A 144179-nucleotide genomic window follows, 5' to 3' on the forward strand; every position below is an offset into this window, starting at 1 on the left:
CCAATTTTTAACTAGGAAACTCATATTAACGATATTTCAGATAGCACGTTAAGTAGAGCTATTTGTCTATGACAAGTACCATCACAGCGAGCATTCAGATCTGCGCTGGTGCTGCCGCTGAGCCAGAGAGAGCAGTTGTCATGTTTAGGTTATTTGAAACAGCTTCACAAACAGTCTTTTCAGCCACACACATCGTTACACCAGTAGGTGGCAACAAGTGACTGTCAAAAAATGTATTTGTCATTGAATCATTCATTCAAGAGATTTGTTCAAAAACACTGAATCATCCAGTAATGAAACAAGTGAATTCTTTATGAGTCACTGAATCATTCATTCAAATCGATTTTTTTTAATAATAATTAAAATTAAACATTTTTAAATAGACTGCAACAATTTGTTGTCAGAACCGCTAGTAAATTACATGCTGTTTTGTTTAGCTGTCTGTTGTGTTCAGAACCATGGGAGAATCACAATCTCTATTTGAAACAACAATAAAAAAATAAATAAATAAAAATTGTGATTTATCCAGAATCTTACAGCTCTTAAATGCTGAAAAGAATTTAACATAAAATGCCAGTAAATAAAGCACTGACCATACAGGTTTTCTGAGAAATCACCAGAGCCTATGTCTATATAAATCCAGCATGCTTGAAAAGCAAGAGTCTATCCAAAAGATATGGTTAACTGTTGTTGTTCTCTATCTTTCAAATGAAATAACACTCATACTGAGTTTAGGGGCCATTTGGAAAAGCATCAAGGCTAACATTATGCACCATAATGACAAATAATCTACACTCTGGTCAAAATTGAAGTAAATTGGTAGCTAATTGAAGCTGAGTAGATGACTGGAACCCATCCAATTAGATCTCATTACTTCAGCATTCTCTTCATTTTCTCCTCGTTGGTGTGCAAATTGGAAGCTAATGATTAAGTTTTCATATGGCAGGTATGTTTAAAAAAATAAACTCAATATGGTTTACAGGACTAACATATGCAATCAAAAGTTTGACCACTCGAGACTACAGTTTCTTCCCAAAGCGATAGACATGCTGATGCAGTAGATGTGTTGTTATGAATTATCAATCATTATTTTTTATATATACCCTGAAGAGAACATTCTGGACAAGCTACTTCCAAAATGTCCAGCATGACAATTTCCATGAGACACATGTCATCATAAAGCCATGTCATTTTCCTGAGGCTGGTTAGACTGTCATAGACACACTCTGTCAAAGAAGACTAATAGTGGTTGACAGACTCAATGAAAATAGATTTGTTTTTCTGGCCTTCTTAACCTAACCTAAGAGATGTCAGTCATTCTTACTGACTAGAAATGGTAATGAATTAAGAAAACTCCAGTGTAACCTTTGTACACAGTAACCAAAATCTCATGAGCTTTAGCACTATGGCTGATTCGTGTTTTGATTTTGAATCACTAAAAGAACCGACTCATGAGAGTCATTCGTTCAGGAATCACACTACACTGGTAGTGATCAATCCTTTAAATGTTTTTGATTCACTAAACATAATCGGCTAATAGTAAGATTATTTCTCAAGAGCCGTTCGATGATCGTTAACAGAACCAGACGTCATGAAAATCATTCGGTTCCGTACTTCCGTTTAAAAAAAGCTAGTCATGAATCGACTCATAAGAGTCATTTATTCGGAAATTACACTAAACTGGTAGTGTATAATGTTGTATGTTTTCGTTTCACTAAACATAGTTTTTGACATAAGATTTTTCTCACGAGCCGTTTGAGAAGCGTTAATAGAACGGAATGTCATGAAAATCACTCGGTTGCTGTTTGTCATCAACTAGTCATGAATATCAAAAAGATTCTCGATGACCAATCCTAGTGCTGATCAATGTGAAACTCTATAAAGGAGCAATCGCAAAGAAAAGAAAAAGCATTACAACCAACAGCACAATTGCGAGTGACATTGCTGATAAACAACATTTCAATAAACAATTCTAATGTTGACCACTGTGACACTACCTCAACGAACACTCTTAAGGAAAATAAAAATAGCACGATAACAAGAGCATAACTGACAATTTGACATGGCTTGTAAACATCAACTGGTTAAAAAGTTTATACTAGTATACTAAAGTTTATTGTAGAGTAACTTACATTAAAGATGAAATATTATTCGTTGCTTTGTCCAGTTTTGCTCCACAGATCAATTTCAATCGCTCTCGCGGTACTTTACGCCGATCAGTCTGCGATGCTTCTCGAACAAGCCTGATGATTGAACGATTCAGTTTAAAATCCTGAATGAATCAGTGATTTTGAAGGAGTTGGTTGGGTAAATTATTAAATGACTCACTTGAAACACTCAGGGTGTGTCTCAATCAGCTCCCTTGCTCCCGAGCTCGTGAATTAGTATATCGTGTACACGAATTCAGGCACTGGTAAGGACAGTACAGGACGCTGGTTCACTACACATTGGGACACTTATGGCTCTATTTCCGGCGACGTGACAACGTCCTCATTGTACAACATCACTACTGGTATTTATGAACAAAAGCAGAGCCGATATCTTTCTGACATTACTTGTAATGTTATTTAAAGTAGTACATTATGATTAATTCTTTGCTTGTTACACGTGCAACATTTCAACCGTAAATAAATTATAAATGTTAGCTAAATTATGTTCATTACCTGTCTAGCAATGTATGTTTATGCTGAAATATAATGAAATAATAGTTTGTATTTTTAAAATCATGTATCACGCATCGTTATGTGAAGTGAGTCGGCTCACGTGATTTAAGTTTCGCGCTTCAGAACTTCCGTTAAGGGAGCATAGTGAGCATCGATGCTCCCTGGTTTTCACGGTGCATTGTGGGACTTTTTAGGGAATGAACGTTTCAGTGCCCTGGAAGGATTCATGATTGAGACAGCCCTTTAAAATGGCTGACTCCCTGATCAGTGCCCTGCCTACTGAATTAGGGAGCTGATTGAGACACACCCTCATTGTTTTGTTCCAGAATGGATCAGTGCGTTTGAATGAATCGTTTAAGTGATGATTCAATGATTCAATTCAGCTCTTCTCGCCATCTAGTGGATATTTCGCCGAAAATTCCCCACCTCCCTGCTGAAAAATCCAGCTAAAACCAGCCTAAGCTGGTCAGGCTGGTTTTAGCTGATCTCCCAGCCTGGTCATAGCTGGTTTTAGAGGGGTTTTGGTTAGCTAGGAGACTGGGAGACCAGCTGAACACCAGCTAACCCAGGCTGGGAGACCAGCTAAAACCTGCTACTTCCAGCTAAGACCAGCCAAGCAGCTTAGGCTGGTTTTAGCTGGATTTTTCAGCAGGGCTGCTGTAGTAGCTGTAGGCCTACATAAAAATGAACGCCACTTCTGCATAATACAATGCGAGCTTGAAAACAAATTAAGGTTGTGTGAATGTGTGGTTCCCTGAAACAGATAAGTCTTAGGTACAGTGCGAAAGACTTTACACTCACACTCGCAGTTTCGGTAACACTCACAGTAGCTCTGTCCGTGCGTGTGGCAAAATGATGAGAAGCCTCAAACCGGGTTATTTACAGGTAAACATGGCAGTGATATATGAGTTCCATCTCACACACTTACGACTCTATTCCACATTATGATAGATCACCTCCTCCAGATTCACATTGTCCTGTCAGCTATGACAATAAAAAACGAGGCACACCAAAATAAAACAAACAAACCACAAAAATCCACATATTCCAGTCAGCTATAACTGTAACAAATGTGGTGTGCTAGGAACACAGTCTTGATCCACAGTGAAAATTTAAAAATACTGCCGACAATATGTTCCTCCTGTCTTTACCTCACTTTGTCTTTTTCCTGCACAGTGTGGAAACTCAGATGAGGAGCCCTTTGTAATAAAGACAGTTCTGAGACAACAGCTGTTATCAGGATTGTTGATTTGTGGCTATAATAGTGAGTGTTGCTATCCACAGCCATGTTCACTATGACAATATGTGTGGACATTTTTCTTACAGATAATCACAACAGTTTACCTCAGACAAAAACAAACTGTCCTGCACAGTCCTGCACAGAACGACACTGCACCAAGGTAATATACACTGTTTTCTATGGACAAAAATATGTTCGTTTTGCCAACCGTAACACCCGTAAGACCTTCGTTCATCTTCGGAACACAAATTAAGATATTTTTGATGAAATCCGATGGCTCAGTGAGGCCTCCATTGCCAGCAATGTCACTGAACCTCTCAAGATCCAGAAAGCTACTAAAAACATATTTAAAACAGTTCATGTGACTACAGTGGTTCTACTTTACTTTTCAACAATATCTAGTGATGGCCCATTTCAAAACACTACTTCGAAGCTTTACGAATCTTTTGTTTTGAATCAGTAGTTTGGATCGCATAAACGAAGCCTCATTTACTGAAATCACGTGACTTTGGCGTGATGTTCCCTGTTAGCTGGGATAATATTGTTTGAAATACCTTACAATCTCATACTATATTAATTTGACAATCAAACAATACCATGGTATTTTTCAAAGTACCATAGTTTTACTGTCAACACAGTACTTTTTCTAAGGGGCATTTTTCTTGTCAGGCCCACCAGTAGCTCAGCAGTGTCAAATAAGTCAATAAATATATAATTATTCTTGTGATTTTTTTTTTTTTTTTTTTTGTAATTGCTAGGTTCAAAAGCTTTTAAATGACTAAAAAGCGAATTTGATTTTTTTTTGTCCACTCTGCCATCTTCCCTTCAAATGTGTTTGATCTCTACAAGTAAGCTGGTCTGACTAATTACGCAGTCAGGTCTAATTCACAGTTGAGGTAGGTGTGTGGCGGCCCCTTTCAGTCATTGTCCTCATGTGAATGTGAACTGACAGCTGAAGGAAGGTTGAAATGAAACACGCCTCAGTGCGGCTGACGGTGCTGGAGATGAGAGGTGAGGAGCTCAGAGAAACATGCAGAGCGCCATTCAATATTCCAGCAGGGCTTGTCCTAATGTTTTCTTCTGCAAAACTTGAGGAGAGCAGACATTAGTCAGCATAATCTCCAGGAGAGGGCCCAATTCTCTCCCTGTAACTGACAGCCTGATGTCACATGATCACTGTAGTGATGTGCTGTACACCAAAACATGACTCTGGTGACGTTTCAACGATGGCAGCTTTATAAACGAAACATCACTTGAGCATGTGGTGTCTGGTGTCTGAAAGGTGTGTTTTTGTGTGGACATCTGCAACATATGGTTTAAATCACAAGTAAGATTGATTGACTTTCACTGACGCAAGAGATTCAATTGAAGGACATACAAGCCATCTAAAGAAAACATCTGTCACGACTCGCACGTCTTCTAACAACTTCAACAACAGTGGAAAATGGATAACTTGAAGTTTATCGAGGATGCTATTATTAGTTTTCTCTAAAATGTCCACACATTTGGAAAATTCCTCACATTAGGTGTAAATCTGAGAAAAAAAAGGTATTCATGGTATTGTGAAAGTTACAGTTTCACTAAGAAACAAAGACTAGCTCATCTCACAGCAATACTTATTTATTTATTTCTATATAGGTCGTTGATTTTTTAAGTGTTTTAGAAATAAGTCTCTTTATGTTCACCAAGACTGCATTTATTTGATCAAAAAATACATTAAAAACAGTAATACTGTGAAATATTGTTTCAATTTAAAATAAAGCTGAATTTTCAGCATCATTACTCCAGTTTTTAAACAATATAAAGTCCTAAAAATATATATTTTTAAATAAAAATCTTATGTAACTTTATCAATTCCTTTCCAAATCATTTTTGATCTCCCAATTTAACATGTCCATGCTGAATAAAAGTATTAATTTCTTTAAAAAAAAATAAAAATAAAATTCAGTTGGTGCATGCCTTAGATTTTTAAGTAGTCAACTAGGGTGTATAAGTCATTTCAAAATCAAATTACATTAAACTGACTTCTCGAATAACTTAGGGAATAATATAGACCTATACATACATATATACACCAATCAGGCATAACATTATGACCACCTTCCTAATATTGTGTTGGTCCCCATTTTGCTGCTAAAACAGCCCTGACCCATCAAGGCATGGACTCCACTAGACCCCTGAAGGTGTGCTGTGGTATCTGGTACCAAGATGTTAGCAGCAGATCCTTTAAGTGCTGGAAGTTGCGAGGTGGGGCCTCCATCGATTGGACTTGTTTGTTCAGCACATCCCACAGATGCTCGATTGGATTGAGATCTGGAGCCAAGTCAGCACCTCAAAATCGTTTTTGTGCTCCTCAAACCATTCCTGAACCATTTTTGCTTTGTGGCAGGGCGCATTATTGAAAGAGGCCATAGTCACCAGGGAATACCATTTCCATGAATGGGTTTACATGGTCTGCAACAATGCTTAGGTAGGTGGTACATGTCAAAGTAACATCCACATGGATGGCAGGACCCAAGGTTTCCCAGCAGAACATTGCCCAAAGCTGCCATTTTGATAGATACTGACCACTGCAGACCAGGAACACCCCACAAGAGCTGCAGTTTTGGAGATGCTCTGACCCAGTCATCTAGCCATCACAATTTGGCCCTTGTCAAACTCGCTCAAATCCTTACGCTTGCCCATTTTTCCTGCTTATCAACTTTGAGGACAAAATGTTCACTTGCTGCCTAATCTATCCCATCCACTAACAGGTGCCGTGATGAAGAGATGATTAGTGTTATTCACTTCACCTGTCAGTGGTCATAATGTTATGCCTGATCAGTGTACATATTAACATATGCCAAAAAAGACACCTTAGGTAGTTTTTGCACATCTTATTTTAAGCCTCAGACATTCATAACTCATTTTCAATCCCAGAAACCCCCTGGAGCACTTGACAGCCACGGAAGCATCTGGTGACGACACACCAGAAATTTCCCAGTAGCCAACAAAGACAGCGGCTGTGCTTTAGGGTCTATCGCCATGCCAACCATGTCTTTCCAGGATTATCTCAGCATCTGGGTTGGTTTACTCACATGGAGGCAATCCTCTCTATTAATCCACACAAGCTGAGCTAACCAAAGGTTAAAGAGCTAACCGCAGATTCACAGATGATTTTCCCTAACAGATCTGCAGTATGCTGATTTATTATAACCCAATTTTGAAAATGGCCCAGCGGTTAACGCACATTAGTCCCGACACAATGAGCTGTGGTGCTTGGCTTTCAACATGCCTTGATCCGGTCCCCTATCATTTCCTGTCTTCTCTTTTCTTTTTCTATTTCAGATTTTATTTTGCTAAAATATTTTTTTTAATAATCTTACCTGTGAAGCACTTTGAGCTGCATTTTATGTCTGAAAGGTGCCATGCAAATAAAATGTATTGTTATTTATTTTTTGAATGAAATCAGAGCAGTGTTATTTTAATATTATTTATATACTGTTATATAGTATTTATTAATATTTTGAACTTTTATTTTTAAATTTAAATTTTAGTTTTATTAGTAGTAGTTTTTCTTAATATTTCTGTTTAGCTTTAATTTATTTTTTATTTCATTTTTAATTTTAGTAATTTTAGTACTCCAACTTATTTGGTTACAGTTAACTGCAAAAGAAACATTTTTCTTTTTTTTTTTTTCACTTATTTTCATTGCCTATATTTTATTTTAATAGTTTTCATTTTAGTTAACAATAACAACACAGAATCAAAGTGAATTAGATTTTAAGTATGTGCTTCACATTATTTGTTAAAGTCTTTAAAGTCCCCCTGAAATCAAAATCAGGGCTCGACAATAAGGACTGCCCGATGGCCCGGGGCCAGTGTCAACGACGCTCGGGACAGTAGGCAGAACTGTCACTTGCCCAATCGGGCCAGTGCTGTAGGGTGTGCGATATATATCATCTATGATATTGTAATTGTTGATTTAACGATCTGAAATTATAGAGTATGTCCCTTACTTTACAAAAACACACCCATTGAGTGCAAGCATGCACTACGTGACGTAGTCTAGTAGGTTAGACTAGTGCGCGTGCATATTTAGAGTGCACGATTTCACTGCGTGATTTAGTCTATTAAAATGCATTTATAATGCATCAGAATTCAAGATAAGGGGCAAAAAATGGCCCTGTATATCTTTCATATTTATATAATTTAACATAGTTAACCAATATTAAACAAAGAGTGCCGTTTTTCTACAAATATCAGCACGATTACAAATGTGATATTGATTTTATACAGCGTACAGTTTAATGAACAAGAACTTAATATCAAGTGACTTACATTTTAGACACCAAAATGCCTGTTTCGCTCTATTTCGCCTTCGAAAATAGTTCCAAAGTCCACACAGCATTGTTTTGTGTCTCTGAGCAACATTTCCTGAATGAATTAGCCGTTTGAATGAATCGTTTAATCTCAATGACTCGCTCATTAACAGGTACTTGCTGCCACCTACTGGCGGGTTTAATTTCACGTTGTGAAGTGTCTTTCACAAGTGTCTTTTCATTTTTAAAATGATTTCAAATAACAGTATTTAACGTTTTATATTTTCAACATTTCAAAACATTATTTATGCATCTGTAACTGCTCTTGACTGATTACCTTTAATAAAGTTTAATCTATAGTTGTATAATTATACATTAGATTACAATTTCTGTACCTGAAAATCTCCTGTTTAAACCTACATGAAAAACTTAAAAAGCACTGTTTATTTCATTTATATGTTTGTTCTGTTGTATTTATTTTTTCTATTACTCATAATTTGATTATTTGTTACTATTTTATTACTTACTGTTTATTTTTCTAATAATATTTAAAATTTAAGTGAGTTAATCTAGTAGCTTTTGGTGTCATAATCCTATTTATTAAGGTTACATGTATCAAAAACAACAAAAACAATAATTAGGCTTTTTTATAGGCCCATTTTCTTTTCTTTTACTTTATAAATTTTTTTGTTGTAGGGCAAGTGAAAATTTTGGCAGGGCAAGTAAAAATTTGAAGCACTGGCCCGACTGGGCCAGTAGAAAAAATCCTTAGCGTTGAGTCCTGAAAATTGAAGTGTTTTTAGTATGAATATGTTATCTATAAGCTAGTGTGCTCGAAAACAATGACAAAATTCGCATTTAGAAGATATAAGCATTAATCTGCCAATATGGATCAATGATTTTGATGACATCACTCTGCACTTCAGCTTCTCATCAGATTTTCTGTCCAATCAAATGCTCTCTAGAATCTAAAGCGTCACGCCCCTTACATTATAAATAGACACTGAAGCTGCGGCTGAAATTGATCACTTGTTCAAACATTTACTATTTTCTACATGGTGAATAGGGGATAGGGAACAATTCAGACAGGGTAAATATGCTTTCCAATGAGGCGAATAAAGTTTGGTTTCACGTTAGTGTCACATGAACCACCACAGTGTACACAGTCTGCTACGGTCAAGAAACACAATAGCACAGAGCGGATCATATGCGCAAGTCAGCATGCATTGGACCCATTTGAATTCTGCACAGTATGCTAAATTTTAAAGCAATATGGAAGAGATTAGGAGGAGAAACGGTTAGAGATTAGGAGGAAACCGCGTTTTTTACAGAGCTTAACGGCTTTGAACGAGCTGTGATAAACTAAACGCTATTGGTTATTTTAAAAAAAAGGGAGGAGCTGTTCGATATGTCTCGTCCTGTCTTCCTGTTTCAGTGGAAATTACTTCATTACATTGAATAATGCACTTCAGTGGGCCTTTAAGCCGATTCAAATAGATAATGGATGAATCTGATTTGTCAGTCTTATAGTGTGTTTCATTACAAAGCTCATAAGAGTCCCTGCTACTGTAGACGGTTACCTGTCTGTGGTTTTCTCTGATGATCGGTTCTGTGAGGATGCACACTAATAGAGACATATCCATTGCCTGAAACAGATATTATTGCTAATCAAGAAAGTCGACATTGAGCAATCAACCATAGAATGCCCCTCTACATTTTAACTATATATTTTTTATTGAGCTACGTTTTCGAATTTGGATCACTTTCATAGGCTATACTGAGTGAATAAAAGATATAAATCCCTTTTATTTCAATACAAATTGTCCTAATTGTAATTCCTCCCTCAAAATCCTTTCCACAGACTCTGTAGCCCTACACAGGGGCCGTAGTGAGGGGGTCCACCTCAGTTGAAATCGTGTTGGGGGGTGGGTTGGTGCTGTTTGCCCCCCTCGGGGCTGAGGACAGCTCAATAGAAGGATGTGTTGTCTATTTATTGTCTCTGTATTATTCTGTGGCTCCTAGTGATTCTCTTTCATTACATCCAATTCAGACTGCAAGCACAACTCAGCTAAAACATAATTTCTTTCGCTGTGGCATTGTAGATTGAGTAGCAGCATGGCTGAGCAATGCAGGAACCACAGTCAGAGTATTTTAGTGCAGCATTTCATCCTAATGTAGACATGCATGAAATAATTAGATGATACTTCCTTTAAAGGTACACTATGTAACTTTTGGCCCTCTAGCAGTTAAAAACAAACTGAATTCATTTAGCGGAAGAACATTGTTTTTGGTTGTGCTTCGGCTCTACGTGACTGTGCGGATGAATATTGTTATCCTACTGCTCATAAAACATTCACTATAGGCTTAAGGGATATAACCAGTTTAGGTGGAAATGATCTCAAGCTGACTAGCTGAAGACGTTACTGTAGCTTTACCCATTAACGGACACAGTACTTCCTTGAAAATAAAGTCCAGCACAGCTCTACCACAACCATAATGAAATAACCCTTCACAACAGAAAATGTTTTACAATGAACTCTGTTAGAGAGCAACATATGGCAATTTATCTGTTTAATAAAATACCTTACTCACCTGTTGAGTAATAAAAACACCATCTCTGCGTCACTTTTACAACATTTTAAATCCCTCAGATCTCCAAAAAGTAGGGCGAAAAGATGTCCCATTTTTCCCGGGACAGTCCCGTATTTCAGGTCTGTTTTAGTGTCCCGACTTATGAAGAAAAAATCATGTTTGTCCCGTATTTTATCTTTCCTAAAATTTCGTTATGACTGATAGAATGAGTAGTAGTAGTGTTCTGTGACGCGAGAACAGCCTAGTCAAATTCGTCCAATTACCATCCAATCACAATTCGTTATCGATTAACTTGCCATTAGTGAAGGCGGGATAGGTGGAATCATGCTGAATGACACAAACCAGAAGCGCTCTCTTTCTCTCTCTCTCTTTCCTTGCACGTGATCCAGTTCTCTCAGACAGCGCGTGATCAGTTCTCATTGCACCTGAATGGTCATAGTTGGCAAAATGTTCATCGTGTGGAGTATCTCATGTAAATACAGTCGGATAAACTATTTATTTTTCTAATAATATTTAAAATTTAAGTGAGTTAATCTAGTAGCTTTTGGTGTCATAATCCTATTTATTAAGGTTACATGTATCAAAAACAACAAAAACAATAATTAGGCTTTTTTATAGGCCCATTTTCTTTTCTTTTACTTTATAAATTTTTTTGTTGTAGGGCAAGTGAAAATTTTGGCAGGGCAAGTAAAAATTTGAAGCACTGGCCCGACTGGGCCAGTAGAAAAAATCCTTAGCGTTGAGTCCTGAAAATTGAAGTGTTTTTAGTATGAATATGTTATCTATAAGCTAGTGTGCTCGAAAACAATGACAAAATTCGCATTTAGAAGATATAAGCATTAATCTGCCAATATGGATCAATGATTTTGATGACATCACTCTGCACTTCAGCTTCTCATCAGATTTTCTGTCCAATCAAATGCTCTCTAGAATCTAAAGCGTCACGCCCCTTACATTATAAATAGACACTGAAGCTGCGGCTGAAATTGATCACTTGTTCAAACATTTACTATTTTCTACATGGTGAATAGGGGATAGGGAACAATTCAGACAGGGTAAATATGCTTTCCAATGAGGCGAATAAAGTTTGGTTTCACGTTAGTGTCACATGAACCACCACAGTGTACACAGTCTGCTACGGTCAAGAAACACAATAGCACAGAGCGGATCATATGCGCAAGTCAGCATGCATTGGACCCATTTGAATTCTGCACAGTATGCTAAATTTTAAAGCAATATGGAAGAGATTAGGAGGAGAAACGGTTAGAGATTAGGAGGAAACCGCGTTTTTTACAGAGCTTAACGGCTTTGAACGAGCTGTGATAAACTAAACGCTATTGGTTATTTTAAAAAAAAGGGAGGAGCTGTTCGATATGTCTCGTCCTGTCTTCCTGTTTCAGTGGAAATTACTTCATTACATTGAATAATGCACTTCAGTGGGCCTTTAAGCCGATTCAAATAGATAATGGATGAATCTGATTTGTCAGTCTTATAGTGTGTTTCATTACAAAGCTCATAAGAGTCCCTGCTACTGTAGACGGTTACCTGTCTGTGGTTTTCTCTGATGATCGGTTCTGTGAGGATGCACACTAATAGAGACATATCCATTGCCTGAAACAGATATTATTGCTAATCAAGAAAGTCGACATTGAGCAATCAACCATAGAATGCCCCTCTACATTTTAACTATATATTTTTTATTGAGCTACGTTTTCGAATTTGGATCACTTTCATAGGCTATACTGAGTGAATAAAAGATATAAATCCCTTTTATTTCAATACAAATTGTCCTAATTGTAATTCCTCCCTCAAAATCCTTTCCACAGACTCTGTAGCCCTACACAGGGGCCGTAGTGAGGGGGTCCACCTCAGTTGAAATCGTGTTGGGGGGTGGGTTGGTGCTGTTTGCCCCCCTCGGGGCTGAGGACAGCTCAATAGAAGGATGTGTTGTCTATTTATTGTCTCTGTATTATTCTGTGGCTCCTAGTGATTCTCTTTCATTACATCCAATTCAGACTGCAAGCACAACTCAGCTAAAACATAATTTCTTTCGCTGTGGCATTGTAGATTGAGTAGCAGCATGGCTGAGCAATGCAGGAACCACAGTCAGAGTATTTTAGTGCAGCATTTCATCCTAATGTAGACATGCATGAAATAATTAGATGATACTTCCTTTAAAGGTACACTATGTAACTTTTGGCCCTCTAGCAGTTAAAAACAAACTGAATTCATTTAGCGGAAGAACATTGTTTTTGGTTGTGCTTCGGCTCTACGTGACTGTGCGGATGAATATTGTTATCCTACTGCTCATAAAACATTCACTATAGGCTTAAGGGATATAACCAGTTTAGGTGGAAATGATCTCAAGCTGACTAGCTGAAGACGTTACTGTAGCTTTACCCATTAACGGACACAGTACTTCCTTGAAAATAAAGTCCAGCACAGCTCTACCACAACCATAATGAAATAACCCTTCACAACAGAAAATGTTTTACAATGAACTCTGTTAGAGAGCAACATATGGCAATTTATCTGTTTAATAAAATACCTTACTCACCTGTTGAGTAATAAAAACACCATCTCTGCGTCACTTTTACAACATTTTAAATCCCTCAGATCTCCAAAAAGTAGGGCGAAAAGATGTCCCATTTTTCCCGGGACAGTCCCGTATTTCAGGTCTGTTTTAGTGTCCCGACTTATGAAGAAAAAATCATGTTTGTCCCGTATTTTATCTTTCCTAAAATTTCGTTATGACTGATAGAATGAGTAGTAGTAGTGTTCTGTGACGCGAGAACAGCCTAGTCAAATTCGTCCAATTACCATCCAATCACAATTCGTTATCGATTAACTTGCCATTAGTGAAGGCGGGATAGGTGGAATCATGCTGAATGACACAAACCAGAAGCGCTCTCTTCTCTCTCTCTCTTTCCTTGCACGTGATCCAGTTCTCTCAGACAGCGCGTGATCAGTTCTCATTGCACCTGAATGGTCATAGTTGGCAAAATGTTCATCGTGTGGAGTATCTCATGTAAATACAGTCGGTTATGGCTTAAGTTGACATAAACAGGTGGATGAAAACCGGATATGTGTCAGTATATTACATCCATGAATTCGGTCTTAAAGGGACAGTAGCCAAATTAAATATTTGTTTGTCATTAATGTTAATCAAACAACAAAATATGTTACATAAATGTATACATGGTAAATAAACCTACTGTATCTGAAAAACCCATTTATTTAATGTGTATCTCTATTGTACTTGTCGTATTGTTTGTAAATAACAATAATTATCATGAAATATTCAAATATTACAAAATAAAATGGTCATATTGCCCACCCCTTGCTCACCCGTCCCATATTCCATCATGAGAAATATGGTCACCCAAACATGGTCAAGCCAATGTTGATTCTGGTTTTACTATGAGCTCTGTCACGTTCTCTTTTTGCCAGCAGACTCTCCTCTGTTCTGCTTTTTTTCCCCCCATTCCAGAGGTTAGAAATTTAGCTTGCTGCATGTCAACCTTTCTTGCTCAATGTGACAACAAACCTATGCCACTCCCACATCATACATGCGTCAAAGTAGCAGGAGCAACTTTTCTCTATTTACGGATATGACGTGACACGCACGGACGAGTGACGTATGCAATTTCCAGCTAAAACCATTCCAACACTTATAATAGGCTTACCATAGTGAATCAGGGTAACACAAACACACATTTTGGAAGATAGACTGATGACGTATTGACTCATTATTTAAATTTTGTTCTTTTTGAACAACAACAAAAACATAGTGTAGCTACCTTTAAGATGTTGTGCTTGAGTCCATCCCATATGAGCAACTGGAAGGAATAAACAGAAGCTGACTTTCAAAGTCATTGAAAATTAGTTTAAAGTGAACAAGAACTGACAGCCTATGACATACACAAAAGTTCACAAACTTCACATGACTCATATTGACTCGCTTTATTCATCAGAGAGCGATGAAATCCAAAGAAAGCTACTGTTAATGCCCTTTTGCTCTTTTTGATGGTTCTGCGGTGTCTTTGACATCACTATGTATCAGTTTCACTCAAATCACATCACTGTCTTGTGGCCATGATCAATAATGTTCATCTGTGGTTGGCCACTTCAGAAAAAAAAAAGAAGAAAAAAAAAAGAGAGAGAATATAAAACATCTGAAAGCACTGCGGTATCCCGCCTGCAGTGTTTACTAGCCTGATGACTCCAACCAACTCTGACATTTCTGTTTGTTTATGAAAATATATGTGTGTTTATGTGAGGGGAAGTTAATGGTGCCCCTGCAGTGTCCAGTAATAAGCATAAAGGTAGAGTAAATATAATTGTGAAAATGTGGTAATAAGTGTAAGTATCTCTGCGTGTGTGTGAAAGTGTTTATATTTTCATATGAACGCCCCCCTACATCATCAGTCATGGTCATGAAATTCCCGTGGTCTCAATTTCTCATGCACATCTGCATAACTGTGCTGGCCACATGGTAGCTCTGTTTTTAATTGTTTATTTTTATTTATTGTTGATAAGGCCCAGTAATGTGTCATTAGTCAGAGTGAGTGAATTTATAACACTTTAAAAAACTTTGGCCCAATACTGCCCCCAACTGGAGACATTACACACAACGACTGTCCTCAACCACAGACTAAACTTCTCACACTTGAGCATCAGCAGTGATGAGATGAACTGGAATAGGAAAAAGAGAGTCTGTTAAAGCTCTGAGATCCACTACTAGCTATTTAGAAAAATCTAGATCACTACGTGATGCTAAATGACAGTGAAACCGTGTCAAACAGCAGCAGTGCCCCATGTGGTGATTTATTCCACTGCAAACATTTACATAAAAATGTCTGATTTCAAATATGTAACAGTTTTGAGGCTAATCTATCTCATTTTATCAAGCCTCACACAAACTTACAAGCCTGATGTATTAAACATATAGAACCCCCCCAGAGCTGTGCAGTTCTCCCAGCATTCCTCTCAGGATGAAAATAAACCTTGTGTTTACAGTATCTAAAATACTTCCAAAAGTGTTTGTCTTTCCCTTTTATCACAGTGATGTGTATGTTCATAAACAACAGAAGTGCATACACACATTCTGTGTAAATTACAGAAGATGAGGACTTGGCACTTCAACAAAGCAGTGTGTTACAGCATACAGACTGTGTTAATTGAGCCCATCACTGCTCTCAGACCAACCTCCATTACATTTCTTTCCTTTTAGACACATTTAAAACACAGTCCTCACTGAAGTCTTCCTGTCTGTGCACCTTTTGTAAATGTACCCTATTAACTCTGAGTCCTAACCTGGCTTCCAGCAGTGAGTAATTTGTCAGCCCTAACTAAGTGTGATACTGCTTCATGACATGACAATCTCAGACAATCAGAAGACATTTTTGTTTTAACATTTTATATATATTCTAAATCTTATTTTAAGTATATTAATACTCGATATATGATGCTGTCATTTGATAGTTTATGTAATGTTTTAAAAGACGTCTCTAAAGCTCACAGAAGCTGCATTTATTTGATCAAAAAATACATTAAAAACAGTAATACTGTGAAATATTATTACAATATATATATATATATATATATATATATATATAAAACAAAACTGTATTCTATTTTTAACAGATTTTAGAATAAAGTAATTTATTCCTGTTATGGCAAAGCTGATACTGAACCGTGATACTTTTCTTTCATTCTTTGATGAATAGAAAGTTCAAAAGAACAGCATTTATTTAAAAACATTTTTGGTAACCATTTAAAAGCCTTTACTGTCACTTTTAATCAATTTAAACAAACAGATAGATAGATAGATAGATAGATAGATAGATAGATAGATAGACTGAGTGTGTGTGATTACCTGCGTCTGTCCTTCTTTAGGTCAAGTCATATATTCGTGAAAAAATCAGTTTGCCGTCAGTTGTCAGAAGATGAAAGCGATATCTTTGTCATAGTATCCTTTCGACCTTTAAGGTGATTTCCCAATATGCACATAAAACGTAAACTTGATGACAAATGAGGTGTAAAAATAATTTAGCACTTATTTATACAATATTTAATCATAATTCAATAAAAATATTAAAAGGTTTAAACGTCTAGTTCACCATAAAAATACAATTCTGTCATCATTTACTCACCCTCATGTCGTTCCAAACCCGTAAGACTTTCGTTCATCTTCGAAACACAAATGAAGATATTTTAATGAAATCTGAGAGATTTCTGTTTCTCATTTACAGCTACACAACTACCACTGACACTTTAAAAACTTCATAGAGATCGTAAAATTAATCCATATGAATCAAGCGGTTTAGTCCAAATTTTCTAAAGAGACACAACTGCTTTATATGATGAAAAGATTTAGGATTTAGGATTTTATTTACATATAAACATTCATCAATGCACACACCAGATATATTAAACAGAAGCTTAAGCATGCTTGTTTGACGTGTGAGAACCATTGAGGTTCATTCACGTATTGAGATGAGGTTGTGAGAGGTTTTGTTCTCATGCGTCAATCAAGTGCGGTTCACTGATCAATGTTTATACGTGAATAAAAGCCTAAATTCAATCTGTTCATCAGATAAAGCGATCGAGTTTCTTCAGATAAATTGGTTTAAACTGCTCAATTCATGTGGATTAGTTTTACAAACGCTTTATGAACTTTTTTTGATGAGACAAATTGGTAGTTGCGTAGCTGACTATGGAGAGACAAAAATCTCTCAAATTTCACTTAAAATATCTTCATTTGTGTTTCAAAGATGGAAGGGGTTTAGAACAACACGAGGGTGAGTAATTGATAACCTTTTTTTTTTTTCATTTTTGAGCCATACATTTTCATATTAATACAAGAAGGATCTACAACTTTGGTACTTGTCAATATACGCTGGTCTGTCGCGACTTTTAACTCAAATGCTTTGGTAATATACTACATGATCTGTTAAGTTGGTCTTTATAGCATAAAAAAAACCCAGCTTTCTCCATCGGTTTGTTTTATGTGAGGTGATGGACCAATATGAACTGGAGGAGAGAGCTGGTAATGACACTCCCGCTGAGTGCCTGGACATGGTCCACCCCGCCCCCAACTCCTACCTCACTTTTGCCTCTCTCCTGGTGTTGATTTACTTATTATGGGCTCTTTCTCCTTCATTCCACTGTCATTGAACCCTGATTAGATCAAGCTCGGATCGCTTTGGACAGTTAGCATCGATGAGTCCATCTATCACACAACGTCCATTAGCTGTGGATCGCTACCGCCATCTATTGCCTGCGGTTCTAACGCCCGTGGCCCTCATCTCCTTGACCTCTTCCCTCTCGCTTTCTCGTTTTCTATCTCTCTCAGTCGTTGGCAGTGTATCTTCCTAACCCCCACCCTCCACCCCCCACCCTCCACAATCTGTGGCAAGCGAAGTCAAAACCGCAGCTCCAGGGGAGTAAAGCCTCTTCTTCTCTCTCTACCCTTCTTTTTTCTGCTGTCTTTCATGGGCGACGACTGAGTGGCAGCCAATCATGGGCTCACTCCTGCTGCCACAATCTCCCTGACACTCAAAAAGAGAAAGAGAGAGGGAGAAACGCATATGAAAGGAAAAATAATACACAGACAGACAAAAAAAAGGAGGTAAAACGACAAGTAGAAATCAAAAAGCACAAAAAAATGTAAGACAAAAGGACTAGAATAAGAAAAGAGAGAACAATCAGACAGCTCTCTCTCTCTTTCACACACAGTAAGCTTCAGGACAATGTTCCATCTTACGGCGAAAACTAAGAGGGAAGGTGACAAGCGTGGAGCTTATGCTAAGGCGATATAGAAGTGTGCCTGAAAACACAGCAGAAAACAATGGAGTATAGACAACGAAGGTAAAACTCTCTCTCTCTCAGTGTGCCACTCTCTAGTCCGTCCCTCCCTCCCTCTCCAGCTCTGTTGCTCTTGTGCTCTCTCGGTCCCCCACTCTTGCTCAGACGGATGAGGAGAGTCCGGAAAGAGAGCAGTCATGTACGTAATTTTCTCTCTCGCTCGTTGAATCTAAAGGTTATCATTAAGACAGATGTGCCCTGCAGAGTGGTTGCCGTGGAGATCATTTTACACTGGAGGAACTATTTGATTAAAGAGTGGCTAAGACGGATTTAAAGCAACTGAGAAAGACGTGGCAAACGCAAAAAGAGAGTGTGAGTAGATGGTTGATTAGTTTCTTTTGCAGGTGGTTTCAGATAATGTGTCTAGGATCTAAAGAGATAGTTTAGTCTCTTTTGTGAATGTCTCAATGCCATATTTATAGTCAAGGACTTACTGTACGGGATTTATTGAAGCTTATTGAGTTTATATTGAGAGGAAATTCCTGGCTAGAAACTGTTAAAACTGTGCTGTGCTGTTGAAATTCATATAGACACTGCGTTGGTTCTACTTTCAAAAGATGTTTAGCAGTCTCGCTTGCCAATACGGAAGCAAACTTATGATAAATGATAATTTTTTTATTTTTTATTTTTTATTTTTAAATAAAACCGTATTTCTACATCCAGGTAAGATTGTTATAGGTGCATTAAAAAATAAAAATGACAGCAAAAGATGTGTCTAAAAAACTTCATACGGGCTGGCAGCACTGCTCTGCAGTAAATTTTATTTGACAATTGCTCTGTTATGAATCCTGCAATTACACAAATGCGTTTGCTTGATTCTGATAAGCAGATTATTGCCTTGACCTGTGTGTCATCTGGCAGCTATTTTACAGGCAGCCTCAGTTTGAAGATAAACGATGTGCGTTAATGTGAATGTGTGTGTGTGTGTGAGAGAGAGAGAGAGAGATGTGCTGGAATATTTCATAAATATGTATTGCATTGGACACAGCAAGAGTCTACCCCACTGCTCATGCCTAATCACTCACTCACTCACTGTTTCTTTCACATACACACTTACACACACACACACTTACACACACACACGCACACACTAGGATAAATACAGCCGATCAACTGGATCTCGGTATTGGAGGTCATTAGTGAGCGGTCATTGTTGTCCAACACAAATTAACCTCTAAAGTGCTTGCTGCATTTCTGCTTTCTAAATTAGCCACACTAATAGCATCTCTTTCGATGCAAAACGATTCACTTGGAAACACACACAAAAGGCTGTGAATAGAAGATCTGTCACTGACAGCATACACATTTAGGAGACAAATGTCTAAAGAGAAATTTACAGGCTTATATAACTAACAGATTCTTCTTTTGGAAAGATAAACTTTAAAATAAGATCTCTTTAATTTCTCAGTATTTTCTACATGAGATTAAATTGAACGCAAATGGAGACCTTATGCTTCTCTGATTTTTTTTTTTTCCTCTCTGAGAAAAACATCTTAATAGTCTCCTATGGAAGAGATCTCAACAATGTTTTAAACTTTGCTCAGATTTGCGAGATTTCAAACTCAGAAATTTTGATAAGAACTCACATTTCTTGTGAAATTCTAAGCTATTCACAATAATTGTAAAGCTTCACTCTATGTTGAACTTTAAAGGGTTTTGTCAGGTGCTTCATATATAAAATATTTTAGGGGGTCACATTATGGGATCATTTTATGGATTTAGTTTTAATTAATTGTGTTTTAATTAATTTTATGAATTAAGCATTTCGTAAACACATTATCACTAGGTAAAAAAATGGTCACACTTTAGATTAGGGTCCAATTCTCACTATCAACTAACTATTAACTATGACTTTTGTCTTAATAAACTCATAATTACTGCTTATTAATAGTTAGTAAGTTTCGGTATTGGGATGTAGAATATGGTCATGCAGAATAAGGCATTAATATCTGCTTTAGAAGTATTAATAAACGGCCAATATCCTAGTAATATGCATGCTAATGCAACTAGTTAATAGTGAGAATTGGACCCTAAACTAAAGTGTTACCAAAATTTAAATTACCTGTTAAACTTTAAAGTATTATGCAATCATTTAAGATGTTTCTCCTTATATAGAACCTTTTTTGAATAACGTTCTTTAAAATTGAATCAAGAACCCTATGGTTCTAGAACCCCACTAAACCTTTTTTTTTTTTTTTTTCGTAGAATGTATACTTTGACTTGATGTAAAAGGTGATACGTAAAGTATTTTCACTTCTGCAATTAAAATCTGTCCTGCAATTAACATAGAATTGATATTATGGTAAAAAAGAAGGTAAACAGCCAATCAGAATTCACTTCCTGGATTATGCTTTCAGTAGAAAACCATTAGCATTTATTTTTACCCTTTTATACTGAAGACACATGATATCCAGAGGGAAACTGAGCGAGACACAGATACAGAACTTTCAGTGTTATCTGAGAGAGAGTTAGCTCCACCAAGTGGCTTAAAATTCAGTGCTAAGCAGCAATGAAGATCATGGTTGATTTTGAATCTTTTAAGCCGTCATGACTTTACTTTCACAAACAAACATTTAAAACCACAAAATCCTGCTGCCACAAGCCACAGCCCTGAATTTAAAGTGATGGAAGGGCTCTGCCATATTAAATGTTAAAACAAAACAAACTCAGCGTCCATCTTTATCTGACCATGGCAGAGAGTTTGATGCCCTGCAAGTAATCTGGACAGACCAGGAGGCTGCTTCGATTGTGAGATATCAGACAGGCCTCGGGCAATATTTCAATCTTTTAGACCGCATACGGTCTATATATTATTAAGCGATTTGTTCGTCCTGTTTCCAGAAGTGAAGTTCTCCCATCAAACTTATGAGCTGCATGAAGTCTCCATCCTTTAACGCCTGAGATGTCAAAATCTCAAGGTCAAGAAAAAGAGAAGCACTGAAAAACTTCCCCCAGCAATAATAAGCACGACAAATGCACAGACACAGGCTGCCGTATCCCACATATGGCTCCAGACATCCATCAGAACACAGTCAGGTGTGGACAGAAATAACCCAGTTTCCCTAAATGATCCGTGTCTGATATGGTCTTAGGGGGAATATTCTTGGGATAGAAAAAGGGGGGTGTTTGGAGGCAGATAGCATGAGTGAACGAAGCTGTGCTGAACTCTGGCAGATGTATTCCCTAAAGACAACACTGCCCCAGACTGCTTTTATAAACCTCGGGAGAAAAACAGCAGTATACCTTGCAGACAGGACTACGGCAATTACAGTACATAGACTATGGCGGGTCTGCGTTTGCGGTGGCGGTCTGATCCTGCAGACTTGAGCGGTATATCACTGTCAATCAGGTCTGCAAATTACAAAACGTGAACTTTGACGTCCATTTACAAAATGCCGCTCTGGATGTGCACAAAATGTTTTGTGTGTCACGCAGATCAACGGGGTCAGCCGTGTGGAGTTTTCAGAAAGACAACGCGCCGTCCTCTCTGCCAATTAATTCATAATTATATAGCATTACCTCATTATGCCTCGACTAGCACATCCACATACGCCTAAATTCACATATACACACTAATTAGTCGCTCTTAATAGGACAAGTGAGAAGATTCTTCCTCCTCGCCTGACTCCCTCGCGCATCCTTCGTTCCTCCCCTTATATAGCATCAAGGATCCTCCCTTACTGCTGCTCATGAACAAGTTTTCAATGCACCAATCAAAGTGACAGTCTTAAACATCTGGCAAGAGATTTTTTTCTTTGTTGTATGGTAACAGGCAAAATAATAATAAAAAAGATTCACTGGCCTAATGCTTAATAGGCATGCTGTATCAAAGATTAATATCCAGAATGCTATTAAACCTCAAGGACAGCCTTGAATGATAATTAGAAAATGCAATCATGAGAATCACCACGCATAAATTGGTGCACACAATTGCGGGCATTTTTTTCCAGAACGTTCTTGACATTGCAGAGGAAGGGCTAAACTAAGAGTGCACGATAACATGATTTTCTTTTTTTTTTTTTTTTTTTTTTTTTTTTTTATAACATCTCTGGGTCTCTGGCACCCTATGAGTCCTGCAGTCATCATAGAAACACACAATTTACTGTCTGGGCCTTTTCACAAGCTACACGCTCTCACCACTGTAGTGTTACATCTCCCCAGCAGAGCTGGATATATATACAGCACCTCTCACTCCATTATTATGTTGTGTAAACTTGCAAAAATCTTGTACAGCGTGTGATTTGATAACTCAACTCGCCATGCCTAATGAAAACAAAAGCACCCTGAGGAGGTAAACGTCAATTATTAAACAACGCTTGTGAACACTGGGAACCACAAGTTGTTCGTGCAGGATAAGAATTTTTAATGGCTTAAATCTCATTTCTCAGATTTTTTAGTAATCTCATGTTGTAATCTCAACAACATCTTAAACTGTGCTTAGTTTTGCCAGCATATCAAAGCCTGCAATAAAAAGTCCCATCCAATTCTTCCAAAACCAAAATATCTGAGCTATGCTATCCTCATTTAAAAGCTTTACATTTTCAGAGAAACATAATTGTGTACTCTCTTGGGAACTCCATTAAATCTGATGTATGAAAGCAATCTCTGAACATCAATTCATCAGTTCAACAATTTGAACCACAAATGATTAGAAAAGATCTCAAAAATGTCTCAAACTGTGCTCACGTTTGACAATATACCAACATCTGCAAATTAAAAAAAAAAAAAAAAAAAAAAAACACAATCACATCACATTCTTCCAAGAACAAATGGTTCTGCTATGCTATCTAAATTTTATTGTAGGCTATAGCTCTTACTGTATGTCAATAATTAAACAACAAGCCCCAAGAAGCCGTAGTTTACAGTGAATTTATAACAAGTAATGGGCGTCGTTACCTAAAACCCCCTTAGCTGTTATAAATTCACTGTAAACCACGGCTTCACGGGGCTTATTGCTTTTATAAAATGGTTACCACACAATACAAATATTAAAGCCAAACACTATGTATCAATGCAACTTTCATTTAGTAAAATCATTAAAAGTCTTCCTTTCGCAGGAAAAAAAATAGTCCCTGACCATGAACAGCAACAGAAGTTAGATTTATTACGCCATTAGATGGCGGCAAAGATTGTCTTTAAGAGTGAGTTACTCAGTCGCAAAGACTTTTATATTGAAACTTATTGTGAACACGGAACAAGACGCAAATGACAAATGCTTTGACTAGAGCTGTCAGTGTCAGCAGGGCACGGGAAAACCTATTAAATGTTAAAAGGGCAAAATCGCAGCGGACATTCAAACGGATTTTGTATTATGAACATAGAACCTGAAGAAAAATGCTAAATCTGAATGCAGGTAATACACTCAGTCACTCGATATCTCTCTCACAATACTCTTCTACATAATGCAGTAAGCTTCAATGAACAAAATAGAGAACTAGAGAATAGAGAAATGGAGAACAAACATATGTTTACGTTGCTAAGAGTGGTTTCTAGCAACATATAGCGGAAATTTTACAACGGCTTTGAACGCGGCTCAACCAATCAGAATCAAGGGCCGGAACTATCCGTTTCATAATGTCTGTTTTGGCTATTAATTTATTCTAGGGAATTTTAGGAGAATCATCCGAGACAAGAAAATATGATACTTGAGTGAGAACTATTAAAGGAGAAGAATGTCAATTCTCAAACAGCATTCATTAAATGGAGCCACGATTCATTTAAGCAAACTTCAGGAAACTTTAAAAATACACACAAATACATAAAAAATAAATTAAAAAAAAAAAAAAAATAATAATAATAATAATAATAGTCTCCTATTTCTCACATTTTTCTTTTGTAAAAAAAAAAAGTTAAGATACCAAATTCTGCAATAGACTAAATTATCTGTGCTGCTTTCCACATTCATTTTATAGCTCTATACTCTTGCTGTATGTGAACAAATGTCTATTTTGTGGCTATTTATTTCTTTTAAGGGATTTTAGGAGAATCATCTAAGAGAGAAAAAAAAAAGATACTTGATTGAGACATGAGTGAGAACTATATTAAATCTCCCGAGCTATAAAAGAGCAACCTCTGACTGGAAGAATGGCAATTCTTAAACAGCGTTCATGGATTGGATATATATATATATATATATATATATATATAATGACTCCTGGTTCTCAGAAATCTGCAATAGACTAAACTGTCTGTGCTGCTATCCACATTCATTTTATAGCTATATTCTCTTATTGAATGTGAACAGTTTTTGGCTATTTTTATTTCTCCAATTTTAGAAGAACCATCTGAGATGAATTTGATAGTTAAATGACACATCACTGAGAACTGAATTAAATCCATCAGTGCTATGAGGAGGGGAGTGTCAATAAGCAGACTTCATCAGGCTTTGAAAGAGCGTGCAATAAACATGCATGAATCAGAGAACTCATTTTTATTACTCTTTTGTCCGGGCTCGCCCTTGAGCTAAGACCACGGATGGAAAACGTGTCATAGAAACCGTTAAATCAATCAAGTCGGTTGTGGACCATGACACTGACAGATGGATATTTATCTGTCCGTCAAGGTCATGCCAGAGACTTGAGCAGGTTTTTCTATGCCAGCTGCTGATTACATGCTTCTCTACGACCCTTACTCCAAAATCAAATGTGGGCGGCACTTTCCCTACATAGACACAGACCGTTTCAGTTCGTGCCAATGTGTGATTCATACCGGATGTGAAAGGCTCAGCTTGGTTTCGTGAAAATAAAAATCATGTTTAATTCATAAAGACCTCTGCAGACCTTCTTAATGTCAAAGTTCTGCCCTACTAGCTAACCCTGAGCTGCATTGAAACATATGTCTGAATGGAAGATTGGGCCACAAAAGGCCTCCTCTGCTGAGGCTGACAAAATTCATTACTCGCATTAGTGAAGCCAGTGATTCCACAAATTACAGTAGTCTGCACACTTTCAAACGCTGCCTAGTGAATAATTCCCAACTTCATCCATATCTCATTAAGTAAATTATTTGATTCGTATTCACAAGACAATGTTCATTTACATGCATAACTTCAGTCACATCAAATAGAACTAGAGCCCTAATTTGCTCTTAGACAAAGAAAGGAATCGCTTTGTTCGCTGAGATGGCCCCGTTGACACCGTGTGTGTTTTATTTCTTTCTTTTTCTTCCCCCGTTTGCCTAGCCTCCCCTTCTTTTCTTTGATTCAGATCGTTAAACAAAACGCCACAACATTATGAATCTACTCCTCATTTGCTTGTAAGACCCCTAGAGACTTTTGCCGTAATGAATGCCTGTCAGGCTAACCTGGCTCCTTGGCCTTTTCCTGCAGACTCCTGGAAAATGGGCTTTCGTCAAATGAGGGAAGAAAGATTTATTAGGATTAACTTCCAAAAGCCAATAAATTATGCATACATCCTCCAAATTACCTATCAGAACTAGTCCTAGAGGAGAGACCGCTTCAGTGAGCCGCTGCCTTTGTTTCTTTTACACTAGTTTGTTATATAGAATTGGAAGTCCTCAACATTTTGCAGCACTTCGAGTTTGCTATCGACTTTGTCTATTGCCGTGTTTTGGCGGTAACCGCAAATCTATGCAGAGTGAGGTAAGTAAATGTTTAGAGACGTTCGGGCTCAAGAAGTTCATCAATTAGAGACCACCCAGTGACTGCTGTGTGCTAAAATCACTTAATCTTTTGAGATCAATCAATATTAATGATTCGTTTTCTAGTTAGCCAACATGATTTTTAGTCAGCTAGCATAAACTTACAGAGTGTTGTTGTAATATGTGGCACTCGACCCAGAGGTAATTTAGCAAATGAAATGCTTTCTTAAAGATCTTTTTTTCTCTCCATCACAGGCCCCAAGAAGACAGAACTGAAGAGAATTAAGGATAAGATGCCCCATTTCGTCGGTCCTACTATTCAGCAGTATCTTCAACACAGAGCTCTGTTTCTTAATTGATTCCTTATCAAGGACTCTCCAGGAGTGATCGGATACAATGATAATCAATCAACTTACTTTCCTCCTGTTGTCCTGCTTGCTGGGCTGGAGCAGTGCACTGATCCGGCCGGTGCCTGGAATTAGCACGTTGGATCGGGATGGACGGACTCTACACCGCACTAAACGGGGATGGATGTGGAATAGTTTCTTTCTCTTAGAGGAGTGGACAGGAACTGGAAAGCAGTATGTCGGAAAGGTAAGAGCTGTTACTCTTAGGGTTGAAAAGCTGCAATCATTGGATAGAGATATTATATATAAGCAGAGGTTTTTTTTTTTTTTACCCCTTATGAGAAAGTACCATGGTATTACAATGGTCATACCATGATGATAATACCATGGTATTCTTTCAAATACCATTTAAATAAAATATAATCAAACAGTACCACCAAAATTGCATGCTTTTACCATCTGTATCATGGTACTTTTTCAAAAAGCCCTTTTAGGCTGTTAGCACAATGAAAACTTACAAAGTGACTGTGTTTCAAGTAGGGGTTGAACAACTTCAGATTTTCAGTCGACATTTATGTGATTAAAGTTGAGTCGACTAGTCGATGATGATGTAATTAATGAACAAATAAGGGGCTGTTCACACAGAATGTGCTTTTCCATTCCAATGCCCTACTTTTCCATTGTTTTTCTATGTAAACACATGCTAGACAGACATGTGTAACTGTAGCGCTCGTGTCTTGCGTCTTTTGCAGTGTCTCACGCATGACACGGTATTGTAAAAACACGCCGCTCAAGTTCAAAGCAGTTCAGCTGCTCTTGAGACTGCCCATGTCTTGCCTTTTTGAAAGCAAAAATCTGTGTGAACGAGCCCTAAGTCTGAAGACTCGAAAGCAGGTTGCCTTGTGCACAGCTGTGGCATATGATGCTGCCCACAAATAATTCTCATACATAACAGCTTATTTTTATCAGTTCTTTTGTCTTTAGGTCATTATGTTTCTCACAGATTTCTGCTCGTTCTAGATCTGATACAGATAAAGTAGCACAGTAAAGATTACATTTATATGAATGCATTAGTGGGAGAGTGATTGCATGTGAATTAATTCTACCTGGCAGCTTCTCTCTACAAATAGTGAAGCCCTCTACGCTGTAAACCTGAATAAGTTGGGCTAACTCAAAAAATTTGAGGTAATCAGTTACATCAAATTTTTTGAGTTATGATGTTCCCAATTTTAAGTAAGCAGAACTATCAAGTTTTGAGTTTGTAGTACTCATACATGTTAATTGCTCCTAACTTGAAGAACTGAGTTAGCTAACTCATACATTTTGATAGCAATTAACATAAAATATTTAATTAACTTTTTTATTTTGAGTTCTTGCAAATCAAATGTAGTAGCTCATTGAATTGTCCTGGGTTCAATTCTTAGGGAATTCATGAACTGATAAAATATATACATTTAATGCATTAGATTAAAGCATTTGCCAAATGCAAAAATGGGAATCGAATCTGTGACTGTGGAGTTGCTAGCATCATGGGAATGACAGTATAAAATATGAGCAGTTTAAGTCAGTCTGACCATTAACACACAACACAAATAAGCACAAAGGGTCAGTTACGAGCATGAATCACGAACATCAAATGAACTCATACCTAGCGGATGATGCTTTCAGCATGATAGCTAATGATGTATTAGAACAAAATCAATGAGAATCCAGGCTATTAGAATGAATCGATGTGTGGGATACAAAGTGCCATAATAACCCTCTTTATATTAATGACCACATCCTGACGTTCCAAAACAGAAATGATTGTGTGGGTTTAACTCAAAGGCTTACATTATAACCACGACCTGATAATAACAGCTGATGTCCGGGCTTTCAACATGCACGAATGATGCATTTTAGCTAAGATCAACTCGGGACACGAATCAGTGGAGAGTCAAACCTCGACGTGCCAGTTGTTGAAAGGTGGGCCTACCAGTGCAACACGATTCGGTTCAAATCAAATGCAACTCGTGTGGCGTCAGATCAGAGTGGAATGCTTGTCAAGCCACCGGCGTCAGAAAGCAGAGACAGCAGCAGTTACAACCCCAGTGCATGAGAGGAGGGGGTTGGTGCAGCCCGTCGACGGCCAATTTTATGTCAAAGACTTCGGCTTTCATCATCGCATTCATCGGCTATGAGTAAACGTGATGTTTTGGGTGGAGAGAGGAGTGGTAACACAGACAGATCAACATCTCTTCCTCTTATGGCGCAGGGTTGTTTTTGTGGAGAATACTGCAAGAAAAGAAACATGTGAGCGCACGGAAACAGAAAGGCAAGCAAGCAAGAGTGGGTGAGGAGAAAACAATAAATCAATCAAAAACGAGAATGAGATTCCGCCCTCATAGCGTTGCATTTTACGTGACAAGGCAACAAAACAGCGCTGACTGCGAAGAGTCCATCGGATGAGGAAGTGTCAGACTCAGCAGTGTCCTGGCCTCCTTCCCAGAGCTTTGATGCTTCTCTCTTTTCTCTAGCTCTCTCTCCTTCTATCTCTCCTTCTTTTCCCGGCTGCTGCGTTTCTCTGGCATGACAGCAATCACATGCTTTTGGCCCGCTTCTCATCTACCGTCCACTCTCGTTCCCAATTAAAGTGCCAGAAAGACACAGGGCTCCCATAAATACTGTAGGAGGGCGAGGGAGAACGAAACACCCACATGCTGGTTCGGGGAGACCACTGCGGAGCGACTTGATCATCCATTCCATCCATTTCCCCCCATTTCTTACTAGTGTGTGTGTGGGTGACGTCTTGTGTAGCCCAATAGATTGGTACTTAGAGCCCCGGCAAGAAGCCATCAAAGCCATTGATGGTTTTCATCATAAAGATAATTCAGCAACCTTTACGGAGCCTTGTGGGATACCATATTTATGTCTATCGAACCAAGGCCTCCACTGGCCCCCTGACACAGGCAAGTCCTAAAAGAGGATTTATTTGCCAGTGTGGAGCCAGAAATAATCCATAAAATGGGAAGAATATTTCCAATAAAACAACAGTCCTCTCATCGCTTGCTTCAGCAGAGGTCTGTTTCTACTTTGTAGTCTACAGCCATTTGATGTGTTTTCACAAGAAGCATCTATATTGTACAACTAAACAATACAAACAGTTTCAAGTAGTTCAACAGTCAAGTAGTTTTTTAAAGTAGTTTTTTAAAGTAGTTAGCTACACAACAAGCTACAAACAACAACTATAGTTAACTACATTAAAGGGGTGGTTGATTTATGATTTCACTTTTTTAACTTTAGTTAGTGCTGTTTGAGCATAAACAACATCTGCAAAGTTACGACGCTCAAAGTTCAATGCAAAGGGAGATATTTTCTTTTAAAGAATTCTCTGCTTAAGGACTACAACATATGGCTGGTAGGGACTACAACAAGCTTCTTCCTGGGTTAGTGACATCACTAATCCTAACATTTACTTAACCCCTGCCCCCAAGAACACGCAACAAAGGGGATAAGGCCATGTTGGGCTGCTTTAGAGAAGAGGAAGAGTTGTTGTAGTAGAGTGTTGTTGCCATGCCGTCATTTTACATCGCACTGCTTCACAAACGAGGGTCAATGCTGGTTTTACACAAAAGATTAACATGACGGCACATGCTAGTCGATGAGTTGAATCAACTCCACAGCAACTATATAAATGTATTCACTAACCATTCAGAAACGTCCAGTTGCATTCTAAAAGTTGTAACTTCTTCCTGAGTCTCTCCATCAGTGTCCGACTCCGGTTTAAACAATGTAAGGCTGAACACCGTTACTGACAATCGTCATTTTGCTGCGTGAGATTCTCCAGCTTTGTTGTTGTTGAGCAAATGAAGCACGAGCTGTTAAAGCTCCGCCCTCTTTTGGAAAGCGTCCAGGAGCAGCAGCTCATTTGCATTTAAAGGGACACACACAAAAAAGGCGCGTTTTTGCACACACCCAAATAGGGGCAAATTTGACAAGCTATAATAAATGATCTGTGGGGTATTTTGAGCTGAAACTTCACAGACACATTCTGGGGACACCAGAGACTTAAATTACATCTTGTAAAAGGGGCATAATAGGTCCCCTTTGAAAGAATATATGTTTTGACAGTTGTATACAGTAAGCTGTGGTGTTTTCAAGTTTAATTCGTGGTATTTCATTTGAGCAGTATATATATGGCATAAATGGATGATAAAAATATAAATTTACAATAAATACCAATAATAAAACCAGAAAACTCAATTTATACAAACAGTAATAATGAGCCATATATATTACTTATATATAACGTCACTGAATAATGAATAATTCGACACTACCAACACTGCAACTAGGATGAATATAAAAGTGAGAGATTCTATATTAGCACTAATGCTCTACAGAGCAAGTAAACTATAATTTATAATTCAGTTAGTTCATGATATGAGAAAACAGCAACTGCTTAGAATTAATATGAAGCTGCATCAGGCAGAAATGCAAAATAAACAGGATTAAAGAGGCAGTTTTCTAAATGTAATTTCATGATGACTCAACCTTAAATTTACTGAGAAATATTTCACATTTTAACAGCACATACCAATATGTGTATAAAAGAGAAAACTCACAAACCAGAAACATCAGACTGGCCATCCACTGGTCATTATTATGACCGCCCAGGCGTTGTGGCCCTGTTGTGCAGAAAGAAGCTCAGAAGTGCTGAAGCCTGCCATGCATTTTGCCGCTTTTGTGTCATGAGTTTGATGTGGGGGCAGCGGCTCACATGGCGTGCCATCAGCGCTATTGATGTGAACAAAATCCTATTAACCTTCTCCAAACCCCATAATGCATTGTGCAAATAAACCCGTTCCCGTTTTCCCGGTGAGCTCTCTTCTTCTGTCTACCTAACCCTTTTGATCCTCTTCACGTAAATACTTCAATAAAACAAAGAAGAAAAAAAAATAGAATGCCATGATTTTGATCATTTTTGCAGCCATTAATAACAGAAAAGCAGAGAGTGATGGCTCATATTTGAATGTTTAAATATTTAGCACAGGTTCATTAGGACTTGTCAGGATTATAAACTCATCTGAGCGTGGAAAACCACATCATGAAGCGATAGAGGGGAAACTCAACTGCGTGTTAATCTGACAGTTGTAGCACTATTGCAAGTGTCAAATAATTATGTGATATATTATGGCAATTCTAAATATTAAATGTTAAGTGAGATAACATCATTTTCCAAATATTCCAAAATAATAACTAAAATACTCCCCCTCCCCCATCGTCATCTTCTCAGGCCATTTCCAGTTTGATTTTGACGTGATTAAGCGGTGATTTTGAAGTTGTTTACTCAGTTTTTAATTAGTATTCCTATTAACACCATAATGTTGTTCATTCAAACCATAAAAAGATTTAAATCGATTCACAAACCAATATCGCATTAACCAATCATAACAAATCCTATCCAATCATAGTGCGATGGAGGCATTGCCTCTTATCACAGGACTTTCCCCTATTCATTTTCAATTACCACCCACCAAACCCACTGCATGCTTTAGGGGGTCTGTTAAAACTCAATGGGCTCAGGCAAGGGAGGCAAGAGAGACGCAGACTAAAAAAAAAAAAAAAAAAAAAAAAAATGACATACATTTTAACCACAAATGCTCATCTTGCACTAGCTCTATGATGCGCCATGCATTACGTAATCATGTTGGAAAGGTCATGCGGGACGTAAATGAAAGTACCGAGCAAGTGTTTACAAAGCGAACGTGCAAAGACTAAGTCAAAGGGCCTTTACAAAAAAAGGTAAAACAAAGATGTCGGACGATTTTGAAGTTGGAGGAGAAAATGAGATGGAGTTTTTCGCCCTACCGTGGTACTTCCGTGTATGTTGCATTTTGTAATATTTAGCATACTCTCTGGGTAAATAAGTAAATACTTTGCAACGTTAAAAAAGTATGTTTCCATATACAGTAGTATGAATGTAATCTGGACTCACTACATTTGTCATATTGTCATTGTCATGTGACCTACCAGCATCAGTTTTGTTGCTTCATTGCCATTCATAAATCCCCTTCTGTGGCCTCATGGGATAGTAAAGAGTCCATTGAATGGGCACTTCAGGATCTCACTGGAAGTATTAGGTCATCCGGGAACTTTTTGCCTTCTATTTCTTGGATACTGTGAATTTGAACACACTACTCTTTTCACATAAGTTTTTCACCAACTATATAGTATATAGTATGTTTTTAATATATCTTTTACATGTATTGTTTTCATACTTGTTTTTTTATTATTATTATTTTTAGATTTTAACTCGTGACCTGTCACCCCTTAAATAAAATATTATGACAGTATCAATATCTAACATCATAGTTTTTATAATAATAATAATTATTTGTACATTGTTTGTTGTATGCAAACAATGTACAAATGACTAAAATCTGCCAAGAAACAAACTTAACGTGTTGGATAAAAACTGATAAAGGTCTTGCAGATTTTTTCTTTTTCTTTTTTCCCACCACTTTCTGTCACGGCAAAGTCAGGCCTCACAGGAACCTCCAGCTATCTAAGTAGTTGCAGTGCGTGTCCTTATCCACTCAAATGAACCAGCAGAGTCCACAGCCAGCAGAGGAGATTAGAAGAGAGAGAGAGAGCTTTGCTGAGTTTGGGTTGATGCGCTTTTCAACTCCTCAGAGAGTCTGCATGCGATGAAATCTGTTGCAAACCTCCGTGAGTGACAGAAAAAAAAATGTAAAAACTACAAAGCAAACCGCATGGCCTTATGATTGTGAAACTACAAAAGGGGTGACCAGGGAGGGACGAGACAGCGAGAGGGAGATTGCACCGTAGTGTTTGTGTCGAGTTAGTCAACTTGAATGTGACTCGGTCCTACTCTGAGTGAGCTCAAGATATACACAAAGAAAGAAATGGGGGGGGGGGATACATAATTATTCTGTATCCGTTCTGGGCTCTGGCTCTCATTTTCACAATCTCCTCTCTGCAGTACTAAGCAAGTGTTCACCACCGACCTGACAAGAATTGTCAATGATTTCTCCCGTGCTCGGCTGACAATCCCTCTGTGTGAGTGCAGGGGATTTAATTCCTAAAGCTGCTCCGAGTCAAAGGCTAATTTTGTGCTACGCGAATTAGCAAAGGCAAATGAAAGCAAGGCCGGGATAAATCCACGCTGCCTTTACTTCATATTCAACTGTCAGCTCATTATAATCAAGAACCTCCTTCAAAAAAAATGGAAAAAGCACACATTCGCTTGGAATACTGGCACGCTCCATGTGTTTCTCCATGTTGCCTCTTTGGGGACACGGTCGAATTTTTGACTGGCAGAGATTATTTAGGCAACCTCACGCCGGAGACATATTCCTGCCAATAAACAAAGGGTATCTGTTCAGGATTGCCGGTGCCACAGAGAGTGCAGTGTTGTGCCAAAAAGTGCTCCCAGAGCAAATGAGCAAGTGATCAGTATTCAGTGCCATGCGGCACTCTCCCTGTAGTGCATCTGAAATGAACAGAGGGATTGTGGTTAGGATTGAATCAGGATCTATGAGGCCGAATCAAATCGCTCATATTTTTTCATGAGTCACTGCGAAAGGCCGCCACATGGCCAACAGACGCCTTATTCTGAAATGTCTTTTAATTCGTCCCCAGAGGCCCAGAGGTGCTTTGCCTTTTCCTTTTTTTTTTTTAAGCTTTTTTTTTTTTTTTTTTTTTTTTTTGGAGCTGGCAGTAATTAGGACACCCCTAGTCTTCCAGTGAGCAGCCAAATGGAAAACATTGGCTACACTGTGGAAACGAAACATCTGGTGTATTGTGATATAGACCTGTTGGAAAATAAATAAATAAATGGGGTTTACAATCAATTAGGCAAGTTACTAAGGTGCCAGCAGCTATAGCATTCGTACATGTGCCGTGTGTTCACGAAATGCAACGATTTTTGTCCAAAGCAGCGTAAACAACCAACAGAGCAAATATAAACTTGTACTTTAAGGCTAAATGGAATGTTTGTGTGAAGCACCATGTTAATTTAACTTCTAAAGATTATTTTTTCAGGACAAATATCTAAAAATTCTTAAATCAAGATACATTTACGTACTTGAGAAGCAAAATTACATGAGATATTGAGTTTTGTTTTCTGTTTTTGGTTAAAGCAAGACAAAATATCTGCCAGTGGGGTAAAAAAATGATCTTTTTTTTGTCCTTAAATTAAGTTTATTTTTCTTACCCAATTGATGGATATTTTTTTTCTTGTTTTAAGCATAAACTTAATTTTGCTCCTTTTTTTCCCAGAAAAAAAACAACAACATTTTGCTTCTCAATTAAATGTATTTTGACAAGAGTGTTTGGGGCCTAAAACTAACTTTTTACCACACCTGCCAATGACCAGTGACTTAAGAAAATTTACGGCCATAATTTTTTATTTTTGTTTTACTGGCCTTGAAACATTTTTTTGCAAAAACAGGCAGTTAAGACACCAACATTTTAGATAGGCTTATCAGTGAAAATTCACAATTATTGATACCACAGCTAAAACTATACTGTAAAAAATTATTTTCATGATTTGTTATCACACCATTTTTTCCTTTTGTCAGATCAACTTAGATAATTAATGTGGTTCAGATAACATAATATTTTGAGTTTCTGTCGAATAAACCAATCACCTTAATTGCATTAACTCAAATTTTTAATTTCAATGAACTCAAAATTTTAAGGCAACCAGGTACAGTAACTTTTTTAAGTTAAACCAACAATTCTTTTTTACAGTGTACTAGCCTAACTAATAGAAATTTAAAACATTATTAAAGACAAGTAAACAGCTAGTAGTAAAATAAAAACAAATAATCAAATTACAAGCAAAAGCACAAATAAATACAATATAAGAAAGATACAAATGGAATAAACAGTGCTTTTCAGGTTTTTCAGGTAGGTCAGAAGTAGGTCTGTCAGGTACAGAAATGTAAGCAAATGCAGAATAACACTGCATAGTCTTCACTGTATAAAATAAACATCCTTATTAATGTTACTAAGTTATTCACTCAAGAGCAGTGAGTGATTTTTTTCTTTGTCATTTGTTGTTTGATTAACATTAAGAACACAGCAGCAGGAATATTAGGCTGCTGTCACTTTAGGAGCGAATGCACGGATCTAATATACTCATACTGTACACGTGTTTACTTTCTCAACTGTTTACGTTCACTTAAGACATAACTGATTGATCATTTTTGACAAAATTTTGTGTGAATCTGTCCTCTCAAGTGCAAGAAGACGTGAAAGAGAGCTCAATTCAGTATTTTCTGGGCATGCACACACAAAATTTTGCACACGGGTAACAAAATAAACCCCTTCTTGCGTATTCTTGTGGTTGTATATAAATTGTCAAGGCTTAAACATTTGTGACAAGGCAATGCTGGCCTGTCAGCTGTCCTGAGCATTCACGTTTTTCACATTCATGCATCGTTAGAATTCATAAAAATGTTACCAGCCAACTGACGAGTGACACCATTTTATATACTCGCCAACGCCGATTTTTACTCGTAGTTAGCGCTTGCCGAGTGTTAATTTTAGGCCCTGTTTGTACTGGAAAACAAGACAGCAATACTAAAAAAAATTTTTTTCACAGTGTACTTTCCTGTTTGTTGATCTAAACCCTCTGCCCTCACGGGTCCATTTAGCATTTTTCAGGTCTGCCTGAATTTGTTTGCACTGTGCAAGAAGAAACACAACTTTTCCGAGTTTTCAAATGCTTTATATTTAGAATGAAGCACTGTGAGTTAATGACTTAAAAAGCGCTGAGACTTGTAAATTACTGCTTCTAAACACTGTCAATGTTTATTCAGGCTTTTCATTCTCTGCAAAACATTTTTAACGAATATTTCCTGCTCTCTGACTGCTGAAATAACATGCAACGGTTAAATACTCACCCGCAGCACTTTATAGAACAAGACAGGTTGTTATGAGACGCATTACGCTTTTGCTAAAGCGGGGCCAAAAACATCTTTCACACATCGCCTTCATTCCTGCAGGGAATTTCAGGCTCGGCCACAGTCCACCTCAAATTAATGACCTAATGAAGCCTGTTGTTGTCGTTCAAGCGTGTGTTTACCTCAGAGATTAATGCAATGTTTTATGTATACCCTTTAAGCGCGCGTAGACGCTCGCCTGACAAATACCAATTAGCCCTGAGAAGCTGGGGTTTGTATTGGCTTTATGCGGTTGTCTGCTTTCATTGCATGTCTTTGTCTCAGATGTCTTTTTATGGATTTCAAACTCACGTCTGTGTGGGCCATGGCAGCGCTGGAGGATTTCTTCACAATAAAGGACATAGAGAGACTAATTATGGTGCTGTCAAGGGATTTTATACATAGCGGAGATGAAAATGGAATCTACATCTTCATATCGGCTTCCTCTGGTTACAACTAACATGAAAGTCCTTTTTCAGAAAATACTCTTTGGTGGTTTACCGCTCTTTGTTCTGAAATGAAAGAAACAGAATTAAACAATGCATCACAAATACAATGTATGATAAGTGTCAGAGGTGTAGCACAGGACTTAAAGGCCTTCAGACGTTCATTTAAAAAAATCAAGGTTGCACAAGGGTAGATTTCAGACTGTAGCCGATGTGATCTGTCATGCTTTTCTGTCTGGTTTAAATGTTAACTCTGCCCTAAACCGTGGCAAATGTTTGAGCATTGAGAGGATGCACTCATATTAATTTCTGAAACCTTGTAGTTCACTAATAACATTTACGAACAATGATTAGAAGTTCAATATCTCCTTCAATACTAGTGAGTTCTTGGAAAATGTTACGTAATTCATCACTTTACACCTAAAATATAATGATTTTGAATCTTACGGTGAATAATTTTGATCATTTGTAGACCATCATAGCTTCTACATTAAAGGTACACTATGTAAGCTTTGGCCCTCTAGTGGTTAAAAAACAAAACTGCATGCATTTTGCGGAAGAACATTGTTTTGGTTGTGCTTCGGTGCTGCGTGACTGTGTGAATGAATATGGTTATCCTACTGCTCATAAAACATTCACTGCTGGACTTAGAGATATTACGAGTTTAGATGGAAAGGATCTCAAGATGACTAGCTGAAGACGTTACGGTAGCTATACCCATTAATAGACATGGTACTTACTTGAAAATAAACTCCAGCACAATGCTACAACAACCATAATGAAATGACTCTTCACAATAGATAATGCTTTACAATGAACTCTATTAGAGAGCTACATATGACAGTTTATCTGTTCAATAAAATACCTTACTCACCAGTAATTTTTTTAAATGGGTGATTCCCTGGAGGTTGGAGATTTACCATGCTCTATGTCAACCTTTCTCACTTGTTTTGACAACTAACCCATGCCGCTCCAACACCATAAATGTGTCAAAGTAGCCGGAGCAACTTTTCTCTATTTACGGATGTGACAAGACACGCACGGGCGAGTGACATATGTACGCAAATTTCCTGTGAAAACCATCCAGCCAGTTCTAAAATATAAACACGTACCATAGTGAATCAGGGTAAGACAAAAACACGTTTTGGAAGAAGGATTGATGATGTGTTGACTCATTATTTAAATGTAGTTAATTTTCAATAACAACAAAAAGAAGTTACATAATGTACCTTTAAAAAAAAAAAGAAAGAAAAACATTCTTTATATTTGACATTTCCATCAGAAAAAAAGAAATAAATGCATCTTGAGATGTCATTTCTTCCCAAAAATTGGTTCAACCACCATCACACTTGGGTCTAGAGTCGCTGGCTGTAAATATGTTGAAAATAATTAGATCTTATCTCAAGTTATTTATATCTGCTTTGGCTTTCCTGCATGCTGTGTCCCTCACTCGCTCTGTCACTCAGGAGAATGTGGACCCGTGAGATAGAGCGCACAAACATTTCATTAACCACATGCTAATGACTCGCATGCTAATGTTTGCATAGATTACTGGCTTGGAGCTGAAAGCAGAGACGTTCCCCCCCTTTGCTCGCTGTGGCTGACAAATTCTGGATTTATTTATTTGGACTTTTCTGTCATTCTTGTCGGTGACTGTAAACATTGAGATTTGTCATTATGTCGCAGAAGGTTGATTAAAAACACCGACTTCATAGACATCAAGTCCGGGACACTTGAGAAAAAGCATGCAATGTTATATTCTTAAACATTTAATATTGCATTGTAGTCATTGGTATGCACAGTAATAATATAATCTATGACAAAATCATAAACATTAAATGCAATATGTTCACAAAGACCCAATGGAATCAGTCAATCAATCAATCAATCAATCAATCTATCTATCTATCTATCTATCTATCTATCTATCTATCTATCTATCTATCTATCTATCTATCTATCTATCTATCTATCTATCTATCTATCGTCTCTCTGTCTGTCTGTATTTATTGACATATTTCTTTTCTAGAAATGGATTTACAGTCTACTCAACTAAAGTGCATTCCTAGTGTGTACTATTTTTTCTTTCTTTCTTTATAAAAAAAGAGGTAAAAATGCCTTTTATGCCCATATACTAAGAAAGAAAAAAAGAAATGCAGACGTCATATATCCACTGACCCACAAAACCCCTGGAGCGACAGAGTCTGCAGTGTCTGGTTGTCACAAATGAATGACGGCACACAATGCACATTGAGTTTACTAGATGGGGAAATTAGACAGCATACGGTACTACATCTGCACTCATCTAACATCAAGGCAGCATTTTATTTTTGATGTCATGCTTAAAAATAAAGGTTCATCCATTAAACTCTTCCATTGCACAAAAAGGTTGTAGTGTAAAAAGGTTATTCATACTGCCTCCCAAAAGAAAGGATCTTGGGGAAACCAAACATTGTTCTTCTATGGCATTGTTGCAAAACCCCCACCTTTGGTTCTTCTTGGCACTTTTATTTTTAAGAGTGCAGGCTAATGAATAAGCTCCCAAATAAAAAAGTTTGGCAAATGTTCAATTAGGCTCTTGAACTTAGCTATTGTTAATTGTTTGAATGATTTTGAACATTGCATTGTTAATCATAATTTAATGTTAAATAGTCAATATTACAGTTTTGACATCATGGAGATCAAATACTAAACAAACGTGGTTTCCAAATCAATACATATTGTAGATTGTATTGCTTTAGTATACACTGTTGTTGCCTGAAAAAGCAAAAATTTTGGGTTGGTAATATTTGTTAATATTTTTGAAAGAAATTTCTTACATTCTCACCAAAAATACAGTAAATAAATGTATTTCTTCAGTCTTCAGTCACATGATCCTTCAGAAAACACTAATATGCTTATTTGGTGCTCAAGAAAAATGTCTTTTTTGAATGCTTTTTTTTTTTTTTTCAGGAAACTTTGATGAATAGAAAGTTCAAAAGAGCAGCATTTATTTGAAATAGAAACCTTTTGTAACAATGTAAAAGTCTTTACTGTCACTTCTGATCAATTTAATGCATCTTTGCTTGATCAAATATGGTTTGATATTCAAATCTCAAAGGCCAGAACTCAAGCAAAGAATATGAATTATGAGGCGTACTATGGTGAAGGTTTGCCTCATGAATATTAATCATTTGCATGACTGGACAGTCTAGAAAGGTTACCAAGCAACGTCAGCATAGTCGAATTAATATTCATGAGATTAGCCATCGCCATGTCATAACAACCACTGACTGGACTGCAAATTTAATGTCCATTACAGCATTTCAGTCGATTCTGTATTTAAAAAAAAAAGAAGGATATTTTATATTTAGTCCTTTCTAGCTTTTCACACAAACCCTCATTAATATGAACTGCATATTATCGTGCATTTAGAATTCAGAGTAAAACGGGAACATGTCTTACATTGACCACATTGACATTACTTTCTCTCAACTTTCTAACGCTGGAGCCAGATTTTCTAACCGCTACGTAAAAAAAAGGAAAAAAACATAATCCAATTATATACATTGTGCATCTGCTAATATAGTACATTTGTCAGGTGTCAAATACAGGCTCTTCAAGATTTATTACATTTCAACTGAATACCAAAAAAAAAAAACCTCTTAAACCATCTTTTAATAGCACTACAGCAGTGTGTGAAAAATATGTTGTATCTACCATCTGGGTCTACACATGTTGACGCTGTCACATGTTGTCCAAACAGTTGCTTTATACACATTTCAAAGCTGTATCTCCATTATATTTAGTTTTTCTTCTTCATGCACTGAGGATTGAAGTGTCATCAACAATTATTGTAATTTAAACTTTGTGGTTATGCTGTAAATATGGATAACTGATACGCTCCATAATGCCTGACGTCAACCTATCAGATGACTTTTATGAGGGAGCGGTGTATGTTTCTCTTCTCTCAGTGTGTCAGCGGTGACAGCATAATCCCAGGAGAACCCCAACGATCAATAGAGTGTGAACCAACTCTGAGACTGGAGTTCACAAAACTAATCAAACTTGTGTTACGTGTGTCACCTCTAGACAGCCAATTCTGACATAACTGTAAGCAAAACCTTTCTGCAAACAGCACAGATACACTTGCATAAGATGAACAGATGTCTGGAATAAAATCCAGGGGCATTTCTAATCCAGCAATCAATATATCATCTAAAATGACAGTTTTATCTATGAGGTAAAAATGTGGACTTTTATAGTTTTGTTTGTTTTGACCATTCTAGATGTTGTACTGTGTAAACTATGGTATGTCATACTCTATCATATGACTATAAATTACACTACCATTCAAAAGCTCTACATGTAAGATGTAAAAATAAAATAAAAATGACAGTGAAGACATTTATAATTTTATAAAAGGTTCCTACTCAAATAAATGCTGTTCATTCAAACTTTCTGTTCATCAGGGAAGCCACACTTCATTAAACAGCACAACCATTTTCTGTACCAAATCAGCATATTAGAATGATTTCTGAAGGATCATGTGACACTGAAGACTGAAGTAATGATGCTGAAAATTCAGCTTTGCCATCACAGGAATAAATTACATTTCATATTAAAATCGAAAAAGTTAGTTTAAATTGTAATAATATTTCACAATATTACTGTTTTTATTGTATTTTGATCAAATAAATGCAGCCCTGGGGAACATTCTCTCTTCTTTCAAAAGCATTAAAAAATCTCAATCTAAAGGGTACATTTACCAGGCTGAAAACTGGAAAATAAGGATGAAAATATGAGAACTAAAAATTATGAAATAAATGACCCTCTCTGTTTCGTGTTTGTGTTATAATGAAATAAAAAACTAAATAAATAAATATAAAAAATACTCAGTAGGTATACACATAAAAATGTGTATAATTGACTCATCAGCATGCTGATGGGAACTGAAAAGAACCAATCAGAAAGCCACTGGGGAGGTCAGAAAACTACAAACACAACACTGTAATGAAAAAGCTTTTAGTTGAGAAAAATGGTGACATATTCCACACAGAACACACATATGTTTTCAATATGAGGGGGCTTAATTCCTACACTGAAAAAAAAAAAAAAAAAAATTCATGATTTGATTTTTTTTTTTTTTGGTAACACTTTAGTATAGGGAACACAGATAAGCTATTAACTACGACTTTTCCTCAATAAACTCCTTATTAATAGTTAGTGAGGTTGTTGTTAAGTATTTTGTAGGATTAAGAATGTAGAATAAGGTCACGTAGAAAAGGCATTAAAGGGACAGTTCACCCAAAAATGAAAATTCTGACTACCATAGTATTTATTTTTCCTACTATGGTAGTCAATGGGGGGTGAGATCTGCTTGGTTACAAACATTCTTCCAAATATCTTCCTTTGTGTACAGCAGAACAAAGAAATTTATACAGGTTTGGAACTACTTGAGGATGAGTAAATGATGACAGAATTTTCATTTTTGGGTGAACTATCCCTTTAATATGTGCTTAATACTGTAAGTACTAATAAATAGCCAATATTCTAGTAATATGCATGCTAATAAGCAACTAGTTAAAAGACCCTAAAATAAAGTGCTACCCTTTTTTTCTTTTGTCAAATACACATAGATAATGAATGTGGTTCAGATAACATCATATTTTGAGTTTCTATGTATTAAACCAATCTCCTTCATTGTATTAACTCAAATTTTTAATTTCAATGAACTCAAAATTTTAAGGCAACCATGTAACTTACTTTTTTAAGTTAAATGAACAATAAATATATATATATATATATTTATATATATATTAAAGTGTAATAAAATCTAAGAGGTCATCATTTACTCATTAAAAAAAAAAAAAAAAATGTTTTCCATACATTAAAAAAAGGGGCACAGATGCAAAATAAATAAATAAATCAAAAAAAGTAGTCCATTTGACTCACTATATTCCTAAACCTCTGAAGTCATATGATTTGACAGTTGCCTAAGGAACAAAATGAAATTTAGGTATTTACTCACTGAAAATCTTAACATCTTCAATTCGTGAACGAATCCTATTGAGTCAGATCTCCTCGTTGAATCAGTTCACTTAAAAGCTCACTGGAAGAGAAAAATAGTGAAATTCAGCAAAATGCAGTTTGTTATTCACACAAAGTTATCACATGACTCCAGAAGACTTGGAACATAGTGCACAAGTCAAAATGACTACTGTTATGATGCTTTTTTGGTACTTATAGCCTAGGTAACTGAATGAAAGAAGACCAATACGATCTTCCTCTTGAGGTCCAAAAATATAACAGCATAAGGGTTCTTACGGTGTAAGAGAGGTGCATTTTGTTGCATTTTATTTTGTGACTTCACCAGGCTTAATTTAATTAACTTAACATTTTTAACAACTGGTATGGGAGGATTTAGCATGAAATAACTAATTTATGCCTTCTTGCAACTGCTGTTTGCAGTAAACATGAAGCAAAATCACATTGACAAAGATTTTCCCCCCACAATTGCCTATGCCAGGACATAAAACTACTAAAGAAAAGATAGCCATTTCTCTGAGCAGCTTGCTAGTGTGCTGTTAATGCAATTGCGTTTGTAATGGATACCTAATTCAGTTTCAGGACGGAGAGGAACACTTGTTTCACAATGACGCAACCTCCAAATTGAGGTTTTAATTGTTGCGTGTCAAATTATCTACATCCTGATAACAGTGGTTAGAAAAGCCTCTAAAATCGTTTCCAATTATAGTGTACATTTAGCCGTAAGTGGACAGATTATGAAATTGTAGGGTGCCATGCTTAGAATGCCGCTCTTAGAATGGAAGATGTTTTTTGGTTCTTCTTTATTTACAGCTTAGAAAAACAAGGACTGTTTTTGCAGCTTCTTTTTGGGTGTTGATTGATCATTTAATAAATATGAAACATTTCAAGGCACCTATGCTGATTGGATATTTTGTCCAAGACTGTATGGCTGGCCTCTTCTGGTAAAATCCTAATCAGGAAAAGAGGAACTGCAATCAAATGGAGAGGGCTGTCGGGCTTCCTCTTGTTGCTAAGAGACAGGTGTAAAATGAAAGTTCTGCTCTGAAGGAGCGTTTTGTGTAATTGTGACTGTTCTGAACAAAAACAGGTCATATCTTTCCTCCACAGTTTGAAGGTACAGGAGTCTATTGACAGTTTCCTGAGATATCTGTCATATGCCGTCAACCACGCCAACACAGAGCTTTCTATGCAGTAAGTTCTGCGCTCCTGCAGATAATGACTAGATCGCCATTCAGCGCACTGTGTTTGCTGCTGAAAAGGAAAAGGAGAATTCTGAAACTATTACTGACACTGATGTGAATGAAATATTTAAGTTGAAATTTCCGAGCTTTACCCACAAAGAAAATTAAACCGAGCAGGGCCTTTGAGCAAATTCACATTCATATTCACATATTCATGACTCATTTAAAAACATTGCTCAAGAAACACATTCTGACTTCGGCCAGAAAGGGCTTAAACTGCATTTAGCAAATGGTTTAATTTCTGTTTCCATTTGCACAGGGTTTAGGGCCACTGCCTGAACATTTTGCCTTGACAGACTTAGTATATTTGCAAACAATTTGCCAGTCGCACGCTAAGAAAACAGTTAATTCGGGAACTGTTAATTCCAACAAAACTCTCTTTGCTCTTTTAAGCTTCACTCAGATATGGACACAGAAGATGGGAGTGTGAAGTATGTCCTAACCGGAGACGGGGCTGGAACTATTTTCGAGATTGATGAGAACTCGGGTGATATCCATGCCACCAGGAGGCTTGACAGGGAAGAGAAAGCGTTGTACACCCTGAGCGCCAAAGCCGTCAACAAAACCTCTGGACAGGATCTGGAGAGGGCTTCGGAATTCATCATCAAAATCCATGACATCAATGACAACGAGCCAAAGTTTGCCAAGGACACCTACGTGGCCAGTGTATCAGAGATGTCGAATGTTGGTGAGTGCTTAAGTTTTAACTCACACTTTGGTATGGGGAACACATATTCACTTTTAAAGGGATAGTTCACCCAAAAAATGAAAATTCTGTCATCATTTACTCACCCTCAAGTAGTTCCAAACCTGTATGAGTTTCTTTGTTCTGCTGAACACAAAGGAAGATATTTGGAAGAATAAACAGATCTCGCCCCCCATTGACTACCACAGTATTTATTTTTCCTACTATGGTAGTAAATGGGGGGTGATATCTGTTTGGTTACTGACATTCTTCCAAATATCTTTGTGTTCAGAATTTTCATTTTTGGGTGAACTATCCCTTTGACTATGACTTTTGCCTCAATAAACTTTTAATTTAATGCTTATTAATAGTTAGTAAGGTAGTTGTTAAGTTTAGGTATGGGGTAGGATTTGGGGATGTAGAATATGGTCGTGCAGAATAAGACATTAATATGTGCTTTATAAGTACTAATAAACAGCCAATATGTAAAAAGCTTGTTAAAAGTGAGAATTGTTCCCCATACTAAAGTGTTAACTGATTTTTAACTCACATAGTGTTAATATTATTTTTGGATTTTTCTAAAGACACTGAAATGTACAGCATTAACATACTGATAGCATCTAAAATGTAATTTTTTACTATAGTAACATATTTACAGTCCCTCAGGTTGGGACTGGAATTGAAGTTCGGTAACACTTTATTTTAGGGTCTTTTAACTAGTTGCTTATTAGCGTGCATATTGCTAGAATATTGTCTATTTATTAGTATGTATTAAGCACATATTAATGCCTTATTCTGCATGACCTTATTCTACATTCTTAATCCTACCCAATACCTAAACTTAACAACTACCTTACTAACTATTAATAAGCAGTAAATTAGGAGTTTATTGAGGGAAAAGTGGTAGTTAATAGTGAATATGTGTTCCTTATTCTAAAGTTCTATACTTGCAATTCATTTATCAGAGAAATGTTATTCAAAACTGTATCCAAATGGCAAACGAAAATCAGAAGCTGTTCATACATTGATGCTGATACTTATCCATGTCTATACAAATGTAAATCACACTTTACATACAAAAACTCAAATGACAACTATTATAAAAGCAGTGCTTTTATGCAGATTTTTACATTCAGGTGCAAGTTATTTTCACTACATCATTAAAGGCAATCGCACACTCACTCACACAAGAATCTTGTTTACGCCAGAGTGCCTCCATATAAACGTCCAATGCAAAATGAAGTAGCCGTGGACGCTTTAAAAAAAACAACAGGCTTAAAAACAAAAGATTTCAGAAGGATGATTCGAAATGATTATGTGTTGAGCAGAAAAACTGGATGCGTGCTTACAGAGCAGTCAAATCTGTCTCCAAGATGACGAGAAAAGTGAAATTGGCCAATAAAGAGACTTTCGTTTTTTTTATGCTAAACAGAACACACTTTCTTTCAGCCACTTAATCAACGCTGATTAAAACTATGACAAACATTCAACTTCACGTGATTTGAGGGAGGATAAAGATCTTACAATATCCCGTCTGAATTCATTCAATTATCAGTGATTTTAAACCCATTAAGAGCGGCAGAGAGAATCAAAGTAAATGAACGGGATGCAGCAAGCTGAAATCAATTACTCTTCACGAAGCAACAAATTAACCCGCAGGTTTATCTCAAATGAATCAAAACTCATTTGCAGTTCTGACAAAAACAAGGCAGCCGTTTTTGATTAAAGATTTTGTGCTATGATAAGATAATCATTGTGGATCTTAATCATTGTGACCCGGCAAATGAATCAAAGATTAATCACTAGGAAATGAGGAAATTATGCTTGAAGTGGTCCTGGTGTACCTATTTGTGTTTGCCAATTCATAAAGCACTGTTTGAGAATGCTTGACTCAGTGTCTGTGTCAAAGTTTACCAAACAGGAATTAAATCTTTTTGCGTTTTTACTTTTGCCCTTTTTGACACATTATTAATAATTAGAGGAGAGTGGGGTAAAGTGTGTCAGTGGGTGAGATGTATTGCCCTCTGGAACACAATCTTCATCATTTCACCATCTATTTAGGGTGCTTTCACACTGGCCGTTTAGTTTAAAATGGGGCACGGTTCGCATGAAAAATTGGCAATGTGAAAACTGTCATGCAGACTCAGATGCGCACTGGGGTAAAGAACCCGAGACTAAGGCATTGTCCAAAATCGCCCCCCCATACCTTTAAATAGAGCACGATTTGAGGAGGCAGCCATTTATGGGTGTCTGAAACCATAGTGGACATTATCAACATTATCCGACCTTTGGATGAGACGTTAAACCGAGGTCCTGACTCTCTGTGGTCATTAAAAATCCCAGGATGTCTTTCAAACAGAGTAGGGGTGTAACCCCAGCATCCTGGCCAAATTTGCCCATTGGCCTCTGTCCATCATGGCCTCCTAATCATCCCCATATACTGATTGGTTTCATCACTCTATCTCCTCTCCACCAATAAGCTGGTGTGTGGTGGGCGTTCTGGCGCAATATGGCTGCCGTCGCATCATCCAGGTGGATGCTGCACATTAGTGGTGGTTGAGGAGATTCCCCCTTCCATATGTAAAGCACTTTGAGTACCCAGAAAAGCGCTATATAAATGTAAGGGATTATTATTATTATTATTAAGTGCACTCATTCAATCCCACAATGCACAGCAATTATGAGTGTACAACCAATGTATGCTCAACGGCTAGAGAATACCCATAATGCACTGAGAGTCGCACACTGAACGAATTCTGACCAGAAGATGGCGCCCACAGGTGAATCATCCATCGATTTTCCAAACTGCTGGTCCAATGTGGCTACAGTGTAATATCTTACTTAATATCTTGATAATTAAATTGTTTAATTAAGGTTTATACATAGTTTCCATGACGGAGTTCAAGATAAATCTCTTTATCTTACTACTAGAGCTTATATTTCACAATTCTGACATAACTCACAATTGCGACTTTATATTTCGCAATTCTGACTTTATAACACGCAATTGTGAGTTATAAAGTCAGAATTCTAAGTTAAAAAGTCAGAATTGTGAGATATGAAGTTTATATCTCACAATTCTGAGAAAAAAGTCAGTCTTTTTTTCCTTAGAACTGGACTTTATAACTCGCCACTGCGAGTTTCTATCTCACTATTCTGAGAAAAGTCAGAATTGTGAGTTCATATCTCGTAATTGCGAGGAAAAAAGTCAAAATTGTGAGAAAAAAGTCAGAATTGTGTTTATAACATGCAAATTTTAGTTTAGAACTTGCAATTCTGACTTTATTTCTCTCAATTGTGAGTTTATACAGTATCTCGCAATTCTGACATTATAACTTGCAATTGAGAGTTTAAATCTCACAATGAGTCAGAATTGCGAGATGTAAACTCGCAATTGTGAGAGAAAAAAAAAGTCTGAATTGTGAGATAAAAATTACCAATTACCTTTTTATTTAGTGGTGGAAACAAGCTTCCATAGAAGTAGGTGTGTAGTCTGATGAAATGGAGGAAAAAAAAGTTAGCAACATACTGTCACAAATCAGAAATATTTCATTATATTATAGAAGATGCTTCAGCAGTGCCCAATAGTTTTTGAAGCATGAAATGGACTAATATTTTCCTCTGTCTGCTGCCTTTCATGTTACAGCTCAGGATGGTCACCAGTGAAGGGTTTGGGACTGTATTCATTCTTGTGGTGCCATCGGCCAATCAATACTATTGTCACGTCCTTGTCGTGACATTTTCAATGCGACATGAAATGAAATGTGTTATTAAAGCATATAGGTATTCAAATTTCTGTTAAGTTCTGAACGTCTCACCGGAGAGTAGATCTTAACGCAGCCGTGTTTGTTGAAAGATGGATCCCTGAGGCGTGAAACACTACCAGTCATCCTTTCAGACAAATGCAAGACCACTCCAGGGACTCTCAGTTGGATTCTTACATTACAGTGCCTGATCTCCTTTATGTGTCTGCCGTCGAGAGTCTCAAAGCACCTGTGTTTTACAAGCTGAGAACATGGAATGTTGTTTTATTCAGATTCTTAACATGATACATGGCAGATTTGTAGTCACTACTATTTATTTCCCTCACAAATTTAAAAGCATGTCACGTTACAGCAGTTCAACTGTGGGCAGAGTTATTTATTAAACACAAATCTGGTAAAAGCAGCCTCGTAAATGGACCACAGTCTTTTTCCCCGAGGCTTTTGCACTTGAAACCCAAGCTCAACCTTTCTTTTTCCGTTTCTCTTTCCGGCAGGCTCGTTCTCCCTTTCATATCTGTATTTCTCCGTGGGGTTCAAAGTTACATCATCCCCGGCACTCCGTAACGTAAATGGGACACCGTGCTCGTTTGACACTTCACTTGAGCTCTTCCTTTCTCCCGTCTGTGTACGAATTCAAGAACGCCTCTGCTTGCCAAACCGTGAGGTCACGGTGGCACTCGCGTTTAAGCCGAACAAACCGGCCATGTGTTGCGAACGTGCCTGCCGTTAATCAGATCTGGCCATCCATGAAGTCTGAGACTCTGTTTCCCTCCGTGTTATCGGAATGGGATCGGAGGGCGACAGATGTTTCTGCATTCATTAGTATTCTCCGAGCCGTTCAGAGAGCGAATGCCGCTCGGCGGAGGTCTTGTTGATGCCAAGGACGCCGCTGATCCATGGCAGAAACAACATGTGCATTCGGTCCACCTTCAGAGGTGAGACTGAGAAGCCGCGAAGTCACCTCTAAAGTCTATTCAGAAGAAAGAACTGTAAGATGTCAGTAGTACACAAATGAGGAAGGCGAAACCTCAGAGGAAACTACTCACAGGGAGCCGTGACTGAAATGGAAAGCACGTCTGTTGGCAACTAGGAATGAGGAGTGATTTTGCCCTTCATGTAGCAGGACAAAAGTTGTTGTTGCTAGTTATATCTGAGACCAGGTGTACTACACTAGTGAAAACATTACAAGACTTTCAAGCAGCACAAAGGTCTCAGCAAAATAGCTACAAATAAAGGTATTTTAAAGATTTTGAAGTGTCAAAAGGTCATTCAGTTTAACCGTCCAAAGGCCAATACAGCCATTTCATTTGTGATTAAAATATCTTAAAATGTAATAAATGTATGTATTTTTTTAGTCTGGCATGATTTTATAACATCATATATCAACATAGTTCAAAATAGTATTAAAATTATGTGTAGAAGTCGTTGCTTTGTTATGAGAAATAATGTCCGGAAAAATGAATTTCATTGATGTCATTCGGAGTAACCAATATAAAGGGACCATTTAGGATCAAGTCATGTGGTCAATATCATGTGACAGGATGTGCCATCATTCAGACACCTGCAAAGGACCACATGGTCATGAAGCAAAGTAACTAACTCTCTTTTAAATATTTGAAAGAATCATGTTTTCACTTGCTCATACGCATGTCCCGAAACATCAGGTCATTCGGTACAACCACTATAAAACATGGAAAATGTTGTAATATTTAAAAAACTTGTACTAAATATAAAATGTTTAATTGTCCATTTTGCTAACTAGCTAGATATCAGCCTGTTAGCACTGTTTGAAATATCGTCATACGGTATAACCAAAAGTGCCATTCAGGTAAAACCGAAATTGTGGTTAAACCGAATGACTTTTTTGGTGACAAATTTTGTCCATCTTGTAAAAAATGACAAAAGCAGTGTTAATTGATTATAAAAACCACATAATCTCATTGTTAACACATAATAAAACTTCAAAATTAATTATATCTCCATTATGTTTTTTTTACACTTATAAAAACCTTATTTTGTTTCTATAACAAAATAAGGTTTAAACCTTAATGACCCATTATACATACACACACACACACACACACATATATATATATATATATATATATATATATATTACATATATACACACAGCAATATTGATCCATATATTATAAAAAATAAATACTGTACATGAAAAATGCCACTTTGAATTGATTCACAGAAATAAATCAAACTAATGCCATTTTTTGCTACTCAAGCTACTAATACATCTCTGTTTTAATACTTTCATACTGGCGAGTAGTAAAAGATTGCAAAATTACTTGTGATATCTTGTGAATTGCCAACAAAATCATTGTGAATATTTAATATACTGCTCAGCCCTAATAACACACTATAGCCAAATTTAAGCAGCGAAATGGGTTTGAAATGAGATTTTTACCATTACAGCATGGTCAAATTTTGAAGAGCTTTTCATATCAGAGACTATTTTTTCCCCCTCCTACAGCTGTCCAAGCTGTATCAAGCTGAAAACGAACCCCCTAAAATCATGTTACTTCTAGATTAATTGGTCTAATTATAATGTTTCTTTCAGCAGATTATTAGTCTGACGTTTCCCAGCAACATACAGCAGATTCCATCAGAGCGGAAAATGAATGGGATGACCCAGAGAGAGCGGGCGAAAGAAAAACTACAATTAAAGATATGTCCATCTCACCGTGCAGCTGGAGTAATTATGAGACTAGGATTTAGATAAGAAATACACTGAGATAAAGAAGATGAAAGAACGAGTGATCATGCATTCGCCTTGATCACTGCTCATGCTGGGAGGGTGGGGGTCTCTTCATATAGGATAATAGCGAGTTTTACAACTTGGAATTTGACATTCATGCTGCACCTTTAGGATGCACTGCTTTGATCATGGTTGAGGTTTTAATACTGGATGTGGGGATCATGTTTTACACCCATGTTAGGGCTCTTTGGAGCTGAAATACCTCTCTCTATAATTCTCTTTCACCCTCTCTCTCAAGGTGCATTTGTAACGACAGTTACAGCCACAGATGCAGATGATGAAGCATATGGAAACAGCGCCAAGCTGGTTTACAGCATACTGCAGGGCCAGCCATATTTCTCAATTGAACCTGAAACGGGTAAGTTGAGCAAAGATGAGAGAACAAGCATCGTTTGAAATGATTAAAAGATAGGATACAATACTATACGGTGATACAGTATTTGCTAACATAGTTTCTTACATGTTGTCGGTGAATCGCATAAAGCCCTGTGAAGAAAATGTCGAAGTCATATTTCACTCTAAAAGCAAAAGAAATTATATTTTTGCATAAAGAAAACTAACACAACATTTAGGACCTTTTTTTCATTTTATGTTTGAGAAAATTAACCACATTTTACACCCAAAATTATCATTACTGTAATCTGTGTGGACATTTTACTATTCTCACTAATTTCAATGATAATTCTAATTACTATGTACAGTATTTTGCTGTATTAAAGAAAAAAATTCCATTATACATTTTAGTATACAATTAATGTATATTAGTTTTCTATCTGCTTTACTGAATTTGTTACAATTTAAGTGTGTTCCTTAAAAAAAAAACACATACAATATGTTCTCAAGTACTAATAGCCTTATCACAACATAATTTTCAGATTGACATCCTACTCAATTAAAACTCGCTCTTTAAAATACCCCAAGGCAGGGAATTCATTTCCTTGGTTATGTTTTTTTTTTTTTTTTTCCCGCACGTCCAACCTTCTTTTTCAGCATGACATTAACATATAAATAATGAAGACAGAGAAGCTCATTAGATAGCACCTAAAACCTGTGTCCATCCATTCTGTCAGGCACCATAAGGACGGCACTTCCGAACATGATTCGAGAGAACCGGGAGCACTATCAGGTGGTGATTCAGGCTAAGGACATGGCTGGACAGATGGGTGGTCTCTCCGGGACTGCTACCGTCAACATCACCCTTCTGGATGTCAACAACAGTCCCCCTCGATTCCCACACAGTAAGACAACACAAAATCACCTCTCGCATGCATATGTTGAGCTAAATCAATCAATCAATCAATCAATAAATCAATCTATCTATCTATCCATCTATCCATCCATCCATCCATCCATGGCCTAAAACTTTTTTTTTGAACATTTTTTTGAACAACTTTTGTGTTGGCAATCCAACATTCAAACTCTGCCTTGACAAACTTTGCTTTTTTTAGTTTAAGTTTAAACTTATTTTAGTTAAGTTTAGTTTCTACTATTTGATCTACAGGAATACATTTCCCTGGCTCTAAATCTTTAAATTAAAGAGTTTCATGTACTAAGTAACACGAAATGCAAAGCTTTCTGCTCAACCCACAAGAGATCAACTGCAAATAAAGTTCTTAAAGGTACAGTAGCAAAAACAGCCCATATTTGGGTCACGTAAAACGAAATAATGACTCATTTTGATGCAAATTACCTTGAATTTATTATTATATGGAATTTGATGAAAGAAAAATCCTACTGAAATGTCTAGAACAAAAGGCCTAGAACAAGCCCAGCAGGTGTATATCAAATGAACAAGGGTTTGATTGCCAGTCAACTATTAATAATTGATGCAGGCTAGATTATCAGAGTGTTTATGAGCAGAATTGTGCTTGGACTTGCAAATAGACTTTAACCGAATCAGCATATGAAATTAACTGTTCAGATGGCATGCTTCGCATTCCTCCGCAAGTGATATTTCATAAGAACCGTGCGTTGTGGTTCAGTTGAATTATCATGGAAATGCTCGGGGCCCATTTCTCCTACTGACCAGGATGAGTCACAGTGTGAACCCAGAACAAAATCTCCACAGAAAGAAGCTTGGATGGGGGGAGAGAGAAAGAAGGATAGTAACTAGAAGACAGAGAGATGGAGAGAGAGAGAAAGAGAGCGCAGCGGGAGCTTCATTTGGGGTGATAATCCCTCTCTCTTTGCCACAGTCTCAAATCCAATACAAGAGCCACATCAGAAACAGTTTCCACAAACTGGGTTTAAAAAGAACCTTCTCCAATGGCTCATCGGAGCTGAAATTCTATTAAAGAATAACCACTGAGAGGCAGCTCTGCTTTTCCCCCGAGAGAAGGATAAACAAATAGACAAATGCACCTCGCTCAAGAACAAAGAGTTCGTACAAACACCTGACTGTTTACTCAATTGATTTATTTTGCTCTCCTTTTCCAGGTACCTATCATATCTCCACTCCAGAGTCGGCCGAAATCGGATCATCGGTGGGCCGGATCAAAGCGTACGACGCAGATGTGGGGGAGAACGCCGAGATGTGGTACTCCATCCTGGACGGCGACGGGCAAGACGTGTTCAATATCATCACAGACGGCACCAGCCAGGAAGGAGTGGTAACAGTAAAGAAGGTAAACAGGCCCTATAGCTAAAGTTTTAAACATGACACTGTAAGTCGCCAGTTGGAAATAAAATCCGCGCCATGCGACGGTCTTTCCCTCATTCTCATTTTCTCATTCTTTCATACGCATGCACGCGCCCATACGAAGCGAAGTGCTTAGAAAGTAATCCCCTAAATCGAAGCCTTCGTGTCCTATCAACTTTACAAAGGTGCTTAATTCTATTCACAGCCCAAAAAGTCCCTTTTTTCCCTTTTGTGTGGTGCAGGGATCTATTTGCCTGCTGAAATCTGCCTATAGCTTATTTCCACTCTCTGTCAGGTCAGGCTTTGACGAGGCTCAGGCAATTATGCAAATCTTATTGCTTAAACTAGAATGAAAGATAGCTACGGAAGAAGGTCTGAATGGGCGAAAGGTAAAAGATCGCACCTTGAGTCTTTAATCGGTTCATAATTAAAAGGCTGCATTAAAGCACGATGCCCTGCCTTTTTAAAAAAAGACATTCAATGCGAAAGAAAAGGAATAGCGATAAGCACTCTTCAATGAATGTAACCAAAAAACGAGCTTTAGATTTAGAAAAGTTTAGGACGACATTGCTAGAGCATGTCGTTAATCTGTGACCGAATAGACCTGAGCTGAAACAGATCAGAAAAGTAAGCCTTCCTTTATCCAGACAGGTCAGGAAGACTGGCCTAACATCTTATCTTTCTTCTCGAAACCTTTCTCCCGTTCAGCAACTAGATTACGAGAGCAAGAGGTTATACTCACTACGGGTGCAGGTGACCAACACGCATATAGATCGACGCTTTGAGCACCTGGGGCCTTTCAGCGACACGGCGATGGTCCGTATCACAGTCACGGATGTGGATGAACCTCCGGTCTTCAGTCGGGCTCTGTACATTTTCGAGGTGGATGAAGACACCCCCGCCGGCAGCTCGCTTGGCACGGTGTCAGCTCGGGACCCTGATATAATCAATCACTTGGTCAAGTGAGTAACTATTGGATGGTTTTACAAACATCGCAAACTTTTACAAAAAGTAAATATGTATAAATGTTAAAGGGGTCACAACCATTTTCACCTTCTCATTGGCCCTTAGATTTGAATGCTACTACCCTTTTCACATTTCCGAAGTGGAAAAGTGGAAAGTTCTCAGAAGTGGAAGTCGTCATAGTTGGGTAAACGTATACCCATATACTTAATGTTGAATGGAAACTACAACAAATATAATTTTTGTGTTATCATTTGCTCCAAGAGCTCAAGAAAAAAAGAAAGAAAAAAAAATCCATGATAGCGTTTCTATAGCCCGGAACACATCAAGCCGTCAGGCAGTTTTTGTTCGTCGGCCGACTGTGTTCCACACCGTTGGCTAAAGTTGGTCCTCGTCTGCTTTTTTTTCGGCCGAATTCGACATGTTGAGCTCATCGGTCTGTCAGGCCATCTGACCATTCTGATTGGCTTTTCAGCTACTGCCACCTGCAGGTGTGGAAAGGCATTTCTTCTTACTGCAGGCGCAGAACAAACGTGCTACTTGGCCGTCGGGTGTCGAGCGTCGGTTTGGTGTGTGAGGGCAACTTTGGACCCAGACGCTGCCGACTTGAGCCAACCCCACAGTCTGCTTTTGTCGCCACTAGTTCGCCGGCGTCAGCTTGGTGTGTTCCGGGCTTAAGACTTTCCAAAAGAGGAAAGAAATATTGAGAGATTGATTATGGTGGTTAGAAGGGAGAAAGATCAAATTTGCAGTCACTCCCTCAGCTGTTGTATTAGAAACACTCACAGCAGCGTTAACTAGTTTTCTGTAATTGAATGCCAAGGTCATATAATACAAATGCACATACATTAAAAAAAAAAAAAAAAAAATACTTGGTTAGATTACAATGTTAATAACTGTGGAAATGCATCATCGCAGTCAGTGAAAAGGGTCCATTACCTCATTTTTCAGCCAATAGGCATCATTAACGTTCGAACGGAGACCATCATGCTGCCCCATTCTGTGTGATGTCTAGTGATGAACCCAAAGGAACATTCTTGGCTGAAACCAAAAATAGTGTTCACATCTTATTTCATAACATTTATGCAACATATCTGGTCTTATTTATAAAATAATAATAGTTACATAATATTTAATATAATTATCATGTAAATAATATAAGACTAACTACACAAAACCCAAATATTAAATATTATTTGTATTTTACATATTATTAATAATAATTTCTTATAAGTTTCACTTTCAGACAGTTGTTTAGAATAACTCATTTTAAAAATTTAAAAGTATTATTTGAAATATTATTAGTAATTAATATTACTTTATACATTTTGAGTCTGAAATTTGCCTTTTTTTTAGTACACTCTCTTACCTTAAAGTATTAAAGGCACAATATGTAATTTCCGCCACTAGAGGTCGCTCATTCAAAACAAAGGTGTAGTTTGATGACGCCGTGAATGATGACGAGTGTGGATTCATGGGAGTTGTCATCTTCACCTCCACCGATGGAAGGGAATTCGGGCAGAAATCATGTTCATAGATGAGCTAATGTATTCAAGTTGTATTAACGTTAGCCGTGAGAGCAGAACAAGTTCGCTTGAGCAAATACTAGAGACCTGCACGACACACACCGGTCTCGAGTGTAGCTTTTATTATGCTTATGCTGCAGTCAGCCGCTCTTTTTGTTGTGTATTTGTGTGGTAACACAGTGCTGTTTTACATGGTTAAAACAATCATACTAAATACATTTCAGCATGTTGAAAGTTATGTTATAACATAAGAGACTTGTTGCACTTTGCAGTATTCAAGATCGATATTAGAATATGATTTTAGGCTTGTTCGAGATGCATCGGCGCTGCGCAGACCGATGCATCTCAAACAAGCCTATTAATAAAAACTGGATGACTTGTGTTGCTAATTTTGCTAAATAACATGCTATTAACTTTAAAAAGTATTGTATGATGGAGAAAGCTCTCTCTGATTATGCTATGTTAGCCACTTGACAAAATAGTGAACATGGTACTTGTGGTAATTCAAGAAAACAAACAATAAGACTACCCATGTTGAGCTATATAACAATGATTAGTTTTCTGTCGATGAATGTATCCAAACAGTTGCTCACCTGTCTAATAAAACATATAATATTATTTAAGTGTCTTTGGTGATTCCATGATTTCTATGAAAGAAAAACTGGTAATCAAGGGTAACGTGGATATGACGTCATTCTCAATTTAAACATTGTTGGAAACGTATGGGATAATGTAAGTATACAAGTCAACAAAATATATAACATTGTTCTAGTGGTTTTTGGATATTTTAATCTAAAAATCTTACATATCGTGCCTTTAAGAAAAACTTGATGATGCACTTGCTTTCTGTCACCCTCATTATATTAGTTTCATTACCATCCAAAGGCTTATTTAGCTAATAAGGAGGCTTCTGTCAACAGATAATCTTAGCCGTTGTAACAGGCAATTTAATGGTCCAGTAGATATTTGAACAGAGGGAATCTGTAATTAAATGCTTTTGAATATGAAGCTAACAAACAAGAGGTTCCTTTCACCTTAGACAAAAATAAAAGGTGCAACATTCAATCAAAACCTAACATCCAACATCTGGGAGGAAACAGCAAAATGCCACCTTGAAAAGTGTCTCCCAAAACATCAGAACATAAAGTTCATTATGGCGTATAAAAATCAAGCAGAAGCATCTTCACCTTCCACATTTTGGTTGTTGATCAGATGTTTTGTGCTCGGTTAAATCCAATCCATCAACATGTTCCCAAGCGTGCGCGTGTGTATGTGTGTAAATGTGAGGGAAAAGCAAATTATTCATGGGGCCTCAGTTGGTGATTTCCCTCCGGAAGTTTGGCAAGATGAATACAGGCGCTGTTTTATCTCCCCCCCTCCCTTCCTTTCTGAATTCAGACTTTTATAAGTCACAAAGTTGATGTGAAAGAGTGTGTCTTGTCTTTCGTCTCCTGTCCATATGCGCGCTACGAGCGATTGTCTGAAAAGCCTGTCCTTCTGGCATACTCATGCACGTCACACTCAGTTGCATATTTAAATGTCAGCAGAATATGTAAGCTGACATTGATAAATGGGTTTAATAGGAAAGATTTCCTTTTCTTATTTCATGAAAACAAAAGGCAGGGGATCAACAGAGTGATTAGCATTCAGGCTCTTTCAAATGAGCCACTTCAAAATTCAAAACACGCAATATGCGGTTAAGGATAATTGATAGTTGCTAGTTGCTTCGGTTAGGAAGGTGTTCGTCACAGCTGGCTATTCAACGCAGAACGCATAATTGATTACTTAAAAATTAGCAGTTACTGGCATTAAGGTACTGCCATTTTGCTGGGATAAACGGCATAGCTGGTCTTCAGGTTTTGAATGCTAGTGTGCTGGTGTTGCAACAAGACATCTTAACTGGCAAGCAATGAAATGAATCAGATAAAGCAATCAAATGTAAAATAACACTGCTATATACATTAAATATAGACTAATCCTTATTACAACTACAAAAGTTATTTATTCAAGAGCAGTGAGTAATTTTATCTTTATCATTTGTTGTTTGATTAACATTCATTTATTAGGCTGCTGTCACTTTAAGAGCTGCACGGATCCAATATACTGTTACACATGCATTTTCTTTCTCAAATGTTTACATTCACTTAAGACATAACCTTCTGTGTTTACAAGGATATTCGCCAAAAAGGCATTTCGCCATTTTTGTGTGTAGGTTATTTGAGCGTTTAGGTGCGAATCCGAAGCCCACAGGATACTTTGCTTATTCACGTTCCTCCCCGTCTCTTTCGCAGCTTAATGCGCTTTTAATAACACTGTTTAATAACAAGCACATCCCGCATTTTTGCAACAATACACTGCATTTAACATCACTCACTTATTTGGCAGATTTGAATGTTAAGTTTGGGCTTTTAGGAAGGAATGAAAGCGCACCACTGTGAAGGAAAGGATGCTGGACGTAAACAAGATAATGACTTTTGACGTTTTCAAAATCAATTACGTTAATCATACAGCCCTATTTGAAGTTACATAAATAGTTCAATAAAAATCATCTTTGTGTAGGCAAGAGGTTTTAAATTGACTGTGGTATAGCTAAATACACATCCATCTGGAAGGTGGAACTTCTGGTGAGTCATTGTGGCATAACCTACACCATTAAAACACTCCAAGCAAAAAGTAATTGAAAAGCACAAGGCAGGGGATGATTACAAGATTTTCAATGTCCCCTAGTGTACAGTTAAAATCAATAATTAAGAAATGGAAAGAGAGTGGCACAGCTGTAAATCTACCTAGAGGAGGATGTCCTCAAACAATGAGAGTGTCCTGAGATTGGAAAGACAATGGACAACTGTTCTTCTCCAGTCACAGCTTTATAGGAGAGTGGCAAAGAGAAAGCTACTGCTAAAAAGCTGTCATATGACATCTCAGCTGTACAGAAGGCATGTGGGAGACTTTGAAGCCAGCTGGAAGAAGGTTCTATGATCTGATGAGACTAAAATTGAGCTTTCTGGCCATTAAAATAAACGCCACGTCTGGCGTAAGCTAAACACTGAGCATCAGCAGAAACTCATCATCCCCACTGTGAATCATGGTGGTGGCAGAATCATGCTGAGGGGCATATCGCTTCTCTGCGGCAGGTCCTGGAAGGCTTCTGAGGGTAAAATGAATGCAGCAAAATACACAGAAGTCCTGGAGGAAAACCTGATGGGGTCGGCAAAACACCTGCAGGAGAAGATCTGTTTTCCAGCAAGACAATGACCCGAAGCATAAAGTCAAAGTGACGCAAGAATAGCTAAAAAAACCCCAACAATGTTTGGTGTCCTAGGGCCTCATTTATAAAATGTTGCAGAGAAATCGTCCTAAATTTGATCTTATGATAATTTCTCAGATGTGCGTACGTGTGATTCATAGAATGAACGTACCCACAGAAAACAAGCGCCTACACCTCTCTTTCAGATGTGAAATCTATAAATCACAAATGATCTTGAACTTGCTGGTTTCAGTTCTGCGTGTTGTAAACGACACCTAATTAATGTCATTTACATATAAAAGATCACCAGTCATCGTCCAAATCCTTAGCGAGCTGCAAGAATAGCTTAGATTTCCAAAAACCTGCTGTAATCTGACAATGAAAAGTGCGTACGTCTGCTCAGACCCTGACATGGCTCTAAGCACTTTTCCATGTCAAAGACCGTTTTTATAAATATGAGCGTTGGCGTGGATTTAAGTGTACGCACTCTTTATAAATGAGGCCCCTGGAGTGGCCCTAGCATTTATGGGTGGACTTTCACTTATGATCTCCATGCAACCTGACTGAGATTGAGCAGTTTTGAAAATAAGTCAGAATGAGGAAAAACTACAGTGGTCTAATGTGCAAAGTTGAAGGTTGTTTACTAAATTACTGACTTGAAAACGTGAATACTTGCGGAAATTGGGGTTGTGCATCATTCAGAATTGAATTAAAGCATTTTAAATTCCAAATCAATTTCTGAATTTGAATTATTATTTTTTTTTATTTTATGCAATTACTTGTTGCAGTTCAATAAACTTCAATACACAAGTTCATCCTCCTGTGGGTGTAGCCGATTCAATTGAAATACATGAACTAAAAAAAAAAAAACATGATTTTGTGCTTGATAACCTTTTAAAAATGTTTCCACGTTGGAATGAAAGGATATTTTTTTCTGTTGATCACTGTCAAAAAGGCAAATTAGATCCTATGTGGATCAATGCTGTAAAACAACAAAACATAAAACTTCCAAGATGGCGAATACGTGTTTTATAGATGCTGTAAACCAATCTGGACCAGCATGGGAATTCAATATCTGGTCTTTTCAGCAGAGTAGTTTGTAGCCGTGGTCTTAAAAAGCAGAGGTACAATGTATAGTTTGTTGTGCTCGGCATGTAACTAACATCAATACGTTTGACTAGCGCAAATTTGTTCCCTAATAGAGATGTCAAATCAAATACGTCCAACCGTTTGAAGGAAAATTAAACCAGTCTTGGCTGATTTATTTTGGCGGCCAGCACAGGCACTGTTCTGGGCCTTTTTCACTTCCTGGGGCCATGTTTACAGCACTTTAAAACACTGAGGATGTTCCATCCCTGTGCCTGGGCATAATCAGAGCTCCATTGTCTTGCATTCATTACCGCCATTCTCCTTTCAGATACACCATTGATCGCCACACAGACCTGGAGAGGCTGTTTAACATTGATTCCAACAATGGAACCATCAGCACACTGCAGGCCCTGGACAGAGAAACTTCCAAATGGCACAACATCTCTGTTCTGGCGACAGAACTCAGTAAGTTCGCGTTGTAAGCCTTTGCTGGAACACTGCTGATGTATGAAATGGGATAATGCCGCCAGGTTTACTTCAAACAATGTGGAGAGATCTTGCCTTTTAATTTCAAACTGTGAACTAGTTATGGCCTGAAATTCACTTTAAGTGAATTTTTGTTTGTTCAAACTTGTTAAAAATAATGTGCTATAACGTTATCTCAGGTGGACTAAAACCTCTAGAGCCTCAAGACATTTTCAGAAATGGCTAAAACCACAGCACTGCAATAAATGACTGATGACAAAAATCAAACTGTCAACTTGAGTTGTGGTTTAATTCATGTTTTCTGCATTCTTTGTAGAAGAATATATGCCTGGGGTAAAAGGCTGAAAGACAAATACAGAGAAACGAAATTAGACCTCTTGAATGCAAACTGAATATCTTCCACAATTGCTGAAACGCATTAATCATTGCCGTCTAGGTACTGCCCTGCAAACCAGAGTGCCGGTGTTTATCAAAGTGCGAGACGTGAATGACAATGCGCCTGAATTCGCCATGTACTACGAGACCTTTGTCTGTGAGAATGTCAGGGCCGGTCAGGTATGCCGCTTATTCATGTTTATTCATTGTTTCTCGCAAATATTTTACTGAACGCTTCTGCTTGCTTTGTTTGTTCTACTGTTCTATAGAACTTTAGCGCGACATTAATGACTGTAATTCTACAGTTCTATTTTAAGTTGAATGAAGTGAATAATCTTAGCTTATTATGTTTCCAGCTCATCCAGACCATAAGTGCTGTGGACACCGATGAACCTCTTGTCGGGCACAAGTTTGTTTTCAGTCTAAGCACCATCAATCCAAACTTCACCATCTTCGATAATGAAGGTAATTCACTGGAAGCCTGTTTCTACATCAGAGTAACAAAATCTCACATTGACCTGTTTTAATTAAGTTTAAAATAAGAAAAACAATGTAAAGCTTGCAATTTCCAATATAACTTCAAAGGGATAGTTTACGCAAAAATGACAATTTTGTCATCATTTACTTACCCTCAAGTTGTTCCAAACCTGTATGAGTTTTTTTTTTCTTTTGCTGAACACAAAAGAAGATATTTTGAAGAATGTTGGTAAGCAAACAGTTGACTTCCATGGTAGGAACAAAAATACTATGGAAGTCAATGGTTACTGCCAACTGTCTGGTTACCAGCATACTTTAATAGAAATAAAGTCACCATTATGAGAAATAAATTTGAACTTGAAAGAAATTAAGTCACATATGTGATATAAAAGGCAGAATTAAGAGGAAAAATAGTTACCTTTTTATTTACCAGTGGCAAATGGGGTTGATTTTTTTTGGACAATTTTGGAAAATTATGTCATTTATTACTCACCCTCATGTCGTTCTACACCCGTAAGACCTTCGTTCATCTTCGGAACACAAATTAAGATATTTTTGATGACATCTGATGGCTCAGTGAGACCTCCATTGCCAGCAATGCCACCGAATTCTCAACACTGCTTCGAAGCTTTACGAATCATTTGATACGAATCAGTTGTTTGGAGCGCCTAAGTCACACGATTTCAGCAGTTTGGCAGTTTGATACGTGATCCGAATCACTGATTCGAAACAAAAGATTCATAAAGATTTGAAGCAGTGTTTTGAAACTGGCCATCACTAGATATTGTTGAAAAGTCATTATTTTGTTTTTTTGGCACACAAAAAGTATTCTCGTCGCTTTATAATATTAAGGTAGAACCCCTGTACTCACATGAACTGTTTTAAATATGTTTTGAGTACCTTTCTGGATCTTGAGAAGTTCTGTGGCATTGCTGGCACCCTCACTGAACCATCGGATTTCATCAAAAATATCTTAATTTGTGTTCCGAAGATGAACAAAGGTCTTACGGGTGTAGAACGACATGAGGGTGAGTAATAAATGACATTATTTTCATTTTTGGGTGATCTAAACCTTAATTAAAAACAGTCATTATTTTTGCAATTCCATTTGGTGCCACTAGAGGCACACTTTACCTTAATATTACTTACAACTCTTTATTGTTAATGTTTTTTGCTTGATAACAGTCTTAGAATAAGGTATAGAACCCTAAAGATGCACATCCATCATCCTGGTTCATTTGGTAGCAGACCTGCATTGCTGTCCCTTATGCAAACTGTAAACGGTTATTGTGTTTTAGTGTATTTCATATATTATTAATCATGATGCCAATGATGCAACAATTAAATTGCTAGCTAAAAACATAACTCAATATTTAAGCTTTGCAAACAACACCATCCATCACACAGTATCTCAATAACAGTCTTAATCTTGACATTGTTTTGTAGACAACACAGCGCGGATACTGACCCGCCGGGGCGGTTTCAACAGAAGAGAGATGAGCTCATACCTGCTGCCTGTCGTCATCTCAGACAATGATTACCCCATCCAGAGCAGCACCAGCACGCTGACGGTCCGTGTCTGCGCGTGTGACAGCCGTGGGAATGTGCAGACGTGCAGCACTGAAGCCCTGCTGCTCTCAGCCGGACTCAGCACTGGAGCCCTGGTGGCCATCTTACTCTGCATTTTAATACTACTGAGTAAGTGTTGATCCTGTAAATATACATAATTGGGACATGTTTAGCTATTTAAAAACATTTATACACCCCTGCATGGTGCCTCGCTGAACATGGTGCCTCTAGGCAGATGCCCAATTGCCCATATGGTTAATCCGGCCCTGTTTTAAGCCACCCTGAACACTACAGCCCTGTTTACTTGCATCATTTTTGTTTACTCTAATGTGTGATATGAAACCTCTAATCATATACAGTGCACTTTCTCAAAAGCATTTCATATAGACTATATCAATATCTATTTATCGGCAAAATACGGTATGCACTGATGCAACCACATTACAGAACAAACCCACCAAAAAGTACCAATACTGTGGCTCTGCAGCGCAATCAACAAAGCTCAAACAGAGATGAAAGAAATGTTTTGGAGCTGTTTCTTTTGTTTTACCTCTTTGGGTCATAAATGGGATGTTTCTGTGACTATATCTCCTATATCTCTGGGTTTCAGACTCAGAATAGGGTGTGTTTACTCGGAAAGTACTTTAATCAGTTCTGATGAGGAGGAGACTGTACTTTGGCACAGTGTTGTGATTGGCTGTGGACTTTAGAAGTGGCCACACATTATGTTCTACACGATCTGCAAACCTCTCTCAGAACTGGCTGGTTTATCACAGTCTTTGTTTACAAGTCTGAGTCCTAGTTTCTAAAGGGTATTTTAAAATCCGAAGAATTTTAATTTAATTTGACATAACAGTCAGAAGTTATTTTAACACTTCACAATAAGGCTCAATATGTGAAAGAAATAGTTCACTTCCAAATAATAATTTTCTGAAAATTTACTCAGCCCCATGTCATCCAAGATATTTATGTCTTTCTTTCTTCAGACGAAAAGAAATTATGGTTTTTGAGGTTAATATTTCAGGATTTTTCTCCATATAATGGACTTCAGCAGTTACCAACTGGTTGAAGGTCCAAATTGCAGTTTCATTGCAGCTTCAAAGGACTCTACATGATCCCAGCCGAGGAATAAGGGTCTTATCTAGCAAAACGATCTGACATTTTCTAAAAAAAATAAAAATGTATATACCTTTAGCCACAAATGCTCATCTTGCACTAGCTCTGAGATGCGCCACGCATTACATAATCACGTTGGAAAGGTCAGGCGTGACGTAGGCAGAAGTACCGCGGTACTTCATCCAACATATTTTTTTTTTTTTTTTTGTAAAGGCCTTTTGACTTAGGGTGTACTCACACTAGACGCTCTGAACCGAGCGTTTGACCCCCAAAGCCCAGTTCGTTTGACAAGTGTGATTGCTCCGTTCCGTGCCCGGGTGCGGTTCGTTTAGCCGGCCCTGGCCCGCTTGGAAGAGGTGGGCCAGAGCACGGTTCGCATTGCAGTGTGAGTGCTAACTGTGCCAGAGCACGGAGCAGTTACTATTTTTGTGTGCACTACTGTCATCATTATGACGGCGAACATCTTTATTACTACTTTGATAGTACACTTATCAATTCATGTAATTAATTCGAGTGTATTTGGGTTTATAACGGGTCTGATTCTCACCTTATTGTTGAACAGGAATTGTAGTTTGCAAGTAAAGCTGCAAATTCCTCCATTAACGTCAGCTGACTTCGTAATAATCCTCTGATACATGCTATTGAAAATCGCTGCGCGGCATAAATTATAAATAGCCTATATATTAGGCAGTATCTTAGAAGAAAGTGCATTTCTTCCTGTTTTCTTCCATTCAAAAAGTTCCATTGTATATGACGTAAGCGTGCTCCGGCCTGGAATGTTAAGTGCAGTGTGAGTGCGGGCCAGCGGGGGAGTGAGGAAGGGGGGGCAATCGGGCTCGGTTCAAGGCAACCGTGCCTAGTGTGAGTACACCCTTAGTCTTTGCACATTCGCTTTGTAAACACTTGCTCGGTACTTCCACCTACGTCACGCGTGACCTTTCCAACGTGATTACGTAATGCGTGAAAAAAAAGACCCTTATTCCTTGTCTGGGATCACGTAGAGCCCTTTGAAGCTGCACTGAAACTGCAATTTGGACCTTCAACCCGTTGGTAACTGTTGAAATCCACTATATGGAGAAAAATCCTGGAATGTTTTCCTTAAAAACCTTAACTTTTTTTCGACTAAAGAAAGAAAGACATGAACATCTTTGATGACATGGGGGTGAGTAAATTATCAGGAAATTTTAAATGAGAAGTGAACTAATCCTTTAAGGTCAAAAGTGGTACGATGGATGGATGGATGGATGGATGGATGGGGTACAGACAAATCGATAATGTAAACAGACAGACAATTGATAGCTTGAAAGATAGACAGATAATGTGGATAGATAGATAGATAGATAGATAGATAGATAGATAGATAGATAGATAGATTTGATAATATTTCTAGATCAACACTGTCTGTTTAATGCAATAAACTTTCTTATATTTAGTCACGATCTCAAAACAACACTAAAGATAAAACATATCTGTCCTGAGGACATGGGCCAAAAATAAACACTTGTAACATCTCAGCGATGCGTCTGGCGAGCAGAACATAATGTATCCTGACCTCTTGCCCTGCTATTCTGATGATGCAGCACAGTGTGGGCCATGCAGCATCCTTCTTGAGATGTTTATTTTGTTATTTATTCATTTTTATTTTGAATTTTCTCCAAATATTTCCTCCAGACAATAAAAAAAGTAGGGCACCCCATTAAGACATTACTGTAGGTGCTCTCTCTCTCTCTTTCTCTTTGCTTTTCTCAGAAAGTGCAGCAGTGTGGAAAAATAGCTTTCATTATTAAATGTATGCAATTGACAAAAAGGCCCTTTCTGTTCTTCTGAGGCTTAAGTAGGTCGCATGCTCCTTCTTGACGTCCTAAAACACCACTTGTGCAAGGTAATGCGGTATGAAAGCGCAGCCGGTTCTGAACAGCATGCGTCTGTGTTGTTTCTGCAGAGAAAAGGAAAAAATATGTTGTGCTTAAGTTAAAACATCCATCAATAAGTAATTGTTGAAACTGCTGGCGAGTGCATCTCTCAAGTCTCCAATCTATCCTGAGGCAATCCATCATCGTTCAGCATTTTCTACTATCTGGGAAAGGGATAAATGGAATATTTTAAGGGGCTTCAGGTAGACTTAGCTATCAGTTATTCATGCTGGCCAAAATGGTTTATACAAATTAAAGACATACCATCTATTTTGCAATAAAATAGCAATACTGTAGGTAAACATATGCCTCGACAGTTCAGGGCTGTTTTGGGAGTAAAAGGGGGACCAACACAATATTAGGAAGGTGGTCATAATGTTATGCCTGATCGGTGTAAGTACAATGTACTTACTTTTTTGATCCAAGTACATAGTTAAAGACACTTAAAGGGTTAATTCACCCAAAAATTAATTACTCACCCTCATGTCATCCCAAACCCGTTGTCTTCGGAACACAAATTAAGATATTTTTGATGAAATCCAAGGGTATCTGATCCACACATAGGCAGCAATGACATTGCACCTTTTGAGGTCCAGAAAGGTACTAAAGACATCGTTAAAACAGTCGACGTGACTACAGTGGTTCAACCTTAATGTTATGAAGTGACGAGAATACTTTTTGTGCACAAAAACAAAACAAAAATAACAACTTTATTCAACAAATTTGTCTCTCCCCTGTCAAACTGCTATGCTATTGTCATTGCAGAGCTTCAGTGTTTACGTCCGAATGGCAGCTCAGTATTGGCCGGCTCTGGTTACGTGAGCAGCACAACGCATACGTGTGATGCTGATGCAGGAGCCGGACAATACTGAGCCCACGTTCAGACATAAACACTGAAGCTCTGCAATGAAAATAGCGACTGGCCGGTGCATGTATATATTTCATGTTGACTTTAAAGGTACAGTAAGAAAAACTGCCTGTTGAATTCAAAAGAATCAAAAAAATATGGTGCAAGAAACCTTGACTAACATTATAAGTGAAAATTAAGAACATGACCCCTTTAAATTCCCCCTAATATGTCTATATGTATACGTTTCTACCCATTACACAACACAGACAATTGCGCGCCGTGTGTTCAACCACTTCTGCCATCTCATATTCTGCTGTTCCCCTGCGCAGGCACCGTCTAGTCCACCACTGATCCTCTCTGGGCAAACTTAATATGGATACTTTCCCCTTTATCCTTCTCCATTTTCAGTATCTTCCCCTAAACCCGTTTGCTGGCGCTGAGTGGACAGGTTACTGAGGACAGATCCTTTCCAGAACAAACTATTGCATCTTTCTGCTATTCTCTTTCTCTCTTTTTTTCTCAGGCTCTTGCTCTCTGTTTGCCCCTCATTTTACATTCTTTCTGTTAGACCCTTTTCTAAAGAGCTGGCTAATGCAAACCCCAGAATATACACTGTAAGAGGAAGTAGCTGGTTTACGCGGCCGGAGCGAGAAATATCCGCATCCAGCCCACACTCTTTCACCACCATTTCCCTTCCAGATCACAGAATGAGCCCTGCACACACCACAGGCCCCCAGGCTGGGCAGAACACAGCATGTTGCCCCCCACCGTTCCTTCTTCATAATTAACACCTGAGTGGGAGGCAGGGGCGAGCTCTCCGATTACCTGCTGGGAGGAGAGAGCAGCCAGTGAACAGGAAAAACAAGCTGCAAACTACAGCACCTGTTCCCTTTTTAAGACCATAATTCCCTCTTCTCATCTTTATAGCTCAACATATGAACATCATGTGAAGATTTCAGCAAACAGTTGTAGCACGTTTGCATGTGGAATTTCAGAACAAAAACCTGTGCCTTAAACAGTGTTGCCTGATTTTTGCACAATTTATAAAAAAATACATCTCATATCGTTATTTTTTTTTCCTTGGAAAAAAAAAAGGAAAATACTAAATCAAATATTCTATGTAAATGAATTGTTTCGACAAAAATAAAATAAATAAACAAATAAATATCAGTATCCCAGTCAAAGAAATATCAAACTGCAATTTATATTGCTATGAATTATAATTAGGCCTATAATTTATAATGATATCAGACATCTAATTTAAAATGAATGGATTGAATTTGTTTAACTTAATTATGCTTGATTATGTTTCACCTAATTTGTGAAATATAATTGATTGGATTATTAAATAACTCCATGAATTATGAATTATTAAATAAAAAAAACAAAAAAACAACAACAATAGGCATCTTATCTTAGGGGCCTTTTCATTTCTAAATTTCCAATAAATAAATAAAATAATTAAAAAAATTATTATTGTTGTTGTTACGGTGCTCAGCATAAATGAGTACACCCCCTTTGATAAGTTTCATTTTAAACAATATCTCAATGAACACAAAAACAATTTCCAAAATGTTGACAAGACTAAGTTTAATATAACATCTGTTTAACTTATAACATGAAAATAAGGTTAATATAACTTAGAGAACAAAATTTTACAAATTAGGGTGATGCAAAAATGAGTACACCCCACTGAAAGTCTCTGGAGCAGAGCTAAATTTTAGACTACAAATGTCTAATTTAACAAGAATTCAACCACAGGTGAGTCTAATTATTCATTTCACAGGTGTCCAGCAGACAGTTGACTATAAAAGGGGGTTAAAACCCCTTCCCATTTCATGCTGTCAGCAATGGCACCACATGGAAGAGAAATGTCACAAGACCTGAGAAAGAAAATAATTTCTTTACGCCAGAAAAGTGAAGACTACAAGAAGATCAGCAAAGCTTTACTTAGTCAGAATACTGTAGCAAAAGTGATACAAAAATGTAAAAAAGATGGAACTGCAACCATCTCACAGAGACGTCCAGGTCGTCCACGGAAGTTAACACCTTGACAGGAGCGTCTTATGATGAGAAGGGTTGAAGAAAAACGGCATGCAAGTTCACTGCAGTTATCTAAAGAAGTAGAAAGCCAAACTGGGGTGACTATTTCCCGTGACACAATACGGCGTACACTGCAAAGGATTGTGTGCCGTCCACGAAAGAAGCCTCTCCTAAAGCCCAGGCACAAAAAAGCCCACCTAGAGTTTGCCAGGGCCCATGCTGACAAAGATGAAGACTACTGGGACTCTATACTCTGGAGTGATGAGACCAAGATAAATGTTTTTGGAACTGATGGCTTCAAAACTGTGTGGCGTCACAAAGGTGAGGAATACAAAGAAAAATGCATGGTGCCTACAGTGAAACATGGTGGTGTCAGTGTCCTTATGTGGGGCTGCATGAGTGCTGCTGGTGTCGGGAGCTGCATTTCATTGATGGCATCATGAATTCACAGATGTACTGCTCTATACTGAAAGAGAAGATGCTACCATCACTCCGTGCCCTTGGTCGTCGTGCACTTTTCCAACATGACAATGATCCTAAACAAATTTCTGAAGAAGAACAAGGTGAAAGTGATTCAGTGGCCAAGTACGTCTCCTGATCTGAACCCAATCGAACACCTATGGGGAATTCTGAAGAGACAAGTTGAGCATCACTCTCCATCCAGCATCCAGTCTCTAAAAGAGGTCATTCTTGAAGAATGGAAAAAGACAGATGTTGCAAAATGTCACCAACTTGTTCATTCCATGCCTAGAAGACTTGGTGCTGTCAAATCATGGAGGCCATACAAAGTACTAGATGTAGTAGTTTTTGTTGTGGGGTGTACTCATTTTTGCATCACCCTAATTTGAGTAAAACTGAAAAAAAAATTTCTCTATATATTATTAACCTTACTTTCATGTTATAAGTTAAACAGATGTTATATAAAACTTAGTATTGTCAACATTTTGGAAACTGTTTTTGTGTTCATTGATATTGTTTAAAATGTTACTTTTCAAAGGGGGTGTACTCATTTACACTGAGCACTGTATTTAACATTATTAATAAATATTAATAATAATAGTAATTATTATTATTATTATTATTTTATCATTATCATCTCTCCATGCATTGACTCAATAAATAAATAAAAAATGTCTTACTGCGAGTGCTTTACATATGTGCCCTTTGGAACCTTCCAAATGATGAATTATTAAATAAAAATATAATAGAAATATAAAAAAAATCTAAATACCAACAACAATAGGCATATTATCCCTATTTTCATTTTCAATAAATAAATAAATAAAACCATTAAGTAAAATGACACGTATTATTGTTATTATTATTTATCATTATTTTTGATTCTCTATGCACTTTTTCAAAAAAAATAAAAATTAAATAAAAATGTCTTACTGCGGTGCTTTACATATGTGCCTTTTGGAACCTTCCGAATTATGAATTATTAAATAAAAATATAACATAAATATAAAAATTTTAAAATAAAATTTTAAAATTTTTATTTTTAAATAAAAATACCAACAAGAATAGGCATCTTATCCCAGGGGTCTTTTCATTTTTAAAAAATAAATAAATAAAATATTATTATTAATTATTATTATTTCTCCATGTACTTCCTCAAAAAAATAAAAATTATATAAAAAAGTTTTACTGCAGTGCTTTAAATATGTGCCCTTTGGAACCTTCCAAATGATGAATTATTAAATAAAAATATAATATAAATATACAAATTTTAAAATAAAAATACCAACAACAATAGGCATCTTATCCTGGGGGTATTTTCGTTTTCAATAAATCCAATTATTATTATTATTGTTTAATATTATTATTAAATAATAATGATAATAATAATTATTATTATTAATTATTATTTATTGTTATTTCTCCATGCACTACCTCAAAAAAAAAAAAAAATAGATAAAAATAAAAATTAAATAAAAATGTCTTTCTGCGGTGCTTTACATATTTGCCCTTTGGAACCTTCCGAATTTGTAATGCATGAGAGAAGAATGCAAGGTCTCTTTTATTTCTTACACAATTTTAAAACTGCAAGGTGATTGCTCCAGGCAGTACTAAGTCTTTATCTGCATTACAGTGGGTCTCTCTCTTCTGTATTCATGAGCACCTTAAGCGCATGGCACCTTTTGAAACACACTCCTCTGTATCTTGAGCTAAGCTCTGTGTGTAGTGCTGTGCGCTGCTCACTGGGTTCTTATCTGGGTGCTCTGCTTTAGCCATCCAAGAACAGCCTGTGATTCTCCGGCAGTCCTTTCTTCTCGCTGCAGTGATTGAGATTATGCACGCTTTCTCTATCTGTTTCTCTGAGCAGCCACAAACTAGCTCGTCTGCTTTTTTTAGCTGACTCAGTGCTTCTGTTTTCAGTGACTGTGACAATTTCATTGTCCTAGGCATCGATTGTCTGGGCTCTCGCTGATTGAATTAACTAGTAAACTTAATCATAAGGTCTCACTCTTTGGTGTGTATCTTGCATGTTGCCACAGAAATTGTACTCTGTATCTGTTTACAATGGAACAGCAAAAGAAACTGTTTTTTGTTTGTTTATTTGTTTGTTTGTTTTTAGTTGTGAGCATGCAGTGCCAAATGAATTATGGGGAAACTACTTTCAAACTGTTGCTAGTTAGTTATTTCAAGTAGCTCAGCTACAAGCAACTAAAAGTATCTTCTTTTTAAATTTAAATCCATTACATAATATAACAATATATGATGCAAATAATTACATATCATATTTACATACATACAATTATATAATTTATCATTTGTTCAGAGCTATATTGTTCGGATACATCTAGTTTAGGAACAAAGGCATTTAAATCAATATTTTCCTGTAAAAAAGCAGATAAATTCTGTATATAGATATTTTAAAGAACCGTTAATGCCAAAAACAGTTCTATATAAGGAGAAATGTCTGAAATGACTGCATAATTCTTTCATGTTTAATGGGTTGTTTAGATTTTTTCTAGCTGCTTAATTTTGCCTATATGAGCGCCTGACAAAACATAGAAGAGTGTAAAGAAATGATCTGTAATTTAAAAATATAGAATTGAAAATAGCATTTGAATTTGTTTTCTTATAATACATAGTATTTAAATTGAAATGAAATAAAAACAATAAATGTGCTAAAAGTGGCATGTTAAAGGGTTAATTCACACTAAAATAAAAAAATTCTGTCATTTATTACTCGCCCTCATGTCGTTCCACACCCGCAAGACCTTCGTTCATCTTCAGAACACAAATTAATATATTTTTAATGAAATCTGAGAGGTTTATGACTCATCCTTAGACAACAATATAATCAACACTTCCAAGGGCCAGAAAGGTACTAAAGACATGACTGCAGTGGTTCAACCTTCATTTTATGAAGTGATGAGAATACTTTTTGTGCACAAAAAAACAAAACAAAAATAACGACTTTATTCAACAATCTCTTCTGTTCCCTGTCATTATCCTTACGCAGTTGACACAGTCAGCAGAGTGAAGGCTTCCGTATTTATGTCCAAATACCAGCTCAGTATTTGTTGACGTGAGCAGCACGACGCATGTGTGTGATGCTGACGCAGGAGCCGGCTAATAACGAGTCGACGTTCTGACGTAGAACCTGGAAGCGCTGGACATTAACAAATGAGAGAATGACACAGAAGATATTGTTGAATAAAGTCATTATTTTTGTTTTGTTTTTGAACCACTACAGTAACGTCGACAGTTTTAACGACATCTTTAGTACCTTTCTGGACCTTGAAAGTGTTGGTTTCATGTCATGTACCTCTCGCATTTCATCAAAAATATCTTAATTTGTGTTCTGAAGGTCTTACGGGTGTGGAATGACACAAGAGTGAGTAATTAATGACAGAATTTTCATTTTTGGGTGAACTAACCCTTTAAGACAAATGATCCTGCCAAACCTGTAGGAAGCACTGCTTTGCCTCTGTAGTTAGTGTCAGGTGTCTCGGTGACATTCAGAAAGCATGACTATCACACAGCTTTGTTCAGCTTGATTTGCACCATGCTGATGATATGATTTTGTTCGTCTGCCTCTGTCTCCATAGTGATTGTGGTATTGTTTGCGGCCCTGCGGCGACAAAAGAAAAAGGAGCCCCTGATCATCTCAAAGGAAGACGTCAGGGACAACGTGGTCAGCTACAACGACGAGGGCGGCGGAGAAGAAGACACGCAGGCCTTTGACATCGGAACTCTGCGGAACCCCGAGGTCATTGATACCAACAAGCTCCGCCGGGACATAATGCCCGAAATGCTGTTCCCCTTCCGCCGCACCTCTCCCATCAAAGACAACACGGATGTGAGAGACTTTATCAACGGACGGCTGCACGAAAACGACTCGGATCCCACAGCGCCCCCTTATGACTCCTTGGCTACCTACGCCTACGAAGGCAACGGCTCTTTGGCGGAGTCTCTGAGTTCTCTGGAATCAGCCGCCACCGAAGGCGACCAGGAGTTTGAGTATCTGAGTCACTGGGGTCCACAGTTCAAAAAACTGGCGGATATGTATATAGGGCAGGAGTCCCAGAGAGAGACTTAAAGCGGATATGCAACACAGCACACTTAAATATATCTCAGAGCACTAAATTAACACATACATACTGAATCTCCCTCTGTTCTCTGCTGTGTAACGCATATAGACGAATCAACGAAGACTTGAACATTGCGCTCAACTACTGGGAACTCTCTCTTCTCTTTAACTTCTTTGTCTACTTTAACTTTGTCTTCTTCTACTTCTGGTCTTTCTCAGCCTCTCTCTCTCTCTCTTTCTTTCTTTCCTCCCCAAAAGAATCAGTAAAGATGCCTTTTAAGATTAGGGATTTGTTGTAATCAATGGTGTGGACAATGTGTTTTATAACCAAGGTGAGTGATAGTAGCTTTCTACACTATCGATGTTTATGGCTAAAAAAACACAAAAATAATAATAAAAAAAGCTTAGCTTTTATTGCAGACCAAGTCTAAAATAGGTGCAGTATGTGTATAATGTTTTACAAAGTATGATCATTATGTAAACTACTTGATATCTCTGTTTATGAGGCAGTTTTCCTGTGGAAGGTTTATATGGGTTCTGTCATACTGTGGATTCATTTCAGAACATAGAGTTAGAGCTGTACAATGAATTGTGTACTTGTAGAATATCGGTCATTCTGTTCATGTTGTTCGAATGCTGTCGCATTGTTTTATACAGTATTTATATTTTTATACTTATTTTGATAATAAAGTTTTTAAAATCTTTTCTCTTTATGGTTCGTTCTTAATTTAAAGCTGCATTGGATTAAACATTTTGTAATATAATTTTCAAACAAATGTTTGCGCGCACACACACACACGTTTGTTATTATATTAGTGAGGCCATTGCAAAGACTTACATTGATTTTATATCAGGTTAATGATATTTTCTCTGACCTAAACCAACCCCTACCCCTAAAAATAACCCTCACAGAAACGTGCAAAACACCAGATTTGTTTTGGCCGATTTATAATCCTATTCAACTAGTGAGGAAAGGTAAACTTAATACATTTTTACACACAAAAGCACACACACACACACACATAATACACATATGGGTCAGTGACGAATAAGGTTTTGAAGTGTAAAAAAACATAATGGAGATAATTAATTTTGACGTTTTATTAAGTGTTAACAATGAGATTGTTGTTTTTATAATCAGTTAACACTGTTTTTGTCATTTTTTACAAGATGGACAAAATTTGTCACCAAAAATGTAATTCGGTTTAACCAAAATTTCAGTTTTACAGAATGACATTTTTGATTATCTGGGATGACAATATTTTCAAACAATGCTAACAGGCTGATATCTAGCTAGCTAGACAATCAAAAGACGATCAAACATTTTATATTTAGTACAAGTTTAAAATATTACAACATTTTCCAAGTTTTATAGCGGTTGCACCAAATGACCTGATGTTTCGGGATATGCGTATGAGCAAGTGAAAACATGAATTTTTCAAATAGTTAAGAGAGAGTTAGTTACTTTGCTTCACAACCATGTGGTCCTTTGCAGGTGTCTGAATGATGTCACATCCTGTCACATGATACTGACCGCATGACTTGATCCAAAATGGTCCCTTTACATTGGTTACTCCGAATGACATCAATGAAATTCATTTTTCCGGACATTCTTTCTCATAACAAAGCAATGACTTGTACACATAATTTTAATACCATTGTGCACTATGTTGATATATGATGTTATAAAATCATGCCAGAATAAAAAAATATATACATTTATTACATTTTAAGATATTTTAATCACAAATGAAATGGCTGTATTGGCCTTTGGACGGTTAAACCCAATGACCTTTTGACACTTCAAAACCTTTAAAATACCTTTATATGTAGCAAAATATAATTAAAGCCTATCTATCTATCTATCTATCTATCTATCTATCTATCTATCCATCCATCCATCCATCCATCCATCCATCCAAATTACAAATTCCCAACTATGGGTGATAAGTTTGTGTTCAACAACAACTTACATAAAAATAACTGTACCTGAATACTAATGCAATCATGTTGGCTACATACAAAAAAGTTCCTTCTCTTGAATCAGCTGTCCTTGAACCTCAGTTCAAAACAGTTCATCTCTTCTGCTCCCCTCAATAAAAAATGAAGGAAAACTGAAGTCATTAACTAATTAACCAATAGAGGGGCTGTCATTCCAACTCAGCTAATGATAGTTTAAAGTTATAAAGGCATATTTTAAAGTGTACTGCAGTGTCAATATGGCCTGCTGCATTTAATTAAGGGTTTGATGGATTACGACACACTAATTATCAAAAATGTAGCTGCAGTCTGTGGCTTTATAGTCTAAATGAAGTGTTCCTTCAAACCAAAGCTTTTCCATTCAGGACATGAGCATGTTATGTAGATTGTTTTTTAAAAAAAAAAATGAAATAAAAAAATTCTGATGTTGTTATTCTGATATTAGTTTGTCCACAGGCAGAACCGCAGCATGTCTGTTCTCATTCGAGTGTAAAGGCCTTTGGTTGCAGTCATGGCCAAGCTGAGGTAGAGTATAATTGGCATTTTATTTCATTAACTCTAGACCGCTATTACACGGGTAAGGTTAACGGAGAAATAAGCATCTATTAGGACTGACGCTGCCCTCTTTTCCATCCTGACCTTGAATAGCTCAATAATAATAATCGTTCTTTTGACAATGTAACTATTACAGTCTTTTCTTAATGCCACAGCATTTCTCATTTTCCGCCTTCCCTCGGAGGAATTGTAAAATTTGTGACCTTCCTTTCCAATGATAGGCAGCAGCTCCCAGTGTATATAGAAATTGGTGCTGAAAAGGAAAAAAAAAAAATTAAAACACTCTGCACACAGTCACTGTCTATTAAATGAAAAAAAAGTTGCAAAGCACTCATCTTTTTCTATACGCTGCTACTAGGTCCATAGTATTTGTGTAGGTAACTTCACAACAAAACAAATCTGAAGAAAAAAAGAAAAAAAAAACAACTCATTAAAAGACAAAAGACTGCTATTCCACAGTTGCACGTGACAAAGTAATTGCGAAGACTAGGAGAACATTAAACTGCTGAGAGAGGCAGAAGCAGGAATGAAGACATTTTGCTTGTGCCTGCACAAGTTACCGAGTCATACGTTTGGTGGAACCTTTTATCTTTCCATTCTAAAACATTGTTCAGAGTATTCACCTCCCCCAATCCCCTCATGTGAGTCTCAACCCTCACTTCAAATACAAGGGAAATTGCTTAAAAGGCAGAAAAGTTTATTAGGAAATGCATTACTTCAAGTTTGAAGCTCTTTAGACAAAAGAGATGTTCTATAAAAGACTATGATGTTATTTAAATGAAGAACAATGTCTGGAGGCCGGTGTGCTGTTCTGCAGTCAGATTAGAGGCCGCTGAAGCATTGCAGTGTATGAAGGTTGATCTTGGATCAGCTACAAATAATCATGTTCATGAGGGTATTAAAATCAAAGGGTTAATCTAGATTAGTACATGTGAGGGTGGTGATTGCAATGGTTAAGTCTAACACTGCCAAACAAAGCTTTGTGTGTTCAGCCTCAAGTAGGGGTGACCCAGAAACATCACAGTCCTGCCATGCCACTGCGCCCTTGAGCAAGGCACTTAACCCTACAACACTCCACAGAGACAGTCCCTCAAATTAGTGCTCTGTAAGTCACTATGGATGAAATTTGTCTGCTAAACGGCAAGCAACCTCAATATTCCCAAAATGCACAACCAATTGTGTGTCTTTTCATTGGATATTTAATTAAAAGTACGCAATGTTGAATATCATGCTCAGATTTATAGTAAATAAACAGCATGCCGTTAGCAGTTGTTTTTCTCCAAAGTGAATTATAGTACACTAATTACAGAGACAGACCCCTGAAGCGACCGGAGGTTAGATGCCTTGATCAAGGGCACAATGGTAATTGCTCATGGACCATTCCTTGATAGGTTCATATCAGCAATTTCCTTTTACCCACAACACAAAACCATTCCCTATAGCACTGGTCCAAAAGGTCGTTATATATAAAGCAACCTTTTGAACTCAGGTGTGTTTACTTCAAAACTGAATAAAATAACTAAACCATAAAATAAAGTAATACTAATTTAAATAATAATAACAAATACGTTCATATAATTATTTTATTGTTGGTTATTATGTATTTTCATTTTTATTATTTAATTATAAATATAAATAAATACAAATTATAAATAAAATACAAAAAATAACATGTATTATTATTATTTTGTATTAGTTAATTTTTATTATTTAAAGGGTTAGTTCACCCAAAAATTATGTAATTTATTACTGACTCTCAAAAGATTCGAAGCAGTGTTTTGAAATCGGCCATCACTAGATATCGTTGAAAAGTCGTTATTTTGTTTTTTTGGCACACGAAAAGTATCCTCGTCGCTTAATAATATTAAGATTGAACCACTGTACTCACATGAACTGTTTTAAATATGTTTTGAGTACCTTTCTGGATCTTGAGAAGTTCGGTGGCATTGCTGTCAATGGAGGCCTCGCTGAGCCATCGGATTTCATCAAAAATATCTTAATTTGTGATCCGAAGATGAACGAAGATCTTACGGGTGTAGAAAGACATGAGGGTGAGTAATAAATGACATTATTTTCATTTTTGGGTGAACTAACCGTTTAAGACAACACTCTACAGGTGAATAGGGTCCATATTTGACACAATTATTTTGCTTTACAAGCTTTGTGAAATGTTATGCAAATGAGACATTGTTTAATTAAATATGCGCCAATTTGCATACCTTTCCAGAACAAAAGTCTGAACATTGGATAAAGGCAGGTTCAAAATTCTTGTATCATTTTGTTGACATATTAGAGTTAAAGGTTTTTACAGATGAGATTTGAGATTTCTCTGTTTATCACTCTTTTTCATCACTCTTTGGATCAGGAAATATTGTCAACAGCCAAACAGATATACCATATACACTGCCCGGCCAAAAAAAAAAAAAAAAAAAAAAAAAAAAATCGCTGTTTGGATTTTAATAGACAAATACTTTAGACTCTATGGATAGATCATTATTACAGTGATTTTCACATATGAATTGGCACCTCTGAGTCCTGACCTTAATTTTATTGAAAGTCTTTGGGATGTGCTGGAGGAGACTTTACAGAGTGCTCACCTCTTGTGTTGTCAATACAAGATCTTGACAAAAAGTTTATGCACCTCTTGATGGAAATAAATGTTATGTCATGTTATGTTATAAATGTTATTTCCATCAAGAGGTGCATCAATTTTTGATCAAGATCTTGTATTGACAATGCAAGAGGGGAGCACTCTATAAAGTCTCCTCCAGCACATCCCAAAGACTTTCAAGACTTTCTCTGAACCGTTCTTCATTTTAACCCTGATGAATATTGTCATTGTCATCCTGGAATATGGCCATGGTTGTTTAAAAAATGAAAAGCTACACACCATCTGCTAGGGTTAAAAGAATCGTTGCTAAACATAAAACATGCTAGAAACATAATAATCACATTAGAAACATAATAATCACTATTATAACGATTCATTCATAAATATATAGACATATATATCACCACGTTTTTAGGAATAAAATGTTATATAAATCAGGTAAATGTTATATGAACAAACCCCTGTGTAAAAACTTTCAGAATATAGATAGGAATAAAACTGTAAAGTTTGATGTATGTAAGTGCTGCTGAAGTGGAGATTTCTGGCTCAGTACATGAGAAAAAAAGTCATTTTGAGAAAACGGCCTTTAAAGATATTATTAAAGATATAATTACAATAAAGATATATATATATATATATATATATATATATATATAGTAACTGATATCTACAGAGGCAAATAGATAAAGTGCAATAAAATAAACACTTAAAAGTGTATTTTAGAGATATTTTCAGTTGGTTTTTACAAACAGTGAATATAAAAAGTCTACACACCCATTTTTTTTGTTTGTTTGTTTAAAACAAAGATGATTCAGGTCAAGTTAAGATGTGCCAAGCTGATAGACTCCTGTCCAAACAGACTGAATGCTGTAATAAAACCAAAGCAGTAAGGTTATGCACACTTATGCAGTGAGGTCATTTGAAGCTCTGGTTTTTCTCTCTTTTCTCAGAAATGTGTCACTTTGGTTGGTTGTAATTTTTACATGAATCACGCAAAAGATCTGACATGATTTATCCTTGTTTATTTTTTTACATCACAAAAACCAGCTGTTTTAACAGGGGTGTGTAGAGTTTTTATATCCAATGCAGAACACATGCAAATATAGTAACATACTTTTGGTCCTTTGGTCACTGTTGTATTCTTATTTTAAATCATGGACCCTTCAAAATATCCATGGACGGAGGTGCGGTTCTGCTGAGATTTCTATTGTGCAGGTGTGTAGAGGCATATTTTTTACAACTGCGAAACACTGGCCATCTCACATATATAGATTTCACTGTGAGGCAGAAGAGGGGATAATCATTTTCCTCCAACACTCACTCCACAACTCAATCTGAGCCGACAATGTAAATCTACCCTCACTCTACTTACAGTAATGCATGAAAAGTGTGGATATCACTAAATGAGATCCACTTTTCATTTGATCAATAGCTCCTGACCGGCCATTTGTGAAGATATTTTCTCTGCAATGCTACCATGCCGACTTCCATTTTAGCTCAGAAGGGTTCTTGTTTCTGCAGTCTCTAAAAAAACATAATCTCCCAGCAGTCATGGCTGAACGTTGAGAGTTACAGGCGAATGCAAAATATAGCCATTCCACAGAAGGAGCCACTTATCTATTGTATAGAATACCATCTCTCTCCCACATATTCTCCCACATACAGCATGTAGATCAATCAGAGAAACGCCTGAAGGATAAACATAATGAAATATACTGTCTAATTGTAATAGATAAATTACAAAAAAAAAAAGGTCTTTAAATCTTACTTTGTGTTTATTTTTTTTTCGTAAGTACACATATGCACTTATCATAAATAAATATCATGTTTTTTGCGGTTTATATAAAGATCATTACAATTACAACATACATTCATTACAATTTCTGTTGACCAAAACGATGGATGGATGGATGGATGGATGGATGGTGTACGGACAGACGATTGACAGACAGACTGATAGATTGAAAGATAGACAGACAATGTAAATGGATGGATGGATGGATGGATGGTGTACAGACAGACAACTGACAGACAGACCGACAGATTGAAAGATAGACAGACAATGTAAACAGATGGATGGATGGATGGATGGATGGAGTACAGACAGACGATTGACAGACAGACTGATAGATTGAAAGATAGACAGACAATGTATACAGACAGATGGATGGATGGAGGGATGGATGGATAGGTACAGACAGATCGATAATGTAAACAGACAGACGATAGATTGAAAGATTGAAAGACAGATAATGTAGACAGACATATGGATGGATGATGATGGATGGATGGATGGATGGATAGTGTACAGACAGACAACTGACAGACTGATAGATTGAAAGATAGACAGACAATGTATACAGACAGATGGATGGATGGATGGGGTAGAGACAAATCGATAATGTAAACAGACAGACAATTGATAGATTGAAAGATAGATAGATAGATAGATAGATAGATAACATTTAAATATAAATTTACCTTAAGTAAGCAATAAAGCAATATCAGCAATAATAATACCTTATTGCTTTTATAAATGGTTACCACACAATACAAATATTAAAGCCAAAAATATGTATTAATGCAACTTTAATGAAGTAAACTTTAACTAAAAGCCTTCCTTCCGCCCGAAAAAATAGTCCCTGACCGTGAACAGCAACAGAAGTTACATTATTACGCCATTAGATGGCGGCAAAGACTGTCTTTATGAGTGTATCAGTCAGTAGCGAAGACTTTTACATTGAAAAGAATGAATTGTTGTGAACACGGAACAAGACGCAACTGACAAATGCTTTGACTAGTGACTGTCAGTCACGGGAAAACCCCTTAACTGTTAAAAGGACAAGATAATACATCGGACATTTAAACAGATTTTTTTATTATGAACATAGGACTGACCTGAAGGAAAATGCCAAATCTGAATGCAGGCAATAAACTCGTTCACTCGATCTTTTTCTCACAGTACTCTTCTACAAAATACAGTAAGCTTCAATGAACAATATCAATTGAGAACAAACAGTTTACGTTGCTAAGAGTGGTTTCTAAGGGTGTTGTATAGTGATACACAGAACCGTTGGGTGAAGCGGTCATAGCCGTGTTTTATCATAATCAAGAACAGGAACTAACCATTTTATAAATAAGAATAAATATTCACTGGAGTAAAAAGTGAGCAACATTTCCTGGTCTCCCCTATCTCCAGTATCCCTCTTTGAGATCTCTAACTCATTAAAGCAATCACTGAGCCTTATCTAACTATTAACCCTGTTGTACATCACTGAATTGGATGTATCAGTGTGGTTCTTAACCAGTGAAAAGAGAAGGCTTAAAAAAAAAAAAAAACGTTCACACTAATGGAGGCCATTTAATCAAATCGAATGATGCCATTGTAATCTGACAATGTAATATTAATTCAAATATCAATGCAGATGCAATTCGCCAGCCAAATATTTCTCCATTTTAATGCTGAGAAAAGTAGACCATTTTTAATGAGGAAGTAATTGGATACTGCGGCAGCCATATATCCGAATTAAAAAACACAGCATGCGTGACCCTCGCACGACATTTGAATATGACCAATGAGTCACAGAAGGACTGTCGCACCTGGAGGGTTTGTTGGTGTGCCTCGCTGTGCTGTTGAACTGTATTTTGCACTGGTAAAAGGGCACATGGCGACCTGATACAACTATATCTGTAAATTAAACCTGAGGTCAAGGTGAACCGAGACCAGACGAGCTGTCACTGCAGATTACCCCTGCCTGATGATCTAAGAGGGGTCCGAAGCTACCGGGCAGCCTGCTGCCAGAAATGTGTCGTTAAAATCTGAAATGACCAAGCCAGATCCTCTCCTCCTCCTCATGCCCTTATCTTTCAAAGAGGTGCGGGCAGTTTCCGCAGCACTTCGAGGTAATGTGCTTATAATGGATGTAAGAATGTTACTCTCCGCTCACGTAGACCGTGTCTATTTCTCATGAAGCCCTAATCATCAAACAGTCTACTGCCTGAATAAGACCGGAGACCATTTTAACATAATGACAACAGGGAAAGTTCTGCCATAGTAAATTTTCGATCTAATTGAGATCATTTGTCTTCGATAACGTTTCAAATGAGCCTTAATGATACTGAGCAGCAGACAGTGTCACATTAAAAGCCTCTAAAACACATGTGGAGCCGTCATTAATTTTTCAATCAAAAGAGAAAAATGCTAGGCACAACGCTGCCATTAGGTTGCTGCAGCACGAAAATGTCTGTCAAAGTCACGACTTCTTGATTTCTCTGCATATTCACCACCAACGGGGTGAGGCTTGACACGAGGCTTGACTTCTTGTTGTGGTGGAAACAGTTTAATCACAGCATTTAGACTGAGTAGGGGAACGGGCGTCATACGGAGAGCTATTTGGAGAGACCAATGACCCATGGACTGCATTGAACTGTGGGAAACGCCTCCAGTCCGGAGGGACACCGCATGGTTGCGGCAGCACCGTGGCATGAAAGATGCTCACACACATCAATCATTCCGATGATAGAGAGCGATCAGAGAGATGACGCTAACGCGCTCGTATATTGTTGTTTTTCTCGTGTGGCATCGTAAACTAGTCGCACATCATAAAGAATAACACATGAAAGTCGTTTCATTTATGTCTTGCTGGCGGTCTGAGAGTTAACTGCTGGCGGAGCGTCAAGCGTCTTCAATAAGCTGTCAATTACAGCACGGATCCCAAACTCTGTAAGCTGATGGGAGGATTAGATTTGATGTAGGTTTCTTATTACCGGAGGCCACTTTAGAGTTCTACTATAACTTGTTAAGTCAGCAAGGACAGAAATATGTGAACACCTTCCCTCCGCTGTTACCTGATTCAGTAGTGTCAGCCTTCTTATCAAAGTCACGTCAATGAACGAGTGTGAAACAGCAGGTGTGTGACGGTGACCCACCAGGCTAAAAAGAGATCGATTGTCATGTATCTCTTTGATATTGCGTGCGTCTTAAAACAGTCGCATCAGCGTTTAACATTCGCAGCTGGTACTTCTTCTCAAGGCTTCGGGCTCTAAGACTCAACTCTGCTATCTTGTTCTTTTCTTTTGGACTTTGCCGCGTTGAATGCAATTATTCTGCTGAATGTGACTATTTTACTATAGTTAAAGAGACCCAACTTCTTACAAAACTTTCAGTTCAATCAATTCTACTGCAATTTTGTCATTTTTTACTCAGCCTCATGACGCTCTTAACCTGTACGACAGCCAATATTATGCTCTAAAAATGCTGGGTTAAAAACAACCCAGTAGAATTATTTTTGGGTTAAATGTTTGCCTAACCTGCTGGGTAGTTTTATTTAACTCAACTATTGTTTAAAAATTACTATATTACTGTATTGCTTGCTTAAAATGAACCCAAAGTATTTTGGAAATACCTATTTTGGGTTCATTTTAAGCCAGCCATATAGTAATTTTTAAACAATAGTTGGTTTAAATAAAACTTCCCAGCATGTTGGGCAAACATTTAACCCATCCGCTGGGTTAAAACAACCCAATTGCTGGGTTTGTCTATTTTCAACCCAACTTTTTTAACCCAGAATTTATATATTTTATAAAAAGTCACTCCTTTCCATGCAATTACAATTGAACTGGAGCTGTCAAGAATCAAAAAGGACATGAAAAGCATCATAAACGTATATAAAATCAGTCCAAATGCATAATATTCACTGAAAATCGAGATATGCATTCATTTCAATCAGTTGATTACAGAAGTAGCAATGTCCAATTTGTGAACGAATCATTCTCCTGAATCAAATCTTTTCAATGAATGGAATGATTTACTTACAAATCAGACAAGTTTTGCAATGGCATGAGACTTTTATTTTTGAGTGAACTATTCCTTTATTGCACATATAATGAAAGCCATTTATAATTAATATGTTGTATTCAGTTTTCTTGCATAAAAAAGAACATATTACTGGAAACAAAGGTAAAATTTAAATAATAATAATAATTTGAAAGGAACCTTACCAGGAGGCAACAATGTACTACAAAGGAAAATTAATTAATTAAAACATTCTTGTATTTATTTTAATATTTGCAGTGACATTGAGTAATGTAAAATTACTAAAGCATTTGATGTAAAATAACTAACCGACAGAATGTAATGGTACCTAAAAAAAATTCTGAAAGACGGCAACCATATTTACTTCACATCCATTTCACTGTGGCACTGTGGCTTCTAGACAACAAACACATTTAATATATTTTCTTTAAAACATAGAAAGCATTTATGACTCAAATTGTTTTAAAATGAACAAATGCAAATCATATTTTTTGATAGTTGAATAATCAGTACAAATGTGCATCCTCCACATGGTGCACTATGCCGGAAAAAGATTGAAAAGAAAAGAATAGAAAAAATTACAGTGACTATTCTGTGGGGAATTTACTAAGAATGAATTGTGCACACTGATAGAGTTTCTTATTTACACCGACAATTCACTAAAGGAATTCAGGGAAACACCTGCAAATCAGGTCAGAGGCCAACCGTGATCCAGCATACTTCACTGGGGCCGGTACAGAATCACTTCACCACCTCTGGGTATTTCCGGTTATGATTCTCTTCTCCATCATTTGATGAATTTCTATAGCCATGGTCACTATAGAAAATTCCATCTCTTTTAAACTAATTCAATTTACTGCCTTCTTTACTGCTTGCTATACTATTTTGTTCCAAATAAATTAAAAATAAAATAACAGATTTTTTTTTTTTTTTAAATGTTAAATTGAATGTAGGCATCACAACATCACTGTACATTGTACAGTATGAAAAATAGATGTGAATATTTCCCTATAGCTAGAATAGTTCACTCAAAAAGAACAATATTATTATGTGTTACTCACCCTCATGTCTTTCCAATCCGGTCTCCATGGAAAACAAAACAAATAATTTCAGAAGAAGGTAGTCTTTTATAAATCATTTTTACGAAGATTGCTCCTTTACAAGCAAGGAACTGGGGCTGTCAAGAATCAAAAAGGACATAAAAGCACCATAAAAGCATGATAAAATTGGGCCAAATAACTTGCACTATGACAAAAATATTTGAAAGATCACATTTAACAGCATTATTAAATTAAAGGGTTAGTTCACCCAAAAATGAAAATTCTGTCATTTATTACTCACCCTCGTGTCGTTCCACATCCGTAAATCCGTAAGACCTTCGTTCATCTTCAGAACACAAATTAAGATGCTTTGTTTATGCAAAAAAAAAAAAAAATGACCACTTTATTTACAAAATAATATTATCCAAAGCATGTTCACGAAACAATGTCAGCTTTCGCGTGAACACAAAACGCATGCGTCGTGATGCTCTCGTGAACATGCGTTACAGATCAATATTTTTAAGTAAAGTGGTAAATTATGTTTTTTTGTTTTTTTTTTGCACAAACAAAACACTCACGTTGCTTCATAAAATTGAGTTTAAGCCACTGATGTCACATGGAGTACTTTAATGATGTCTTTTTCCTACCTTTCTGGACCTTGGAGCAGTAGTTGCGTTGGATCTCTATGGAGAGACAGAAACCTCTCAGACTTCATCAAAAAGATTTTAATTTGAGTTCTGAAGATGAACGAAGGTCTTACGGATGTGGAACGACATGAGGGTGAGTAATTAATGACTGAATTTTCATTTTGGGTGAACTAACCCTTTAAATTAAGTTAAATGTAAAAAATATGGGAAATGAGCATGCACAATTAAACATCCAATAAATAATAATAATAAAAAAATACTAATATTGGTTAATAATCAATATATTGTGCATCCCTAATTTTATGGTCATCTGACAAGCATTGTGTGCTTGCATAGTAAAGATTTTTATTTTTATTTGTACCCATACGCTATTAAAAATAAAGATTCTAAAAAGGTGTTTCTGCAGTCACAGAAGAACCATTTTGGGTTCCCCAAAGAATCTTTCAATAATCTAAAGAACCTTTTTCCACAAAAAAAAAAAAAAAAACCTTTTGCGGAATGCAAAGGTTCCATGGATGTTAAAGTTTCTTCATGGAACCATCGCTGCCAATAAACAACCTTTATTTTTAAGCGTGTGTGCAACATTGATCAAATGCTTTATTCAAAAATACGGTTGTTGAATGTGTTTGATGAAATATTAATAATGTAACTTACCACTTTTATTAGACGCATAGAGATGCACAATGACTTGGGAGGCAAAAGGCAGATTATTAATCAATAATGCACGTCTTATTTGATGTGCCAAGATAGGTTAAAAAAGGGTATCTTCAAGACATGACAGAGGGAAAAAAAGAGAAGACAGCGAGGGAAAGATTAAAGAAAAGGACCCTGAAGTTTTACAGGGTCATGCCACAGGCAGTAAACAGGTACTCTAGAACGAGCTCAAGGGGGCATGATGAGTGGAACACCGCCCAGATGTACAATTAATCATTTGAGTCATGCGGCCCAATGTCCCACCGGATGTACTCATCGCTTTTTAAAATCCATCTTAAAAAGCAGCCCAGCTCTCCAGAGACTTAGAGGGTAATAGTCAGGTAGGGGCTCTAGAGGTGTTTGGCTATGACGATAGCAGCCTAACAAGCTGCGCAGGGCACTGGAGGTTATGGTGATGCCTTGGCGTTATGGGATTCTGAACCAATTTGGGATAACAGCTTGATGGATTTGCAGACACTCAGAAAGGTCTAACGGTTATATATTTATATATAACAGCAATATTTTTTTTTCATCTCTGCACTTAGTAGCGGTTTTGTTGTGGGTACCGCCAAGAGTTGTCGGCTCATAAGTGATACGTTCAAAAGCCTTGTAAAATAAAACTAAACGTGATATATCTTCTTAAAGACATACTGTCGTGGGAGAGGAACGATATAACTAAATTATATCATGGGCATTATTGAATGCCACTCTTTAAATGTAATTTACTCCATAAAAGTCCATAAATCTAATTTACAGAGAACTTGCCAATTACTCTGTGAAAGAAGGCACTCACAGAGAGTCGGCGAAAATGCATTCTGATAAAGCACTCAGCATCTCCATAAAACCGCTTGCCAACGAGAAAAAGCCCTGATACTTCACCTGACTGAGCTCATAAAAAGATTTTATATTTGGCACTTTGGTAGATTTGCGAGGTCTTGTAGACCTTGACTCGAGCTACTAGCGAGGACTTCCTGACCTACTGTATGGAAGAAAACTACACATATCTTAAAAAAAACACGAGAAAGCCTTTTTCAAGCTCTTAAAAAGAGCACAACCCCCCCCCCCCCACCCCCCCCACCTTGGCCTCGCTCAGTTACTGCTAGTCTTGCTCACACACACCACTTATAATGCCATCGCAAGCTTCATTACACAAACATCGGCAAAGAATGAGCCACATAAGCATCAAAACAGCATTTTAAGCGACAGCCGTGACCTCATTCGGCACTGCGGAATGACTCTGAAGCATTTAAAACGGAGGTGCACGCCCCACTATATTGTAATACCCATTTCAGATAAAATTCGGAAGAGAAGTGTTAATGGTTGCACAAATTTTTGCATATTTTGGCTCCATCTGGGTGATTTTCTTGGGGGAAAACTGTAATTGCCATTCTTGAATGCGGGTTGCCCGCCTCTTTTGAGCGGCAGTAATACGCATCCATCATATCTCCCGTGATTATGGGAGCTGCAGATGCCAGTCATGTCATTTCCAGCTTATTGCTGATGGCACGGTCTTCTTGTGCCGTTGATGTGTAATTTGGGAGGTTTAGGAAGGAGAAGACGAGCAGGAGAGAAGTGGTGAGGGCTGATTTAGATAATTGCAGTTTCGGTTGCCAAACTGAAGGCTTGCATTAGTGTCTTACCCAAACGCAAGGGTACGAACAGCAGAAGGTAAACAGCTTTGAGATTACCCAGCTTGTTTTTATTTTGACACACCTCTACGGGTTTGAATGAATGACAGATTGTACTCTAAGGCGATAGCTTCATAAATTAAACAACACGGTTTAGTAAAGTAAAAGCACTCACACAATCTTCCAGAGGTTTTTTTGAATAAAACAAAAAATATATATATAGGGTCTTGTGAACATACGGGTAACATGATGTAATAAATGCCTTTAGACTAGCAAACCTGTCAACGAAATAACTGCTAAAGTCTACGGCAAAGTCCAGTTTGTATATGTTTTGTATCATGATATCTATACCTTTTTCAATAAGTACACGTGAATCATGTTGTTTAATTCGATGGCACCATCTAGTGGTCAATGGTCCGTTTGTCCTGTATTTCACTTAAGCTAGGTCTTTTTTTTAGTTAGTTACAAAGTAAAAGTGCTTAATTATTAGGCAGTTTGAAACTTCAGGCCGTTAGGAAAGGTATAAGTGAATAAGTTTTTAATGTAAATTATTTACAAATGTATAACTATTTGTTATTCACTTTTAATAATATTTAATAACATGAATATATATGTTATTTCACATTTGAATAGTACAGATAATTAATTGAGACACTGCAAAATGTACGTTTATATTACAGCTCAAACTATTGTTACACAATATTGTAATATTAATTTAAATATGTTAATTTATTTAGAAATATTTAGGATTAAAAATAGTGTAATAAAATAAATACATGTGTGTGAATTTGTAAAGAGAATATTATATACACAACAAATCTTTTCTTTCACATTAAATAGTACATATTAGATTACTTCCTACGGCTTCTCTGTAACAATACTGCCAATGTTGAAGTTTGATCTTTTATCCACATTACCAGAAACCACAGCAGTTCTAGCCATATTCTGTGATTGCTTAACATATCACGTTTACACTATTTTCACCCTCCAAACTAATCTGCATACATTTTCGTTGGATCTTTTTAGGGAAACAAACATCGCATTGAAATACTAGACCTGCATTTTAACGCACAACAGATTCGGGTGTCCTTGACTTCTTATGCTGAGTTCAGCAGTTACTTGGTGCCATCTTGAGGTGAAATTCTGTATGGTGTGCAAACAATGCCACACTTTACCAAGGTCACCTGAACATCTGCCGCCACGTGAGAATGCCATGAGCATGATGAAATATCTCTGAAACATGGTTACTGCATCTCGGCCTGTAGTATGACTCCTCTGTTCACGGTCATTTTAGAAATTCAATCATTTAAGAAAAAAAAAGACAAAAATAGACAATTTAGTTCATTAAATATCGATATTTTAGAAACTGCACCTGTGTTAAGATGATCTAACACACACACTTCAGGTATACGTCTTAAGTTTAGGTGATAATATAAGTTCTCCGATTTTTTGCTAGCTTCAAGTCATAGAAGAGAGGTCTTACGTGACTTGTTTCTCATTTTCGTAAAGAATGGAATCTTGTGATGGCACTATTAAAATAGAAGAAAAAAATATAAAGATGGATGACCTAGAAGACAACAAAACAATCATATTAACAATTTGACATTTAAACAAAATAAATCTGTCAAAACCCCTGAAAATGATTTTGAGGTTGTGGTAATACACTTTCATGTATATTTTAAATGTCATTTAAAATGCCTGTTTAAATAAATAAATAAATAAATAACTGGGGAAAAAAAAAAACTCTATTAACTTTCCTAGCAGAACCCACTGACGCATTGGAGATAAATTAATGCTCTTAAATAATGTAGTTCAAATAATGGGTTTAAATAATTTAGTTTGATTTACCAGAGTCACCATTCACCTACACACATGTCCAAATGTCCTACGCCTTTTTTGCAGATCGGGATGTTGGTTGTCTTTGAAGACCCTCCAACATGCACCAATACCATTACTCCGTAATGTCCCATAAAGGTTCCTTATTGGCATTGGTGGTTCCATGAAGAACCTTTCTATTGCACAAAAGGTTCTTAAAAGGTTCTTTGGATTGTCCTTCACACTAAGAAAAAAAACTTCTTTTAAGAACTTTTCACTGAAATGTTCTGTGGGGAACCAAAAATAGTTCTTCTACAGCATCGCTGCAAAAATCCATTTTTGGAACCCTTATTATTAAAAGTGGTAAAATCATGTTGAAATGATAAGTTGGAAACACAAATTCATTTGAATTTAAATCAGAGTCTATGTTTTGGTTACAGACCAATTAAGTAATAAATAACATCACATCATTTGGTAATGCAATTCACCAGATTTCAACAGATTTATATGTACCATTTTCATGATGTTTTGATAGATCATTGTTTTGATACAATAAATAAATTAATATTTGTCATAAAGCAACTTCCGCAAAGACACTCAGAAATATAAATGACTACTGGCAAAAAATAAATAAATAAAAAGATCAATTAAATCTTTATAAAGCAGCCATTTAGAGCTGCTGATGACTTTCTAGTAGCGCAGCCTTGATGAGAATGAATTTGGGTTTCTCCTTGACCTAGAAAGCAGGTCTCTCATTTCATGAAGTGCCTCAATAGATTTGTGCCCAACCATTCATGAATATTGCTCTGCAATCTTTCAACTTGAAAGGTTCAGAGGGCCATGGCCATGGGTTATGACAGTCTTTTATCTTGACGGATCGAGGTTGAGGAGAAATTACGGTTTCTGCAAGGTGCCAAAAGCTGGTTCTTCTGCCGTAACTAGCCTGAGGTTTAATGCTTTGCCTTCTCCGAAGAATTTTAGTAATTTAAATTAATAAAATTTGTAATTGTTCTGCTTTATGCCTCTCTTTGGGAAAGTTAAAATGGATTACTCTTTATTAGTAATTTGTCATTCAGCTGACACTTTCATCCAAAGCAACTTGTGGTACCCTTATTACAGGGACAAATCCCCCTGGAGTATCCTGAGGTTAAGTGTCTCGCTCAAGGACACATTGGATTGGCTTCTGCTATTTGAACCTACAATGAACTTACAACACCTTCAGGATACTCCGCCTCTGGATACGTGTTTTGCGAATGGAATATTCAGAACATTGAGGAAAAAAGCTTAAAAATATTAAAAAAAAATATATATTATATATATATATATATATATATACATATATATACACACACAAGCTTGTAATAATGACTTCAGAAGTGGAAAGTAGGGAATTTCCGAAATCAGGTGTTTACCTGGGTTTGGCTCAAATAATGCTCAAATTCAGAGTAAATAAAGTATGAAAAATTTCAGTATTGGTGTAGTTATTATGTTTTGCCTTTGTACGACAGTATTGCTATTTGCTATTACAACAGAATAAGTTTCATACATTAAAAAAAACAACAACCCACAATGTGTCTGTTGAAGAATTTGGATGGTCCTCTTAGTAGACAGCACTTGTTGCATTTGATTTGGAAGAACTTTTCCCAACAATTTCCATGTCAACTGTTTAAAGTAACTGAGTTTGTGCCGCACATGTTGTATTCTGTATAAGTGCCAGTAAACCACTGTACATTTGAGAAAACAATGCATCAAATAACTGATGTTCAGACAGACATGTGTAATCATATGCAAGTAAGTAAGTGGAGTCCTCCAGGATTAGATAGGAACAGCATGTGAAGGGCAATCAGAACGCTGTGACAGAACGCTGTGAAAGACTAATCCTTGTGCTGGAAAAAGCCCTATCACCAAATTTCCTGCAAGACTGTTGAAAATAGGGTGTGTTTGAACCCCCTGTCATTTCAAAGGAAATAGGAGAGCACCTTCTCCCAGGAGCCTGAAAGCTTCCTAGCTTGAAGAAAATCTCTAGGGGGGCATCAGGGTCACAACAACACAAGCGGATCTATATTCTATATTTGTGCCTCTATACTTGCTTTAGGGTAACGTTGGTCCACCTGACACCGATGTCTTAAAAGTGACCTGAGATACTTGACAGGGTCACATAATCTATATGAGACAACTTTTAACCAGAAGTTGTTTCATTGTAAAGGCAAAGGTCTTTTGCTACATATAAATACTAAAAATTTGCACTCAGGTTCCTATATATTTAGACCTACATGGTAAATAAACAGAAATGGGGGGGGGAAAGTCCTGATAATGATTGTTTAAATCCACAAGAGATTGAAATCCCTAATATTCTTATCTCTATAATGAACAAAAAAGCAAAGGCTATAACTTTCAGTTCATCAAAGGGCTCTACATGATCCCAGCCGAGGAAAAAGAGTCTTATCTAGCAAAACAATCTGTCATTTTCTAAAAAAAAAAAAATCGCATAGGAAAGGTCACGCGTGATGAAGGCAGAAGTACTGCGGTAGGGCGAAAGTAGGGCAAAAAACTCAGGTAACACTTTATTTTAGGGTCTTTTAACTAGTTGCTCATTAGCATGTTTATTACTAGAATATTGGCTGTTGTGTATTGATGAGTTTATTGAGGGAAAAGTCATAGTTAATAGTTTATATGTGTTCCCTATACTAAAGTGTTACCAAAACTCAGCTTCAAAATTGTCCGACATCATTGTTTTACCTTTTTTTTTTTAAAGGGCGTTTGACTTAGTCTTTGCACGATGCTTTGTAAACACTTGCTCGGTACTTCTGCCTACGTTGCGCGTGACCTTTCCAACGTGATTACGTAATGCGTGGTGCATCGCAGAGCAGCGCAAGATGAGCATTTGTGGTTGAAAAGTATATATTTTTTTCTTTTGGAAAATGACCGATCGTTTTGCTAGATAAGACCCTTATTCCTCGTCTGGGATCATGTAGAGCCCTTTGAAGCAGCATTTAAACTGCAATTTGGACCTTCAACCTGTTGGACCCCGGTGAAGTCCACTATATGGATAAAAATCCTGGAATGTTTTCCTCAAAAGCCTTAATTTCTTTTCAACTGAAGAAAGAAAGACATGAACATCTTGGGGGTGAGTAAATTATCAGGAAATTTTAATTCTGAAGTGAACTAATCCTTTAAGTGAATCAGATTTTGATTCAACCACTCCTAGGGAGATCAGTCAGAATTCGTCAGATTGAGTCAAAGAAGTACCTAGTCTTTTCAAAAAAATATATTAAGAGATCCAGTAAGAGTCATTTGATCATGAACTGGACTACTAAACTGGTTGGGGGTATGTTTTTTGATTAGCTGAAGATTTAATAAATGACATTGAGTTTGTACTACTATGCACTATAAGCAATGATATATAGGCCTACATATTTTAAAGTAATGTCATTTGTGTATAGTTAAAGGGACAGTTCACCCAAAAATTTAAATTTTATTTAATTTTTACTCACCCTCAAGTTGTTCCAAACCTGTATGAATTTCTTTCTTCTTCTTTCTGTTCTTCTGTTGAACACAGAAGATATTTTGAAGAATATGGGTAACCAAACAGTTGATGGACCCTATTGACTTCCATACTATGAATCAACTGTTTGGTTACCGACATTCTTCACTTTTGCTTCAGCAGAAGAAAGAAATTCATACAGGTTTGGAACAACTTGACGGTGAGTAAATGATGACAGAATTTTAATTTTTGGGTGAACTATCCCTTTAATATAATTATAGTTGATGCCTTGATGGAGACCCGATTTCTCACCAGCTTATATGAGTCTTGTTTGTGAACGGGTTGCGCGGTATGTTTAGATTCACTCATAAGAGTAATTTGCTCGTAAAACGGACTTGTACCTTTTGTTTTTGATTCACTAAAAAGAACCCGCTCATATATGTCAATTTCTCGTAAATTGGATCTCTCAATAGAAATGTTTTCTTACCATTTATTTTGCCGTTTCGTATCCATCACATTCAGTAGCAAGTGACAATAAGCATGTGTGAAGGACAAATGCAATGAGCACTGAAAAAAAAAAGGTGTAGAAACAATTTTCACTCAGAAATTGCTATTAAATTTCTTAATTACAAAGACATGGCAAGTAACAAATTGAATTAAACATGACATTTATAAGTAGAATGAAAATATTATTCACACTTTTCTTTTTTCTTAAATCTGCCTTATTTTGTGGTAAAGAGAAGTATTTAATACATAATCCACATTACATTACACTATTCCTTATTCAGTGATTCAGTGAACTTACCTTTTGTTTTTTGTTGATGTCGTTTTTGGTTTGTTTTTTCTTTTTAATTCCGAAGTGCCACTGTGATATAAGTGGTCACTCTTACACAGAATGTAAGCTTCACACTCCAGTGTTCTGGGCGCATCTACTTTACCCAAGATCACCTCTGCTTTGTGCATCCAAATGGCCTTGTTCCATGTTCAATAAAGCAGCACGAACACAGCAGCAAGCTCACACAATGCAACACGGCCTTTTACTGCCCCCTCTGGGTATCCATTTAAGAGACTGCATGGGAGAATGTCTGATAAACTGTTGTATGAACCACCTTATCTCTTCCAACCAAGACCACAGAGCAGATTGTATTACAACAGAGATGGCTCACCAAAAGCAGCCAAACACTAAAATACACACACACAAACATCAAACTGAATGTGTTATTGGTCTCTCCAGAATCCCTCATTTACACATACTCAGTTCTGCATTGTTTTCCTCCACACCAATTTGACACATTGAATTTTGAGAACTGGATGTGAGACAACAGGACGATTGTGTGAGCTTTGCCCCAGGGTGGGCTTTCGGACTGGGCTCTTGTTGCTTCCTTGCGTGCCAATCAATTGTGTCCATGCTGGTTTCAATGCAGCATAAGGATCTGCAATAGAGCGTCTGCATTTAAAAATGTAAGGAAGAGGAGAAATAGAGCCACAGAAAGAGAGAAATGGACATTTCTACCCAGAAGCTATGACTCATCTACGTGCAACAAAGAGTCTAAAATGAATCTGTATTCATATTCACATTAATGGATCCAACAGTGAGTCAAATAACTGAAGGGTTAACAGTCATTCAGACTATAATTGAGTTCACAATCAATCTATGATCTTTTTTCTATTTCCATTGTTCTTATCTTTTACAATTTTGCATTGTGATAAAATGTGTTCAATACCTTTTTGATTGGCTGGGTTTCTCGATAATGCTGCAAATAATGTTCAGATCAGTGGTTCTCAGCTTGTGGATTGCAGGTCTGTCCTGATAGGGTTACAGAGAGCAGGGATGTAAATGGCAGATAATTAAAAAAAAAAAAAAAAAAGTAATAACCATAGTAGTACATAGGACAGGCTTATCATTAAATAGAAGTATTAGCTTTTTAAAGGGAGGAGAAAAGGCTTACCATCTTTTGTGGTTAACATCAGAGTCTGTGCATTCAATCAGTCACACTTCTGCTGTTATTTATGCATTTATGAAATATATTAATCATTTTGCCAGCATGAAAACTTAAGTGCATCGAGATTTTAGGTCCAAAAGACAAACTTTTTCACCTAAAGCAGTTTGTTTGCATTTCAATCACAGAAACAGAAGAAAACTACTGCCAACTACTTCCAAATTACATGCTATGTTGTCAATGTTCTGTAAGCTATTAAAGGGATAGCTCACCCAAAAATGAAAATTATCCCATGATTTACTCACCCTCAAGCCATCCTAGGTGTATATGACTATCTTCTTTCAGACGAACACAGTTAGTGATATATTTAAAAATATCCTTAGTCCTTCATGGTTTATAATGGTTGTGAATGGCGGGCCGCGTTTTGAAGTAAAAAATAATGCATCCATCCATAAAAAAAAAGTAATCCATACAACTCCAGTGGGTTAATAAAGGCCTTCTGAAGCAAAGCGATGCATTTTGTAAGAAAAATATCCATATTTAAAACTTTATAAATTCAAATAACTAGCTTCCGGTGGACGACTGTACGCAGAATGCGCAAGTCGATTTGTGACGGAAGAGTATCCTTTTACCTGACACACAACTTAATGATGAACACGGAAGCACAGAGGAGAGAGCAAAACAAAACACCGGTCACGGATTATAAGTCTAAAACGATAATTTATAAAGAGTAATGGCAGAGGATTTTGATATAAGAGAAGAGGAGCTTAAATTTGTTGCACAGCCCTATTTGTTTGAACCGTGAGAGGCGTCTAAGCTTACGATATTCCTACATCCTGCGTCATCACGTCAGAATATTACTCATTTGCCGCAAGTCTACTTGCGCATTTTGCGTACGGTCATCCGCTGGAAGCTAGTTATTTGAATTTATAAAGTTTTAAATATGGATATTTTTCAAAAAATGCATCGCTTCGCTTCAGAAGGCCTTTATTAACCCACTGGTTAATAACTTCTTTTTTTTTTTATAGATGGATGCATTATTTTTTACTTCAAAACACGGCCCCCCATTCCCAAACATTATAAACCTTGGAGGACTAAGAATGTTTTTTTAAATATATCTCCAATTGTGTTCGTCTGAAAGTAGGTGTCATATACACCTAGGATGGCTTGAGGGTGAGTAAATCATGGGAGAATTTTCATTTTTGGGTGAACTATCCCTTTAAGTGTGGTTGACTGTGGTATAACAATTTTTACACACTACTTACAACAATGCTTTTGGGAAATGTGCCATATATATTAAGTACATTTTACATGCAGCTACCGTGCAACTTCAGGAAACTTCATGGAATCTTTCATGAGATGTAGGGGTTAATTCAAGTTGATTGGGACACTTTTTAAGTGACAAGTCATCTCAATGGCAAAAAGTGTCCCAATCACCCTGAATTGACTATATTTAAATGTGTATATACATATATATACATATAAAATTTCTCTCTCCCTCTCTCAAAAAAAAAAAAAGAAAGAAAGAAAAAAGAAACGTTGTTACATGTAGTTATGTTAGGGCAGTACTGTTATTGCGACTGAAGAGGTACCTTTTATTGATAAAATGAACCCAGAACCCAGAATGTGTCATGGGTTCCCTGTTGAAGAATATGTTGTACAAATGTACAAACACAAGTACTTTCAAGGTATGAAAAAACAAAAACCATGCACTACTAGCTCATGAACAGTAGATGGCAGTATATGTCAAGTTATAAGTCACTGCCTTCTACATAAAAACATGTTAGAGACATACTAGGAGATGTATAGAACACTATTTATATTTCAAAGCAGTACATTCTAGAATGTTTTATTCATGAAATACTGTAAATGTCAGAAGAGAGGCTCTTAGTCTTTTACAGCAACTGTCTTCTGTTTTTGTGACATTTAGATTTTTGAACTTTTTTTGTCTTTCTATGCATATTTTAGTTTAACCTTGTTAAAAGATGTCTTTGTAATCTCAGACCTGTTAAAGCCCCATAAGTTCAGTAGTCCTTCTCCTAAGCTGCGCATTAATATATAATGCACAGCTTAGTCTTTTGCTAATAATAGCGTCAAGTGTCTTCGCTTGTCGAAATCAAACCAAAAGACTTGATCTTTGGGGAATCTTACCCTTTAAGAGACGTTCTGAGGGTGAAACTGCACAGCAAACGTAGATCGATATCACTAAAATTCCCATCTCCCCTGATATGAGTCATATACTTAAACTTAAAAAACAAAACAAAAAACCACAACTGATATTTGAGGAGCTGTATTTCACCTCACTGCACATTCCAGCCCATATGTAAGGGTGCATGAATTTTAAAGACAAAACAGAGAATGCATGTTATGTTTAGAATTTGAAGAACGGTTTGAGAAGTGAGGGATGACATTTACAACACTCTCCCCTTTGAACCGTTGATAAAATCAGTTCCATTTTGCAGTTATTGTAGAAAGCAGCTCAGCAGTCTCTTCATGTACTTCCTGTCATTGTGAACCGAGTTCAGTGCATTAGACACAATAGCTCTGAACTGAAACAAAACACTACTATGGTGCTTTCTTTAAAATGTAAATGTAAAGAAATGAAAAATGTACTGCAAGTGTAAGATATGTTGATTAAAGTGGTGCGATACAGGTTAGATTATATGAGAGCTTTCAAGGGCTGTTAAAACCACACTATGCATTTCAATGAAAAAATACCAGGGAAAAAAAGAAAGAGGAAGGTCAGCTAAACAAAAATGAATCTCACTGGTAAGTGACTTAAAAGCCAAGATTTATACTAATAACACAAACTGAAAATACTGAGTATAATACTAATAACACCACATATAGGCTAATGATTTATCCAACATCACTGTGTGTGTCTGTGTATATTGGCCTGCTTCTTATCCTGGGCAGGGAACAAGGAGCCGCATAGACTAGCCTCTGTCAATACAGGCAACACAAATCATATCCATAACCTGCACCTGAGTCTCCATGACAGAACCTGCTCTGAATTATTTATAACAAGCCCTTTCAAGAAGAGCACATATTATTGAGCTTTGCATTGATATATCGGTTGCCAAACAAAACCTGTCAGTCCAAATAAATGGCTCTTCTTGCTACCTGCAAATCCTGGTGCCAATTCTCAAATGAAAGCATTCCGGATCAAGCTGTATTGAAGGTATGACATGTTTCTCAAGTTCTCCTGTGGCTGAGTGTCATGTTTTACATTAAAGTATCATGCATATTTAATGATAAACTCTGCACAGCAGCGGGGCCTTAATATTGACTCTGTGCTATTTTTAGCAGGTCTCTCAGACATAGAATTGTTTTGAGGGGACCTATATAACCTTAATATCAGCAAAGACACTTTGACATGGCCTACGGATGTTTTCGTTTGAAGCAGCAGTTCTTACAGGTCACAAGAAGGTGTCTGTGAAGACTCAGACATTCTATGTCATGGTGGTTTTTCATTTGGAAAAATGCCAAGCTGTTTCTTTCAAATTCATTATTATTAGTAGTAGTAGCAGCAGTACTATTATTATATTATTGTTATTATAAATAGGTTATTTACCATCATTAGCTAAATGTTAAGGTGCTATGCAAGAATTGTCATGTATTAATCGCATTTTGTTGGCAAAATGCTTGTAACGAAACTTGTAACAAACAAGACCTTCCTAGGTTGTCTATGAAAGCATGTAGACTGATTTTTATGTCAAAGACTCGGGACGTTTTTGCCGGGAAAATCAAAAGGATGTGATTTTTACGCACGCTCTCGGGAGCCTCTCTTCCGTTATGACACATGAAATGAATCCTCAGGACAATGCCGAAGAAGCCATTCTGTACTGTAATGCTAATGTTTCTTGCAAAAAAAAGGGAATAATTCAAGCCAGAACTATACAGTCTATAGTCTCAAATACTTTATAATCAAACTAAATATACAATTTAATTTTAATTACCTCGACATGATACCGGTGAATTGCAGAGCTGGTGAAAAAATATATCCACACCGCTATGATCAGATTCTTTCTCACTCTCTCAGATTCTTTCTTGCCGCTTTCTCACCGCTGTCCTTTTACTTGTGTTTATTTTGTTATTGAGAGGAAAGCGCGCAGAACGTTAACGTTAGATTCATCTAAACGTCGCCCTCAGGTGATGCTTTATCGCTGTAAAGGTACATCCAACTTACTTGTACTTCTAAGGAAAGAACGAAAAAGAACTTCCCTGTAAGTATATAAGGGTCCTTGAATCACGTCCAGTCTCTCATATGTCACGTGTGCACCACCCAGTGCGAGCACGAGCAACAAGTTTCTGGCTGCAGTTCACTTAAACGGCCACCGGTGTCGCTAATAACAACGGCTTCTGAATTCTACATAATGTCAATGTGTATGTTAATGTTAATAAACATTGTAATATTCATTGGATGCAACATGGATTCATTACAGTAAGAAATAGTGTATAATGACTAACAAACATAGAAATGGAGATTTAAAAAAAAAAAAATGTTATTTGTCAACCTCAGGAGATTGAATTAAGCATTTGATGTGTATAATTTTATATTAGATAAACAGTTCTCATAATAGAGGTCTCACAACAAAACACAAAGTTCTGTATTTGTTGTCTTCTGTTCCTCTGAGCTTTACAGCTTATTCTGGAAATATTTTTCCATACTTAACACGGGATGCAAGCTTAAAGGATTTGTTCACTTTGAAATGAAAATTGGCCCAAGCTTTACTCACCCTCAAGCCATCCTAGGTGTATATGACTTTCTTCTTTCTGATGAACATAATCGCAGAAATATTAATAAATATCCTTACGCATCCGAGCATTATAATGGCAGTGATAGGGATCAATGAGTATGAACTGAAGAAAGTGCTTCCATCCACATCCATCAATCAATCATAAATGTGTGCTCCACACAGCTCTGGAGGGTTAATAAAGGCCTTCTGAATTGAAGCGATGCATTTGTGTAAAAAAATCCATATTTAAACAAGTTATGAAGTAAAATATGTAGCTTCCGCCAGACTGCCTTCTGTATTGAAGTTACAAAGAAAGTGTAAACTTGCTTGAATAGGGAAGGCGCATGACGTAACATAAGCTTTGTGAACTGCAAGAGTTTTACACTTTCTGCATACGTTGAATACAGAAGGCGGCTTGTGCGGAAGCTACACTTGAAATGAAGCTTTTTTCATTTCAAAGTGAACTTATCCTTTAACACCATTGTGGCAACTGGCAATTCTTCCAATATTCAAACAAACTGCTACAGAAAGTGTTCATTTTGACAACTTTAATTAAATGCTTGCTTTCTGTTTTGCATGCCCAATGGAATCAGCTAACTAAAAGTAATTTCAAACTTTATTCACAACATACATCACTTTTTCTTAATGTCACCCAAGTTGATACCTAATTGGGTCCATATGAACTAATAAAGTAGGATATAAATTTCAATTCTCAGGGTCATAAATCCTCTTCTGACTCAAACTCAACTAAGACACCTTGCAACTCTCTCAAATACCGGTTTGGATGTTCTAAAGATGCAAAACTTGAGGGAAATTGCATAAATGCAAACTAGGATTTTCCTAATTAATGGCTGTCATGAGACAGGAATTTCAGCCAGCTTTGTACAGGTTAACCAAGAAGTTTTGCTTGGAATAGAATGGCTATGGTGGGTTTTAAGCACAGTGGATTGAGAAAAAGAGAGGTCTGTGTGGGCTGTTTTGAAATGAGCCTTTTTAAGCGTAACCTGTTGCCCACACTTTCTAAAACCTTGAGAAAATCTCCCTTTCAATGTGAAATCCCCAACCTATAAATCTAAACACGTTGGTCAGTCTGTGCAGAATATTGATTTTCCTCATGATTTGCAGCTAAAACATTTCAGTAATATGTGTGAAATAGAAAAGCCATGAGAAAAAGTTGATCAAGTGGCCTGAAAATGAGAGCCATGGATGGATTGGTCATACCATTTGAAAATAAACATCATCTCAGCATGTCTAAAGCTGATGACCTGGACGGCAAGTAACAAGGTGAGCAGGTATAATAGGTCCAGACACAGTGCATTTCATAGGTTTCACAACAACGTAATATTCATGGGATGTGGATACCTACATGGATTAATTACAGTATGAAATACAGTTTAATTACCAACAAACATAGAAATGCAGTATTCATTTGTTTTTGCTATTTTTTTCCTCCACAACACCTGTGGAATTATAACTACTCAGCAAGGAAAAAGCAGCCTTACATATTGCAAAAGCCTTACTGTTCCAATAAATACAAAACATAATTTCCTTTTTTTTTTTTCCTTCTTTTGTTTTTTGTTTTTTTAAACTTGACTTTGACGTTGTAAAATATGATCTGAGCCGGACAGATTAAAGCGTTACTCCCCCCAAAAATGAAAAAAAAAAAAAAAAAAAAAAAAAAAAAAAAAGTAAATTACTCACCCTCATGTCTTTCCAAACCCCTAAGACTTTCATTCATCTTCAGAACCCAAATGATGATATTTTTAATGAAATCTGGGAGATTTCTGTCCCTCTATTGACAGTCTACACAACTACCACTCTGATGCTTCAAACAATCCATAAAGAGATCATAAAACTAATCCATATGAATTGAGCAGTTTAGTCCAACTTTTCTGATGAGACTTGATCGCTTTATATGATGAACAGATTGAATTAAGGCTTTTCTTCACATATAAGCATTAAGAGAAGCTCAACTGTACTTGTGTGACACGTGAGAACAAACCTCTTGCGGAAGCTCAAACGTGCTGCGTAACACACGAGAATGAACCTCATTGGTTCTCACACATCAGGCGAACATGAGCTTCTGTTTACCATATCTGATGTGTGCATTGATGAATGTTTATATGTGAATAAAAGCCTAAATTCATCAAGTGATCGAGTCTCTTCATTAAATTTTCCCCTAAACTGCTCAATTCATATGGATTAGTTTTACGATCTCTATGTGAACTTTTTGAAGCGTAAAACTGGTAGTTGCGTGGACTGTCAATGAGGGACAGAAATCTCTCAGATTTCATTAAAACATCTTTTAATAATTTGTGTTTCGAAGATGAACTAAAGTCTTACGGGTTTGGAAAGACATGAGGGTGACAACATGATGACAGAATTTTCTTTTCTGGGTGAACATTTCTGTTAGTTACCCCAGTTCCAGGTACACCACCGATACACAACTGAGAAGTGATTATAATGTGGATTAATATATTGCACAACCTCAGTGTATTATTGACACATGCAGTGTTGGTTAGAGAGTTGTCAGCTGATCTGTCCGTGCCACTGGGAGTTTCCATTTGAGCCTTTATGTAAAATAGCTGAAGGGTAATGGCATCAAATCTCTTCCCAAAACACACACAGCATCTGGTAACACTAAGCACTCGGGTACAGTATAAATAACAGATGTTGTGGGTTCCAGGTAATGCTTAGAGGAAATTGGAACAATTTGTTGGTGTTGGTGTTACACACACCACTGGAAGGGAGCACGGCTTTTGCCCTCAAGACAGAAGAAGATGAATTAATATTTGTTATATTAAATGGAATGTCTATAAACCCCACAATGAAGCTTGCAGTAACTGTAAGACAGTAGTACAGCATATAGATATATATTGCTGTAAGACTAGTGCAAACAAGTAGATTTAACACATGAAGGTTTTTTTTCTTTCTTGAAATTAATAGTCCACCCAAAAATGAACATCCTGTCTTCATTTACTCACCCTCATGTTATTCCAAACCTGGATGACTTTCTATAAAGACATTTAGATACTTTGTGGTGCTTTTATATCCTTTTTGATGTTTGAAAGCTTGTCTTTTCTACATTCATGTTTTACAAAAGAAAGTCAAACTGGTTTAGAACGACAATGAGCGTGAGTAAATTATTTACTGTCCCTTTAACAAAATTGAGATGTTGAGAGCTTAAATCATCCCAAGGGCAATTTCCATCAACCATTAACTGTTCAATACTCCCAAAGAGCCCACAAATCTGTAATATGCAACAGTACGGTTGATTGTGTATAGTTTATGTGTGTCCGTTTATGTGTTTGCAGTATAATCTATATGTGTATATACCCTGGGGTACCTCTAAATGTGAGGGCAGCACAGTTCAGGAAGCACATCTACTAGCATTATGGTATATGTGCCTTCACTGATACCAGTGACCCTTTTTTCAACCTCTCCCTATGAACTCAACTGTGCTGGGCCAATCATGCAATTCTGAGAAAAATGTTGTGTTACATACTTATTAGTATTCCAAAGAATTCTAAACTATTTAGATCAAGTTACAAAACTTGGTTAATCTAACAAAATACGTTACAAATTACTTTTTAAAATATGTATTTTGTAATCTATAGTGAAATACATTTTAAAAGTAACCTACCCAGCCCTGTCTACATCCACCTCTAGGAATTCGATGCCTATCACAGCATCCATATACAAGGTTATTCAGTATTATCAGCAGCTTCATTGCATTGCTCAGGAGCTAATTACCCTCCTCCATCCCCAGCTCCTCCTCTCGAGTCAGGATATGGCCTTCTGATATTCCTCTTCAAATCAGACAAATTTTTCTTCAATTATATTGTACTTTAAATTACTGAACATTAAATATATCTGCAAAACATTTATGTTGGTTCTGTTCTGTTTATCCTAAGGGGGTTATCGCTACTCTCCCTGATCCCATCCATGCTAGGCTTCATGGAGTTCTTGCCAAGAACAGAACCATATCGCCAATCCAAACTGTATGCTAATTGTCAATCATCGTTGACGATAGTGGTCCTTACAGAAATAGAGATAAAAACAAAGAATGTCTGAGTGTTAACCATGCCATATTGAAGATCAGTAATCGTGATTGCAGAGATGGTAGCTTCTTAATTACAGGCTGATTAATTAGTCAGTGTTATTCTTTACCCACAACACCACATCCTCTCGTTAGCTTTATTCTGTTTATTATATGTTAAATGATTTCTTAGGGTCTGTTTCATATTGCACACATGAGCAGTGCACAAATTATATCGGTCATTAATTATAATGCCTGTCTTGTTAATCTATTGAACGGAACCCAAATTTCAAAATAAAGGCTTTACTGGATACTTGCCAGAATTACTAAATAAAAATGTGAGACATCGTTTTCAAAAAGTAGTTTGTACCACAAAACCTTAAAATGCAAAAGATAAATAGATTTACCTTTACTTGCAAGTATGGCAGTGTGAATGCTGTAACCTGTTACAATAAATAGCAGCTTACTGCATGATTCCTAACACTGAGGTTTAAAGCTCAAGGTGCTATTCTGAGCAGGGCTAAATGTTCCTTCTGTTCACCTCCAGCAGGTGGAGGTCAAAATCAGCCACAAATTTAAAGTAAGAACATCTTTTGTAGAATGATGTAGAAGATGCAAAATTAATTTTTTTTAGAAGTGCTTTTTACTTCAAGACCCAGATTTTACTATGCACAATTATATGGTTAGTCACATGTGACAAATGAATGACTTTTTTCCTTGCTTTCCATGACCCTGTCAGAACAGCTCCGTAACCCACCAGTTGAGGGCGACAGGATTATTTATACCTGATTGGTAGCCTCTATCAAGTGTTTGTGCTCTATGTCTTGTTCATTTGTGCAATATGAAGGTGTTTTAGAAAGAAAAATTATTGAGCCCCTAAAGGGACATGATGATGGGGGAAAAAAATGAGATGGGAGCAAAAATCATGTTAACCCTTTTGTGTTTTTTTTGCATTCCCCCGAGAAACTTTGCGTTCGCTCACAATAGGTTTATGTTTCCCCCAAGAACCTTTGAGTTCTTTGCACACAAAGTTTCTCAGGGGAAATTCAAAAGTTTGGTGAGAGAATGCAAAGTTTCTCAGCGGAACGCAAAAAAATAGCAAGAGAACGCAAAGATTATGTTAATACTTTTGTATTCTTTCGCAATTTTTATTTTGCGTTCCCCAGGAAAATGCTCACAAAATGTTTGCAAAAGTTTTGTGAGAGAATACAAAGATTATATGTTAATGCTTTTGCATTCTTTCGCAATTTTTTTTTCGTTCCCAGGAAACTTTGCATTCACTCACAAAATGTTTGCGTTCCCCTGAGAAACTGCGTTTGCTTGCAAAACTTTTTAGTTTTTTGCCAGCAAACGCAAAGTTTCTCAGAGAACAGGGAACACAAAAATTTTGCGAGAGATTTTGCGGGGGAAAGCAAACTTTTTGCACACAAACGCAAAGTTTCTCAGGGGAACGCAAATGTTTTGTAAGTAAACGCAGTTTCTCAGGGGGAGCGCAAACGTTTTGTGAGAGAACGCAAAGATTATGTGTCAATACTTTTGCGTTCTTTTGCAATGTTTTTTTTTTTTGCGTTCCCCATGAAACTTTGCGTTTGCTCACAACATGTTTGCGTTCCCCTGAGAAATTGCGTTCGCTTGCAAAACTTTTTAGTTCTTTGCGAGTAAACGCAAAGTTTCTCGGGGAATGCAAATGTTTTGCAAGAGAGCGGAAAGATTCTCAGGGGAACACAAAAGTTTTGCGAGAGAATGCAAAGTTTCTAGGGGGAACGCAAACATTTTGCAAGCAAACGCAAAGTTTCTCGACGGAACGCAAACGTTTTGTGAGAGAACTCAAAGATTATATGTCAATACTTTTGCATTCTTTCGTAATTTTTTTTTTTTTTTTTGCGTTCCCCAGGAAACTTTGCATTCGCTCACGAAATGTTTGAGTTCCCCTGAGAACTGCATTCGCTTGCAAAACTTTTTAGTTCTTTGCGAGCAAATGCAAAGTTTCTCGGGGGAGCGCAAAAGTTTTGCGAGAGAATGCAAAGAATCTTGGGGGAACGCAAACATATTGCACGCAAACGCAAAGTTGCTCGGCGGAACGCAAAAGTTTTGTGAGAGAATGCAAAAATTATATATCAATGCTTTTGCATTCTTTCGCAATTTTTTTTTTTTTTTTGTGTGTGTTCCCCAGGAAACTTTGCGTTCGCTCACAAAATGTTTGCCTTCCCCTGATAAACTGCATTCGCTTGCAAAACTTTCACGTTTTTTGAGAGCAAACGCAAAGTTTCTCAGGGGAACGCAAAAGTTTTGCGAGAGAATGCAAAGAATCTTGGGGGAACGCAAACATTGTGCGAGTGAACGCAAAGTTTTTCGGGGGAACGCAAACATTTTGCACGCAAATGCAAAGTTTCTCAGGGGAATGCAAAAGTTTTGAAATATATTTTTTCTTCCCATCTCATAATTTTTTCCACCACCATGTCCCTTTAGAGGCCCTGTAAAAAAATAGATGTTAGAGGGTAAAGCCACTTTTTTTTTTTTTTCATAGTTTTGCATTTATGTGTCACAGCATTTGCATTTCTGTGAGCACAACAAAGACATAAGATACAGAGGGTATTTGAAGCCATATTTTCCAAAAGTAATTAACAATTTTAATAGATTACATCAATACATATCTAGTCAGCTTCCACATGTGAGACTTAAACACACAAACAAAGACAGAGTTGATGCATCCCGCACCCGCTAACATTGTTATCTACATTCAAACAGGCCACAGCTGATGGGAAACAAGTTTGTCCTCTTCTGTCCTTCAAAGCAACCCTAATAATACCATGCAATAAATTCACAACACATTCCCCACATCAAGGCTGACATTATTCACACTTAAGATAATGCTTTTTTTTTCAGAAGGGGCAACACATTGACGGACAGACATGGCAATTACAATAATGAAAGACTGTTTGGAGAAATCAACAGAGGCTTTAAAGTGGGCCTGATGCGCCCCTGCAAATCTCTGCCTCGTTTCTTCTCATTGATGGCAGCAGGGATGTGAACACAGAAGGTGCTCTTTCAAATAAAACTGTTCCGCATTTATTTATGTTTTAGCAGAGCTGTCATATTTAATCCGCCATGTGACAAAGAAAATGAGGATTAGATGTGGTTAATATGTTATTATGTCTATATAATCAATTCCCATCTACTTATTTAACATATTTAAAATTTAGCAGAGTGATCAAGTGCTTAAGCTTCACATATGAGAATCTAGGAAAAGAAGTGCTTTCTATTTAAATAGAAACAAATACTAGTATAATTAACATTTGAGTGAAGTTTGTACAAGACTGTTTTATGATCTTAATCAGCCACTTTGAACAAATATCAGGCTGTTAATTTGTACAATTATCACTTATATTTTAAAATATGTTACACTTGCAGTGTTCTCTTACTCTAAATGAGATATATTAAATGTTATATTTACACTTAATTTACTCGTTTTAGTAATTGCTGCTGTATGAGGTTACAGTCTGTTGTGCAATATAAATGTAGATCTGAATCATTCTAATTAAGCAAAATTGTAAGATGTCATCAATAGTAAATACCATAAGATAATGACATTTAAAGTAGGCTATTTTAAATTTCTTCAGCAAGCAATAAATAAATACAAAAAAGCACAGAAGCAAAGTGTACCATCCTGGTTTTTCATGCCTGCTCTCGAAGCAATTCTGTCCACTCTGACCCCAATGTCCAATCCCCCCACCCCCACCCATCTGTCTAGAGGTTCCCATGGCAACTGTCATCACATTCCACACCTTTATAAGCACATGACATATCAGCTACGCCAAATGGCCTGGTCTGCTGGTATGGGGCATTCAATTATCCATATTCTCCAACTGTGTGTGAGACAGACAGAGACAGACAGAGAGGGGCCATACAGCTTGATGTTGCACAACAGTGACATCTTGCAGGTGATCTATCAATACGTTTCCAGTTGGCATCTACTCACAACACTCTGATCAGAACTACTCGTCTTTGAGCTACATGTGTATACAGAAACAATGTCTGTGATATACAAAAATGAATATTTCTTTAATTTATTATAATCTTAGGTTTTTTTAAAACGGTTATGTTATAAAATTTAAAATACACACACACACACACACACACACATAAAAAAAATAATAGAATATAATTTGTGCTGTCAAATTGATTAATCGTGATTAATCGCATTAACAAAAGTTTGTGTGTGTGTGTGTGAATATATATTATATATATATATATATATACAGCAAAAATTATTCAGACATTTTTGATATTTTTGATATATTTTTACTAGTGGGTGCAGGACACTATAGTTCATTTATAAGTGAGGATAGCAAAATAAAGTAAACTGTGACATATTATACACAAAAATTCTTCATACAGTGGACTACCAGTAAAATTGATAAAAATTTGGAACCAAAAATTATTCAGACACTTTGACCTGACCCATAGGCGCCAATTTATGTTTGTGCCGGTGGGTGCACAAACATAAACGTGTTTGAAAGCTGCAATTGATTTTTCATTGGTTAAATCAATGGAGAATATCTCATATTTTTCCTTGGGTGCTCGACCATTTCCATGGGTGCTCGAGCCCCCGAGCACCCACAGGATCGGCGCCTATGACCTGACCATGTTTTGCTTAAGTGTTATCTGACATAATTAAGAGATCTTGTAATATTTTATTACCATTTTTTTAAAAAACTATAGTGAATAAACTGTATTAATAAATGAAATGTTCAAGGTGTCTGAATACATTTTGGAATGTATATATATATATATATATATATATATATGTGTGTGTGTAACCCCTCTTCCCAGATCCTACTTGCCCCGCTCTGCGCGGGCCTCGAACCTGGGTCTCCGGCGTGGGAAGCGGACACTCTAACAAGGAGGCTAAATGGAGCAACCATAGCATAAGTCACTAGAGTGTGATTTGTGAGGTTTACTCGCACAGCGACTACTAGCTGGCCTCTGTTACACTCACCCCCCTAAACCTCACACCCATCCGGGTCACGGCACCAATGTAACCCCTCACCCAGGTCCTACTCACCCCGCTCTGCGTGGGCCTCAAACCTAGGTCTCTGGCATGGGAGTCAGACACTCTATCAAGGAGGCTAGAGGCTGCAACTCCTAGCATCAGGGATTGCTGGAGATATACACACACACACACACACACACACACACACACACACACACACAAACATTATATATTTACACACTTCTATGTTAGATGCAATTAATCGTTTTGACAGCACTTAAATGATATATAATATTATATAATAAAGCACAAGCTTGTCTTAACATTAAAGAGACTAGGTATAGTTGATCATTACATCAATTCTAGACAAAGTACATGTGCACTCAGGTCATTACCTACATATCAGCACCTTCTTAATCAGTGCAAGAATCTGTGTGCTTATTTGCTAGTTTCCCCTGCGGCTCCAGGAGCTGAAACACATCAATAAGATTTTCAGATAACATTCACTCCTGAGACTCGGAGAGTCCTAATGTACTTGAGACCTATTCTCCTGGCAGAAAAAAAACAATATGAGTCAGTCGTCTGTCATGTTTGTCCAGTGTTTTAAGGTTGGAAAAATGTGGTGTGGCTGAATAACATGCTGGCTTACCTCTTTGTATACTGTATTTATTTCCATGGATAATGTTGTGTTGTCGTCCTGGTGAACTTTGAAAAGTTGAGGCCAGTTCTGTGTCTCAGGAGATGGAGGGCCCAATTATCAGATCCTCAAGAGTACAACTGATAAACTTCTGACTGAAAAAAAAAAAAAAGTTCTTCACTACCCAGCATGCATCTATCATAGACCACGTTCACACTGCAGCAGAATACGGTCATGAGTCCTGTATTTGAGTCCTTAATACAGTTACGTTCACACACAGTTCAGTTATTTACAGGAGTGACAACCTCAATCTATAACCAAACTCACACCTGTAAATTATCAGGACTCACTGGAAAACTAGTTGTCCGTCAAGTCATATAGTGTGAACGAGACATTACAAGACTCATACCTGTAAGTAAATGTGGTTGTAAATCTCAAAAACATTTATTTTTGCAGTCACTTTTATTCAAAGCAACTTAAGAAATACAAGCATTAATGAGGTTTCAATCATCATCCAGAATAGTACAAGCTAGAACAGGGAGGGATATAAGAAATAGTGAAAGAATAGTTAAGACTCTGAACATTTCCTTTACTCAAGAAAATTACATGATCTATTGTTTCACCAGGTAAAACAGCATCACTCACATTCTGTCCTCTCCACAGATGAACACAGGCTGTGAATTTGTGCTCACTGGAGTATGTATCCAATAAGGATGGGATGTACCAAACAAGCTTCAGAGGTTCAACACACTATGAAGGTCAGAGAATCAATCCCATCACCCTGTGTTATATAAATAAAAGTACTATCCTATCCTTGTGTGAGGTACCAGATTCAGGTGCAGGCATTGATTGAAAAGGCTGGGAAGGGCATCTGTAATTGTGGAGAGAAACACAAACTCCCTGGACTGCGCTGGGCACTGCAGCTAGGATTGAAAGAGATTAATTAGCTGTCTACAATGGCCAGACTACAGCAGGTTATCTGCTGGCTATCAATTACCCTGCAACAACAGAAAATATTATATATATATATATATATATATATATATATATATACATACATATATCACAACTTCCACAATATATATAAAAAAAAAACATTCGTCAACTCACACATCAGTTGTGGTAAACAGAAACTCAAGCATGTTTTGCTTGACGTACGAGAACCAGTGAGGTTCATTCTTGTGTGTTACACAGCACGATTTCCACAAGGGGTTTGTTCTTGTGCATCAAGCAGGTTTGATTGAGCTTCTGTTTATGTCCGCTGATCAATGTTTATATTTGAATAAAAGACTAAATTAAATCTGTTCATCATATAAAGCGATCAATTTTAAATTTGGACTAAACCAGTCAATTCATATGGAGATCTCTTTATGAATTTTTTGAAACGGAAAAGTGTCTGTTGTGTAGCTGTCTATGGAGGGACAGAAATCGTTCAGATTTTATCAAAAACATCTTCATTTGTTTTCTGAACATGAACAAAATTCTTACAGGTTTTGAATGACATGAGGGTGAGTAATTAATTACAGAATTTTCATTTTTGGGTGAACTAACCCTTTAAAACAGCCCGTTTCCTACTGTCACAAACATGTAGCCAATCCCGTCAATGTGTGGGCAGGGCTTTTCTCCACTGACTTTCTATGATGTTCAAAGCATTTAAAGGATGCTGATCTTTTGAAGGCAGCTGTCTGACTCTGAGATGGCAAACGGGAATATGTTTTGTGTAACATTAGCAACACATTGTTAGCTGTTTGATAATGTAATCAAGCCAAAGGCTAATCATATCATTTACTGTTATGTGTCCGATGTTGTAGAGAGCGATACATAAAACGCATTACCATTCTGATACATCCACTTGTAGACGACCCTGTATAATTCGCTCTTCCTTTTCTTCTGAATCAGTTTCTGGTTCAAACAATTAAACCAATATTTCCACTTTCCAAGCATTATAGCTACAGGTGACCGAGTGGATCAGGCGGGGACTAATTTGCATATACATGGTTCTGTTTATACTAAATGAAGTGAAGGTGTAGGGTTACATACAAGCTATTTTATGGCATGAAGAAATAATTTTCACAGGGAAAAAATAAAACCTTTTAAATATGTAATTTGGTTTATCAAATAAGAGTTTTAAGGGATATAATTATTGACTTCAGGGTGACTTTAAAGCTTTTAGTGACCTTTACTAATGGAGTAATTGACTAATTTTGCTAATGGCTTTCTTGGTGTCATGAAACGGTGTGGCTTTACAATACGCACAGCACAGGATGCTACACGTTAAAATTAACGAGACAGAACGATGAACAGAAAGAACTCAAGGCTTAAATACACAGGGAGGGTAATCAACTGAACCGAAACAGGTGCGTGGAACTAATTAACTACCAAGGAAACTAACTAGGGAACACAGGCAGACAAACATACATGTTACATTTGGTTAAAAACCTTTTATCTTGAGGTTGTAAAACAAACAGCAAATATGCATTATGAAAATGATAACATCAACTTATATTACAGGAACTTAGCATACAAATGGGTAGTTGATGCACAAAATGTGCATGGACTTTTTTTTTTAATCAACTTTAGGTCTGAATGTATAAGAGAAATTACCTAGTTTCCATTTTGTTTAGTTTTTTTTTAATCACCTTTTATTTCTTCATAGTTAATTTTAAATAGTCCTGCGGCACTAAAAAGAAAAAAAAAATAATTTTTTAAAGTACAAATATTCTAAGTAGTCTCTCAATTAATATGAGCTCATAAAAGTTGCATGCATACTGATTATAAAAGAATGATTAAAACACTGTTTAAAATAGATTTGTCACACCACAAATCAAATCAACTATCCACATGTGTTTATTTCAAACAGTTTGCCTTATACAAATAAACCGACATACGGGGAGAGACAGCGAAGGTCATTTTACAGTGTAGACAATAAGACACACTATATATGCAAAATAAATGCAACCCAGAATGTCTAACATCTGAATAATTCAAAGTTTGTCTTCTTAACTTAGAACATGAATGGGCTACAACCATAAAAATCACCCTAAATTTTTAACCCGCAGGGAAACATTTTCCTGAAGAAGAATCTAACCTACTTTCCACCAGTTGAGTGTTCGTCTTCTCTTTTTTATGTGGATGAACGGCTGATTTTCTCTCTTTCAGGGTGTGCGGTTTGATCCTCACAGACTGTCTCAGCTGAAGTCACAGAGGGAGAGTGCATGCCGGAACAGATTGTTGAAGTTTCACTCCCGTCCTCTCATCTATCTCTGAAGCAGCTAACAAATCACTTGCTTCTTCAACAAGCTTTGGTCTCAGGGACAGCCTGTCGATCTGCATTTCCTACCTATCTTTTTATCTTAGTCCCAGCCCAACAGTGTTATAACTGCCCTCTTTCAAATATGTTCAAACGCAGAAGAGCAGATCCCAGTAGAACGCTGTTTCACACCAACATGATAACAAAAGACAGTTTCATGTGTGTAAATTCACAGTCATTCATTGTAAATAAGTCTAGGGCTATCTGATTTTTTTTTTTTTTCCTTAAAATTTCAGTCACAGAAATACTACAATAAAAGTTTACATTCATATATGCACACTAATGTCAACACATGAATTATCCGATGTGATAAGCATTATCCGTTTAAACTTTAGATTAGAAATTAAATTATACTAGCTTAAATTCAGTATATATTAAAGTTCAGTGCTGTCATCGAATGTGTTTCTATTCAACAATTCTTGTTTTTATGGAGTGTCACAGTTTTATTATAAATTATTCATCTGTGTACATAGTTATGCTTTTAAAATTCATGTTCCCTCATAATCTTTCAAGGGATAGTTCACGCAAAAATGAAAATTCTGTCATCATTTACTCACCCTCGTATCGTTCCAAACCCATGAGAGTTTTGTTCATCTTCAGAACACAAATGAAGATATTTTTTATTGAAATCTTACAGATTTCAGTCCTTCCACTGGCAGATTTCACAACTACCACTTTCATAGAGATTGTAAAACGAATCTATATGGATTGGTTTAGTCTAAACGTTCTGAAGAGACATGATCGCTTTGTATGACGAACAGATTGAATTTAGGCTTTTATTCACATTCATCAAATGAAAAATGACTTTCTCAAGTTTAATTCAGACTGTTTTCATCTTCTCTCATGTTCTTCAGTCACAACATTTATGTCCCATTTAAAAAGCTCCTGATATCGTCTCTACAGTCACATCCTGTGAAGTATACAGGAATGACCATGACAGCTCCTTCCATTTCAAATGATGTATGGAGGCCAAGCAAACTATAGACAACCTGTCCAATGAAATTATGCTAGAGAAAACAACATCGCTATAGGTTATTGTCATGCTTCACTTCAATTAAGGATGTGTACAGTCCAGTGAGGCTGTTCATCCTTGAATCAAGGTGCCACATTCAGATCTCCTGTTCATTGAAATTCATAGTATGTATAGATTAAAGGTCTGTGATCCGTTGCATTGTCATGTGGGTCCCTGGAAATATACAGCTTCTTACATACTTGAACATGGAGGTTACATATGGAAGTCACACTGGCATAAATTTAAAGTGTGGAGGCTTAAATACAATGAGACACCAAATTAATATTGTTCTGTCTTTTTAGAGCTGGCTTTAATTGTCTATTAAACAATAATAACATATTTAATTCATTTCTTTAAAATGCTACTGACAAAAAACTTAATGTGTATCTTTAAACATTGTCATACAAACAATCATTCTGTAACTACACTGATAGTCTCAAAGTTAGTTGTAAGCTGTTTAATCCACTAAAAACAACCACCTCATAAGAGTCATTCGTTCAGGAATCAGAATACACATGCTATTTGTATGTTTTTGATTCATCATAAGAGTAATTCGAGATCATAAGAGTAATTCGTTTGGGATTCAGACTACACTTGTTGTTTTTGATTCACTAAAAATAGCTGGCTCATAAGAGTCATTTGTTCGGGAATCAGACTTCACATTTTGAGCTGTATGTATTTGATTCACTATAAAGAACCGACTCACAAGAGTCATTCAGTTGGGATTCAAACTACATTTGTGCTGTATGTTTTGATTTACTAAAAATACTTGGCTCACAAGAGTCATTCAGTGAGGAATCAAACAACACGTGTTGAGCTGTATGAATGCGATTCACTATAAAGAAGAGGCTCACAACAAGAGTCATTCGTTTGGCAGTCGGACTACACTGATGGGAATGTCTGTTTTGCACTGTTGATTCAGTAGTGACATGAAACAGAAGTTGTGATAGTATTTTCTTCCTTATTGTTACGCATATCTGAGTGACAGGGCTTCTTGAACAAGACAAAATGTAGGGCGGAACTTGATTTTGTCCATTGGGGAATTGATTGGATGGTTGTGGTTTGCTGCTGGTCAATCTCATATGAATGAGATGTCATCAGAAAAGAGGAGAGATATTGCTGCAAGAGGGAGGAGAAGTTATTTTAGATTACAAGGGCACATGAATAAATAAATAAATAAATATGTGCACGGATAAATCATTTATAATAAACACTGCAATATTCCATTAAAAACAAGAATTGTCAATTTTCATTTCATGGTGATTTTAAACAGTGGTTCAGTACACTTTTAATGCAAAATTCTGCCAGAGTCTGCAAAAGAATGCATGTGCGAAAGCCGTTTCAGAAACTATCATCGTTTGTTCATTGTTTAGGCTGGAAGTTGTCAAAGAATCAAACTTTACAGATCAAGTGCCATCTTTAGTATCTGATTAGTCTAATATCAATAATCCTTTAGTTCAGATAAATCATGCTGCTGAAAATCCCTCATGTAGTCCCATCCAAACACATTACGACTCAATTTAAATGTTTGTACTTAAATACTTGATATGCTTGCCACTGTATGCCCATGGTGGTTTTACACAAGTTACAAACCATTACAGATTTGTCTGTGCAGTGGAATAGAAAATGACCCAAGATATTACTGTTTCTCCAACTGAATCACTATTGACTGCTGTGAATTGCTCTCCCTCATAAAACTATTCACAAATATCAATTCCGTGGTTCGATGTGAAAAGCCTTAATAAGAAATGGAAAGATAGGTGGGTGATTCACAATACTAGAGTACAGGGGGTGTCCAAAGTCGGTCCTGGAGGGCCACTGTCCTGCAGAGTTTAGCTCCAACTTGCCTCAACACACCAGCCTGGGAGTTTCTAGTTGCCTAGTAAGACCTTGATTAGCTGGTTCAGGTGAGTTTGAATAGGGTTGGAGGTAAACTTTGCAGGACAGTGGCCCTCCAGGAGCAGGATTGGACAGTTAATGTCTATTAACTATAATGTTTTACTTGTTGAATTCTTTGCTAATCTTACCAGATATTTACATTAAAATACAAATATTTAAATATAAAAGGTTTAAAATTTGATTGAATATTACGCTTTTAGTAAGGACAAAAACGTTACGTGGCATAGCTGCCCTAACACTAATATAATGCCTTAAAACAACACTCTAATACTGTTTACTGATTAAGTTAAACAATTAAAAGTTTTAATAAATTGAAAGATGAAACATGTTGATCATGTACATATCAGGAGACATTCAGAAAGAGTCAAACGAGATGGAGAGGTGTGTGTCCAGTGTGTTTAAGTGTTAGTTAGGCCACTTGAGGCTGTCGTATGAGAAGTAATTAGGAAACACGGTTTTACCATCAGCGTTCTGCTATGTGCTTGACCCTTTGCTCTTGATGAATGGTTCAAGTCTCCAACATGACACATGAGCAGAGGATCATCAGTGTTAGCTGAATTACATTCAGTGAGGTAATTAATCAAAACACACGGACCTAATCCTGTTTTAATTAGCGGTTCGGGCAAGCGTCGGTATTCATGCAAGGGCAGTGGAGGTTTCAGATGGATCTTCAGGGCAATAAATAAGTTTGTTGATTTCAGTCATTGTGTTTTCACCTATATTTATCATTATAACTTATTCAGCAAGGATGTTTTAAATTGATCAAAAGTGACAGTAAAGACTTTTATAATCTTACAAAAGATTTCCATATCAAATAAATGCTGTTCTTTTAAGCTTTCTATTGTAGGGACCACCCATTGGCCCAACGGCAGAATCCAATGGCTGACGGTATAATGCGTGTCGGTCTTGTACTTCTTTCACTTCTGTAGATTTTAATTAATTTATTAGAATTCTGTTTCATTTTGATTCTAGCTTCTTACTTAATCTGACTCCAATTTCAAATGAAAATTTAGACTGAGATTATAATTAAATTTAGTTTTGTTATTAATTTGGATATGTGATTATTCTGGGTTGCCCATACTTTCAATTATTCGTTCATTAGGGACCCGATGTCACATAGAGTCTCATGCCAGCAGAATCGTGGATTTTACCACCACAAACTCACCAGTTCTGATCTTAATCAGAGGGTGCAGGGTTAACTAATACCATTTATTTGGCTGCTACATGCTTGCTCTTACAAAAAAGTGTCATTTTCTTAGTCATGTTACTCAGCTGTGACTTGCTAAGTCACTGACAGACAGAAATCAAAAGGTTCCACATGATGTGTTACATGCTCCATTCACTGGGCCTTTAGTTTGACCTATGGTTAGGATGGGCGAGCGGAGAAGATTAGGCAAATGTGTTCCCTGCTTCATGATCTCTTCTCAAGATTTGTAGTTTTATTGTTTTATTGCATGGTATCTGTTTTTGTGAAAGCTCTTTTGTTCTGTCTTATCAGGACTTTCGGTCTTACACTATTCATCAATGAATCCTAAAAAAATGTATCACGGTTTCCACAAGACATTGATACATATCAACACTGATAATAATAAGAAATGTTTCCTGAGCACCAAATCAGCATATAGAGGGATCATGTGACACTGAAGAGTAACGGTGGAGTAATCACTGGAGTAATGATGCTGAAAATTCAGCTTTGCCATCACAGCAATAAATTACTTTTTAAAAATATATTAAAGCAGAAAACAGTTCTTTTAAATTGTAATAATATTTCACAATATTTACTAGGGCTGGGACAATACATCAAATCTTGATTCGCGATACGAAGAATCTGGAACGATTCTCTCTCGAATCGATTCTGAGCTTAGTTTTTAAACAGTAGATGGCACTACTATATGTGCTTTAGAAACACTCTTACAATACCTGCTTCCAGTTCCTTTACACACACCACTTAAACCAAAAATAATCATTCATAAAGTTCGAAAAGGTTGAAGCGAATTACAAATCTCGCATCATAAAAGCATTCTGCGCCGAGGTGCAAGTATATTTAACCACTTACATGACTCAGCCGAACGCATGAGCGCTGTTCAGCAGTTTTCTTCATGAGTGTTTGAGAGCGTGCAGTTAAAAACTAGAGCGCCATCTGCTGTTAAAACAAAGCTCAGAATTGATTAGAGAGAGAAAATATCAGGATTGATCCAAATTCATTGTATCGATCGAGAATCAATGTATCGTCCCAGCCCTAATATTTACTGTATTTCTGATACAGCTTTAATGAGCATATGAGGCTTCATTCAAAAACATTTAAACCGACCCCAAACTTTTCAACGGTGAAGTAGACAAGTGGTTTGAGCTGGTGGTTGAGTGTTGGTACATGATAGATGGTTTCTAACTGGTCCAAGCTTGTCATTATCTGTCTCTACATTGGTCAGAAGCTGGCCTAAGCTTGTTTTTAGACCGTGCAAGTCGGTAAACCATCTTGGTCAAACGGTTACCGTAGTCATACCATCTTAAAGGGTTAGTTCACCCAAAAATGAAAATTATGTCATTAATTACTCACCCTCATGTCGTTCCACACCCGTAAGACCTTTTTTTTAATATTTTTGATAAAATCTGATGGCTCAGTAAGGCCTGCATCGCCAGCAATAACACTCCCTTTTTCAATGCACAGAAAGCTACTAAAAACATATTTAAATCAGTTCATGTGACTACAGTGGTTTAACCTTAATATTATAAAGCGACAAGAATACTTTTTGTGCGCCAAAAATAACAAAATAGCGACTTTATTCCACAATATCTAATGATGGGCATTTCAAAATGCTTCATGAAGCATCGAAGATTTACGAATCATTTGTTTCGAATCAGTGGTTCAGAGTGCCAAAATCACATGATTTCAGTAAACAAGGTTTCATTACGTCTTAAGTGTTTTGAAACTTCAATAGTTCACATGACTTTGGCAGTTTGATACACGCTCCGAACCACTGATTCAAAACAAAAGATTCATAAAGCTTTGAAGCTTCATGAAGCAGTGTTTTGAAATCGCCCATCACTAGATATTGTTCAAAAAGTTGCTATTTTGTTATTTTTGGTGCACAAAAAGTATTCTCGTCGCTTTATAATATTAAGGTTGAACCACTGTACTCAGATGAACTGTTTTAAATATATTTTAGTAGCTTTCTGTGCATTGAAAAAGGTTATTGCTGCCGATGCAGGCCTTACTGAGCCATTGGATTTTATCAAAAATATCTTAATTTGTGTTCTGAAGATTAACAAAGGTCTTACGGGTGTGGAACGACATGAGGGTGAGTAATAAATGACAGAATTTTCATTTTTGGGTGAACTAACCCTTTAAGGCAATCAAGCTGGTTTTAGGAGCATTGTCTTTAGTCAACCAGCTTAAACTTGATTTTAAAACAGGGAGTTTCTAAAGAGGTTTCATATACTATCAATTCTGTTATGATTATCAGCATCTATCCTCATCCACTTTTTTTTGCAAGAAACCATTTTTGTTAAAGAAAATGCTACAGCAAGATACCACAGCCAAAAAGCACATATGATCTCATTTATCCTCATATCGTCTCTCCTCCTTAATCACAATAAAGCTTTAAAGCATTTCTGCAAAGACGTTTGTACTCACAGAGCACATTGTGTTACTGTAAAGTGTAATGTGAATGTTCCATTGTCTAAATGGACTGCACACATTGGGCTATTATATGTCCTTCATCTAATTATATTCCAATCAGCGTCGACAGGAGAGACTAAAGGACTTTAATTGTCCAGAATGCCATTTCAAGTCTGCGAGGAGCTAGACGAGAACATCCGTCACCAAATGAGCCCTAACACTGATCTCCATATTTGAATAACCATCTCTTGAATTTATCCAGCTGATCCGTCTCACCATAGAGGAATGTGCTGCCTTTTAAACATATTGATTTGTGGCTATTACGCTCTCGCTACAGGCTCGCTTTTCAGAGGGCGATCCATCTCTCAAGGTCAATTCTTCATGTCTGCATTATCACTCAAGTTTGCTCTATTCCGGTCCCAAGTTGCGTATTCCTGGAAACTCTGGGAGACAGACAGAGCAAGTTAGGGGACAGGGGAGGCTGAAGGCCACTAGAAGAAAAGGCCCCACAAAACACTAAATAACAATAAAAAAAAAAAACACTTATTTATCTAACATCTATCTATCCACTTCTTTTACTAAACTTTTTTGCATAAACTGTTTTGCACTAAGGCCAAAAAGAAAACCTTTAGAGTTTTTTTTTAGAAGGCATTTGAGAAGCATCGTGACACCTGTTTTTAATGTTTTCTCTCTCTCTTTCTCTGTCCATACAGCACTTTTTTCTTTCTCTGCCCTGGCATCTGGAAGAACAGAAGGACTCGATATGAAGAGGGAGCGGTTTTACTTCACACGACTGACCCAGGAAACTGCTGCCAAATTATTTACAATCAACGTCTGTTTAACATTCAGGAGTTGGAGTTATGGATCATCGTGGATCTGAATGTCAATGTCCGAGAGATGGCAAAGCGAGGTGGGTATAAACAGAACATATTTAGGTAATGCATTTCATAATGTTCGTGGATTTAATCAGCATTAAAATAATCTGTTTGAAATATCTATAAAACCTTAAAACAAGAAACATTGACTTGAGAAGCAACACTGCATATGATATTAAATATATTTTGTCTTTTCACTTGTTTCTACTTTGTTTATAAAAAATATACCTGTGAAGTAAGACAAAATACCTAAATTCAGGACAATCTATGAAAACAAGTCCTAACATCATTTTTCTGCAATGTCAATTTTTTAGAGAAAGAACAACCTTTGTAAGTCTTGACACGAAACCATTGTTTATGATTGAAGGCTCATTATCTCATTATAAATTGAATAGCACACAAACATAAAAGCATCATTAACAACTAAAGAAAGTCACACACTCATAATGAATCCGCGGTAAGATGGAGGCCAATACATATTTCATATTTTAACAAGTAGCGCATCTCACATTTCTCTCCTGCTCGGCCGACAGCACAGACAGTGACAAATAGCGCCAGACACTGTTGGAGATCGCATGAGCATTAATAAATGGCCATATGATGAATAGCAACATGGTACTCAACATGAACACAATGGGGGGAGAATGATGCAAAGACACTGTAACTTATGGGTGTGATAAATATGAACTGACATGCATGCCAAAACTCCACACTTGCTTATGCAGGCCCGTCCTTTGGGGGGTAGTGGCGGTTTATTAATCACATGTACCCTTCTCACGATGTGACATTAGACATGCAGATGGTTTAATATTGATTAGATAGGTGGAAAATGATAGTTGATGCAGTAGATTAAAGAAAAGTAGAGCAGAAAAACGATATCTGTCTGCCCGAGTATACATGACAAAATGCATAATCGAACATCTGAAGGATTAAATAAACACAAGTCACCTCTGTCTATAAGGAGCCTTATCAGAGCCTATCAGAGCGTATGCGCAACATCAAGGCTAAATGTTGTCTAATTATGTGTATACATGCCTGAACGCTTCTAAAGTGTGAAGTGTGCATGAAACATACTGTGTGTAAAATATCCAATCATTCAAAAGGGACTGTAAAGCACTGTTCACCCACAAGAATTACAACAGCTCATTACATCAAGTTCATCAACCTAGAAAACTTTTTGCACTTCAATAATTCAAGTACTTTCAATTCAAGTATGCTTCACATTCTGCTTTTAAACTTATGGAACACTGGCCTAGTTTACCTCCATTGTAAGTGCATTAGTGTAAACTTGACTTTTGAAAAAAATGAATTATGACTGCTGTCAATAGAGCTAAACTGGCACTGAACCTGAAAACGGTCCATTAACAGAATGAAAAGGACATGTGTCAATTGACTTTTCCCTGTCTGTTGCCTTTGATAATAAATTGGGATTGTGCATGCTATCATAGTGCATCAGCACTGATGGATAGATGGATGGAATGACTGAACAATATGTTAAAGGGTCCATGATTATGATTTCAATTTTTTATCTTTAGTTAGTGTGTAATGTTGCTGTTTGAGCATTAACAACAAAGTTGTTCAAAGTTCAATGCAAAGAGAAATATATTCTTTTACAGAAATCGCTTTTTAAGGACTACAACAAATGGCTGGTAGGGACTACAACGAGCTTCATCCTGGGTTGGTGACATCACAATCCCCAATATTAACAAAAACCCTGCCCCCGGAAACATGCAACAAAGGGGGTGAGACCATGTTGGGCTACTTTAGAGAAGAGGAAGTGTTGTTGTAGTAGAGTGTTGTTGCCATGCTGTCATTTTACGCGGGACTGCTTCACAAACGAGGGTCAATTCAACGCTGGATTTGCACAAAAGATTAACATTACGGCACATGCTAGTCGATGAGTTGAATCAACTCCACAGCAACTACATAAATTTATCCACTAACCATTCAGAAACGTCCCGTTGCATTCTAAAAGTTGTAATTTCTTCCTGAGTCTCTCCATCAGTGTCCGACTCCGGTTTGAACAATGTAAGGCTAAACACCGTTACTGACAATCCTCATTTTGGCTGCGTGAGATTCTCCAGCTTTGTTGTTGTTGAGCAACCGAAGCGCGAGCTGTTAAAGCTCTGCCCTTTTCTGGAAAGGGGGCAGGGAGCAGCAGCTCATTTGCATTTAAAGGGACACACACAAAAGCGACGTGTTTTTGCTCAGACCCAAATAGAGGCAAATTTGTCAAGCTATAATAAATGATCTGTGGGGTATTTTGAGCTGAAACTTCGCAGACACATTCTGGGGACACCAGAGACTTATATTACATCACATCTTGTGAAAAGGGGCATACTAGGTCCTCTTTGATACGTGTGCTGAGGCTAGCTGTCTGCTGAATGTCTACTTTTATACTACAAAAGTATATTTAAAGTTCAATAATGTTCTAAACTTGTTTATTACAACCTAACATCGGTAACACCTCTGCACTGGCTGTTTTATTTTTTTAAATGCATATGCAAATCTCCATGAACTCAAAAAGAAGAAGAAAAGAGATAAAACGTCTTGTTTGGTACCATTTACAATAGCAACTCAACCTATGAAATCGGGAAAGAAGTTTCCTCACTGAAGTCCTTCTTGAGATAGTCATCTGATCGTAAAGTTCATATCAGGGACAGGCGTATTTTAGGTAGACAGCCGTCACATTCATCACAGGGATATCAAACACAGCTCACCTCTAAAATCTCCTTTACCGGCTCTCATGGAGAATTTAAGCATTGTCTGAAGTTTCTTGTCATAACCCTCCCCTTCATCCACCTCAAGTACCTCATTTGATGTTCGTCTTTGAGTTTCTCGGTTTATTTCACCGCCCCTGGATCCAGAAAACTTTCTCATCCCATCTACCCTCATCTTTCCCCCATACCCCGACCTGCAGTTTTGTGTAGAGCCATCGAGCTACTCTCTGGCGGCAGTAAGCACAGGTTTGTCTTGATGTTCTGAAATGGAAAGGTAGGTCACAGATGAATAGTGCCTGCTCTTATTTCTGGGGCAAGCAACACCATCTCTGGGAATAAAAAAAACTCTGACATTTCAGCACACTAGATATATGGAAGAGGCGGGGGTGATATGTTAGTCACATCAAGCTTCAGCATTTTCTAACCCTACTAGCTTGATAACATGCTATTCTGAGATATCACACATAAAGAAATAGAAACGCACATTATATTACAGTCTACATGCACCAAAATGATTTTAATTTGATTTATTTAAATTTAAGTTACACCCTTTAGCAAATGAAATTGCATGCTGAAAATTGTCATATTTTTAGTAGTTCAAAGTCTTGAAAATTATCTGTGAATTAATTTCTGGCACTTTTATTTGGCAGGTTGATCTTTTAATCAGGTTTTAGGCTTCGCTTTTGTCAGTCCTTTGGCGTCAAGTTTATAAATAAGTATGCAAATCCATTCATCCATCCATCCTAAACCTTTAAAAAAAAAACTTTTTTAAACAATTTATAAGATCGAAAAAAGTATTCTAATATCAACAAACTGCACATATCATCTTTATTTTGATTGATTTTAAGTAAAAAGTGTTTAATGTTTACAGATTCACATAAACAGCTCAAAACATATTCAATAAAGAACACAATGGAAGGGAAACACACACTTTAAATCACAGCTGTCTTCCCATCAAGCTGTAAGTGATTTCCATTATTCTCTGCCTTGTGTTTGCTGCGAAGACAACAAAACCTTTGATTATGTTCATTTCCTCATGCTCCCTTGGTTTTGAAAGGTGTTTTTTTCAAAGATGCAGGAGGAGGAGGACAGTATTGCGATGAATGACACACCATTGAGAGTTTGACGCAACGTCTTATCTGTTGTCTGACACCTGATTGACTCTGAGGCGTTAGACTTTTATGTTCTATGACGGATATTTAGAATTCATTTTCTCCCCAGTGGAGGAGTGCACAGAAAGCAAGGAAGTTCATTTGGCAAAGCGAAACTGAAAAAATAATTCACTCAAGCCAACTCTGTTAGAGCTAAGAAAGAAAGATACTGAGAATAAAAATTCAATTCAATAATTAATAAACTTGTTGGCAGTGTTTCACACCCTCAAAATGCATGTGACAGGAGACAATAAATGAAGTGTGAGCCTCCAAAAAATGGTTAACTGGACTTGTAAAATTTCACATGTTCACATTGCATCTGCAATTGCATATTATATGAAACAACAGTGCAATTTGTATCGTAGAGGACCCTAATAAATCTAATAAAACCTCAAGGCAATTTGTATATTTTTTTTCATGTCCTTAATTTTTAATTTTAATTGAGAGTCAGAAATATAAAATATAAAAAATCTACCTTGCGTTAATGAAAGTAGATATTCTTAATGATTTACTGCCATCTGCACCTCAGGTTTGAAAGCCATGGCTTCAGGATTTCTGAGTTGTGTCAAAGTTGCCAACAAGCACAACAGTCAGTAATAACAGCTGTCAATGTCAATGTCACAAGTCAAAAAAAAAAAAAAACTTCCCAGTATGTAGTGCAGTGCCTGCTGTGAAATATTTTTGACAATTTCTGACGTTTTCCTTCTATTTTGAGGTCTATACTGGTGGGAGCTGTATTATTATTTAGCATATGTTACACAAAATTAAATAAAAATTGCAAAATAACCACATTTCTTACCAAGGTGATATCTGAATGCCACTCACACGCAATATGATAGCCATACGGCAATTATACAATAATATAGTACTGTTTAAAATGATCATTACTGCATAATGCATACTATTGCACTAACCATTTAAAAAGAATGCTGTGCAGTATATAGTAAATAGCAAGCTCGTATTCCATTCCGGTCAATATTTGTGTACTGTGCACATCTAAATGAGCGCTATCAACCCCAACACAATATCTATCTCAATTTCAAACTGCAACTGCAAATGCTCATCAGATGGTCTATGCTCACAGTGAGACCCATCAACCAAAAACATGTCAAGGAAAATATCTAAAAATGTCCAGCAAGTAAAATATCTTGAAATCCAGAGCGAGACAATCTCAAGAGAGTAAAGACAGCAGTTGGTGGGGACGTGCATGGTTTATATCGGCAGCTGGGAGCAGCTGGCTTGGTCTGATTTAACGAGACTAATGCCAAAAGTAATTAAACTTTGTCAGAGATAAAATGGCTGTCTGCAACATATGTCCAGTAAGCATCAGCATCAAAGCCGTTTTTCCCACACTGATTTCATATATGGCCGCTCAGCAGTCCCCAACCATTGGAAGAACATCATTCGAAGAAGTAAATTAGTGCAGGTTTTAGAAAACTTTGCTTGAAAGTAACTATCAAAATAAATGCTGCAACGTCAAATGTATTATTAGTTTTTACATACATACTGTAATGAACCTTAAAAGTGCAGTTTGTACTTTTAATGTTTAAATATATAGGTTCACTTAAAAATTCATCACACAGCTCTGACTGCTATATTAATAGTAAGATACTTCATACCTTCAAGAGCTGCCCTCTTATGCAACACAAGTACCTCAGAAGTAAACACAACTCAAGAGAGTGATTATATTTAACTGAAATCAGTACTAGGGACTCTAATAGACACTGACAGATTACTATATGTTACCTCTGTATTTAAAAGGTACAAACCAGTGTCATTGCTGCTGCTACATTCGAAAACCTTTGTGTTTAGCCTTAAAGAGAGTTCCTGGAAAAGCAATTACATAACATGGTCCTTGATTGTCATTATATATAAGTCACATTAATAACCTCAAAGATGCATGTGGGCTTCAGGTCTCACCGCAGGACAAATGTGCCTTTGCCTTCATCTCAGAACAAAAAACAACATCACAGCAGAATGCAAAGGCATCAGGATAAATGAAATTATTAGATGTCAAACAATGTGCCCACTTGTCAGTTGCTCTTGTCTTGTAGAACAATTATTTATTTAAAGAGGCCATGCTCTTTTACAATGTCTTGATTTTGTTTTTGGGGTTTTCTAGAATAGGTTTTCATGCTTGAATGTTCGAAAAAGAAAAGTATTTTTTACATATTTTACATTGTTGCAGCACCTCTCTTCCCAGTCTGTCAGTAATTCTCAGGGGTGCGTTTACCAAAAGCATTATTAGCCAAATATGGTCGCAAGTTTCGTCGTTATCAGCAAAGTTCAACGAGTCGGTGTTTTCTCAAAACCATAGTTCCAACAAACATTCGCAAACAGCATCACAAAGTTGTATGGTTGGAACGACAGCTCTCGAACTGTGCTTAGAAACATAATTTCTTTTTTTTTTTATGACACGTTGACTTAATAAATTCTTATCTGGAGCAAAATATGCAAGCTGAAATTCAGTACAATCTATATATTTCATTTTTTAATATATACAAATTTAAATTACATCTTTTAGTTTGTCAAGAGATTTAAAGAGCCGTTTTTGAGTAGCTTGCAGGTGCATAAGAACGAGCCTATGACTGAATCTGGAAATAAAGCAAAATGAGAATTAGTCCTCAGATGCCATGTCCGTAATTTATAACAAAAAATCTGGTATAAATTCAATCTTAAACGAATCAGTTAAAAGAAGTTATTATCCACCACCTGTGTGACATCATTAACCAACATGGTTGAACTACAAATTTGCAACAATATAGTTTCAGGAAACAGTCGTGACTAGCTAGTTGATTTCTTCAACAAAGCATTGTACTAAGGTAGTTAAGCAGCGAGTTACGTCGTTTTAAGGGAAACATAGCCCTGTTTAGTTCCTGTCTTTATGAAGCCCCTCCTTCTGAAAAGCACAATGTGCTCTGATTGGTCGGCTGGACCAGTGTGATGTGATTAGTCAACTGCTTTCAGAGTGTTTTGGAAATGTCACGGTTCTTACCAAAACCGTTTCAACACACTAGTATCGCAACTCAATCAGGCCTCGTCCCTTTTTTTGTGTATGCATTGGGCGGGAATTATTCAGCAGAAGCCCATTAGAAAAACATACCTGTGTCAACATTTTTGCAAAACGCAAAATACGTTGCGTCGCGCACGTTTCCTGACAGTTTCAAAGTGAAATGTCCAGTGAGTGGCGCTAAAAGCGTTTAGTTTTTTTTCCGGAACAGATGAACGTGAAAATGGCAATGTTTCATTACGTTGGAGTTTGTACGCATTACCGCAAATCTGAATTGAAATGTCCGGTTAGTGGCGCTAAAAGCTTAATGCTCCATCACGTTTAATAACGTAAGCTACACCTACACTAAACCCTAAACCTACCAGATATTGTTAACAAAAGCAAATGTGACACAAAAAAACGCAATTGTAACCACAGCATTTTAGCTTGATTTTGAACTCTTGTCTTTGAGCTCTTGTATCGTGACTCATCTTTCATGGGATCCTTAATCTGGTCCTGTAATCATAATTGTGTGTGAAAACGATTTCCTGGAAGAAAACTCAAGACTACAATTGAGGCAACTTCAGGGAGTTCAAAAACAGAGCTTACTGATATAGAGAATAAGTGGAGTGACTTTGTACATTGATTGACTGATTGATTGATTGATTGATCCCCAAATGGGTAAATTCACTTGTCACAGCAGCATCAACATACTATAAATAAATACAACAAATACATTAAATAAAATAAAAACTACCCCAAAAACCCACCAAACACAACATATCAAACACAAGTCAAAATCACAATTGATTAAATAATCTCACAGCAGTTGGAAGAAAAGACCTTCTGTCAAGTTTGTTTTTGTCCCTCACAGAAATCCCCCCACTCCAGCAAACAACAGCAAACCACAGCATAAAAAATTACAGATGCCACTACAGTACCATAAAAAGTCCATAACAATATTCGGCACACCCCAAAAGATCTTAAACGCCTCAACAAGTTAATACAACTCTGTCCCTTTTTATACAAGTAATTAATGTGATCACACCAATCCAACTTGTTATATAAGTAGACTCACAGATATTTGTAAGATTTTACAATTTCAATATCCACTCCTTCAATATTTACAGGAAGTATAGACTGTGTTTTCTTTCGGAAATCTATTAGTCTCTTTGGTTTTACTTGCTTTGTGCTCGAGACTATTCGGCTTTGCAGACCCTTTTCATGCTCAAACAGCAACACTCAAAGTTTAAAAAGCGTTAAATTTGGCGGCTCTAAATTATAAACAATAAAACACTTGTGTCCCTGAGCACATTTTAAAATCAGAGACACACAGTTAGATTGCCAGAGGGCATCCAGCATAATAAAAACTACAAGAGAACAACAGTTTATCTGGGTTGGGTAAATGTGAAGTTTTGCAAACTAGAAGTACAGAATTGCTGTTACTTGCTGGTCCAGCTGATATTTTCTCCTCATTGCTCCCTAATGTTTCAGAGAATAATGCAGTGTGTAGAGTAAAAATGTCATATCAAGTCAATATACAGTATATTGTTTATTTAATATTACTGAATATCAGATCAGCTGTGATAGAAAGTATAGAGATTAGTCAGTAGTCTCCAAACTTCAGTATGGAAATGTGCTTGACGTCTACCAAAATATACACCCATGACTCATATATATATATATATATATATATACAGTCACATTTCTAGATGGGAAGAAAAAGTATTAGAGGCTTTATTTAGAAGCCTGCTGTCAATGCCATTATTAATGCCTGGAATTCATATTACACCAGTACACTGTGCCCTGTGATATCAATTAAATTCACATTATATCTGAGATTGTTAGCTACAAGGCCTCGAAGCATAAGAGATCAAGTGAAATTCAATAAAAAATTATTTGCCTTCTGCTTCAGAGAGATCCAATTTCATGCTAAAATGCTTGTGAAATAATGGTTAAACCTATTGAAATCTAGATCATATATTTTGTTCTCAATGCCAGGGTGGAATAAACAATTTCTGAAAGAGGAATTTATGAATTCAACTTACATTGCACAACCAGTGTCCTTGAAACTTTGTGTAAAATGTACAACAATATGACAATGAACTCATATATTATGTCCTAAATTTAAAAGTCTGATAAATCATTCATGTGTAAAATATTTTTTTTTGATAACATAATATAAGGTAACACATTATTTTACAGTGTCCTTGTTTTCACGTTACATGTAGCTACTGTTGTAATAACTATAAATTATGCATAATTACATTTAACTAGCCCTAAACCAAGCCCTAGTCCTAACCCTAACCCTATAGTAAGTATGTGCAGTGAAATATTATTACTCAGTACTTACCTAAATGTACAATTACAATGCTATCTCGCGGCCGATTCGTACATATTTTACCTCTAAAATACGTACGAATTCGTACGAGTGAGGTAAAATAAAGTGTAACCCAATAAAATCGAATTATTATATATGAAAATTATGATAAAAACATCATATACTACTTCTTAGTCAGATATGCCATATCTCTTAGTGAGCCTCTTAGCAGCTTGAATCAGTTTTGACCTCCCAATGAACTCATATTTATCCCATAGAGTAAATAATATGGAAATTCCCATGCATCACTAATGATCGCAATGATTCCAAAAGTCTGCAAAACTAAACTTGGACTTGATATGAGCCACCAGTATGTGGACAAGCAGACCCTTGCTACACATCCAGCCCTGCTATTTACACCACAAGATAATTATCCAGATTGCTAATGCCCGATTTGGAGTCAACAGAGACACCAATCCATTTAGTTAACTTTGCCAGCAGATCTTTCATGGCAGAAGAAATCCGCTCCAATATGTCTAGTTATACAAACTTATTATTTTCATCAGACATCTTCTCACACAATCGCTGCCTTCACCCTTCCCTAGTCACATAACTTCATGTTGATTGCTTTCATTTCTGTAAACTATATTTGCCCAAGGATAATGAGAGGCAAAATTTCAGTGTACAGGGAAAAACAAGAAAAAGAGTTTGTGGATAATGAGACTCTTAATGAGAGGATGATGGTATGCCCAAAATGGCAGTTGATGGAATATTAAAACTATGTTTTGGAGCTGTGAATGCTTTCTTATAGAGTTAAAATGAAGGGAACAGCTGAATGCTGATCATATTGCTGCAGAGAGAATCTGCTTCATGTAACCATTTAAGAAGCACTTTTACAATTTACAAAAATGTTTACTAGCCTGTTTACTACCGTTCAAAAGTTTGGGGTCAATAAGATTTTTAAATTTTTTTTTTTTTTTTTTTTAATGCTCACCAAGGCTGCATTTATTTGATCAAAAATACAGTATAAGCAGTAATATTGTGAAATAATATTATGATTTAAAGGAACAGTTTTCTGTTTTAATATATTTTAAAATATAATTTATTTCTGTGATGGCAAAGCTGAATTTTCAGCAACATTACTCCAGGCTTCAGTGTCACATGATCCTTCAGAAATCATTCTTATATGCTGATTTGGTGCTCAAGAAACATTTCTTATTATTATCAATGCTGAAAACAGCTGTGCTCCTTTTTTTTAATTATTTAATTTGAAAATAGAATATGTTTTGTAATATTACAAATGTCTTTACTGCCACTTTTAATCAATGCATTCTTGTTGAATAAAAGTATTAATTAAAAAATAAATAATAAAAAGAATTTGAACGGAAGTGTGTTAAAATGTAACCTATATAGAACATAGAATGTCGTCTTAGTATAATCATAAAACTTTTCAGGTTTCTACACTATTCACATACTTGCCAAACTTTCTTTGCACCACTAAACAAACAAAGAGAGCCAGAGAGGGAGAGAGAAAGAGAGCAGAAGAGAATTAAATGCTGCTTGAGTGATGGCAGATGACCAGAGGCAGCAAGACACATCAGTTATTCACAGTCTCTAATGATCTCATGTCTCTGCCGGGGACATTTTCCGAGAAAAAGCCATATTTAACAAACCAGGGCGGTCTCATATGGGAAACGAAGACTTTTTTTTTGTTTCTTTTTTTTTTCTGTGTACCTCCAAAACATTTTAGTGACATTCTGTTAAAAGTCTTTGCAATCTTAGATATTATCCTGTTTGAGTGATGCAAACATGTGGCTTCAACTGCAATATATTTTAATATAGGCTATTATTATTATTATTATTATTATTATGCACTTAGTGTAAATAGCATCTATTGCTAAGTGCAAATAGCGATAGATGCCATTTCCACTAAGTGAAAATAGCAATATATTCTATTTACACTAAGTGACAATAGCAGCATTTCTTATTGATATGCTATTTACACTAGGTGAAAATAGCAATAGATTCTATTTACACCATGTAAAAGAATCAGATCTTTGCAATAAGAGCAAATAGTAATTAGATGCTATCTATACTTTATATTGGCAGATACTATTTGCACCTCAGTATTTTTGTATATTAACAGGATGCAATAATATCATAGAGTGTAAATTATTATATTTGTTAAAATTATCAAATGGATGCTGCCTTACACCTTTTATGAACATACACTGGACTTGCAAACTGCTACATTACCTTGCAACACTTAGAGAAGGTTCCAGAGAAAGTTACAGATCTTCAATCAAGTTTTGTTTTCAGAAGTGGGCGTACTAATTCTCAGCATTAATGATAACTTAATCATTTCAAGTGAAGAATTCCCAAAAATAAAGTTTCTTGACACTTCAAAGCGAGTTTAGAACCCACCTACGCTACTTTGTTATGAAGCAAACCTGACAAAGAAACCCCATCACGAACTGATAAAATGCTGAAAAAAGCACAATTTTACTCAGGGAGCAGACTATTTTGACATATTGTGCGTGGATGAATAAATTCTTTCAACAGATTACAGGTCAGAAGTGCAGAGGGATGGAAAGAAGAACTTCAAGCTGTCTTATTGTTAAACATGCATGTATTAAATATCAAAAGCATCTCTGCAATAACACCTTCAAAGTTTGCAATTGCAAGAAACTTGTTTTCTCGTCATCTGTTCAATGTACAACGTAACTGTGCAGTTCAAATGCTGCTACATTGTTTGGTTATTTCAAACCAGATTGCAAACTTTACAGAACAATCTAAAATGTAATAACCACATAATTTATTGTCATCCACCATCACACTCAAGTCAGAGAAATGAGTAGCCCACACGACATGGCACAATTATGCATTGATTTCTAAATATTGCTCAGTATTGGCTACAAAAACATTTGTAACACAGCAGATGCTTTTCTGGATAATTGGCTGTTTACATGTCTGATTAAAAAAGCGAGATTGTTATTAGCAGACGTCTACAGGCTGTAAACTCCTCCGTTATTTCACTGATCAGCCAAACAGCTTAATTTGATACCATGACACAATGTTTCATTCATTTGTCCTAATGAGAGAGTGAAGCTAGCTAAGTGACGGGTGCAGCATGACATTTATCATTATTTAACATCTGCGTAATCAACCCAGAACCCTCCACTTCTGCTGTGCTGTGAAAGATGACTTCTGTTAGTTCCAAAATGAAGCCACCATTTTGGGCCAAATGGATGGTATTCGATCTAACTAGAGTGCAAGACTGAGAATATCCAAAGACTATAGATATAGAAAGATGGTTCACTCCTATTAGCTATGAATGGGAGAAACTGCGACACGCAACATGGCGGAATAGGTCCCGCCTTCTAACTAAAACAGCCAATCGCTGTTTGATAAAGTCATTGCGTCACTGCAGCTGCCGTTAGAAGCTCCGGTTCCCATAGAAACCTGAGACTCGCGCTTAAGACTAAAGTCTATGGGTTTTTTGAATGGGTTTTTGCTAAATCGCCTGAAATAAGGTCTGTGGTTAACAAAGCCTCTAAATATTTTCACGTTTTGATCTATGACATAAAACACACCAGTTATAACCCGCTTGTGATTTTTTAAACCTTTATTGTGTCTTAAAAATGGCGGTTGCTAACAAGTTGCTAAAAGGGACTACTTCCTTTGGTGGGGACTTTAGACGTCATCATGACAAACAGGACATTTGGACAGCATTTTCATGAAAAAGTGGATAAGTATTCACACACAGCGCAGATCATAATCAGCGAGCATGTTTTTAAATAAAGTTGTTTTTTAAATAAAGTTTGAGGAAGCTTGGTGGTGGTGACGTTGATCCGCGACCATGGTGTGCTGTAGTCCGTTTATAGCCTACTGTTAGCTTTCTATATCTGACGACTTTATTTAGGCTTCAAAATTTATAAATGTTGTGTTAACTTGTAAAGATTATCTTGACAGACAAAACGTGTAAGTGTCATAACCCTTTGTTAAACACAGAGCTTATTTTTTGCGATTTTCCAAAAGTCTATGGGAAAAATGCATAGGCTTTCGATCAAGGGAACCCGTGCACCGCTAACTTCCGGGTTGGCCTACAAAAACACGTCATCTCTGAGGTACTCTATTCCGCCATATTGCGCGTTGCACTTTCTCCCATTCAAAACAATACGAGTGACGCATCTTGTGTTATTTTGTAGTCTTTGTTGATATTTAAAGGAATATTACCCAAAAAGGCATTAAAATAATATACCCAGAAAGACAATAAATTAATATACTCTAAGAAAAGAAAAGAAAAGAAAAGAAAAGAAAATGGGAAGTGATATAGGAAAAACTAAATATAAACTACTACATTTTCATGAATGATTTCAGCACACGGAAGATCCAATTTACTTCATAGGATGTTACTGTAACATGCAATACATAATAATTCAATAACAAATGTTCTTTTGTGCCCAGGGACAGAAAAGCATGAATATCTCTATAACACTGTATGATGAAATCCACATATAACGGAAGATTTCAGTGTTAGTGTTTTTTTGCTCATGCCAGCAAGACTAAATACATCACACACTTTCCTGACCAGGTGGGGCATTCATTCCCTGAAGCTCTGCATGTGCTGTGCCATTCCAGAGATTAGCTCAGCGTCAGTGTGTGTGAAAGGACAGTGTGTGCGGGGTAAGAGGGGTAAACCCATGCTCAGAGGCCAAAACATTGCGGTCCTCAAGGGGCTGCTGGGATGGGCTGGATATATGTTCTATCAGCACTTTGCAAAACAGCAGATTACTCCAGTACAGCATGCCTGTCACAGCAGGGAAATAAGAAAAAGCTCTGAGGCAAAAAACCAACAATCTATTTATAATAGAAAAAAAATGAGACTGACTTCCATGCCATGGAGAAAACAGAAATTGATTGCAAGGGCCTTTTCTGTTTTCGGGTTATGTTGCACACACTGTATATGTGGCCCTTTGAAAAAATTCCTAAACTGAAGTTTATTCAACTTGACAGAATCTCACCAGTCATCTATCTGTCCATGGCTATGTTGTATTTTATTGAATTTTGCTTCCAGTTTGGCTTGCAGACTCAATAAGTAATGAGAAGTTTACATGCAGTTGATTTGTAATTTATAGTGGCATGAACTAGAATTGTAACAAGTATCCATATCTCAAATATCTCGCTACATTATTAATTATGATTGACATTTATTCTACAAATGGTGGAGGTAACAAAAGTTTCCTGGGTTTTGTCTGTAGAGTCTGTAAAGTCCGAACACAACTGACTGGTTATTTTATTGTGAACTTCAAGAACTTTTTATATAAAGGGTTATGCTTGTGTGTGTACCTGGCATTCTCTATGTTATGCGGACCAAATGTCCCCACAATGATAGTAATACCAGTCAATTTTGACCTTGTGGGGACATTTTTGGTCCCCATTAGGAAAACGGCTTTTAAATCATACTAAATGATGTTTTGAAAATGTAAAAATGCAGAAAGTTTTCAATGATGAGTAGGTTTAGGGTTAGGGTTATTTAATATACAATTTGTACAGTAAGAATTCTATAAAAAGTCTATAGACAGCCCCCATAAAACATGGAAACCAAACGCGTGTGTGTGTGTGTGTGTTATGAAATTATGAAATGACAGCATCAGACCAAAGACTATTAGCTCACAATCTTCACTATTAAACTTAAGCAAATCTCCTGAGGCAATGGGTGCAAGCAGCAGACAAACAAGTCAATAGTTAAGTACATAAACTAAGCACTTGCCATGAAAAGGGTGAAAAGAAAATAAACACTTTAATAAGATCACAGAGGAGAGTAGGATGCGTTTAGATGCAAGTCTTTCCTGGCTGTTTAGCAGTTTTTGTTGCCTCAATCTGCCTTTGACACTCAGTGTCCTTCTGCCATCGCTGGCAGGCGGCCCAGGGACTGAACTGCGTCTTCTGTAATTAGTCAGAAGTGAGAAACCCAATTAGGATGGCAGGTAGCTGCTTCTTCTTATTAAGCCAACAGAAGAGAGATGCCATGTCATTTGCTCAAAGGATAAGAAGAGCTACAGCTACCAATTTCAAAGAGAGAAATAGAGAATGCGAGATTGCTTATGTAATCTATAGCTTTATTTTTTTTTTGGCCTTAGCTGTCCAGAGACAGGATGATCTCATAAAGAATACTTTTCCGGTAACGTGTAATAAACTAAGTCTTTATTAAATGGGGTATGAATAAATGAATAAAAAAAATCTAAAAAGACACATTCGACAGGAACAACAGCCTCCAGTTCACCTCATCCAGAGGCTTTTACCAGTCATCCCAACTAAAAATCAATACCAGCGCAGTTCATTTTAAAGCTCCAAGGGTTGAGGTCCTATTAGAACGATTTTGACTGGCTAATAAGAACGGCTAATCTCATCAAACCCCTTTAAACATCAAACTGTCATTGTGTTGAATGACAGGACAGAGCGAAATACACGGCCCACCGAACCTGTCAAATCGTCATGTCTTCTCTGTTCAACTCATTACTTCCCATAGTGTAAACTCTTGTACAGCAGGACAACACAATCACATATTAACTGGGTCAGATCTGACAGCCCTGTCTGCACAAGAGCCTCTGAAAACAACAGTACAGCCTTGTTCCATCATCTTCACCTGCTTTTGTTGACACTTATTTCCTCTCTTTTTTCAAAGAACCCTCATATCTCCTCCTTTTAGATTCTTCCTTTATATTTCCTTTTCTTACAGTTCACCTTTGTGTAGTTCAAAACCTGTATGACTTTCTTATGGAAGCTTGTTTCCGCCACTGAATAAAAACTTAAAAAAGTAACTGCGACTTTTTATCTCGCAATCTTGACTTTTTTTTCTCTGAATTGCGTGAGATAAGCTCGCAATTGCATGTTATAAAGTCAGAATTACGTGATATAAACTCAAAATTGCGTTATAAAGTCAGAATTGCATGATATAAACACAATTGCGTGTTATAAAGTCACAATTGCGTGATATAAACAATTGCGTGCTATAAAGTCACAGTTGCGTGATATAAACACAACTGCGTTATAAAGTCAGAATTGCATGATATAAACACAATTGCGTGTTATAAAGTCACAGTTGCGTGATATAAACACAATTGCGTGTTATAAAGTCACAATTATGTGATATAAACTCACAATAGCGTATTATAAAGTCAGAATTATGTGAAATAAACTCACAATTTCATGGTATAAAGTCAGAATTACGTGATATAAACTCACAATTGTGTTATAAAGTCCGAATGATGTGATATAAACACCATTGCAAGTTATAAAGTCAGAATTACGTGATATAAACTTACAATTGCGTTATAAAGTCAGAATTGTGAGATCTCGCAATGCTGAGAAAAAATGTCAGTCTTTTTTCCTCAGAAATTGACTTTATAACTGGCAATTGCAAGTTTATATCTCACAATTACGAGAAAAGAAGTCAGAATTGCAAGAAAAAAAGTCAGAATTGCGAGATATAAACTCACAATTGTGAGATAAAAAGTTGCAATTATCTTTTAAAATTGTTTTACTCCATGGCGGAAACAAGCTTCCATACTTTCTACTGTGAAACAAAAAATGAGAGTTTCTTCAAAATGTTCAGTTTATTAATGAATCATTATTTTGAATCTGGTTAACAAATACGTTTTCGACTCAACTCACTGACTCATGGATTCAGTCACAGCAGTTAAGCATCTCACTGGAGGAAAAAAAATGATCAGTGAAGGACTTAAATTTTGGTCCGTTTCTAACACAGCTATCATACAAGAGTCATACAAACCACTTTTATGATACTTTTAAGGTGTTTTGGCATCCTTTTTGAAGCTTGAATAACTAAGAATCAGTCACTGGAAGAAAAGAAAAGAAAACGCTGTCCTCATTTCTGAACTTTCTCCTTTTGTTTCACTGTAGAAAAGTTTGGAACAACATGGGGTAAGAAAATAATGAGGAAATAGTGATAAAATATTTATCTTTGATTTTTTAACAGATTTTCAGTTTCTGACTTTATTTTTAGCATCTCAAAAGGCCAATTATCTTGTATAAAGCTTCAGCTTCAGTTCCATTAAGGAGGCGCCCCATTAACCCTCTTGAAACAACTTGATTTTAATAGAGTATGTGACACCTACCAGCTGTTATTGCTGAAATCATTATGGATGAAAGAGAGGTGATGTGCTAAATGAACATTGTTTAACTAAAGGCACCCACACACAAGGTAATCAAGCCAATTTTGGGCCAAATTCTCCCCTTTCGACAATCCTAGATAAAGTCCAGATTATGTTGATGGTTCTACAGATTATTTTAGCAGATTTTCCTGTGCGGTGATGTATTAAGATTGATTGAATCCCCTTGGAATAACATCAGGCCACACCGATCTCAAATCCTAAAAATCCAACATGTTGAATATTTACAATCAGAAATCCTGTTGTGTTGAGGGAACCCCGAGGACAAACACTCACGCACTCTTTACACTCTTAAAAATAAAGTTTCTTTATCGGTATTGATGGCTCCATGAAGAAACTTTAACATCCATGGAATCTTTTTAATCCACAAAAGGTTCTTTATAGTAGAAAAAGGTTCTTCAGATTATTAAAAAAGTTCTTCATACTAAGAAAAACATGTTTTTTTCTTTTCTTTTAAGAACTGTTCACTGAAAGGTTCTTTGGGAACCAAAAATGGTTCTTCTATGGCATCACTGAGAAAACCCCTTTTTGGAAACTTTATTATTAAGAGTGTAAATTGTCACAATACACAATCAGAAAGCAACTGACAGAAGACGGAATCATTACAGAACTTCATCCAAACCTTTTATTTTTTGGCGAATTTAAAGCCGTCCAAACACTATTATCACCATTTCGTCTTGCCCGCCGTCCACCATGTTTGTTTACTCTAAAGTCACGTTTGACCGCGAGAGATTTTGCAAGATTTCCCGTCTTCACAGTCGGTTGTTTGTGAATGAAATCTGTTAACACTATAGGAAAAAACTTTACTGTCATGTTTGTGCTCTCTCACATTTTAAAAATCAGATAAGATTTTAAAAATCTTTAGTGTGGGCCAGCCTTAATAGAGCGCTGCAGGGATGATGTAATTTAGTAGGCCAACCCGGAAGTTAGAATCACTCTGGTTCCCACAGCAAATAGCTGCGATTTTTCCATTGCAGAAAATAATCTCTGTGGCCAACAAAATTTATGATTCTTACATGTTTGTCACCAGAAGTAAAATGCTAAACATAGGCTATATACGAACTACATAATGGCTGCATAACTTCAACATCAACATCACTTAGCTACCAACAACTCTTTCAGTCTTTAAATAAAAGACTTGTTTGCAACAGCGTGAACATAATTACATTGAGGCTGTAAAAGCTGAGTTAATGAGTTTACCTGTTTGCCGTAATGACATTTAATGTCCCTGACAGCCTCTATAGTCCCATTTAGCCACATGTAAGCAACCACCTTTATCAAGACTTCTCAGATGGAGAATTACAGATGTACCTAAGGTCATAATACAACATATCTTGAATGTGGATTAAACACAGACCATATTTCAGGCATTTAACCAAAAACCCATTCAAAAAACCCAATGACTTTGGGATAATGGAAACAGAAGTTCTCATTTCTGGGTTTTAGGACTCATTTGTGCAGCACTATATAAACAGATATCTTTAAAGCATTTATTAATTTTTCTAACTTGATTTTATAGCATTTATTAATTTTACTAATATAACAAGTTTAACATTACATTTAAGTAACATGGTGCATGACGCAAGTCACCTTCGAGTTATAAAGCCACACATTGAGCTAGGAGACAAAAGAACAATATCCCCAGAGACTCTGGAGAACCACATGAGTTCATTAAGACAGCCATGGCTTTGAAGCAGCAGATCAAAATCTATTCTTGGAAAACCGTAGCAGTTGAAATATCCTACTTGGAAGAACATAACTTCTACAAAGAAGGGACTAAAATAGTGGATTTAAAAATGCCGTGGCACACCATCAACAATCTAAAAGCATCAATGAGAGGTCTTTTAAAAAACACTATCACTTTTATTTCCTCTTGATTTTTCAAGCAGTTCCGGCTGTGGATCTGAGAAACATAGCTTGGGCTGAAACAAATGACAATGGGGAAAAAAGGTGATTGGCAGCAGTAAACTGTGAAGAAAATGGGATACAATTGTAAGAACAAAGGATGCAAAAATGGAACTATCTGAAAATGAGCTTCATATAAATGCTAACAGACTCTATCAGAATTCACAGTGGATTTACAACATGTCTCCCACCTTCCATTATTCATTGTAACTCAAGTCAGTTTCTGGTTTCCAGCTGACATAAAAGTGGTTCAACAACCACAAATATTTCCACTTTGCAACTCTTCACCTTGCATACAGACACCTTACATCCACACCATGAAAATTTGGCTCACACTGCTGATGAGGTGAGGTGTAATCTCTCATGTGTACTCCTCCAAATACCATGTGACCCAATGGCAATTTTCATGTCTGTTGCTCATTAGCATTTCAAACATATTTCAGTCCCTCATGCATGCCAACCTCTGGCTTGTTATCAACCCCAAAAGATGAACTATGAAGTTTCCTCATTAGCAAAATCACCCATCCATCCATCCATCCATCCATCCATCTATCCATCTATCTATCTATCGTTCTAACTATCTACCGTTCTATCTATCTATCTATCTCGATCGATCGCTCTATCTATCTATCTATCTATCTATCTATCTATCTATCTATCTATCTATCTATCTATCTATCGTTCTATCTATCTATCTATCTATCTGTCTATCTATCGTTTGTTCTATCTATCATTCTATCTATCTCGATCGATCGTTCTATCTATCTATAGTACTATCAATCTATCTATCGTTCTATCTATCATTCTATCTGTCGTTCTTTCTATTGTTCTATCATTCGATTTATCGTTCTCTCGTTCTATCTATCGTTCTTTCTATCGTTTTATCTATCATTCGTTCTATCTATCTAGATCTATCGTTCTCGTTCTATCTATAGTACTATCAATCTATCGTTCTATCTATCATTCTATCTATCGTTCTTTCTATTGTTCTATCATTCTATTTATCATTCTGTCATCTATCTATCTATCGTTCTCTCGTTCTATCTATCTCGATCGATCGTTCTATCTATCTATAGTTCTATCGTTCTATTTATCTATCTATCTATAGTTCTATCTATCGTTCTATCTATCTATAGTTCTATCGATCTATCTATCTATAGTTCTATCGTTCTATCTATCGTTCTATCTATCTATAGTTCCATCGTTCTATCTATCATTCTATCTATCGTTTTTTCTATTGCTCTATCATTCTATTTATCGTTCTATCTATCACATATTTCTCTTCCAGTGCACAGCTACATTTACTTCTTCTGGTACACTTTATTTTGATGGTCCCCTTCTGTTGAATACAAGTAACGTTGCACCTACATGTCAACTAACTTTCATTAGAGTATTAGTAGAGTATTAGTAAAGTGTTAGGGTTAGTAGAACAATGGGTTGGAATTAGTGGAATAAGTTGACATGTATTTGCAAAATTACTTGGAGGCAGTAGAATGTCTGTTAGGAAGCCTCAAAATAAAGTGTTAGTAGATATTAAGGAGACAGTCTACTAATACTCTAATGAGAGACATGCAGGTGCAACATTACTTATAGTCAATGACTAAAGGGGACCATTAAAATAAAGTGTTATCCATTTCTCCAATATTTCCCTTGTATCATTCGTAAAAGCGATTTTTACACAGGTACATCTGAAATAGCAAGCAAGCATTTGTTGATAAAAGCCTCGCTGAAGTGTCACAGATAATCAGAATCAAGAATCGCTGGAAAAGGAGGGAAGGGTCAGTTGTAATGGCTAAAAGGCAAAGTACAGCATCTCTTTACTTTAAGCAGGGGAGAGAAATGAAAAGGGAAGCTTTTATCATAGCATTTTCGGCTTCAAGGCAATCATCTTCAGACAGCCCCTTGAGGGACCCCACGGCGAGCTCCTGTCAACTGAGTCAGCAGAGGGCGGCCATGACAGAAAGAGGGAGAGTTGAAGAGGACGTTCTCTCCAGCTGATGGGACAAAATGTTGCTTCAAATGTGAATGTCTTTTAAATAAATGGCAGAATAAGAATTTGATAGATGATGTGAATAAAAAGTAGGAGTGAGGGAGAGGACACCAACCTATTGAGAAAATGAAGTAGTTCAATGGTTTATAAGGTCAAAGTCAACTTGAAACGCCACTCACAGTTTATTTTAATTCCAAAAATGCACATATTTCTGAGTAAAACAACATATGCAAAAAGAAAAAAGGAGATACATTTTTTAAAAATAAAATAAAATCTTATAAAAGACACATCTCTTTAGCCAACCATTCACATAATGCATCTCATAACCTTTCACTCCAGTTATATCAGATCAAATGCGCATAACTACTGTATCTATTGCTTGAAATATTATGAACAGCAGCTATGCTAATTATTTTCCATTTGCTTTTCTGTTTCTACCTCAGGATGCCATCCTAGTAACTATAGAGTACACCAGCTCCAGTTTGGATCCTCTTATGAAGATTTCAGGTGCCCCAACACCTGTGAAGAGATGACGCCAACCTCTGCAAGGACTTCAGATGATGCAAACTCTGAATCAACATACAAAACTGCCAAATTTATACAAATAAATGAACTGAATTGAACACTATAGGCAGTACAATGTGAGTGTTGAGTCTGTTAGTGTTTATATGAAGCTCGTTTTTAGGTAGTTCCATTTTTGCATCCTTTGTTCTTACAATTTCATCCCATTTCCTTCACAGTTTACTGCTGCCAATCACCTGTTGCCATTTGTTTCAGCCCAAGCTATGCCTCTCAGATCCACAGCCAGAACTGCTTGAAAAAGCAAGAGGAAATAAAAGCAATAGTGTTTTTTGAAAGACCTCTCAAATTTTCTTTTGATTTTTGATGAAGTGCCACATCATTTGTAAAACCTGGTTGCATCCTGGCTCATTTGAAAAAGAAGAAAAAAAAAAAAAAACTAAATTTTTGCGAGACTCAATTCACTCCAGTTTCCAATTGAAACAACTATTAGTGGCAGTAAAACACCAACAACTTTTATTAATTTTCACATAAATTATGATTATAGGTGCACATATTTTCGTATGGTCGCACAATACTGTGCGCATTGACCTCAAAACACATTTACCATAGTGCTAGATCTGGTCTGGCGGAAGATAGATATTTTACTTAATAACTTGTTAAATATGGATATTTTTTTTTTTACACAAGCACATTGCTTCGCTTCAGAAGGCCTTTATTT

The 144179-nt window shown here is 36.8% G+C and overlaps 1 protein-coding gene and 1 long non-coding RNA gene across 2 annotated transcripts; one reads left to right on the top strand and one right to left on the bottom strand.

The window, feature by feature from the left end:
- The first annotated feature begins 18754 nt into the window (after nt 1–18754).
- LOC127523514 (cadherin-10) lies at nt 18755–75043 on the top strand. The gene is made up of 12 exons (XM_051914283.1): nt 18755–18977; nt 26520–26858; nt 44675–44969; nt 51742–51861; nt 52574–52741; nt 53940–54127; nt 54850–55103; nt 61295–61431; nt 61889–62007; nt 62184–62292; nt 63751–64002; nt 73857–75043. The coding sequence occupies exons 2-12, from the start codon at nt 26661–26663 to the stop codon at nt 74345–74347; spliced, it is 2331 nt and encodes a 776-aa protein (XP_051770243.1). The 5' UTR covers nt 18755–18977; nt 26520–26660; the 3' UTR covers nt 74348–75043.
- Nucleotides 75044–75424: 381 nt separating this feature from the next.
- On the bottom strand, nt 75425–114687 carry LOC127523515 (uncharacterized). The gene is made up of 8 exons (XR_007932887.1): nt 114047–114687; nt 110967–111109; nt 110713–110787; nt 110390–110485; nt 96331–96413; nt 95412–96039; nt 95094–95173; nt 75425–77272 (listed from the first exon to the last, which is right to left on the bottom strand). It is a non-coding gene; the product is annotated as an uncharacterized LOC127523515 (long non-coding RNA).
- Nucleotides 114688–144179: the final 29492 nt, after the last annotated feature.

The sequence above is a fragment of the Ctenopharyngodon idella genome, chromosome 12, assembly GCF_019924925.1.
Source record: "Ctenopharyngodon idella isolate HZGC_01 chromosome 12, HZGC01, whole genome shotgun sequence".
Classification (NCBI taxonomy): domain Eukaryota; kingdom Metazoa; phylum Chordata; class Actinopteri; order Cypriniformes; family Xenocyprididae; genus Ctenopharyngodon; species Ctenopharyngodon idella.

What these genes read in the sequence shown, in the direction of transcription:
- LOC127523514 (XM_051914283.1), top strand. Translation starts at nt 26,661, where the DNA reads ATGATAATCAATCAACTTACTTTCCTCCTGTTGTCCTGCTTGCTGGGC. An exon ending in GAAAGCAGTATGTCGGAAAG is followed by an intron (nt 26,859 to 44,674) that starts GTAAGAGCTGTT and finishes TGCTCTTTTAAG; the next exon opens with CTTCACTCAGATATGGACAC. An exon ending in CTCAATTGAACCTGAAACGG is followed by an intron (nt 51,862 to 52,573) that starts GTAAGTTGAGCA and finishes CCATTCTGTCAG; the next exon opens with GCACCATAAGGACGGCACTT.